General features: G+C 40.3%; 3 protein-coding genes, 1 long non-coding RNA gene and 1 pseudogene across 4 annotated transcripts; 3 read left to right on the forward strand and 2 right to left on the reverse strand.

The window, feature by feature from the left end:
• Positions 1-23,673: 23,673 nt before the first annotated feature.
• On the forward strand, positions 23,674-23,953 carry LOC115152462 (uncharacterized). Its single transcript, XR_003867495.1, has 2 exons — positions 23,674-23,723; positions 23,818-23,953. It is a non-coding gene; the product is annotated as an uncharacterized LOC115152462 (long non-coding RNA).
• A 1,582-nt stretch (positions 23,954-25,535) lies between these two features.
• Positions 25,536-50,187, reverse strand: LOC115151384 (zinc finger protein 883-like). The gene is made up of 4 exons (XM_029695292.1): positions 50,183-50,187; positions 43,573-43,604; positions 40,715-41,860; positions 25,536-26,143 (listed from the first exon to the last, which is right to left on the reverse strand). Exons 1-4 carry the CDS (start codon positions 50,185-50,187, stop codon positions 25,536-25,538), a joined length of 1,791 nt encoding a protein of 596 aa, XP_029551152.1.
• A 7,651-nt stretch (positions 50,188-57,838) lies between these two features.
• Positions 57,839-66,033, forward strand: LOC115152448 (zinc finger protein 135-like; the record flags this gene model as incomplete). The annotated part of the gene is made up of 2 exons (XM_029697336.1): positions 57,839-58,694; positions 65,341-66,033. Coding segments are annotated over 2 exons (1,254 nt in total), but the record flags the coding sequence as incomplete, so codon positions are not given.
• A 24,150-nt stretch (positions 66,034-90,183) lies between these two features.
• LOC115152447 (zinc finger protein 135-like) lies at positions 90,184-91,469 on the forward strand (the record flags this gene model as incomplete). The annotated part of the gene is made up of 1 exon (XM_029697334.1): positions 90,184-91,469. A coding segment is annotated over one exon (1,263 nt), but the record flags the coding sequence as incomplete, so codon positions are not given.
• Positions 91,470-115,455: 23,986 nt separating this feature from the next.
• On the reverse strand, positions 115,456-116,950 carry LOC115152446 (zinc finger protein 135-like; annotated as a pseudogene).
• Between the last annotated feature and the right edge of the window lie 20,532 nt (positions 116,951-137,482).

The following is a 137,482-nucleotide window of genomic DNA, read 5'->3' on the forward strand; positions in this document are numbered from 1 at the left end:
ATTCTAACCATATCTACTACCTCAATCAGCCCGACTAACCGGTGCCTGCATACTGTATAGCCTCTCTACTGTTATTTTTCACTGTCTTTTTACTGTTGTTTTTATTTATTTTCTTACCTATTCTTCACCTAATACCTTTTTTTCACTATTGGTTAGAGCCTGTAAGTAAACATTTCACTTTTACTATTCAAAAACTAAAAATACTGTCAAATACCGTCATACAGTTCATTTCTTTTAAAATACTGTGATATAATATTTTGGCCATATCGCCCAGCCCTAGTGTGTGTGTGTGTGTGTTCATTGAGTGATACACGTGCAAACACACACTGGATATACACACACACTGGACACACAGGACAAACTGGACACACACACAGGACACACACACACACACATACTGGACACACACTCTCACACACACACACACACACACACACACACACACACACACACACACACACACACACACACACACACACACACACACACACACACACACACAGGACACAAACACACACTGGACACAAACACATTGGACACACATACACACAGGACACACACACAGGACACACATACACACACGCACACACACAGGACACACACACACAGTTCAAAATGCTGCAACATAGCGCCAAATGTAAAACTGTAAACTTCACTGTCCAAACACATATGGTGTGGACTATGTGTGTCTGGTAAACACATGTGGATCTGGTGAACAGTTATCACTTGTTGACCAACTACAGGAATACTGACCTCAGAGTCTCCAGTTTACAGTGGGGATCCTCCAGTCCAGCAGAGAGCAGCTTCACTCCTGAATCCTTCAGGTCATTGTTACTCAGGTCCAGCTCTCTCAGGTCTGAGGGGTTTGACCTCAGAGCTGAGACCAGAGAAGCACAGCCTTCCTCTGTGACTAGACAGCCTGACAGCCTGCAAAGAGTCAAATCATATTAAAATCACACTGCTATTCTTTGGTGGTGAAAATAGTGGCAGTATATTTTTTTCTACATTTTCAGATACATCAGTGTCCTGAAACCTGCCATATCTATTCATAAATTAATGTTTCATTGTTCTAAATGATCATACTAATGCTTGTAGAGAGAAAAATGTATAGTACAAATATTTGAGTAGACTGACCAGACCAGTTTAAAAAGCAGTATCAGTCAAAAGACAGACAGTGAGGTATCAGATTTAGATTGTATTGAGTATACAGTCCACACCATATCTATTTTGACAGTGAAGATAACATTTTAATGCAGAAATGATGAAAGTGCTGACATTTTTTGGGGTTGAAGTTGAATTGAAAAGTATAAACCAATCAGAATGGAGAAAGACACATTGAAATCATTCACTACTCATAAAGCACCCTGGGATCACTCACTACTCATAAAGCACCCTGGGATCACTCACTACTCATAAAGCACCCTGGGATCACTCACTACTCATAAAGCACCCTGGGATCACTCACTACTCATAAAGCACCCTGGGATCACTCACTACTCATAAACCACCCTGGGATCACTGACTACTCATAAACCACCCTGGGATCACTCAGTACTCATAAACCACCCTGGGATCACTCACTACTCATAAACCACCCTGGGATCACTCACTACTCATAAAGAAAATGTACAACTTTTACTATTCAAAAACTAAAAATACCGTCAAATTTATTTTGAAATACGGTGATGTAATATTTTGGCCATATCGCCCAGCCCTAGTGTGTGTGTGTGTGTGTGAGTTCATTAAGTGATACATGTGTACACACACGCACACACACACTGGACATACACACACACTGGACACACACACAGGACACACACACACAGGATGCACACACAGGACAAACTGGACACACACACACAGGACACACACACACAGGACACACACTGGACACACACACACTGGACATACACACACACTGGACACACACACAGGACACACACACAGGATGCACACACAGGACACACACAGGACAAACTGGACACACACACACAGGACACACACACACATACACAGGACACACACACACACACACACACACACACTGGACACACACTGGACACACACACACACACATACTGGACACACACACACACAGGACACACACACAGGACAAACTGGGACACACACACACACACACACAGGACACACACACACTGGACACACAAACACACAGGACACACACACACAGGACACACACACACATACACAGTTCAAAATTCTGGAGCATAGCGCAAGCTTAATGTAATTCACTGCAGGCATGGAATATGGGACCAAATACTAAACTTATGACTACTTTAATAGAATATAAGTGAATTTGTCCAAATAATTTAGACTTCTTCAAATGGGAGAACTAAATACATAAAGTGCTTTCATATCTAAACGGTAAAAATATGTATGAATACCTTTATATTAAACATTGTATCTCAAATCCAAAATGCTGGAGCATAGCACCACATTTAAAACGGTAAGCTTCACTGTCCAAACACATATGATGTGGACTATGTGTGCCTGGTAAACACATGTGGATCTGGTGAACAGTTATCACTTGTTGACCAACTACAGGAATACTGACCTCAGAGTCTCCAGTTTACAGTGGGGATCCTCCAGTCCAGCAGAGAGCAGCTTCACTCCTGAATCCTTCAGGTCATTGTTACTCAGGTCCAGCTCTCTCAGGTGTGAGGGGTTTGACTTCAGAGCTGAGACCAGAGAAGCACAGCCTTCCTCTGTGACTCCACAGCCTGACAGCCTGCAAAGAGTCAAATCATATTAAAATCACACTGCTATTCTTTGGTGGTGAAAATAGTGGGAGTATATTTTTTTCAACATATTCAGATATCCGTGTCCTGAAACCTGCCATATCTATTCATAAATTAATGTTTCATTGTTCTAAATGATCATAATAATGCTAGTAGAGAGAAAAATGTATAGTACAAATATTTGAGTCGACTGACCAGACCAGTTTAAAAAGCAGTATCAGTCAAAAGACAGACAGTGAGGTATCAGATTTAGATTGTATTGAGTATACAGTCCACACCATATCTATTTTGACAGTGAAGATAACATTTTAATGCAGAAATGATGAAAGTGCTGACATTTTTTGGGGTTGAAGTTGAATTGAAAAGTATAAACCAATCAGAATGGAGAAAGACACATTGAAATCACTCACTACTCATAAAGCACCCTGGGATCACTCACTACTCATAAAGCACCCTGGGATCACTCACTACTCATAAAGCACCCTGGGATCACTCACTACTCAGAAAGCTCCTTGGGATCACTCACTACTCAGAAAGCACCCTGGGATCACTCACTACTCATAAAGCACCCTGGGATCACTCACTACTCATAGAGCACCCTGGGATCACTCACTACTCATAAACCACCCTGGGATCACTCACTACTCATAAAGCACCCTGGGATCACTCACTACTCATAAAGCACCCTGGGATCACTCACTACTCAGAAAGCACCCTGGGATCACTCACTACTCATAAAGCACCCTGGGATCACTCACTACTCATAAAGCACCCTGGGATCACTCACTACTCATAAAGCACCCTGGGATCACTCACTACTCATAAACCACCCTGGGATCACTCACTACTCATAAACCACCCTGGGATCACTCACTACTCATAAAGAAAATGTACAACTTTTACTATTCAAAAACTAAAAATAACGTCAAATTTATTTTGAAATACGGTGATGTAATATTTTGGCCATATCGCCCAGTCCTAGTGTGTGTGTGTGTGTGTGTGAGTTCATTAAGTGATACATGTGTACACACACGCACACACACACACTGGACATACACACACACTGGACACACACACAGGACACACACACACAGGATGCACACACAGGACACACACACAGGACAAACTGGACACACACACACAGGACACACACACACAGGACACACACACACAGGACACACACTGGACACACACACACACACACATAGGACACACACACACACACACATACTGGACACACACACACACACAGGACACACACACAGGACAAACTGGACACACACACACACACAGGACACACACACACTGGACACACACACACACAGGACACACACACACAGGACACACACACACATACGCAGTTCAAAATTCTGGAGCATAGCGCAAGCTTGATGTAATTCACTGCAGGCATGGAATATGGGACCAAATACTAAACTTATGACTACTTTAATAGAATATAAGTGAATTTGTCCAAATAATTTAGACTTCTTCAAATGGGAGAACTAGATACATAAAGTGCTTTCATATCTAAACGGTGAAACAGATATGTATGAAAATACCTCTCAAATAAAAGGTGACATTCTGTACTGTCACCTAATATGAAACATCTCAAATCCAAAATGCTGGAGCATAGCACCACATTTAAAACGGTAAGCTTCACTGTCCAAACACATATGGTGTGGACTATGTGTGCCTGGTAAACACATGTGGATCTGGTGAACAGTTATCACTTGTTGACCAACTACAGGAATACTGACCTCAGAGTCTCCAGTTTACAGTGGGGATTCCCCAGTCCAGCAGAGAGCAGCTTCACTCCTGAATCCTTCAGGTCATTGTTACTCAGGTCCAGCTCTCTCAGGTGTGAGGGGTTTGACTTCAGAGCTGAGACCAGAGAAGCACAGCCTTCCTCTGTGACTCCACAGCCTGACAGCCTGCAAAGAGATCATCATGACTTCACAAACACACTGTTAATTTAACGAGTAGTGTAGAAGGACAATGGAAGATGCATTTGGTTTATTCTCTTAAACAAAATATAGATTCATCTTCCGTCTCCTAGAATTGTATGGTCATAATGTTATACTAATGTGAACACCAATGCACTGATTCAATATTTTATTCAATATAATATTATATACATATTATAATACATATTTTTCACTAAACTTAATATTTCTTCCTGATGATTAGTTAAATATCATTTTATTTACTCACAGAACAGCTCTGGAGGCTTTGACCACTGGCAGCAGCCTCAGAAGACCTTCCTCTGATCTGGAGTATTTCTTCAGGTCAAACACATCCAGCTCCTTTTCTGAAGTCAGCAACACAAAGACCAGAGCTGACCACTGTGCAGGTGACAGGTTGGGTTTTGTGAGACTTCCTGATCTCAGGTAGCTTTGGATCTCCTCCACTAGAGAATGGTCATTCAGTTCATTCAGACAGTGGAACAGATTGATGCACCTGTCTGGAGAGGGATTCTCCCTGATCTTCTCCTTGATGTACTTGACTGTTTCTTCATGGCTCTGTGAGCTGCTTCTTGTCTTTGTCAGTAGACACACTCTGAAGGGATCTTATTGGCTGCTGCAGGTCGGGTAGTTATCCAGAGGAGAGCAGAGGGAAGCAGATTTCCCTTGATGAGATTTGTCAGCAGAACATCCACTGAGGTTGACTCTGTGACGTCACAACAGATCTTGTTCTTCTGGAAGTCTAGGGGCAGTCGGCACTCATCCAGACCATCAAAGATGAACAGAACATTGTACTTGTCGTAGTTGGAGATTCTTGATTGTTTGGTTGCCATTGAGAAGTGATTGAGAAGTTCAATCAAAGTGAGATCGTCACCTTTCATCAAATTCAGCTCCCGAAAAGGGAATGAAAACACAAATTGGACATCCTGATTTGCTTTTCCTTCAGCCCAGTCCAGAATGAACTTCTGCACAGAGACTGTTTTTCCAATGCCAGCGACCCCCTTTGTCAGCACAGTTCTGATAAGTTTGTCTTGTCCAGTTAAGGGTTTGAAGATGTCGTAACATTTGATTGCAGTCTCTGGTCTTGCTTGTTTCCTGGTTGTTGTCTCAATCTGTCTCAGCTAATGTTCATTATTGACCTCTCCTGTTCCACCCTCTGTGATGTAGAGCTCTGTGTAGATCTTATTGAGAAGTATTGGGTTTCCTTGTTTGGCGATCCCCTCAAATACACATTGAAACTTCTTCTTTAGATTAGATTTCAGTTCACGTTGGCAAATCACAGCAGGATCATCTGAATCTAGAAATAACACAGAGGATATTAATATTACGTCTATTTTAATGCCTACAGTATTGAAGGACTGTTGTAAAGGTTAAATTATAATAATTGATTATCTTAACTGTCTATGTAAATGTGTAAATGTTCTCATGATGCATTTCAGACTGGTGTGACTGATTATAATGTTATTGGTATTATTGATGGTATTATTAATGTTGTCTCTCTCTCTCTCTCTCTCTAAATTAATCAACACAACACATCCCTGCTGCTACTTGATCAGGTCACTAGGTGTTGTGTTAAGGCTGCTACAATATCATTGAGTTACTCAGCTACTTTAGCTGTACTTTAGCTACAGCTTTTAAATGTTATAAAACAGCATTCAACATGAGGCAGACAGATCTTACTTTTCTCCAGTGTGTCAGCAAGCTCCTTCTGGTTCATTTTCCTCAGGAAGTGCAGTGTGATCTTCAGAGCCCCCTCTCTGGCACTGCTCTCCTGCTTCTCATCTTCAGCATCCACCACTTCCTCATCCTGCTTCTGACTCTCAAAGCCTTCTGGGAGTTCTGGACTAAGAATCCTCTTGAACATCTTCAGCTCGTTCTTCACAAATGTCATAATTTTCTCTTCAAGCACCTGAAATAAATAAAGTAAATAAGTTAAGCAAGAGAATAAATGCTTTCTCATTAACACATTAATGAATAATTGACAGATCAACTTTACTTGAGGTAAACAAAAACAAATGTACATAACAGGACCACATACACTTAATATAGAATCCAGGTCTGTTTGACGACTCTGGGAAGACTGACCACTGAGAATCTCTGACTCTGATCTCTCCTGTTGCTTTCTGTGGACAAAACATGTGATAGAGTAAACACACACACACACACACACACACACACACACACACACACACACACACACACACATACACACACACACACACACACACACACACACACACACACACACACGGATGGAACATTGTGTTTGTTTAATATTGTTTTAGGACTATGAAAATGGACTAAAGGATTAGCCTAAGGATGATGAAAACAACAAAAGAAATGGGAAAATGGGAGAGGAGAAATGACTAGAGACAGTGTTGTTTAACTCACTGACCATGACCCATGAGTTCTTCTTACCTTTGTTCAGTGGAAAAGTCTCTCTCTCTAAACTCTATAGGTCGATTCATAGACCGGTCACTCTTCATGGACACACAGCTGGGTACAGGGGAGGCTGGTCTCTCCTGCTTGATTGGTCTTCAACACAACAGAGACAAACATTACATCTCTCATCTACTCTGATCTCAGATGGGAAACATAAGAAGAGTTCCAAAACGCTATATATCACTTTACAGAAATGAGCTTTTTTTGTTTAAAGAAATTATATATTAATTATTACATCTCTCACAGACAAGGATTTGTTTAAAATCTATCACTATCTGGTTTCATTTCAGAGAGACAAAAAGCATGTTTTTTTTGCATATATATGCTATATAATGCTATATATCTCCCTCACTATATATGCTATATAATGCTATATATCTCCCTCACTCTCAAATGTGATCGACCGGCTCAATTTGGTAATTAACTAAATAACTACATATATAGTGATTTTGGTTTATGTCAGTTTAATTGTTTGTTATGCTATAAGTTGTTATTTTATGATTGTAAGTGATAAAATTAACTAGTAATTCTCAGTAATTACTAATGAATTATTCTCAGTAATTATTCTCAGTAATTAACACATTTTTCAGCACTACTGCAGTAGTTGTTGTTACATAATTCCAATAGATGGCAGCATAAGACCACAAATGACATTTCAGAATATTAGTTTAGTTTTCTCCCTGGATACACCACCACTCCCCACGCTTCTTTCTGTCCCTTTCCACACTGCTACCGCAAGAGGAAGGACTGAAAAAGCATTTAACAGATTACTGTAAAGTAATATAATGATGATTCATGTTTATTATGACCTGTTTTTATGCTCATGTTTTACACTTCATTAATATAACGATTATCAATAAGCCTGAACATTAATTCAGTCATCTCTGGTCGAAAAAAACGTATTTTCCCAGTACATTCATCAACCAGCATCCACCTGCTCTGCCTTCTCGTACATGAAGTCAACTCAGCCCCGCTAAACAGCTGGTGTCTTCACTTCACTCTCACTCGCCTTCTCAAGGGGCATGTCGAGGTAAATTTACTAACCAGGAGGGTTGAATTATGTCATTTATTGGTGGGCTGGAAGACGCGCTCTTGTCTTTTCTATTCCGAGGTTGTTTACTCCCAATATCAAATATTAACATGATTTTTTACAATGTATGTACTACTGATTATCTACCCGGGGTTCAATACCTCACTATTCAATACCTCACTATTTTTACCTCACTATTTACACCTCACTATTTACACCTCACTATTTACACCTCACTATTCAATACCTCACTATTTACACCTCACTATTTACACCTCACTACTCAATATCTCACTATTTACACCTCACTATTCAATACCTCACTATTTTTACCTCACTATTCAATACCTCACTATTTACACCTCACTATTCAATACCTCACTATTTTTACCTCACTATTCAATACCTCACTATTCAATACCTCACTATTTACACCTCACTATTCAATACCTCACTATTCAATACCTCACTATTCAATACCTCACTATTCAATACCTCACTATTTACACCTCACTATTTACACCTCACTATTCAATACCTCACTATTTTTACCTCACTATTTACACCTCACTATTCAATACCTCACTATTTACACCTCACTATTCAATACCTCACTATTCACACCTCACTATTCAATACCTCACTATTCAATACCTCACTATTCAATACCTCACTATTCAATACCTCACTATTCAATACCTCACTATTTACACCTCACTATTCAATACCTCACTATTCAATACCTCACTATTCAATACCTCACTATTCAATACCTCACTATTTACACCTCACTATTCAATACCTCACTATTTACACCTCACTATTTTTACCTCACTATTCAATACCTCACTATTCAATACCTCACTATTTACACCTCACTATTCAATACCTCACTATTTAATACCTCACTATTCAATACCTCACTATTTACACCTCACTATTCAATACCTCACTATTCAATACCTCACTATTCAATACCTCACTATTCAATACCTCACTATTTTTACCTCACTATTTACACCTCACTATTCAATACCTCACTATTCAATACCTCACTATTTACACCTCACTATTCAATACCTCACTATTTACACCTCACTATTCAATACCTCACTATTCAATACCTCACTATTCAATACCTCACTATTCAATACCTCACTATTTACACCTCACTATTCAATACCTCACTATTTACACCTCACTATTTTTACCTCACTATTCAATACCTCACTATTTACACCTCACTATTCAATACCTCACTATGTTTTGTTTCTCTCCCTAAAGCAACACAGCCCTAATACGAGATATATAACTAACTAAAGTAATGAGTGACCATTTCAGAAAATCATGGGACATATAGTCTGTGGTTGCATGCTATTTTATGTCAATCATATTGCTGCTTGTAGCCTATAACTGATGCTTCGTGGTCTTATGCTGCTATCTATTGGAAATATTTAGCAATTAAAAGTTATTAATTTACTTACAGACATTGGTGAGGCAGTTGAGAAATAAAGTGTATTTTTCTGGTTAATTCCTTAGATCAGTCTCAAACCTACCCCACCTATCTCACACCAATTGATGGACTTTCACATAGAGGTTACTAGGTCACCAAGTTCAAACCACATTTGAAAAAGAAAACTAAGGTGGCTTGTTTATCAAATGTTCTGCCTTGCAATAATAATGTAATAAAATAACAAAACAAAAACAGCAAAACACTTAGACAGGTTTTGATGAACAAAATAATCAAAATGCTATTTAGTACTATAATGGTATTTACTAACATATTATTACTAAAACCGTTTCTAAAAGAATTAGGGTTAAGGCTAAAATAGGTAATACGTAGGGTTAGATGCTGATGTAAAAAGGGCTTTATAAATACATTTGATTGATTGTTAGGTTTAGGGTTTTTAAGGCAAAAAACATTCTGGGTTTATAGCTCTCTTGCTCCTCCCTGTGGCCATCTGTGGGTACTACATAACTCATTCATGACACCTGCTGGGCTCATAATCTGCGGTAGCAACTGTGTCAGATCCACAAATCAATGAGCTAGACCTATCCATTTGGTTTGCAAATCAGTGAACCTGCGCAGCATTCACTCAATCAGATGCCCACGACCAAAGATTTCGATGCATATCAAATTACCCAGCAGCCATTTAGAAACAACAAGTCATCAAAAAAAGTGTTATTTCTTAATTCAAAAATGTCTTCTGTCTGTTTAAATCAGCCACATCTTGAAAAAGAGGGCAGGGACATTGTTTAGGTTGTATACCTTTTTCTGAAAACAAATATGGTTAACCATGACCAGAAAATGTTTAATGTTTTATTGGTATGCGCCACCCATCACTAGGACTGTGGGTCACCATAGCACCGAGTAGCCGTAGTAGCAATAAGTTACCTGAGGTAAGCCTACATGTTTAAGGTGCAGTGGATTACATTAGTAATATTTACATTTTTATTTATTATGTAAAACAAACATGTTTTTTTGTAACAACATTTTGTATCTGGGCCCATATTCTCAAAATGTCAGAGTAGAAAATTGGTTGTGTCAGTGCTGAGAATAATGTCATTTTACACTTATGGGTATAACTTAAAGCTATGCATGATGTCTCTAGTCCCACCTAGTCGGCAGATATTTAGGACACCTCGTGAGCTGCTGTACCACATGTAAATGCTTTTTAGTAGTTCAAATTAATGTTTGATATTTCTATATGATCAATCCATAAATAATATAGACCTTCATGCAACAGTATGTCTTGTGCTTTTGACAATGACTTATGTATAATAATTATAACAAGTCATACCATTTATGTTTGCATAGCATTTTGTCTTCATTTTGGAAGATGAACTGATGCTTATTTCTGAAAATTAACTCAGGTTTTCGCCCAGCGGCTAAGGAGTTGGACCTGTGGCCTAAAGGTGGCTGGTTCAAATCCCAGGCCAGGCGAGGGGGAAAAAAATGCCAGAAGTGAACTGATGACTGGAAGGCTGCTGGGTTCACATCCTCTAAACATTCACCTTTCATTGATCAGAACTCTAGAGGTTCTTCTTCACTGAACCCAAAAATATATATCACTTTTAGTGATTCCATATGTTAAGGAAGTGATAGAAGCCTTTTTGGTTCTATAAGGAACCTTTTTTTCTAAGAGTGTAAAATAAACACGTTTTTCTTTTGATTATTTAATTATCTACATCATGTTATTTCAAGTTCTCCCTTTGGAGTGCAACATCACGTTGTTAAAAAACAATCCTAAATTGGCCATGGCTATAAATTAGGCAAATTGAAGGCATCTCGGGCGTAATATGTGTTCGATGAAAATAAACATTGTTGCAACGTTGTAGGTAACATTATTGGCAAGGGACTTGATGCCTACTATGCTAAAGCTATTCAGAGTTGTTAAACGGATGTGAAGAGTTTGTTGATATAACGGTAAAATTGTCAAAATTCTTATTGTAACAACGATCAGAATTGGTAAAGAAAATATGCATTCCATTATATTAGGCAATAATTAAGAGCAGGCAAAGTGGTCGTGTCATGTGAAAATTCTATCAAATGTGTTACATTGCAACGAGTACAGTCAGGGTGCCGTGGAGCCCCTGCAGTACCTCCACAGACCCCGGATTTAGCAGATGCTCTGATCCAGAGAGATTTACAGTAACTGCATTCATCTTAAGATAGATTTTTATTTTGGAAATAAACTTTATAAATTATTCATAAAATTGTCATCTTACCTCTTAGCTTTGGTGTCATGTCCCCCAGAGAGACACATTTTAGAGGCAGGGCTCCCCTCCTCTCTCTCCCCAGAGAGACTCATTTTAGAGCACTGGCCCCTAAACAGAGATCCAGCATGTTGGTTGTGGTTAACACAGTGACAACTAAACAGAGATCCAGCATGTTGGTTGTGGTTAACACAGTGACAACTAAACAGAGATCCAGCATGTTGGTTGTGGTTAACACAGTGACAACTAAACAGAGATCCAGCATGTTGGTTGTGGTTAACACAGTGACAATTAATTATTGATTTTCAATTGTTCTCATGTATTCATTATCTCTTTGAGAAATAAAACATTTACTAACAGACATAGAAGCAGTCAGGTGATTTAATGCATCACATGAACATGTAGTTGTGACATTTCATCTCCATGGTAACTGTCAATAATAATAATAAGTCACTGTTTGTTAAGGTAGTTATAGACAGAACAACAACAATAATAATAATAATAATAAGTCACTGTTTGTTAAGGTAGTTATAGACAGTACAGCAACAACAATAATAATAATAATAATAATAACAATAATAATAATAAGTCACTGTTTGTTAAGGTAGTTATAGACAGTACAGCAACAACAATAATAATAATAATAATAATAATAATAAGTCACTGTTTGTTAAGGTAGTTATAGACAGTACAGCAACAACAATAATAATAACAATAATAATAATAATAATAATAAGTCACTGTTTGTTAAGGTAGTTATAGACAGGACAGCAACACAAGGCCATGTCTCACACGTATTTGTATTCACTAACAGTAGGCTATTTATTGTCTTTCAATCTGTTCTTTTCTAAACGTATCTGAGAATGTAGACAGAAGGGCTAAAACGGACATGATTGATCCAAGGAGGAAATTGTTGATCCATTCAGAAAGGTTTTTTGCAACAAGTGAGAGATGTAATATTATGTAAAGTAGACTAGGTTATAATGTATAATAGCAGTTTGTTAGTGATATGCAGATCAAGGTCTATACCTCGGCTATAGCCTACATATCATAGATGACCAGTCTAAACCTGTTCAGATCAACATAATGTTATAGTCCTACCAGTAGCAGGACAGAGAATGTACTGTATATAACCTACATATCATAGATGACCAGTCTAAACCTGTTCAGATCAACATAATGTTATAGTCCTACCAGTAGCAGGACAGAGAATGTACTGTATATAACCTACATATCATAGATGACCAGTCTAAACCTGTTCAGATCAACATAATGTTATAGTCCTACCAGTAGCAGGACAGATAATGTACTGTATATAACCTACATATCATAGATGACCAGTCTAAACCTGTTCAGATCAACATAATGTTATAGTCCTACCAGTAGCAGGACAGAGAATGTACTGTATATAACCTACATATCATAGATGACCAGTCTAAACCTGTTCAGATCAACATAATGTTATAGTCCTACCAGTAGCAGGACAGAGAATGTACTGTATATAACCTACATATCATAGATGACCAGTCTAAACCTGTTCAGATCAACATAATGTTATAGTCCTACCAGTAGCAGGACAGATAATGTACTGTATATAACCTACATATCATAGATGACCAGTCTAAACCTGTTCAGATCAACATAATGTTATAGTCCTACCAGTAGCAGGACAGAGAATGTACTGTATATAACCTACATATCATAGATGACCAGTCTAAACCTGTTCAGATCAACATAATGTTATAGTCCTACCAGTAGCAGGACAGAGAGTGTACTGTATATAACCTACATATCATAGATGACCAGTCTAAACCTGTTCAGATCAACATAATGTTATAGTCCTACCAGTAGCAGGACAGAGAATGTACTGTATATAACCTACATATCATAGATTACCAGTCTAAACCTGTTCAGATCAACATAACGTTATAGTCCTACCAGTAGCAGGACAGAGAATGTACTGTATATAACCTACATATCATAGATGACCAGTCTAAACCTGTTCAGATCAACATAATGTTATAGTCCTACCAGTAGCAGGACAGAGAGTGTACTGTATATAACCTACATATCATAGATGACCAGTCTAAACCTGTTCAGATCAACATAATGTTATAGTCCTACCAGTAGCAGGACAGAGAATGTACTGTATATAACCTACATATCATAGATGACCAGTCTAAACCTGTTAGGGTTACACTACAACCCTGTTCCTGGAGCACTACCCTCCGGTAGGGTTACACTACAACCCTGTTCCTGGAGCGTTACCCTCCGGTAGGGTTTTACTCCAACCCTGTTCCTGGAGCGCTGCCCTCCGGTAGGGTTTTACTCCAACCCTGTTCCTGGAGCTCTACCCTCCGGTAGGGTTTTACTCCAACCCTGTTCCTGGAGCTCTACCCTCCGGTAGGGTTTTACTCCAACCCTGTTCCTGGAGCGCTACCCTCCGGTAGGGTTTCACTCCAACCCTGTTCCTGGAGCGCTACCCTCCGGTAGGGTTACACTATAACCCTGTTCCTGGAGCGCTACCCTCCGGTAGGGTTTCACTCCAACCCTGTTCCTGGAGCGCTACCCTCCGGTAGGGTTTCTCTCCAACCCTGTTCCTGGAGCGCTACCCTCCGGTCGGGTTACACTACAACCCTGTTCCTGGAGCGCTACCCTCCGGTAGGGTCTCACTCCAACCCTGTTCCTGGAGCGCTACCCTCCGGTCGGGTTACACTACAACCCTGTTCCTGGAGCGCTACCCTCCGGTAGGGTCTCACCTCAACCCTGTTCCTGGAGCGCTACCCTCCGGTAGGGTTTCACTCCAACCCTGTTCCTGGAGCGCTACCCTCCGGTAGGGTTACACTCCAACCCTGTTCCTGGAGCGCAACCCTCCGGTAGGGTCTCACTCCAACCCTGTTCCTGGAGCGCTACCCTCCGGTAGGGTCTCACTCCAACCCTGTTCCTGGAGCACTACACTCAGGTAGGGTTTCACTCCAACCCTGTTCCTGGAGCGCTACCCTCCGGTAGGGTTACACTACAACCCTGTTCCTGGAGCGCTACCCTCCGGTAGGGTTTCACTACAACCCTGTTCCTGGAGCGCTACCCTCCGGTAGGGTTACACTCCAACCCTGTTCCTGGAGCACTACCCTCCGGTAGGGTCTCACTACAACCCTGTTCCTGGAGCGCTACCCTCCGGTAGGGTCTCACTCCAACCCTGTTCTTGGAGCGCTACCCTCCGGTAGGGTCTCACTACAACCCTGTTCCTGGAGCGCTACCCTCCGGTAGGGTCTCACTCCAACCACAGTTGTAACTAACCTGATTTATCTTATAAACCAACTCATTATTTTAATCAGGTGACTAGTTTTGAATAGGAATGAAAACCTACAGGATGGCATCTCTCCAGGAACAGGATCGGAGAGCCCTGTTTTAGAAGATGCATAAAATCCATCCTCCAATTTTTTCTGACTATTCAGCTTCAGCTAACCGTGCTAAAATTTTAGTAGAAATCAGTTTTTTTTGTAACAGTAATGTTACCATTTACCTGGTAATTAAATAGAATTGATTTAGAATTGATCAGAATAATGTTTATTGTATTCTCAAATTGAAAGTGCTCCCTCGCGCTCCTCAGCACTACACCCATGGTGATAAGAGATCATATATAAAACCGACTCTTGACTATTAAATGTCTAATGTTACCGAGAAATGTGCTCCACAGTTTCAACATCCATTTTGTACGTCAGCCCACAAACTTCCTTTCAACTTCATGAGGAAATGACATAACAGAATTCCTAAACCCAGAGACCAACATCCCGAGTCTACCGGGACCGCTGGGGAAGCAGACTGTAGGAAGTAGACCGATGCTGTGATTTGGGGTTTGAGAAGTCAGAAGTGAAAAATTCCTCCTTAGTTGTACATTTTCTCTAAATCTAAAAGCAAAACCCAGATTCGAGCCAATGTCTTAAGTATTTTAACATGTTATTACTCCAACTTCGTGAAAGAGACAAACTGACACGTTATTATTTTAGTCAAAAATGACTTTATATCGAAGGAGTGTCTTTGGTTTGACGGCCTGCACATGCGCAGTTCGGCGTGAGACGACTGTTAGACCCGACGGTGTGTTTCTATGCTTAGCAAACAAACGTCTCCATGACATGTGCGTATGTGTCTAGTTAGTATAAATGTATGTGTCTTTGGTTTGATGGCCTGCACATGCGCAGTTCTACATACTTTTGTATATCTAGTGTGTGTGTGTATATATATATATATATATATATATATATATATACATACACTAGATATACAAAAGTATGTAGACACCCCTTCAAATTCAGTCTGAAGGACCAGACACCACCATCTCCTCAGACCAGGCTGAAGGACCACACACCACCATCTCCTCAGACCAGGCTGAAGAACCAGACACCACCATCTCCTCAGACCAGGCTGAAGGACCACACACCACCATCTCCTCAGACCAGGCTGAAGGACCAGACACCACCATCTCCTCAGACCAGGCTGAAGGACCAGACACCACCATCTCCTCAGACCAGGCTGAAGGACCAGACACCACCATCTCCTCAGACCAGGCTGAAGGACCACACACCACCATCTCCTCAGACCAGGTATATCAGGCTGAAGGACGAGAGCAGTCACAATGCATTTCCAATTGCTCATTTTGAGCATCTGTAAATACTAAATTAATACCTTTTCTGCATTTGACATAATACCACTTACGATCGAGTAATCAAATTGAGTGTCTGTGGCAAAATATCATGTGTACTGGAAAGAAAACACATAATGAATAAAACACAATGTTAATTACTCATTATAAATGTATGTTAGTGAAACATATTGTAAAGGGTGCGTGTTGGTGGCAGGGAAGTCAGGCGCAGGAGAACGAACTTGGTATAAACGGAATCGTTTAATAAGTGCTCACAAATTCCGAAAACCAACATATACAAAATAAAGTAAGTGGGTACAAAACCCGTCGCACACCAGAGCATAAATGCACCATTACATACAACAAACAATCACCGACAAGGACATGAGGGGAAACAGAGGGTTAAATACACAACATGTAATTGATGGGATTGGAACCAGGTGTGATGGAAGACAAGACAAAACCAATGGAAAATGAAAAGTGGATCAGTGATGGCTAGAAGGCCGGTGACGTCGACCGCCGAACACCGCCCGAACAAGGAGAGGGACCGACTTCGGCGGAAGTCGTGACAATAATGAATAAACAATGTTAATTACTCATTATAAATGTAGGTTAGTAAAACATAATGTTAATTACTCATTATAAATGTAGGTTAGTAAAACAATGTTAATTACTCATTATAACTGTAGGTTAGTAAAACAATGTTAATTACTCATTATAACTGTAGGTTAGTAAAACATAATGTTAATTACTCATTATAAATGTAGGTTAGTAAAACATAATGTTAATTACTCATTATAAATGTATGTTAGTAAAACATAATGTTAATTACTCATTATAAATGTATGTTAGTAAAACATAATGTTAATTACTCATTATTAATGTAGGTTAGTAAAACACAATGTTAATAACTCATTATTAATGTAGGTTAGTAAAACATAATGTTAATTACTCATTATAAATGTAGGTTAGTAAAACACAATGTTAATTACTCATTATAAATGTAGGTTAGTAAAACATAATGTTAATTACTCATTATAAATGTAGGTTAGTAAAACATAATGTTAATTACTCATTATAAATGTAGGTTAGTAAAACATAATGTTAATTACTCATTATAAATGTAGGTTAGTAAAACATAATGTTAATTACTCATTATAAATGTAGGTTAGTAAAACACAATGTTAATTACTCATTATAAATGTAGGTTAGTAAAACATAATGTTAATTACTCATTATAAATGTATGTTAGTAAAACATAATGTTAATTACTCATTATAAATGTAGGTTAGTAAAACACAATGTTAATTACTCATTATAAATGTATGTTAGTATAAAATGATGATACTAGAACAGTGAAATCTGACCATGAGCATAATGACACCACAATCACTGCTTTATGGTTCCAGGAAGTCCCTGTTTCAAGAGTTAACAGTTACAGTTACAAAATATGCAACAAAATATTTGAAATCAAATAATAACATTGAATGCAAAAAACACTCAATGCTAACTATTACCTTTAATAAAGTTCAGGTCAGTTGTTTCAGTCCATGTCCCAGTGACAAGCTGCTTTGCCAGTTCACTGAGAAACCAAGAGACCAAAAGTCATGTTATTAAATATAATCATATAAAAACTGTAGCCTCTATGAAGAACACAATGTCCAACACAGATGGGGGCATGGTGGCAGGTAGCCTAGTGGTTAGAGTGTTGGGACAGTAACCAAAAGGTTGCTAGATTGAATCCCCAAGCAGAGAAGGTAAAAATCTGTTGTTATGCCCCTGAACAATGCAGTTAACCCACTGTTCCTAGGCCGTCATTGTAAATAAGAATTTGTTCTTAACTGACTTGCCTTGTTCAATAAAGGTACAATTATTTTTTTTACATCAACAGAGCATGTGATTCTGCAGAGAGTAGACATCATCTGTAACAAACATGCAGAGAACACTATAAACAAGGTTAATGTCACATGACCAGAAACAATAAATAGATTAGATCCTGCAACCATGGAGAGGTAAATACTAGTCTATTTATGGAAAATTGCCCTTATTAACTCCTTAGTCTTATCTCAGTTTATGCCCCTGCTACTCCTGATGATTTGTTTTTCAAATCCAATGAGCAAAAAATATTTTCTTTATCTGGGATGCTGAACCAAACAAAATAAAGCGTGACTATCTATATAATGAATATGATTTGGGTGGGTTGAGATTATTAAATATAAAAGCACTAAACCTCTCTCTAAAAGCTTCACTTATTCAACAGTTTTACTTGAACCCTAAATGGTTCTCCAGTAGATTACTAAGAAAAGCTCATCCATTGTTTAAAAATGGCCTTTTTGCCTTTGTGCAGATTGCCATGTCTCATTTTCAATTAATTGAGAATTATACTTTTTTCAAAGTATCTCTTTTTCAAACAAGCATTACAGAGCTGGCTACAATTTCAATTTCATCCCCCCTGAAAAGATAAAACAAATATTATGGCTGAACTCAAATGTGCTGGTTGATAAAATACCTGTATTTATGGGAAAGATGTTTGAAAAGGGTATTCTGTTTTTAAATTATATTGTAAATTGGAATGGTAGAGTTATGTCCTTCATAGAGTTATCAGAATTGTTTGGGAAGGTCTGTTCAATCCAAGATTACAACCAATTGATTACAGCATTACCCCAAAAATGGAGGAGGCAGGTGGCAGCGGGAGGATGTAGGGAACTGGTCTGTCTGCCCAATATAAAGGATCAAAACTGGCGGAGGAATAAAAATTGCATAAATAGGAAAGTATACCAGTTTCATTTGAGGACCAGGATGTTGACAGCTGTGCCATACAGATTGCAAAATAGTTGGGAAGAGATTTTTGATCTACCGATTCCATGGTAAAAGGTGTATGAGTTGATATATAAAACGACGCAAGATTCAAGACTTCGTGGTTTGAGCTGAAATTATTATTTAGAATTCTTGCTACCAACAAAATGTTGAATATTTGGGGCATATCATCAAATCAATCATCAAAGCTCTGCAGATTCTGTTGTGAGACTACATATTCAATAGACCATTTATTTTTGTATTGCCCTCAGGTAGCCTGTTTCTGGTCTCAGGTTCAGGAATGGCTGAAAATGCATAGCATTGATCTAAAATTGACCCTAGAAATAGTACTGTTAGGAGATCTGGAGAGACCGGGTCAGTCAATTACTAATACTCCTCGTAAAAGTATTTATCTTCAATACGCATTCTGTAGATTATATTCGATAGAAATTGTATGTTTGTAACGGCTGTCTGAAGTAGTAGACCAAGGTGCAGCGTGGAATTTGTTCATCTTTTATTTTAGATGAAAAAGGCACTTCACAAAGAAAAACAGACGACAGCCAAACAGTCCTGTCAGGTATCCTAACACACTAAACAGAAAACATCTACCCACAAAACCCAAAGGAAAAACATGCTGCCTAAGTATGACTCCCAATCAGCAACAACGATGTACGATGTACAGCTGTTCCTGATTGGGAGCCATACGCGGCCGAAACAAAGCAATCCCCAACATAGAAATACAGACATAGAATGCCCACCCAAATCACACCCTGACCAAACCTAAATAGAGACATAAAAAGGCTCTCTCAGGTCAGGGCGTGACAATGTTAAACATCACATCATCATTGAAAGATATATGTTTCGTAGAAATCCGAAGAGGCTGGCCTGCAGAGATAGGTGGGATGGGCTGAGGGAAGCTGAGACAAGTGGGAGTGGAGTTGCAGGGTACGGGATAGAATGACGGTCAAAGATAAAAGTATAAAAAATAAAGTCAAAATAAACATAACAAAAAGCCAGTTTGAATGACACTGAGGGGCAGTGTTGTTACAGAGGTAATGTTGGTTTGTCTGAGGCTGATGCCGTGCAGGTGTTTGTACACATGTATATACACACACTCTCATTCAAATGCACACATGTGCACATACACAGACACACACACACACACATGTAAATAGCATTGATCTAAAATTGACCCTAGAAATAGTATGAAATGAATGCAAATGATGGACGCCTCGCTACTGTTGGAACTTCTCCTTCTCTTTTTAATGAATTCTTCTTAGTAATTCACACTGAGAAATTATCTGGATAAGAGCGTCTGCTAAATGACTAGGATGTAAATGATGGACACCCTAACCCTCGCTACTGATGGAACTTCTCCTTCTCTTTTTAATGAATTCTTCTTAGTAATTCACACTGAGAAAGTATCCCTAAATATGCTGGAGGTTTGTTTTGTTTTAGTCGTCTAGCAGTATGTATAACACACCATGCTGGCGTTGTAAACACCATGCTCTACCAACTGAGCCACGGGGGAGGCCAGTATGTATAACACACCATGCTGGCGTTGTAAACACCATGCTCTACCAACTGAGCCACGGGGGAGGCCAGTATGTATAACACACCATGCTGGCGTTGTAAACACCATGCTCTACCAACTGAGCCACGGGGGAGGCCAGTATGTATAACACACCATGCTGGCGTTGTAAACACCATGCTCTACCAACTGAGCCACGGGGGAGGCCAGTATGTATAACACACCATACTGGCGTTGTAAACACCATGCTCTACCAACTGAGCCACGGGGGAGGCCAGTATGTATAACACACCATGCTGGCGTTGTAAACACCATGCTGGCGTTGTAAACACCATGCTGGCGTTGTAAACACCATGCTCTACCAACTGAGCCACGGGGGAGGCCAGTATGTATAACACACCATGCTGGCGTTGTAAACACCATGCTCTACCAACTGAGCCACGGGGGAGGCCAGTATGTATAACACACCATGCTGGCGTTGTAAACACCATGCTCTACCCACTGAGCCACGGGGGAGGCCAGTATGTATAACACACCATGCTGGCGTTGTAAACACCATGCTGGCGTTGTAAACACCATGCTCTACCAACTGAGCCACGGGGGAGGCCAGTATGTATAACACACCATGCTGGCGTTGTAAACACCATGCTCTACCAACTGAGCCACGGGGAAGGCCAGTATGTATAACACACCATGCTGGCGTTGTAAACACCATGCTCTACCAACTGAGCCACGGGGAAGGCCAGTACGTATAACACACCATGCTGGCGTTGTAAACACCATGCTCTACCAACTGAGCCACGGGGAAGGCCAGTATGTATAACACACCATGCTGGCGTTGTAAACACCATGCTCTACCAACTGAGCCACGGGGAAGGCCAGTATGTATAACACACCATGCTGGCGTTGTAAACACCATGCTCTACTAACTGAGCCACGGGGGAGGCCAGTATGTATAACACACCATGCTGGCGTTGTAAACACCATGCTGGCGTTGTAAACACCATGCTGGCGTTGTAAACACCATGCTCTACCAACTGAGCCACGGGGAAGGCCAGTACGTATAACACACCATGCTGGCGTTGTAAACACCATGCTCTACCAACTGAGCCACGGGGAAGGCCAGTATGTATAACACACCATGCTGGCGTTGTAAACACCATGCTCTACCAACTGAGCCACCGGGAAGCCGATGTGTTTGTTCAGTTTTTTTACTTTAGTGAGCGAGTGCGTGCTGTGGGAAAATGTGACACAACTATAATTTGATCAGGAATTGAAATGTTAATTAGATCTTGAGGTAGAGGAAATGTGAATACTGCCTATGTAAGAGAGCTTTTGGGGAAAGAAATTGCATGGCGACAGTCTGGGGTTGAGAGGAGAGTAGGTGTTGCTGTAACAGGAAATAAGCAGCATCCTATTTGTCAGCAGTTAGGGGAATTCTGAGGAAATGTGTTTTGTATACTTAGAAAAACAGTGAATGTTGGAAAAGGAACAGTATTTTCTACCCAGAGAAATAGTATGTGCACACTTAAAATACATCAAATAGAATATAAAAAGACAAACAATGAGCCATCTGGAACTCTGTGCTGTTGGGGCCTTTGTAGAGATTGTTTGCTTACAGTCCTACTGTGCTCTGAGACTAAGATAAACATCTGCCAGGATGGGAGGGGTTCTCATTCATTTTCATTCTCATTCTAGGATAGGGGTTCTCGCTCTCTTTCATTCTCTGTCTGTCTGTCTGTCTGTCTGTCTGTCTGTCTGTCTGTCTGTCTGTCTGTCTGTCTGTCTGTCTGTCTGTCTGTCTCACTCTCTCACTCTCTCACTCTCTCACTCTCTCACTCACAATAACATTTAACCTTTGTTTAACTAGGCAAGTCAGTTAAGAACAAATTCTAATTTACAATGACAACCTACACCAGCCAAACTCGGACGACATGACTGTGACACCGCAGTAAATGTCCATTACCAGAAAGATAAGGATCTTCTTTCAATAATTACAATATATTATGTTTCTTTTGGAATAACTTCTGAAATAAATCTTTGTTGAACCAAATATTTAGGTGCTACTGATATGGTGAAACAGAAAGTCAAGTGTTATTGACAATTTATCAAACTCGAATGGATTTGAAATACATAAAAGAGTAAAATATATTTGTAACTGTTTTCTAGGTAACAGCAATTGTCTTTCATTTGGTAAGGTTCAGTACACATTAGGCGTTTTAGACATTTGGACTTCTGAAGAATACAAACATATGTTTTCATGAGTTCACTCATGTTCCGTAGATTGAGACTTGAGAGAAAGAGATGGGGAGCAATTGCTCCAAAGGGAGGAGAGAGGAGAGGGACATTACCACTTTCTCCAAAAAGAGAAGTTTGTCTTTGGGAAGAAATAAGGAGTACACTGAAGGGAGGATAGCAGAGGGCAACAGTAGATAAACGCTCTTTCAACAAAGGTGAGACCAATTTCCCTGAAATGGTTTAAGTCAGTTTTGCCTTGTATTGTAGTACCAGGATGAGGACATAGAGGCCAGTGTTACCTCTATCTCTCTCTGTCTCTCCTAGTCTTCCTGGCCTACAATCCCCAGTCTCCCCAGCCTACAATCCCCAGCCTACAATCCCCAGTCTCCCCAGCCTACAATCCCCAGCCTACAATCCCCAGTCTCCCAGCCTACAATCCCCAGTCTACAATCCCCAGTCCCCCAGCCTACAATCCCCAGTCCCCGCAGCCTACAATCCCCAGTCCCCCCGGCCTATAATCCCCAGTCCCCCCGGCCTATAATCCCCAGTCCCCCCGACCTACAATCCCCAGTCCCTCCCAGGTTGCACAATGCAGTGCCACGCTAAAAGGGTAAGTTGTCAAACGTTTTACTTTGTGCGCGTGTGATGTGGTGTGGGTGTAAATGAATATTTTTTTTGGTTAAACCATCTCTCTTTTTCCACAGTGAGTTGCGTGGTGGTCTGTCCCCAGTATCCAGAGAGACCCAGAGCGCATCAAGGAACACACACTACCACCACAATATGAAGATAAAGACAAAACAAAGAAGACCAAATACATAATGAATGATAAATACATATACTTAATGCATTATTATGATGCATGACATAGGAGCTAATAGGTTATTTTGCATTGCGTATTATGCAGATGCATGCACATATAATGCATTACGAAGAGGGTATTCATAGGTGGTGTTACCATAGGAGGTGTTACCATAGGAGGTGTTACCATAGGAGGTGTTACCATAGGAGGTGTTACCATAGGTGGTGTTACCATAGGAGATGTTACCATATGAGGTGTTACCATAGCTGGTGTTACCATAGGTGGTGTTACCATAGCCATATGAGGTGTTACCATAGCTGGTGTTACCATAGGTGGTGTTACCATAGGAGGTGTTACCATAGGAGGTGTTACCAGGGCTCCGGGCAGCCGAGCGGAAATGGAGGAAAATTCGCCTCCCTGCGGACCTGGCATCCTTTCACTCCCTCCTCTCTACATTCTCCTCTTCTGTCTCTGCTGCTAAAGCCACCTTCTACCACTCTAAATTCCAAGCATCTGCCTCTAACCCTAGGAAGCTCTTTGCTACCTTCTCCTCCCTCCTGAATCCTCCTCCCCCTCCCCCCCCCCCTCCCTCTCTGCGGATGACTTCGTCAACCATTTTGAAAAGAAGGTTGACGATATCCGATCATCGTTTGCTAAGTCAAACGACACCGCTGGTCCTGCTCACACTGCCCTACCCTGTGTGTTACCATAGCTGGTGTTACCATAGGTGGTGTTACCATAGGAGGTGTTACCATAGGAGGTGTTACCAGGGCTCCGGGCAGCCGAGCGGAAATGGAGGAAAACTCGCCTCCCTGCGGACCTGGCATCCTTTCACTCCCTCCTCTCTACATTCTCCTCTTCCACAATAATCATATTACTTGGAGTTTTTAAAACAAGCACTTTATAAACTGCACAAGCACCAGAAACGCTGCTGTTTTGACAAGTAGCAATAAATCACTGATATCGATTAGGGGGGAAATCAGGTTGTACGTGATGTTGAAACTAACACAACTAAAAAACACATGGAAATGGGAGATATCTGTTACCTCACTGGTTAGAGGACAACCTGCAGAAGACAGTCAGCTACATTTCGGAGTGATGCATTTAAATTTAGGGGTCGCTGAACAAAGGAACACTTATTTGTCATCACTCATCAATATCATGCTAAAATCATTTGAGCGAGAGGAGGGAGATGAGGTTGCACATCCTGTTAAAACTAACAGCTCAAAAACCACACGGAATCTGGGAATAATGTGTACATCACTGGTTAGAGGACAATTTGTAGGAAACAGCTAGCTACATTTTGAAGTGTTGCATGGTAAGTGTAACACAGCTCTTATTGAGTTAATCACTTTTTGTTAAATCACATAAATAGTAACTCTTTCAATTCAGAGCCTGGATTTTCCCCCTGAGGCTAATATCCATATCATGTTGAAATCAATAGAACAGGGAGCAAACATTCTACATTGTGACATTATTAAAATACTCCTAGTACAATGTTAAAACATTCTACATTGTGACATTAACTCATTGATATCATGAAACAGCTCCTTTATGTATTTTCTGATATTTAACCAGAGATCTTTTATCAGATTATCTCTGGTCACAGCTATGAGGTTTCTCTCATGTGTGTGTTCTCTGGTGTCTTGTCAGCTGGCCAGATCGAATAAAAGTCTTCCCACATTGATCACAGCTATAATATTTCTCTCCTGTGTGTGTTCTCTGGTGTAATGTTAGCTTGTCAGATCGAACAAAACTCTTCCCACATTGATCACAGATATAAGGTTTCTCTCCTGTGTGTGTTCTCTGGTGTACAGTCAGTGTGCTAGATGCAGCAAAACTCTTCCCACATTGACCACAGCTATAAGGTTTCTCTCCTGTGTGTGTTCTCTGGTGTTTTGTCAGCTGGCCAGATCGAACAAAACTCTTCCCACATTGAGCACAGATAAAGGGTTTCTCTCCTGTGTGTGTTCTCTGGTGCACTGTCAGATCTCCAGATTGACAATAACTCTTCCCACATTGACCACAGCTATAAGGTTTCTCTCCTGTGTGTCTTCTCTGATGCACTGTCAGATCTCCAGATTGACCAAAACTCTTCCCACATTGACCACAGCTATAAGGTTTCTCTCCTGTGTGTGTTCTCTGGTGTATTGTCAGCTGGCCAGAACGAACAAAACTCTTCCCACATTGAACACAGATATAAGATTTCTCTCCTGTGTGTGTTCTCTGGTGTAATGTTAGCTGGTCAGATCGAACAAAACCAGAGGATCCACGATAGTCCCGTCTCTCTCCTGTGTTAATGACAAAGTCAGACAGATGGTTAAAGGCCCACAACAACAGAAATCCAATGTTTATTTGAGGTAAAAGGTGATGCCGAAACTCTAAGCAGTGTGCCAGATGACTTTTGGTCTCCAATATAGGCCCCTTTCTGTGTTTAATCAAATTGCGGCACGAGGGCGATGCGCACACAATTTGTCAATAAAGTTAAGATTTCTTTAATTTCATTTTTATTTATTTTACCAGATAGTTGAGAACAAGTTCTCATTTTCAACTGCGACCTGGCCAAGATAAAGCAAAGCAGTGCAACAAAAACAACAACACAGAGTTACACGTGGGATAAACAAACGTACAGTCAATAACACAATAGAAAAATCTATATACAGTGTGTGCAAATGGCATGAGGAGGTAAGGCAATAAATAGGCCATAGTAGAGAAGTAATTACAATTTAACAAATTAACACTGGAGTGATAGATGTACAGATGATTTTTACATTTACGTCATTTAGCAGACGCTCTTATCCAAAGCGACTTACAAATTGGTGCATTCACCTTATGATATCCAGATACCCCAGAATTCTATTTTCTGTTGTAAAGAAATGAGTTCAACCACCAGTTAACTCCTCCTTTACCCACTCCATTGAGTAAAGTAAAAGCCAATGGCCAGTATACAGTCTCCCTTCTCTATGTTTGACAAGTTGTAGCTGTGGCTAGGAGTGTTATTTATTCATTATTATTATTATATAATATATAATTAATACAATGTAGTCACAGTGAATTTGGTGGTGTTTTTTCTCCTGTTCAGATCATTTATAAGTCGCTTGCATTTTGCCCCATAAATAAGTGTGAAAGTACCCCGTTTTCCCCACTAGATGCCGCTGTTCCTGCTATTGCCACACGGTTTTTTTAAATCAATTTTGCTGTGTTTATTAAATGGCTCACAACAATTTCTTTCCAACTTTGGGTAGAAAACCAATAGCTTTTTTCTCACAATGAAAATACACTGCTCAACAAAATAAAGGGAACACTAAAATAACACATCCTAGATCTGAATAAATGAAATAATCTTATTAAATACTTTTTTCTTTACATAGTTGAATGTGCTGACAACAAAATCACACAAAAATAATCAATGGAAATCCAATTCATCAAACCATGGAGGTCTGGATTTGGAGTCACACTCAAAATTAAAGTGGAAAACCACACTACAGGCTGATCCAACTTTGATGTAATGTCCTTAAAACAAGTCAAAATGAGGCTCAGTAGTGTGTGTGGCCTCCACGTGCCTGTATGACCTCCCTACAACACCTGGACTAAAGCATCCGCCAACTCCTGGACAGTCTGTGGTGCAACGTGGCGTTGGTGGATGGAGCGAGACATGATGTCCCAGATGTGCTCAATTGGATTCAGGTCTGGGGAATGGGCGAGCCAGTCCATAGCATCAATGTCTTCCTCTTGCAGGAACTGCTGACACACTCCAGCCACGTGAGGTCTAGCATTGTCTTGCATTAGGAGGAACCCAGGGCCAACCGCACCAGCATATGGTCTCACAAGGGGTCTGAGGATCTCATCTCGGTAACTAATGGCAGTCAGGCTACCTCTGGCGAGCACATGGAGGGCTGTGCGGCCCCCCAAAGAAATGCCACCCCACACCATGACTGACCCACCGCCAAACCGGTCATGCTGGAGGATGTTGCAGGCAGCAGAACGTTCTCCACGGCGTCTCCAGACTCTGTCACGTCTGTCACGTGCTCAGTGTGAACCTGCTTTCATCTGTGAAGAGCACAAGGCGCCAGTGGCGAATTTGCCAATCTTGGTGTTCTCTGGCAAATGCCAAATGTCCTGCACGGTGTTGGGATGTAAGCACAACCCCCACCTGTGGACGTCGGGCCCTCATACCACCCTCATGGAGTCTGTTTCTGACCGTTTGAGCAGACACATGCACATTTGTGGCCTGCTGGAGGTCATTTTGCAGGGCTCTGGCAGTGCTCCTCCTGCTCCTCCTTGCACAAAGGCGGAGGTAGCGGTCCTGCTGCTGGGTTGTTGCCCTCCTACGGCCTCCTCCACATCTCCTGATGTACTGGCCTGTCTCCTGGTAGAGCCTCCATGCTCTGGACACTACGCTGACAGACACAGCAAACCTTCTTGCCACAGCACGCATTGATGTGCCATCCTGGATGAGCTGCACTACCTGAGCCACTTGTGTGTGTTGTAGACTCTGTCTCATGCTTCCACTAGAGTGAAAGCACCGCCAGCATTCAAAAGTGACCAAAACATCAGCCAGGAAGCATAGGAACTGAGAAGTGGTCTGTGCTTACCACCTGCAGAACCACTCCTTTATTGGGGGTGTCTTGCTAATTGCCTATAATTTCCACCTGTTGTCTATTCCATTTGCACAACAGCATGTGAAATTTATTGTCAATCAGTGTTGCTTCCTAAGTGGACAGTTTGATTTCACAGAAGTGTGATTGACTTGGAGTTACATTGTGTTGTTTAAGTGTTCCCTTTATTTTTTTGAGCAGTATATATTCAGTATATATTCAGTACCAGTCAAAAGGGTTTTTCAAGGGTTTTTCTTTATTTTGACTACTTTCTACATTGTAGAATAATATTGAAGACATCAAAACTATGAAATAACATATGGAATCATGTTGTAACTAAAAAAGGGTTAAACAAATCAAAATATGTTATATTTGATATTCTTCAAAGTAGCCACCCTTTGCCTTGATGACAGCTTTGCACACTCTTGGCATTCTCTCAACCAGCTTCATGAGGTAGTCACCTGGAATACATTTAAATTAACAGGTGTGCCTTGTCAAAAGTTAATTTGTGGAATTTCTTTCCTTCTTTATGCATTTGAGCCAATCAGTTGTGTTGTGAAAAGGTAGGGGTGGTATACAGAAGATGGTCTTTTACCAAATAGGGCTAAGTCATTATTATGGAAAGAACAGCTCAAATAAGACATGAAGGTCAGTTAATGCAGAAAATGTCAAGAACTTTGAATGTTTCTTCAAGTGCAGTTGCAAAAACCATCAAGCGCTATGATGAAAACTGGCTCTCATGAGGACCACTTTCTTCCAAAAGTGATGAGGTCCAAAAGGCACCGAATAGTAGGACTATAGTATAGTATATATAAAGTAGGAATATAGTAGTATAGGTTATATAATAGTAGAAATATAGTAGTATAGTATATATAATAGTAGTATAGTATATATAAAGTAGGAATATAGTAGTATAGGTTATATAATAGTAGAAATATAGTAGTATAGGTTATATAATAGTAGGAATATAGTAGGATAGCATAGTATAGTATATATAATAGCAGGAATATAGTAGTATAATATATATAATAGTAGGAATATAGTAGTATAATATATATAATAGTAGGACTATAGTATAGTATATATAAAGTAGGAATATAGTTGTATAGGTTATATAATAGTAGAAATATAGTAGTATAGTATATATAATAGTAGTATAGTATAGTATATATAAAGTAGGAATATAGTAGTATAGGTTATATAATAGTAGGAATATAGTAGTATAGTATATATAAAGTAGGAATATAGTAGTATAGTATATATAAAGTAGGAATATAGTAGTATAGGTTATATAATAGTAGGAATATAGTAGTATAGTATAGTATATATAAAGTAGGAATATAGTAGTATAGTATATATAAAGTAGGAATATAGTAGTATAGGTTATATAATAGTAGAAATATAGTAGTATAGTATATATAATAGTAGGAATATAGTAGGATAGCATAGTATAGTATATATAATAGCAGGAATATAGTAGTATAATATATATAATAGTAGGAATATAGTAGTACAATATATATAATAGTAGGAATATAGTAGGATAGTATAGTATAGTATATATAATAGTAGGAATATAGTAGTATAATATATATAATAGTAGGAATATAGTAGGATAGCATAGTATAGTATATATAATAGTAGGAATATAGTAGTATAATATATATAATAGTAGGAATATAGTAGGATAGTATAGTATATATAATAGTAGTATAGTATAGTATATATAATAGTAGGAATATAGTATAGTATATAAAACAGTAGGAATATAGTAGTATAGTATATATAATAGTAGGAATATAGTAGGAAAGCATAGTATAGTATATATAATAGTAGGAATATAGTAGGATAGTATAGTATATATAATAGTAGTATAGTATAGTATATATAATAGTAGGAATATAGTAGTATAGTATATATAATAGTAGGAATATAGTAGTATAGTATAGATAATAGTAAGAATATAGTAGTATAGTATATATAATAGTAGGAATATAGTAGTATAGTATAGTATATATAACAGTCGGAATATAGTAGTATAGTATACTATATATAATAGTAGGAATATAGTAGTATAGTATATATAATAGTAGGAATATAGTAGTATAGTCTATATAACAGTAGGAATATAGTAGTATAGTATATATAACAGTAACAATATAGTAGTATAGTATATATAATAGTAGGAATATAGTAGTATAGTATATATAATAGTAGGAATATAGTAGTATAGTATAGATAATAGTATGAATATAGTAGTATAGTATAGTATATATAATAGTAGGAATATAGTAGTATAGTATAGTATATATAACAGTAGGAATATAGTAGTATAGTATATATAATAGTAGGAATATAGTAGTATAGTATATATAATAGTAGGAATATAGTAGTATAGTATATATAATAGTAGGAATATAGTAGTATAGTATATATAATAGTAGGAATATAGTAGTATAGTATATATAACAGTAGGAATATAGTAGTATAGTATATATAACAGTAGGAATATAGTAGTATAGTATAGTATATATAATAGTAGGAATATAGTAGTATAGTATATATAATAGTAGGAATATAGTAGTATAGTATATACAATAGTAGGAATATAGTATAGTATAGTATATATAATAGTAGTATAGTATATATAATAGTAGGAATATAGTAGTATAGTATATATATAACTGTAGGAATATAGTAGTATAGTATATATACTAGTAGGAATATAGTAGTATAGTATATATAATAGTAGTATAGTATATATAATAGTAGTATAGTATATATAATAGTAGGAATATAGTAGTATAGTATATATATAACTGTAGGAATATAGTAGTATAGTATATATACTAGTAGGAATATAGTAGTATAGTATATATAATAGTAGATTGATCCAACTAGCATTTATTTTTATCACTATGCATTTATTTTGGGATTCCACCGTGGAAACGTAATTTTCCGAAGCGAGATTAGAGGAGAGTCTCATTTTATACAAGCACATTTTCATCAAGTTTGCCTCTCTTCGATTACCTTTGACCTTTTTCAAGAGAAGGCCAGAAAGGATGGAGGAGGTGAGCAACTCTAATTGAGAAAAGGCCTTAGACTTTGAATGCTTATTACAGCGCATCCCATGGGACACTCTGTTCCCTTGTTGTTGTCTGAGTAGTGTTTTTTTTACCATTAATCTGTTAAGAGATTAATGAGAAGAAATCCATCAAAACAATAGGTTTGATTACATCAGAGCTCTATAATAAAGACAGAAGACTACAGTATTATGATCATGCTCTCATGAGAGCTCTTTAACAATACATAATGTCATGTTTATAGGCTGAGCAGAGCTCTATAATAATAGATCATGTTAATAGGCTGAGCAGAGCTCTATAATAATAGATAATGTCATGTTTACAGGCTGATCAGAGCTCTATAATAATAGATAATGTCATGTTTATAGGCTGAGCAGAGCTCTATAATAATAGATCATGTTTATAGGCTGATCAGAGCTCTATAATAATAGATAATGTCATGTTTATAGGTTGATCAGAGCTCTATAATAATATATATTACTATTCCAGTCAGTGTTAAAGGCTGCAGTTGATCCATTGTTAATAACGTTCTGTTGGTGTCCCACTTCATCTCTAAAGTAATAATGGACATTACTATCTTCTCTAAATTATATATTTTTGTTTAGCCACACCTTTCCTTCAAAATTGTTATTTTGAAGACTTACAAACTGTCCTTTTGCTATTATGTTCAGTCTCCCCAAAACGCTTGTCCTTTTGCTAATATGTTCAGTCTCCCCAAATGCTTGTCCTTTTGCTAATATGTTCAGTCTCCCCATAACACGTGTCCATTTCATTTCAATAATGCTTCTTATTGTAACGGGCGTCGTATAGAGGGGACCAAAACGCAGCGTGTTGAGTGTTCATTATTATATTTATTTACTCAAAACACTAATGACAAAATAACAAAAGGAAATGATCAACTTACAGTTCTGTCAGGTACAGAGACTAAACAGAATGCAACTGCCCACAAAAACCCAGGAAGAAAAACCCCTACTTAAATATGATCTCCAATCAGAGGCAACGAGGACCAGCTGCCTCCAATTGGAGATCAACCCAAAAACAACAACATAGAAATAGAAAACCTAGAACTAACACATAGCAATAGAAAACATAGAAAAACACAAAACACCCCCTGTCACGCCCTGACCTACTCTACCATAGAAAATAACCAGTTACTATGGTCAGGACGTGACACTTATTTTATGTATTTCTCCAACATTATTTAGAAATCTGCTTTTTGCGGGTATACACACTCTACGCAAGGCCTACAATGGACACACGTCAAAAATTTAATTTATAACATGTTTGCCATTCTGTGAGACAATTAAGTTGTGATTTTGTGGTGGGGGGGACTGTGATGGTATACACATGTCAGGGTTAAGCAATAAGACCCAAGGAAGTGTGGTATATGGCCAATATAGCATGGTTAAAGACTGTTCTTTACGCAAGACTCAACACAGAGTGCCCGGATACAGAACTTAGCCATGGTATATTGGCCATATATCACAAACCCGAGGTGGCTTATTGCAATTATAAACTGGTTACCAACGTAATCAGAACAGTAAAAATACATGACATACCCATGGTATATGGCCTGATATACCACAGCTGTCAGCCAATCAGCATTCAAGGCTTTAATCTCCCATTTTAAAATGTAGCTTTAACATTATATTATAACATGAATTTCTATAGTACAGAACAACATTTTCAAGTATAGAATTTCAGTAGCATGCTGCTTTAAAACAACACATTCGTTCAAAACCTTTGGACAGTTACAGTCCGTTTTTAAGACAGTACTTACTGGTGGTAATCAGATCTCCTGACTCCTCTGTCAATATGACCGTTATCTCTCCTTCTTTCTCCTTCTTTCTCCTCCTCTTTCACTCCAAGAACTGCATCCTCCTCCTCTTTCACTCTGAACGCGTCTTCCTCTTCTTTCACTGAAACGTCTTTCTCTTCTTCTTTCACTGTAACAGCCTCACCCTCTACTTCTTGTTTTACTGTGACATCCTCCTCTTCCTTCTCCTCTTTCACGACAATGTTCAGCCCCAGAGCTTCTTTCTCCGTCCAACAGACCTCTTCTTTAGCAGGCGAGGAATACATCAGTGAGCTCATGGTCGGGGATGTTAGCTAGCTAGTTAGCATGAGCGACTAGTTTAGTGCTAGGCTAACTTATCAAGCCAGCTAGTTGACTAACAATGTACCTATAACATTTAAATGGGGGCAATTAACTAGACGTCAGAAGTATATTTAAAATACAGAGACAAATATGCACAGAAAAAGTCTAAATGTTTCGGCTGTTGGCTACCAAGGTGGCTGACTCGTTGTTGTTGATCCGTTCCGTCCACTAGATTATACGTCACGCTGGCAGCGCCACCTGAAACACGCACATCGCCGTCTGCTGACTGGAGGGAAACGCAGTTATGATACGTTTTTTTTAATTTTCATTTGCAGACAAATGTATTTTCATTCCTTTCATTAAATAATAATATTATATTGAGACGTTCAAATAGAGCAGTGCATATTTTAAGTGAGAATTTAAAACATACTGTCCTTCACATCTGTATTTAAGGTAGTTTCATATTCATTCATTTAAAGAAACCCACTGGTCGCACACTGGTTGAATTATCCTCATACAAACCTAACTGCATCCCCAGGCCCTGGTATATCAACAGACTGCATACAAAAAGGCACTGAACACAAGTTCTACATCCTTGAATTAAGGGGTTTCACGGGGGTACGGGGTTCCCCTTGTTAGACAAAAAGTAAATCATCTCCAAAATGCTAAGCAGAGTCTCCGGACTCCGGAGACAAAACAAAAGGCCTGATGGAGAGGAGGAATAAACTGGGTCATAGCAGCAGTAGTCTATATACACACTGACTCTCCTAGTGAACAGAATATCACAGGGTCATAGCAGCAGTAGTCTATATACATACTGACTCTCCTAGTGAACAGAATATCACAGGGTCATAGCAGCAGTAGTCTATATACACGCTGTCTCTCCTAGTGAACAGAATATCACAGGGTCATAGCAGCAGTAGTCTATATACACGCTGACTCTCCTAGTGAACAGAATATCACAGGGTCATAGCAGCAGTAGTCTATATACATACTGACTCTCCTAGTGAACAGAATATCACAGGGTCATAGCAGCAGTAGTCTATATACACACTGACTCTCCTAGTGAACAGAATATCACAGGGTCATAGCAGCAGTAGTCTATATACACGCTGACTCTCCTAGTGAACAGAATATCACAGGGTCATAGCAGCAGTAGTCTATATACACACTGACTCTCCTAGTGAACAGAATATCACAGGGTCATAGCAGCAGTAGTCTATATACATACTGACTCTCCTAGTGAACAGAATATCACAGGGTCATAGCAGCAGTAGTCTATATACATACTGACTCTCCTAGTGAACAGAATATCACAGGGTCATAGCAGCAGTAGTCTATATACATACTGACTCTCCTAGTGAACAGAATATCACAGGGTCATAGCAGCAGTAGTCTATATACATACTGACTCTCCTAGTGAACAGAATATCACAGTGTCATAGCAGCACTAGTCTATATACATACTGACTCTCCTAGTGAACATAATATCACAGGGTCATAGCAGCAGTAGTCTATATACATACTGACTCTCCTAGTGAACAGAATATCACAGGGTCATAGCAGCAGTAGTCTATGTACATACTGACTCTCCTAGTGAACAGAATATCACAGTGTCATAGCAGCAGTAGTCTATATACATACTGACTCTCCTAGTGAACATAATATCACAGGGTCATAGCAGCAGTAGTCTATATACATACTGACTCTCCTAGTGAACAGAATATCACAGGGTCATAGCAGCAGTAGTCTATATACATACTGACTCTCCTAGTGAACAGAATATCACAGGGTCATAGCAGCAGTAGTCTATATACATACTGACTCTCCTAGTGAACAGAATATCACAGGGTCATAGCAGCAGTAGTCTATATACATACTGACTCTCCTAGTGAACAGAATATCACAGGGTCATAGCAGCATTAGTCTATATACATACTGACTCTCCTAGTGAGCAGAATATCACAGGGTCATAGCAGCAGTAGTCTATATACATACTGACTCTCCTAGTGAACAGAATATCACAGGGTCATAGCAGCAGTAGTCTATATACATACTGACTCTCCTAGTGAACAGAATATCACAGGGTCATAGCAGCAGTAGTCTATATACATACTGACTCTCCTAGTGAGCAGAATATCACAGGGTCATAGCAGCAGTAGTCTATATACATACTGACTCTTCTAGTGAACAGAATATCACAGGGTCATAGCAGCAGTAGTCTATATACACGCTGACTCTCCTAGTGAACATAATATCACAGGGTCATAGCAGCAGTAGTCTATATACATACTGACTCTCCTAGTGAACAGAATATCACAGGGGTCAGGCAGCTCAAACTATTGGTTGATCAGCTCACAGACGAACCACAGTGGTAGGATAGTTAAAGGAAAACTCCACCCCAAAACTCTCTTTTGGTATTTGTTTCAGGAAGTCAGTTCCTGATTCTCGGTTGTGACTAGATGGGAGTACAGTTGCGACCGGAAGTGACTTTTCATAGCAGGTTAAGAGAGCAATTTAGCTAACCCCTTTCCTAACCTTAACCTCAGTCTCCTAAACTGCTACATTAATTCTCCTAACCTGCTATGTCCATGAGGCAGAAATATTGGGCTAGTTTGTTTGGCATGGCCAGGTGCCCCGGATGGGTGGCGATTTCACTTAAGGACAAATGGAATGGACTACAATGTGCAAACCCCACCTCCTCTTTACCAGATAGGTGGACACTACAGTACTACTGAGGTGATCAGAGATGGTAACCTCCTCTTTACCAGAAAGATGGACACTACAGTACTACTGAGGTGATCAGAGATGGTAACCTCCTCTTTACCAGAAAGATGGACACTACAGTACTACTGAGGTGGATCAGAGATGGTAACCTCCTCTTTACCAGATAGGTGGACACTACAGTACTACTGAGGTGATCAGAGATGGTAACCTCCTCTTTACCAGATAGGTGGACACTACAGTACTACTGAGGTGATCAGAGATGGTAACCTCCTCTTTACCAGAAAGATGGACACTACAGTACTACTGAGGTGGATCAGAGATGGTAACCTCCTCTTTACCAGAAAGATGGACACTACAGTACTACTGAGGTGATCAGAGATGGTAACCTCCTCTTTACCAGATAGATGGACACTACAGTACTACTGAGGTGATCAGAGATGGTAACCTCCTCTTTACCAGAAAGATGGACACTACAGTACTACTGAGGTGATCAGAGATGGTAACCTCCTCTTTACCAGAAAGATGAACACTACAGTACTACTGAGGTGATCAGAGATGGTAACCTCCTCTTTACCAGAAAGATGGACACTACAGTACTACTGAGGTGATCAGAGATGGTAACCTCCTCTTTACCAGAAAGATGGACACTACAGTACTACTGAGGTGGATCAGAGATGGTAACCTCCTCTTTACCAGATAGGTGGACACTACAGTACTACTGAGGTGATCAGAGATGGTAACCTCCTCTTTACCAGAAAGATGGACACTACAGTACTACTGAGGAGATCAGAGATGGTAACCTCCTCTTTACCAGATAGGTGGACACTACAGTACTACTGAGGTGATCAGAGATGGTAACCTCCTCTTTACCAGAAAGATGGACACTACAGTACTACTGAGGTGGATCAGAGATGGTAACCTCCTCTTTACCAGATAGATGGACACTACAGCACTACTGAGGTGGATCAGAGATGGTAACCTCCTCTTTACCAGATAGGTGGACACTACAGTACTACTGAGGTGATCAGAGATGGTAACCTCCTCTTTACCAGAAAGATGGACACTACAGTACTACTGAGGTGGATCAGAGATGGTAACCTCCTCTTTACCAGAAAGATGGACACTACAGTACTACTGAGGTGGATCAGAGATGGTAACCTCCTCTTTACCAGGTGTTCGCTGTAATAGCCAAAGCCTATTGAAAACTAAAAAGACTAAAGAAGCAAACTAATTTAAATAAAAAGGTTAAAGGCTCTCAAAACCCTCCAATCAGAAGACCTCTAGTGATGTTCTGACTGATACGTTGTGTTATCTACCATCCAGCCATCCATTCACCCAATCAGAAGACCTCTAGTGATGTTCTGACTGACATGTTGTGTTATCTACCATCCAGCCATCCATTCACCCAATCAGAAGACCTCTAGTGATGTTCTGACTGATACGTTGTGTTATCTACCATCCAGCCATCCATTCACCCAATCAGAAGACCTCTAGTGATGTTCTGACTGACATGTTGTGTTATCTACCATCCAGCCATCCATTCACCCAATCAGAAGACCTCTAGTGATGTTCTGACTGACATGTTGTGTTATCTACCATCCAGCCATCCATTCACCCAATCAGAAGACCTCTCCTGATGTTCTGACTGATACGTTGTGTTATCTACCATCCAGCCATCCATTCACCCAATCAGAAGACCTCTCCTGATGTTCTGACTGATACGTTGTGTCATCTACCATCCAGCCATCCATTCACCCAATCAGAAGACCTCTCCTGATGTTCTGACTGACATGTTGTGTTATCTACCATCCAGCCATCCATTCACCCAATCAGAAGACCTCTAGTGATGTTCTGACTGACATGTTGTGTTATCTACCATCCAGCCATCCATTCACCCAATCAGAAGACCTCTAGTGATGTTCTGACTGACATGTTGTGTCATCTACCATCCAGCCATCCATTCACCCAATCAGGAGACCTCTAGTGATGTTCTGACTGACATGTTGTGTTATCTACCATCCAGCCATCCATTCACCCAATCAGGAGACCTCTCCTGATGTTCTGACTGATATGTTGTGCTATCTACCATCCAGCCATCCATTCACCCAATCAGAAGACCTCTAGTGATGTTCTGACTGACATGTTGTGTCATCTACCATCCAGCCATCCATTCACCCAATCAGAAGACCTTTAGTGATGTTCTGACTGACATGTTGTGTTATCTACCATCCAGCCATCCATTCACCCAATCAGAAGACCTCTCCTGATGTTCTGACTGACATGTTGTGTTATCTACCATCCAGCCATCCATTCACCCAATCAGAAGACCTCTAGTGATGTTCTGACTGATACGTTGTGTTATCTACCATCCAGCCATCCATTCACCCAATCAGAAGACCTCTCCTGATGTTCTGACTGATACGTTGTGTTATCTACCATCCAGCCATCCATTCACCCAATCAGAAGACCTCTCCTGATGTTCTGACTGATACGTTGTGTTATCTACCATCCAGCCATCCATTCACCCAATCAGAAGACCTCTAGTGATGTTCTGACTGACATGTTGTGTTATCTACCATCCAGCCATCCATTCACCCAATCAGGAGACCTCTAGTGATGTTCTGACTGATATGTTGTGTCATCTACCATCCAGCCATCCATTCACCCAATCAGAAGACCTCTAGTGATGTTCTGACTGACATGTTGTGTTATCTACCATCCAGCCATCCATTCACCCAATCAGAAGACCTCTAGTGATGTTCTGACTGATACGTTGTGTTATCTACCATCCAGCCATCCATTCACAAGACCTCTCCTGATGTTCTGACTGATACGTTGTGTTATCTACCATCCAGCCATCCATTCACCCAATCAGAAGACCTCTAGTGATGTTCTGACTGATACGTTGTGTTATCTACCATCCAGCCATCCATTCACCCAATCAGAAGACCTCTAGTGATGTTCTGACTGATACGTTGTGTTATCTACCATCCAGCCATCCATTCACCCAATCAGAAGACCTCTCCTGATGTTCTGACTGATACGTTGTGCTATCTACCATCCAGCCATCCATTCACCCAATCAGAAGACCTCTCCTGATGTTCTGACTGACATGTTGTGTTATCTATCATCCAGCCATCCATTCACCCAATCAGAAGACCTCTAGTGATGTTCTGACTGATACGTTGTGTTATCTACCATCCAGCCATCCATTCACCCAATCAGAAGACCTCTCCTGATGTTCTGACTGATACGTTGTGTTATCTACCATCCAGCCATCCATTCACCCAATCAGGAGACCTCTAGTGATGTTCTGACTGACATGTTGTGTTATCTACCATCCAGCCATCCATTCACCCAATCAGAAGACCTCTAGTGATGTTCTGACTGACATGTTGTGTTATCTACCATCCAGCCATCCATTCACCCAATCAGAAGACCTCTAGTGATGTTCTGACTGATACGTTGTGTTATCTACCATCCAGCCATCCATTCACCCAATCAGAAGGCCTCTAGTCATGTTCTGACTGACATGTTGTGTTATCTACCATCCAGACCTGTCCTGACATCCATTCACCCAATCAGAAGACCTGTCCTGACATCCATTCACCCAATCAGAAGACCTCTCCTGACATCCATTCACCCAATCAGAAGACCTCTCCTGACATCCATTCACCCAATCAGAAGACTTGTCCTGACATCCATTCACCCAATCAGAAGACTTGTCCTGACATCCATTCACCCAATCAAAAGACCTCTCCTGACATCCATTCACCCAATCAGAAGACCTGTCCTGACATCCATTCACCCAATCAGAAGACCCCTCCTGATACGTTGTGTTATGTACCTTCCAGCCATCCATTCAGAATAACTAGTTTCTATAAGTACATAGATGTAGATGTATATAATGAATGTCCACTAGTGACTAACATAGTTATATAGAGTTTTATTCAGATAATGTTGCATTAATCAAATCATTTTTACAATCAGCACACTGCGGAATAATAAGGGTTCATACTTGTATTCAACGAATCACATTTTAGACATGATCATGTCTCCAGAGTTAAAAACTAAAACAAAAGTAGAGGCCTATTTTTGAGTTAAATTTCATATAAACAATATGATTTAATGTGCCATAAAACAACAGTCAAACATAAGTCAGAACACAGCCTGTCTATTCTGTCACGTGATTTCAGGTCCTCTGTCCGGGGAAAATGTCTTTCCACAATTAGGTTCCCTAACTAAAACTCTTTCCAAACTGGGAGCTTATCCTCCCCTGTGTGTGTATGTCCACATGCCTTTTCAGGTTCCCTAGCTTAGTAAAACTCTTTCCACACTGGTAACAATGGTACGGTTTCTCTTTAGAGTGTATTATCTTATGTATGTTCAGGCTATCTAAGTCAGTAAAACTCTTTCCACACTGGGAGCAGTGGTAAGGATTTTCTCCTGTGTGTGTCCGTTCATGCTTCTTAAGGTCCGGTGTTCTTGAAAATGTCTTTCCACACTGGGAGCATTGGTAAGGCTTTTCTCCTGTGTGTGTCTTCTCATGCTCCTTCAGGTTATCTGACAATGCAAAATTCTTTCCACATTGGGAACAGCGGTAAGGCTTCTCTCGAGAGTGTATTCTCTTATGTTGATTCAGGGTCGCTGAATGGGAAAAACTCTTTCCACACTGGGAGCAATTGTGTGGTTTTTCCCCTGTGTGTGTCCTCTCATGTGATTTTAAGCTTTCTGACAATGTAAAATTCTTTCCACAACGAGAACAGGGGTAAGGCTTCTCTCCAGAGTGTATTTTCTTATGTTTGTTCAGGTTCCCTAAATGGGAAAAACTCTTTCCACACTGGATGCAATTGTGTGGTTTTTCCCCTGTGTGTGTCCTCTCATGTGATTTTAAGTTTTGTAATAACCTAAAATTCTTTCCACAATGGGAACAGGGGTAAGGTTTCTCTCCAGTGTGTATTCTCTTATGTTTTTTTAGGTTCCCTAAATGGGAAAAACTCTTTCCACACTGGGAGCAAGTGTGTGTTTTTTCCCCTGTGTGTGTCCTCTCATGTGATTTTAAGTGTTCTGACAGCCTAAAATATTTTCCACAATGGGAACAGGGGTAAGGCTTCTCTCCAGAGTGTACTCTCTTGTGTTTTTTTAGGTTCCCTAACTGCGCAAAACTCTTTCCACACTGGGAGCAATAGTGTGGTTTTTCCCCTGTGTGTGTCCTTTCATGTAATATTAGTTCATGAGTTCGTGAAAATCTCTTTCCACACTGGGAGCATTGGAAAGGCTTTTCTCCTGTGTGTTTTTTCTCATGCTCTTTTAGGTTCCCTAACTTGGTAAAACTCCTTCCACACAGGGAGCAGTGATGTCGTGTCACTGGTTTGGGAGTCTCTGGGTCTGGTTCCCCTGAAGGACTCTTCCGTCTGTCAAAGGGAAAGTCTAGTCTCTCTCCTGCCAAAGACAAACAAAGTATTTAGTTAAACAGAGACCTGAATGAAACCATATGATAAAACAGTCTTCCTATTGAGGTTTAATTCAGACTAGATATTTCATTATAACACAACATTTGGATCCTGGATGCTGATTGGTTAATAGCTGTTAGTTATTCACAATACTACCCGGGTAATGGCTGTTAACAGTTCTATTTGAATCATTCCTACACATCCACTGTCCCACAGCTCAACCAGGCAATTTATAAACTAATCACCACTGTCCCACAGCCCAGCCAGGCAATTCATAAACTAATCTCCACTGTCCCACAGCCCTGCCAGGCAATTTATAAACTAATGTCCACTAGAAAGAATTATCTAGACATTATTACCCCATGATTCTAGCCTAGCATTTGGTTTGCAACAGAGGAGATTCATTAATATTAATTAATATAAGCTCCTATGACCATGGCCGATGGGACAAGAAGAAAATAACAGAATGAAATAACAACAAGCCGAAGTGGCAAACTGAGGCAACAACGAACACTGGTGCTAGTGTTGTCTGATTTAGGAACACTGGTGCTAGTGTGGTCTGATTTAGGAACACTGGTGCTAGTGTGGTCTGATTTAGGAACACTGGTGCTAGTGTGGTCTGATTTAGGAACACTGGTGCTAGTGTGGTCTGATTTAGGAACACTGGTGTTAGTGTGGTCTGATATAGGAACACTGGTGTTAGTGTGGTCTGATATAGGAACACAACTTTTATTTTTATAGGCCAGTCTGAGATATGGTTATTCTTTGCAACTCTGCCTAGAAGGCCAGCATCCTGGAGTCGCCTCTTCACTGTTGACATTGAGACTGGTGTTTTGCGGGTACTATTTAATGAAGCTGCTAGTTGAGGACTTGTGAGGCGTCTGTTTCTCAAACTAGACACTAATATACTTGTCCTCTTGCTCAGTTGTGCACCAGGGCCTCCCACTCCTCTTTCTATTCTGGTTAGAGCCAGTTTGCGCTGTTCTGTGAAGGGAGTAGTACATAGCGTTGTATGAGATCTACAGTTTCTTGGCAATTTCTCACATGGAATAGCCTTCATTTCCCAGAACAAGAATAGACTGATGAGTTCCAGAAGAAAGTTTTGTTTCTGGCTATTTTCAGCCTGTAATCGAACCCACAAATGCTGATGCTCCAAATACTCAACTAGTCTAAAGAAGGCCAGTTTTATTGCTTCTTTAAATCAGCACAACAGTTTTCAGCTGTGCTAACATAATTGCAAAAGGGTTTTGTAATGATCAATTAGCCTTTTAAAATGATAAACTTGGATTAGCTAACACAACGTGCCATTGGAACACAGGAGTGATGGTTGCTGATAATGGGCCTCTGTACGTCTATGTAGATATTCCATTAGAAATCAGCTGTTTCCAGGTACAATAGTCATTTACAACATTAACAATATCTACACTGTATTTATGATCAATTTGATGTTATTTTAATGGACAACAAAAAATAGCTTTCTATCAAAAACAAGGAAATGTCTAAGTGACCCCAACCTTTTGAAAGGTAGTGTATGTTAAGTCACTTTTTGGAAACGGAACGGAGAAAACAAGGGGTAGCTTGTTCTCTACGTCGTCTGATTCTAGACATATCAGTCATCATCCCAGGACCCTCCGTTGAAGAGGTATTGACGAGCCAACTCCGAATATCCAAAGTTAAAAACTAATTGAAGGCGGTACTTACTGGTGTTACTCAGATCTCCTGTCTCCTCATCTTCATCTTTCAATGTGACAGTAATCTCTCCTTCCTTCTTCACTCCAAACACTACATCCTCCTCTTCTTCCTCTTGTTTAACTGTAACATCCTCCTCCTCTTTCACTCTGAACGCGTCTTCCTCTTCTTTCACTGTAACGTCTTTCTCTTCTTCTTTCACTGTAACAAACTCACCCTCTACTTGTTGTTTTACTGTAACATCCTCCTCTTCCTTCTCCTCTTTCACGACAATGTTCAGCCCCAGAGCTTCTTTCTCCGTCCAGCAGACCTCCTCTTCTTTAACAGGAGGGGAGTAGTTTAGGGAGCTCATTTTCGGGGATGTTAGCTAGCTAGCTATCATTAGCGACTAGGCTAATGCTAACTTAACCAGCCAGCTACTATAGCTGACTAATAAACAATAACGTAATATTAAATAGGTTAACAAGTAGATACGACAGAAGTGTGTCTAAAACACAGTAGCTACTATAGACCGAAAGCGTATAAATAGCTTGAATCTTTCGGCTATGTTGGCTAGCAAGCTACCGAGGTGGTTGACGAGCTGTTTATGAAGAACCGTCCACTAGATTATACGTCACGCTGCAGCATCGCCTGAAAGACGCACATCGCCGTCTGCTGACTGGAGGGAAACGCAGTTGAGGATCACATTTTATTTTCAGACTAAGATTATTTTACATGGATTTAATTAAATAATACTATTATATTGAGACATACAAAGACAGGAATGTGGTGATTGATTAGTGAGAATATTTTTTTTTCTACAGCACATTTAAGGCAGTTTCATTCAGTCAAACAACATATAAATAAGTAGCCAGCTACTGTAGGTCTATACTGCTCCTACATGGTGTAACAATACATCATGTAGATGTATATAATGAACAGACTAGGTCTATACTGCTCCTACATGGTGTAACAATACATCATGTAGATGTATATAATGAACAGACTAGGTCTATACTGCTCCTACATGGTGTAACAATACATCATGTAGATGTATATAATGAACAGACTAGGTCTATACTGATCCTACATGGTGTAACAATACATCATGTAGATGTATATAATGAACAGACTAGGTCTATACTGCTCCTACATGGTGTAACAATACACCATGTAGATGTATATAATGAACAGACTAGGTCTATACTGCTCCTACATGGTGTAACAATACATCATGTAGATGTATATAATGAACAGACTAGGTCTATACTGCTCCTACATGGTGTAACAATACATCATGTAGATGTATATAATGAACAGACTAGGTCTATAATGCTCCTACATGGTGTAACAAATGTTTGGGGTCACTTAGAAATGTCCTTGTTTTTGAAAGAAAGTCAAATTTTTTGTCCATTAAAATGACATCAAATTGATCTGAAATACAGTGTAGACATTGTTAATGTTGTAAATGACTATTGTAGCTGAAAACGGCAGATTTTTTATGGAATATCTACATAGGCGTACAGAGGCCCATTATCAGCAACCATCACTCCTGTGTTCCAATGCCACGTTGTGTTAGCTAATCCAAGTTTATCATTTTAAAAGGCTAATTGATCATTAGAAAACCCTTTTGCAATTATGTTAGTACAGCTGAAAACTGTTGTGCTGATTTAACAAAGCTTTTGTAAACAGTGTTGTTGCATAACAATCAGGCAGTAGAACAACAATAATCATCACCCTCTTGACCAATCTTCCCTCCCCTTAACATTGGGTTGATTCAGACCCTGTCAGTGTACCAGGTGGACATTGGGTTGATTCAGACCCTGCCAGTGTACCAGGTGGACATTGGGTTGATTCAGACCCTGTCAGAGTACCAGGTGGACATTGGGTTGATTAAGACCCTGCCAGTGTACCAGGTGGACATTGGGTTTAATTCAGACCCTGTCAGAGTACCAGGTGGACATTGGTTTGATTAACACCCTACCAGTGTGCCAGGTGGACATTGGGTTTGATTCAGACCCTGCCAGTGTGCCAGGTGGACATTGGGTTTGATTCAGACCCTGCCAGTGTGCCTGGTGGACATTGGGTTGATTAAGACCCTGCCAGTGTACCAGGTGGACATTGGGTTTGATGCAGACCCTGTCAGTGTACCAGGTGGACATTGGGTTTGATTCAGACCCTGTCAGTGTACCAAGTGGACATTGGGTTTGATTCAGACCCTGTCAGTGTGCCAGGCGGACATTGGGTTTGATTCAGACCCTGTCAGTGTACCAGCTGGACATTGGGTTTGATTCAGACCCTGCCAGCATGGCCAGAAATGTATTCCAAGGTCAGTAACTTATAACCACAGAACCACCCCAGACCTTTCATGCCTGACTAAAAACACCTAAGTATTAGATTTACTGCCATGGTCTAGTATGTCACTGCATCAGACACCATTCACAATGCTGGCTGAGGTACGAGTAAAACATGACATATTATTTCCTAACCATTCACAATGCTGGCTGAGGTACGAGTAAAATATGACATATTATTTCCTAACCATTCACAATGCTGGCTGAGGTACGAGTAAAACATGACATATTATTTCCTAACCATTCACAATGCTGGCTGAGGTACGAGTAAAACATGACATATTATTTCCTAACCATTCACAATGCTGGCTGAGGTACGAGTAAACATGACATATTATTTCCTAACCATTCACAATGCTGGCTGAGGTACGAGTAAAACATGACATATTATTTCCTAACCATTCACAATGCTGGCTGAGGTACGAGTAAAACATGACATATTATTTCCTAACCATTCACAATGCTGGCTGAGGTACGAGTAAAACATGACATATTATTTCCTAACCATTCACAATGCTGGCTGAGGTACGAGTAAAACATGACATATTATTTCCTAACCATTCACAATGCTGGCTGAGGTACGAGTAAAACATGACATGTTATTTCCTAACAATTCACAATGCTGGCTGAGGTACGAGTAAAACATGACATATTATTTCCTAACCATTCACAATGCTGGCTGAGGTACGAGTAAAACATGACATGTTATTTCCTAACAATTCACAATGCTGGCTGAGGTACGAGAAAAACATGACATATTATTTCCTAACCATTCACAATGCTGGCTGAGGTACGAGTAAAACATGACATATTATTTCCTAACCATTCACAATGCTGGCTGAGGTACGAGTAAAACATGACATGTTATTTCCTAACAATTCACAATGCTGGCTGAGGTACGAGTAAAACATGACATATTATTTCCTAACCATTCACAATGCTGGCTGAGGTACGAGTAAAACATGACATGTTATTTCCTAACAATTCACAATGCTGGCTGAGGTACGAGTAAAACATGACATATTATTTCCTAACCATTCACAATGCTGGCTGAGGTACGAGTAAAACATGACATGTTATTTCCTAACAATTCACAATGCTGGCTGAGGTACGAGAAAAACATGACATATTATTTCCTCACCATTCACAATGCTGGCTGAGGTACGAGTAAAACATGAAATATTATTTCCTAACCATTCACAATGCTGGCTGAGGTACGAGTAAAACATGACATGTTATTTCCTAACCATTCACAATGTTGGCTGAGGTACGAGTAAAACATGAAATATTATTTCCTAACCATTCACAATGCCAGCTGAGGTACGAGTAAAACATTACATATTATTTCCTAATTGTAAAAAATGTCAAGGCTTTAGCTCAGTGGGCTTTTCCATTGTTGAGGAAAGCAGGGGAAGTGTTGTGAGTAACATAACTGCCTACGGTGTGGGGGAAGGGACGCTGCTCACTGATTGCCTGTAGTGACAAGGGTCCCTCCAAAAATCTATCACTATTCCAACTCAAATTCTCCCCCAAATCTACCACTAATAGGCCAAGCCTCCACAGACCCTGTCTTGTATTGACAAACAGAGCAAATCATTTGACATTCAAATATGTCATTTTAAATAGCTAAATTCAATCCAGCTGGGCCTTTTTAACACAGACAGTTGTTCCTGCTGTAGATGTTATGCCTTTGTACAGATCTAAGATCAGTTCTCCTCCACAATGTATATTCAGTACCGGTCAATTGTTTGGACACACCTACAAATTCAATGTTTTTTCTTTATTTTAACTATTGTCTACATTGTAGAATAATAGTGGAGACATCAAAACTATGAAATAACTCATATGGAATCATGTAGTAACCAACAAAAGTGTTAAACAAATCAAAATATATTCTATATTTAATATTCTCCAAGTTCATCATTTTAAAAGTCTAATTGATCATTAGAAAACCCTTTTGCAATTATGTTAGCAAAGCTGAAAACTGTTGTTCTGATTAATGAAGCAATAAAACTGGCCTTCTTTAGACTAGTTGAGTATCTGGAGCATCAGCATTTGTAAGTTCGATTACAGGCTCAAAATGGCCAGAAACAAATCATTTTCTTCTGAAACTTGTTAGTCTATTCTATTTCTGAGAAATGAAGGCTATTCCATGCGAGAAACTGCCAAGAATCTGAAGATCTCGTACAATGCTGTGTACTACTCCCTTCACAGAACAGCGCAAACTGGCCTAACCAGAATGGAAGGAGGCCCCAGATGAATGATCTGTAGTGACAGGATATAAATAGCACTCCTATAGAAGATGCAGTGTGGATGAATGATCAGGATATAAATAGCACTCCTATAGAAGATGCAGTGAGGATGAATGATCAGGATATAAATAGCACTCCTAAAGAAGATGCAGTGTGGATGAATGATCAGGATATAAATAGCACTCCTATAGAAGATGCAGTGTGGATGAATGATCAGGATATAAATAGCACTCCTATAGAAGATGCAGTGTGGATGAATGATCAGGATATAAATAGCACTCCTATAGAAGATGCAGTGTGGATGAATGATCAGGATATAAATAGCACTCCTATAGAAGATGCAGTGTGGATGAATGATCAGGATATAAATAGCACTCCTATAGAAGATGCAGTGTGGATGAATGATCAGGATATAAATAGCACTCCTATAGAAGATGCAGTGTGGATGAATGATCAGGATATAAATAGCACTCCTATAGAAGATGCAGTGTGGATGAATGATCAGGATATAAATAGCACTCCTATAGAAGATGCAGTGTGGATGAATGATCAGGATATAAATAGCACTCCTATAGAAGATGCAGTGTGGATGAATGATCAGGATATAAATAGCACTCCTATAGAAGATGCAGTGTGGATGAATGATCAGGATATAAATAGCACTCCTATAGAAGATGCAGTGTGGATGAATGATCAGGATATAAATAGCACTCCTATAGAAGATGCAGTGTGGATGAATGATCAGGATATAAATAGCACTCCTATAGAAGATGCAGTGTGGATGAATGATCAGGATATAAATAGCACTCCTATAGAAGATGCAGTGTGGATGAATGATCAGGATATAAATAGCACTCCTATAGAAGATGCAGTGTGGATGAATGATCAGGATATAAATAGCACTCCTATAGAAGATGCAGTGAGGATGAATGATCAGGATATAAATAGCACTCCCATAGAAGATGCAGTGTGGATGAATGATCAGGATATAAATAGCACTCCTATAGAAGATGCAGTGTGGATGAATGATCAGGATATAAATAGCACTCCTATAGAAGATGCAGTGTGGATGAATGATCAGGATATAAATAGCTCTCCTATAGAAGATGCATTTTCCAGTTTGCTACCAACTTGAAAGACTGAACTTTAGTATAAAACCCACATGGAAAACTGAGATTCGGCAAATAACATATAAAGAGAGGCCAAACCAACAACAGAAGTTACTAAAACATAAATTGCTAATTTATGATGTAAAAGGTGGATTTGATGATCTAATGTCAACTTTATACATTTCTATCCCAGGACCACTCAATTTCCAAATTCTCCATAAATCTGCTGTGGATTACCCAGAATCCCACACCTTTATCACTGAATGTAATGTAAACACACGAGCAGCAGTCTAAGGCCCTGCATCTCAGTGCTAGAGGCGTCACTACAGAGCCTGGTTCAAAACTAGGCTGTTTCATAACAGGCCGGGATTGGGAGTCCCATAGGGCAACGCACAGTAGCCCAGCATCGTCTGGGTTAGGGTTTGGCCGTCATTGTAAATAAGAATTTGTCCTTAGCTGGCTTGCCTGTTTTGTCACGGTTGTCTAGGACCAGTGGAGATGTGGAATCAGGAGCAGGAGACAGAGGGCCGGAGCAACTGTGTTTTAATAATAATAGAAAAATGCAATAGCCGTAGGGCACAGGGCGCGTGGCGAAGTCCGCCAGGGGAAAACACCCAAAATAAGCGCACTGAAAAAAAACAGCCCGGCAAAATAATGGATACTAACAGGATACAATCACAACTGTCCTGAGTAACAATAAACAATCCCGCACGAGAACCCCAACTGAAAATACACACTAAATAACCCCCCACGAATGACAAACACAAAACAGGTGCGGGATAGACAGACAAAACCAAAAGACACAGAAACAACGATCGGTGGCAGCTAATAGGCCGGCGAGCGCCGCCCGACCGAGGAGGGGCGCCACCTTCGTTAGATACTGTGACATGTTTAAATAAAGGTTAAATACATATTTTTTTTATGTAACTTCATTACACCGTTACACTGGCATAAAAACTCGGTAGCATAGAGTTGATAATACATATGACGTTGGGAAATAGTGCATTGTGGGTAGTTTAGAAGATTTCCCGAAATAAGTTAATACATTTGTAATAATGCAAAAACATAACTGTTTGTACTTATAGGTAACCATATCGTGACTACAACTAGCTTACTAGGTCTTTAACCACACTGTGTTGTTACACTGGTGAGTAAAAACGAATGCTTCCTACACTTTAACTTTTTGTCAGAAAATAAAATAAACATTTTACTCAACTGCGTTACCCACTCCAGTCAGCAGATGGCGGTCTGGGAATTTAAGGTAATGCTGTTGGTGTGACGTATAATCTAGTGGACGGAACGCTTCTTTCAACAGCAACAACAGTTATTCAGCCACCTCGGTAGCTCGCTAGACAAAATAGCCGAACCAATAAAGCTCTTTAGACGCTTTAGTGTATATTAGCCACTGTGTTTTAAACCCACTACTGTCGTCTAGTTAGTTATCCGATTTAATTTCATATTTACGGTGTTGTTGTTATTGGTCAGCTAGCGGGCTGGTTAAGTTAGCATTAGCCTAGCTAGCTAACATCTCCGACCATGCGGTCACTGAGCTACTCTCCTGCTAAAGAAGAGAACATCACAGTAAAACAAGAAGTAGAGGGTGAGGCCGTTACTGTGAAAGAAGAAAAAGACGCGTTCAGAGTGAAAGAAGATGAGGATATCACAGTAAAAGGAGAGGAGGATGCAGTTTATGGAGTGAAAGAGGAGGAGGGGGAGATGACTGTTACATCCAAAAAGGAGGTGGAAGAAGAGGAGGAAACTGGATATCTGGTCCCGGTTTCCCAAACGCATCTTAAGGCATCCAATGGTTCTAACGATGAACTTAGCCATAAGATGGTTTTGAGAAACCGTTCCCTGATTAACACTAGTAAGTACTGTCTTAAATACAGAGGCACAAACTCTGCAGTTGTTGAACTGATGTGTGGTGTTAAATCGGAAATCTGCAATTGCTACATCCATATTGTGACTTTTAAATTATTAATTTATAGCCATTGATTCTTGAAGAATATAACACATGCCTCATGAGCTTAGTTCAACTGTTGTACCCCATCAGAATATAAGCTTTTTTTACTCCAATGTTTAGAAACAATGTAAACCAACACTGTATAGCCTCAACATGGTTAAAACTATAATGTTGATATCATGGATGGTCAGTCCTTGCATCCATAGGTCTGTCTATGAATTTGAAAGTAGTTACATTTCTCCAACCCCATAGTCATCTTATAACCAAAACAGTGGTGGAATGACAGCTTTGTTATTGTATGAACTGCAGATTGCTGGGTTGTGTGGGTTTTTTCAACAGTAACAAAATGGCTGCCCAGAGGCTTGGTTTGGTAAACAGCTGAGGGATGGGGGAAGGAGGAGTGTAACCACTCAAATTTATTCATCCAGGATGTCATAATGATAGTTTAACCAGGTTTCTAGGCTATATAGTATATTCTAGAATTGATCCATGATGTCATAATGATAGTTTAACCAGGTTTCTAGGATATATAGTATATTCTAGAATTCATCCATGATGTCATAATGATAGTTTAACCAGGTTTCTAGGCTATATAGTATATTCTAGAATTCATCCATGATGTCATAATGATAGTTTAACCAGGTTTCTAGGATATATAGTATATTCTAGAATTCATCCATGATGTCATAATGATAGTTTAACCAGGTTTCTAGGATATATAGTATATTCTAGAATTCATCCATGATGTCATAATGATAGTTTAACCAGGTTTCTAGGCTATATAGTATATTCTAGAATTCATCCATGATGTCATAATGATAGTTTAACCAGGTTTCTAGGATATATAGTATATTCTATAACTGCCAGTGTAGATTTCCTGTGGAGGCAAATTATTAGAGCTGTTGATAAGTCATTGTATAATATTCAGCCAATTGTTTTTCATGCCATTACATTAAAGGCAAGACATACCTAGATTCAATTACATTCATGAATTGGTTTGAAACCTTTGTTTTAAACCCTTCTCAAAATTGGTGCCTTGCCGGATTTGTAAAAAATGGTTTGTCATGAAACTCTATTTTTTAAATGTATTTAAATGTAACCTTTATTTAACTAGGCAAGTCAGTTAAGAACAAATTCTTATTTACAATGACTGCCTACCCCGGACAACGCTGGGCCAATTGTGCGCCGCCCTATGGGACTCCAAATCACAGCCGGTTGTGATACAGCCTGGATTTGAACCAGGGTGTCTGTAGTGAAGCCTCAAGCACTGAGATGCAGTGTCCGCTGCGCCACTCGGGAGCCCCAAAATCATGTTCTAGTGCTGTCCCCAACTAAAATAAATCTTGGTCAACCAAGAGTCATCTGTTCTTTCTACAAATCGCCCCATGTGTTTTTATAAAATCAACTATATGTACTGAACTTGTCTGATGCTTTAAGCATGCTATTTGATTAAATAATTAAAACACACAAATGACTGGAGGGAGCCAGTCGTCAACGTAACCTGACTGGAGGGAGCCAGTCGTCAACGTAACCTGACCTAGAGGGAGCCAGTCATCACTATAACCTGACCGGAGGGAGCCAGTCATCACTATAACCTGACTAGAGGGAGCCAGTCATCACTATAACCTGACTAGAGGGAGCCAGTCATCACTATAACCTGACCGGAGGGAGCCAGTCGTCACTATAACCTGACTAGAGGGAGGGAGCCAGTCATCACTATAACCTGACTAGAGGGAGCCAGTCGTCAACGTGACCTGACTGGAGGGAGCCAGTCATCACTATAACCTGACTAGAGGGAGCCAGTCGTCACTATAACCTGACTAGAGGGAGCCAGTCGTCAACGTAACCTGACTGGAGGGAGCCAGTCGTCAACATAACCTGACTAGAGGGAGCCAGTCATCACTATAACCTGACTAGAGGGAGCCAGTCATCACTATAACCTGACTGGAGGGAGCCAGTCGTCAACGTGACCTGACCGGAGGGAGCCAGTCGTCAACGTGACCTGACCGGAGGGAGCCAGTCGTCAACGTGACCTGACCGGAGGGAGCCAGTCGTCAACGTGACCTGACCGGAGGGAGCCAGTCGTCAACGTGACCTGACCGGAGGGAGCCAGTCGTCAACGTAACCTGACCGGAGGGAGCCAGTCGTCAACGTAACCTGACTGGAGGGAGCCAGTCGTCAACGTAACCTGACTGGAGGGAGCCAGTCGTCAACGTAACCTGACTGGAGGGAGCCAGTCGTCAACGTAACCTGACTGGAGGGAGCCAGTCATCACTATAACCTGACTAGAGGGAGCCAGTCGTCACTATAACCTGACTGGAGGGAGCCAGTCATCACTATAACCTGACTAGAGGGAGCCAGTCGTCAACATAACCTGACCAGAGGGAGCCAGTCATCACTATAACCTGACCGGAGGGAGCCAGTCGTCACTATAACCTGACTAGAGGGAGCCAGTCGTCAACATAACCTGACTGGAGGGAGCCAGTCGTCAACGTGACCTGACTAGAGGGAGCCAGTCATCACTATAACCTGACTAGAGGGAACCAGTCATCAACGTAACCTGACTAGAGGGAGGGAGCCAGTCATCACTATAACCTGACTAGAGGGAGCCAGTCGTCAACGTGACCTGACTGGAGGGAGCCAGTCATCACTATAACCTGACTAGAGGGAGGGAGCCAGTCATCAACGTAACCTGACTAGAGGGAGGGAGCCAGTCATCACTATAACCTGACTAGAGGGAGCCAGTCATCACTATAACCTGACCGGAGGGAGCCAGTCGTCAACGTAACCTGACCAGAGGGAGCCAGTCATCACTATAACCTGACTAGAGGGAGCCAGTCATCACTATAACCTGACTAGAGGGAGCCAGTCATCACTATAACCTGACCGGAGGGAGCCAGTCATCAACGTAACCTGACCGGAGGGAGCCAGTCATCACTATAACCTGACTGGAGGGAGCCAGTCATCACTATAACCTGACTAGAGGGAGCCAGTCGTCAACGTAACCTGACTGGAGGGAGCCAGTCGTCACTATAACCTGACTAGAGGGAGCCAGTCGTCACTATAACCTGACTGGAGGGAGCCAGTCATCACTATAACCTGACTAGAGGGAGCCAGTCATCACTATAACCTGACTAGAGGGAGCCAGTCATCACTATAACCTGACTAGAGGGAGCCAGTCGTCAACGTAACCTGACTGGAGGGAGCCAGTCGTCACTATAACCTGACTAGAGGGAGCCAGTCATCACTATAACCTGACTAGAGTGAGCCAGTCATCACTATAACCTGACTAGAGGGAGCCAGTCATCACTATAACCTGACTAGAGGGAGCCAGTCGTCACTATAACCTGACAAGAGGGAGCCAGTCGTCACTATAACCTGACTAGAGGGAGCCAGTCGTCACTATAACCTGACTAGAGGGAGCCAGTCATCACTATAACCTGACTAGAGGGAGCCAGTCATCACTATAACCTGACCGGAGGGAGCCAGTCATCACTATAACCTGACTGGAGGGAGCCAGTCGTCACTATAACCTGACTGGAGGGAGCCAGTCGTCAACGTAACCTGACTGGAGGGAGCCGACCAGTTCTGAAACCCTTTAGCCGTACCCTCATCCTACTTCTCTGGTGATGTAGAGGTTATCCCAGGCCCTGTGTGTCCCCAGGCGCTCTCATTTGTTGACTTCTGTAACCGTAAAAGCCTTGGTTTCATGCATGTTAACATCAGAAGCCTCCTCCCTCAGTTTGTTTTACTCACTGCTTTAGCACACTCCGCCAACCTTGATGTCCTTGCCGTGTCTGAATCCTGGCTTTGGAAGGTCACCAAAAATTCTGAAATTTCCATCCCCAACTACAACATTTTCCATCAAAATGAGAGGAGTTGCAATCTACTGCAGAGATGGCCTGCAATGTTCTATCATACTTTCCAGGTCTAAGCCCAAACAGTTCGAGCTTTTAATTTAAAAAATGAATCTCTCCAGAAATAAGTCTCTCACTGTTGCCGCCTGTTACAGACCCCCCTCAGCTCCCAGCTGTGCCCTGGACACCATATGTGAATTGATTGGCCCCCATCTATCTTTAGAGTTTGTTCTGTTAGGTGACCTAAACTGGGATATGCTTAACCTCTCTAGGGGGTGTGGGACGCTACCATCCCACATGGCAAACATCCAGTGAAATTGCAGAGCACCAAATTCAAAAACAGAAATACTCATTATAAGAATTCATAAAACATACAAGTGTTATACATCAGTTTAAAGATTAACTTCTTGTTAATCAAACCACGGTGTCAGATTTCAAAAAGGCTTTACGGCGAAAGCATCCCATGCGATTATCTGAGAACAGCGCCCAGCAGACAAATCATTACAAACAGTTACCAGCCAAGTAGAGGAGTTACACAACTCAGAAATACGAATAAAATGAATCACTTACTTTTGATGATCTTCATATCGTTGCAACTCACAAGACTCCCATTTACTCAATAAATGTTCGTTTTGTTCGATAAAGTCTCTCTTTATATCCAAAAACCTCCGTTTTGTTCATGCGTTTTGTTCAGTAATCCACAGGCTCAAAGGCAATCACAACAGCCAGACGAAAAATCCGAAAAGTATCAGTAAAGTTCGTAGAAACATGTCAAACGATGTTTATAATCAATCTTCAGGTTGTTTTTAGCCTAAATAATATAGAACATTTCAACCGGACAATAACGTCGTCAATATAAAAGGTAAACAAGAAAGGTGCGCTCTCGGTCTCGCGCATGAAAAATCTATGGGACACTGAATGGTCTACTCATTCAGAGTGGTCTTACACTCTCATTTTTCAGAATACAAGCCTGAAACCATTTCTAAAGACTGTTGACATCTAGTGGAAGCCATAGGAAGTGCAATTTGAGACCTAAGTCAATGGAATCTGTATAGGCAGTCAATGGAACACTACAACAACAACAAAATCCCACTTCCTGGATGTATTTTTCTCAGGTTTTCACCTGTCATATCAGTTATGTTATACTCACAGACATTATTTTAACAGTTTTGGAAACTGTAGTGTTTTCTATCCAAATCTACCAAGTTTACTTTGGCACGCTTTTCATCCGGAGGTGAAAACAATCCCCATGTTTTTATTTACGTTTTTTTGCTCTTTTGCACACCAGTATTTCTACTTGAACATCTATCACTCCAGTGTTAAATTGTAATTACTTCACTACTATGGTCTATTTATTGCCTTGCCTCCGTACTCCATTTGCACACACTGTATATAGATTTTTCTATTGTGTTATTGACTGTTCGTTTGTTTATCCAACGTGTAACTGTTGTTTTTGTCGCACTGCCTTGCTTTATCTTGGCCAGCTCGCAGTTGTAAATGAGAACTTGTTCTCAACTAGCCTACCTGGTTAAATAAAGGTGAAATACATTTTTTTTTTTTTTAATCTTAGCTTTATTGACAACACTCAAATGGATACTGTCATTAATGCAGTTCTTCAATAATTACACATAATTCTTAATACTGTAGATGTTTAGTTACAGTCACATGATCAACTATCAGAAGATCCCGGAAATACTTTTCTGAATGCCAGTCACATGACAAATATCACAACATGCAACAACAACCAAAGTGCTTCTTCATTCATTACTCTGGTAAAGACAGTTATGCCGTGCTCCACGTTGGATCCAACATCCCTAACAAATTGATGTTTATAATGTGTTATTGTCTACTTGATTTCCAGTAGGGTCTCATTAGTCTGTTTGCACACAGAGATACTTAGCTCATAATGTGTAGAGAACTGTTCCTTGATGGGTAGGCTATTGTACAACACACAGAGCTATTTTCCTGTATTTGTTGTTAGGTGTAGTTATGGGTCCTACAGTAGGTCTATGTTGTTGTTAGGTGAAGTTATGGGTCCAACAGTAGGTCTATGTTGTTGTTAGGTGAAGTTATGGGTCCAACAGTAGGTCTATGTTGTTGTTAGGTGAAGTTATGGGCCAATTTGGCAAACAGTGTACAAACCCTCATTGTCAGGCTGATGAAAAAGCCAAAGAGCATTTTACTGGTTGAAGTGTTTTTTAAGTACAAAGCGGTTGATTTGCGATGATAACACAAACATATTAAGCAGGAGATTCAAGCGAGCCTGACAATTATAATCCAAAGTAGTGTGAAATGAACTCATAAGCAACCTGGTAATGGAGGTTACTCCCCTGAGCAAAAATCTTTTCTCACCAGCAAACATAGAAAAGGGCCTCCAATCTTAGATGTTACTACTAATGTGAAAACAAGACAAAATATGACTATTGTTGCTCATTTTAAGACAAATGTCAAGTAATCATTACATTCATTACAGATGTCAATTGTTGTTCAACATCATGGCTACGCTGTTGGCATCACCTTTTACAGTGGATTTCTGCTGTTGTGGGCCTTTAACCATCTGTCTGACTTTGTTGTTCCCACAGGAGAGAGACGTGACTATCGTGGATCCTCTGGGGAGCCTCAACAACCTCATGATGCTGACAAGTCAGAGAAGAGTCTCTCCAGATCAGAACTCCTCAAGAAACACCTGCAGAGACCCACAGGGAAGAGAACTCACTGCTGCTCTGACTGTGGGAAGAGATTCACCTCATCAGCAGGCATTAAAATTCATCAGAGAACACACACAGTAGAGAAACCTTATTGCTGTACTCAATGTGGGAAGAGTTTTGATACATCTAGCCATCTTATTGTACACCAAAGAACACACACAGGAGAGAAAACGTATAGCTGTGATCAATGTGGGAAGAGTTTTACTCATTCAACCAGCCTGAAATTCCACCAGAGAACACACACAGGAGAGAAACCTTTTAGCTGTGATCAATGTGGGAAGAGTTTTACTCATCGAAGCAGCCTGATATCACACCAGAGAATACACACAGGAGAGAAACCGTATATCTGTGATGAGTGTGGGAAGAGTTTTACTTGCTTGCGCAATCTGACTCTTCACCAGAGAACACACACAGGAGAGAAACCCTATAGCTGTACTCGATGTGGGAAGTTTTTTTTTAAATCTAACCATCTGACGATACACCAAAGAAGACACACAGGAGAGAAACCCTATAGCTGTACTCAATGTGGGAAGAGTTTTGTTCAATCTGGCGAACTGAAGATACACCAGAGAAGACACACAGGAGAGAAATCTTATAGCTGTACTCGATGTGGCAAGAGTTTTGTTCAATCTGGCGAACTGAAGATACACCAGAGAACACACACAGGAGAGAAACCTTATAGCTGTGATCAATGTGGGAAGAGTTTTGCTGCATCTAGCACTCTGACTCTACACCAGAGAACACACACAGGAGAGAAACCTTATAGCTGTGATCAATGTTGGAAGAGTTTTACTACTTTTAGCCAGCTGACATCACACCAAAGAACACACACGGGAGAAAAACCTTATAGCTGTGGTCAATGTAACAAGAGATACTCCGATAAAAGACATCTGATCAAACATCAGAAAATACATAAAGGAGTTGTTTCATGATATCAATGAATTAATGTCACAATGTAGAATGTTTAAACATTGTAGAAGGAGTATTTTAATGATGTCACAATGTAGAACCCTAAACGTTTGTCCCCTGTTCTATTGATTTCAACATGATATGGATATTAGCCTCAGGGGGAAAATCCAGGCTCTGAAATGGAAGAGTACTATTTATGTGATTTAACAAAAAGTGACGAACACAAAAAAAGAGCTGTGTTACACTTACCACATTGGTGACGCACTTGAATCAAAATGCAACACTTCAAAATGTAGCTAGCTGCTTTCTACAAATTGTCCTCTAACCAGGGATGTACACATTATTCCCAGATTCCGTGTGGTTTTTGAGTTGTTAGTTTTAACAGGACGTGCAACCTCATCTCCCTCCTCTCACACAATTTATTTCAACATGATATCGATGAGTGATGCCATAAATGTTGTGTTCCTTTGTTTAGCGACCCCTACATTTAAATGCATCACTCCAAAATGTAGCTGACTGTCTTCTGTAGGTTGTCCTCTAACCAGTGAGGTAAAATATATCTCCCATTTCCATGTGTTTTTTTTAGTTGTGTTAGTTTCAACATCACGTACAACCTGATTTCCCCCCTAATCGATATCAGTGATTTATTGCTAAACTGTTTCTGCATTTAGACTTTTGATTTGGACCCGTTTAAACTGTGACATTGGGGATATCTCACCTAGCAAAATGTCGTTGAAAATAAGACTATGCCCGACATACAATATAAGTTTGTTTATAACTTACTTGCAGCCTAAACACATAGTCACAGTACAATAATCAATTATATGAACAATCCTACATCACTCCAGTATTTATTTACAACATTCATGTGCTAATTGTCTTTATTCCACTACTGAAGAAGCATGACTCAAACATTAAGCCTGACAAAAGATAAATGTTATGCCTCACCATTAAGTGAATTATTGCTAATACATATTAACAAAGGGGTGTACATTTGGTTTTTATATTTCATGTTTAATATTCATGTAAGATTTAGTAATCATAATTATTTATGCAACCAACTGACAATTTTTGGTACAATTAAATTGACATTGCTGCCCTGCTTTTAGAATATCAGGATTCATTCTGATGTGCCAACCCAAATGTACTAGAGCAGGACATTGGGGACTGGGCCCCGATCCAACAACATGCCTATCTAGTGAACCCTGAAAAGAGAGAGAAGCTCCACAGTGAGGTGAAAAGTTACTACGGATATTAAGGAGCTAGTTCTAGAAGCTAGTGAGTTTTAGGAAGACGAGAGTTCTAGAAGCTAGTGAGTTTTAGGAAGACGAGAGTTCTAGAATCTAGTGGGATTTAGAAAGAGGAGAGTTCTAGAATCTAGTGAGTTTTAGGAAGACGAGTGTTCTAGAAGCTAGTGGGATTTAGGATTCTATAGAAAGAAAAAGGAGAAACAAATAATCCTATTGTATATTATTATTTAGAAATACGTGTTTTTTTCTTGTTTTTAATTGTTGACAGCCAGTAGACACCATGTTTATATTGGTGAAGGTGAATCATTGTAGTTGATTATAATGTGAAATGGAAGTTGTTTTCTGTTGGTGGTGAGCAAACTTTTCCAAAAAAATATAGCATATATTTGTTGTCTTAAGGTGTTACAGGCTTTGGTTTTTCCATTTATGTTATGTTGGACTTTAGCACGTCTAGCTCGTTAGCACGTCTAGCTCGTTAGCACGTCTAGCTCGTTAGCACGTCTAGCACGTTAGCACGTCTAGCTCGTTAGCACGTCTAGCTCGTTAGCACGTCTAGCTCGTTAGCACGTCTAGCTCGTTAGCACGTAGGACGCACTGATTGGTGTCACCTCGTTAGTCAGTATGTGTTACACCTGTGCTGGCTTGTCCATCTCGTTAGTGGGAAGGTGTTTCACCTGAGCTGGTCCAGGTTCTATTTAAGAGTGTCTGGCCCAGTGCTTCAGTTGTCTTGATACATGTGGAGTGTTAACACCTTTAGTTGTTCCACCTTTTTGGTTTGCTTCCTGTCTTTAAGTTTGGTGTGGGTTTTTATTTTGTTTGCCTCTTCTTGGGCAGATTTAGTGGGTCTCATGGTGGGTGTCTTTTAGGTCCCAGTTGTTGTTACTAGTCAACTTCCAGTGGACACCCCCATAGTGTCTATCAGAACCCCTCCTAAAACCCCACCTGTTTAGTTGTGGTTGTCAGTGACTCTTTGTTTGTTCCCTTTTCTATTTAAGTGACATTTCTGGTTTTCTTGATGGGGAACGTAACAACAAACAATGTGGTAAAGCAAGCTTATATTTTGGGTTTGATGTTTCATCCAAATGTTCATATTTTAATCAATTGCATTTCCTTAAAATGAATTAGAATGCTTATTAGTTTTTTTTATCCTCTTATTTTTGTGTAGTTAAATTTTTATTTTCAATGTTTTTATGTTTTGTTGGTGAAGCCAACAATGTGTTGCATCCATATCTGAAATGTGCTGTATAAAGCTTGATTTGAACATATTGTAAAACAAATGACCCATTGACTGATTAATCAACAGACCCTTGCAAAAGCAACATGTATCTTTGTCCATCTTAGTATGAAAAACAGTATACATTCAGTATATTTTACAGTGTGTCAAAATAGTGCATGGTATGTAAATTTTGTTTAACTTTTCAACCAACCCAGTACATTTGCTGAAAATGATGAATGCCCCTGCAACACAGAAACACATTTAGTCATATAAAACACTCAAAGTAATGGATATGGAGCATCTATGGCCTCAGTTACACCTGGCACCTAAATGTGACTTTTATCAGATCACTGCAAGCTGCATTAGTTTCAGATCTACCAGGATGGGCCTTTGACATAGTCTGGATGCAGTCAGGCCACCGAATATAAGTAACGTAAAGAGATGGGGTGAATCAGTGGGGAAAAGTACATTCTACACAAATTACCTTCATAATAACAAAGAACAAATGTGTGTGTCTGAGGGGAAATTAACTTTCACACAGACAAAATGGGTGAGAAATTACACCAATATCAGTGGACAATTTGCACTAATGTAAATAAACATAGATGATGGAACATATTCCCTTTTGCTGACGTGATCAACCACTAAGGGGACATAAATATTTACCATCTAAAAAACGTTTGACCTCTCACCTCTGGCTGTAGAAGTGTTCTTCCTAACCAGTCAGCACAGGTGTAACACATACTAACGGGGTGACACCAATCAGTGCGTCCTACATGCTAACGAGCTAGACGTGCTAACGAGCTAGACGTGCTAACGAGCTAGACGTGCTAACGAGCTAGTCGTGCTAACGAGCTAGTCGTGCTAACGAGCTAGTCGTGCTAACGAGCTAGTCGTGCTAACGAGCTAGTCGTGCTAACGAGCTAGTCGTGCTAAAGTCCAACCTCAAAACATAAATGGAAAAACCAAAGCCTGTAAAACCTTCACCTTTAAAACAACAAATATATCCTACATTTTTGATGGACAAGTTTGCTCACCACCAACAGAAAACTTCCATTTCACGTTATAATCTACTGGCTGTCAACAATTAAAAACAAGAACAAATCAGGCCTCCCGGGTGAAGCAGTGGTCTATCTGTGTGACCAGAGATTCTGGGTTCGATGTTGTACAACAACTGAAGTCTTTAATGAATGTTAAAATTATTTGACAATTGTCTTATAGCAGTCAAGTTAGCAACAATAGTCATATGTTGCCCCTTTCTGTGTTTGCTAAAATTGCAGCACGAGGGTGATGCACACACAATTTGATTGCAGAAACACCTCCCTGCTAATGAGGAAACCGCTAGATATGGATGTAGTATATCTGGTAATGAGGAAACCACTAGTTATGGATGTAGTATATCTGCTAATGAGGAAACCACTAGTTATGGATGTAGTATATCTGCTAATGAGGAAACCACTAGTTATGAATGTAGTGTATCTGCTAATGAGGAAACCATTAGTTATGGATGTAGTATATCTGGTAATGAGGAAACCACCACTTATGGATGTAGTATATCTGATAATGAGGAAACCACTAGTTATGGATGTAGTATATCTGGTAATGAGGAAACCACTAGTTATGGATGTAGTATATCTGGTAATGAGGAAACCACTAGTTATGGATGTAGTATATCTGGTAATGAGGAAACCACTAGTTATGGATGTAGTATATCTGCCTGGAGCAAAAATGGTGAGTAAAGATTTTCGTTTTTCAATCTATTCTGAATATTACAGCGCAAGATCAGGAGTGCTACTCAAGGAAACTCACATTAAGCTCTGTGTCTATTCACTAATTCACCACCGTGAGGGAAAACTCAGGGGAGTTCTCATAGGCTGACAGGAAAAATAGCCTCCATTTCCAGGTTGCTTATGAGTGCATTTCACATTACTTTTGGATTATAATTGTAAGGCTCGTTTGAATGTCCAGGTTAATAAAATGTTTGTTTTATTGTTGCAAATCAACTGCTTTATACTTAAAAAATACTTCAACCAGTAAAATGCTATTTAGCTAGCTTTATCATCAGCCTGAAACTGAGGGTTTGTACATTAAGTGTTTAACAAAATTTGCCCATAACTTCACCTAACAATAACATAGACCTACTGTATGACCCATAACTTCACCTAAAAATAACATAGACCTACTGTAGGACCCATAACTTCACCGAACCACAATAACTACAGACTGGAGCACGTGTGTGTTGTACAATACAATAGAGGCAGGATACTTGTCCACATGATTAATGCAGCAATGACTAACTCATTTTTTAACAAATTAGCAGTTACTGCCTTTTTGCTTGGTAGGGCAGTACTGTAGGACCCATAACTTCACCTAGCAACAACATAGACCTACTGTAGGACCCATAACTTCACCTAGCAACAACATAGACCTACTGTAGGACCCATAACTTCACCTAGCAATAACATAGACCTACTGTAGGACCCATAACTACACCTAACAACAACATAGACCTACTGTAGGACCCATAACTTCACCTAACAACAACACAGACCTACTGTAGGACCCATAACTTCACCTAACAACAACATAGACCTACTGTAGGACCCATAACTTCACCTAACAACAACATAGACCTACTGTAGGACCCATAACTTCACCTAGCACCCCAACATAGACCTACTGTAGGACCCATAACTTCACCTAACAATAACATAGACCTAGGACTATAAATCATTTAATATTTCAGGTGAAACATGGAAACTAAAATGTCTTTGTCATGACATTTCATAACCTGATCACTAGATCATTTTGTGAATAATCCCACTAGGCTACTCTGTAATGGGTTGTCATTCTAAATGTCCTGAATAAAGGAAAATAGCTCTGTGTGTTGTACAATAGCCTATCCATCAAGGAACAGTTCTCTACACATTATGAGCTAAGTATCTCTGTGTCCAAACAGACTAACGAGACCCTACTGGAAATCAAGTAGACAATAACACATTATAAACATCAATTTGTTAGGGATGTTGGATCCAACGTGGAGCACGGCATAACTGTCTTTACCAGAGTAATGAATGAAGAAGCACTTTGGTTGTTGTTGCATGTCGTAATGTTTGTCATTTTTAAAATTTATTTTACCTTTATTTGGCCATATGCCATACTTCCTCTGGTCTTATTGCTTAACTGTAACATGTGTATACCATCAGAGTCCCTCCCACCACAAAATCACAACTTAATTGTCTCACAGAATGGCAAACAAGTTATAAATGACAGTTTTGACGTGTGTCTATTGTAGGCCTTGTGTAGAGTGTGTATACTCGCAAAACGCTGATTTCTAAATAATGTTGGAGAAATACATAAAATAAGAAGCATTATTGACATGAAAAGGACAGTGGTTTTGGGGAGACTGAACATATTAGCAAAAGGACAGTGGTTTTGGGGAGACTGAACATATTAGCAAAAGGACAGTGGTTTTGGGGAGACTAAACATATTAGCAAAAGGACAGTGGTTTTGGGGAGACTAAACATATTAGCAAACGTCTGTGAGTTTGTAAGTCTTCAAAACAAAGTACCAATTTTGAAGGATAGGTGTGGCTAAACAAAAAAATATAATTTAGAGAAGATAGTAATGTCCATTATTACTTTAGAGATGAAGTCGGGCCACCAACAAAACGTTATTAACAATGGATCAACTGCAGCCTGGAATAGTAATATATATTATTATAGAGCTCTGCTCAGCCTATAAACATGACATTATCTATTATTATAGAGCTCTGCTCAGCCTATAAACATGACATGATCTATTATTATAGAGCTCTGCTCAGCCTGACACATGACATTCCCTGAGAGATTAGATTTGGAGCTCTACATCATTTGTTTTTAAATCTCACCGTCACCAAGTTTATTTTTAATGATGTAATGTTGTGAAAACTGACCTCAGGTTATTGAGGGATCTAGTCTAGATTAAACCTCATAGGAAAACAATTTTATTTAATGCAGGTTTCATTCAGGTCTCTGTTTAACTAGATACTCTGTTTGTCTTTGGCAGGAGAGAGACCAGACTCTGACAGCAGGAAGAGTTCCTCAGAGGAAACAGACCCAGAGCCACCTAACCAACACCGCTGCGCCCACTGTGGAAAGAGTTTTAGGTGGTTAGGGAGCCTGGAAATGCATGAGAGAATACATACAGGAGAAAAGCCCTACCACTGTTCCCACTGTGGGAAGAATTTTACTCAGTTAGGGGCCCTGGTTGGGCATGAGAGAACACACACGGGAGAGAAGCCTTATCACTGTTCCCACTGTGGAAACAGTTTTAGGTGGTTAGTGAGCCTGAAAATGCATGAGAGAATACATACTGGAGAGAAGCCTTTCCAATGTTCCCAGTGTGAAAAGAGTTTTAGGTGGTCAGGGAGTCTGCAAAAGCATGTGAGAAAACACACAGGAGAAAAGCCTTTCCAACATACTAATACACAGGAGGAGAAGACATACCACTGTTCTCATTGTGAAAAGACATTTTCCCAGTCAGAGGACCTGAAATCACACGAGAGAATAGAGAGGCTGTGTTCTGACTTGTGTTTCTGACTGAGAATTTGTCCACGGACAGGATTCATAGGGCCAGGGTGTCCGCTATGGACGCCTGGAAAAAATCAGCAGCGGACATTTCTGAACATTTTTCCAACAGACCTGTACATCCATGAATGGATCTCTATAATGTGTAACTATTTCTGATGTATGTGTTGTGATGTATTGTTTAATAGATGTACTATGTTAGGTATATTTATCTGTGGTTTAATTTCAACAGATTTTACTGATGCTATTAGATTGCTGTGTGGGGGGAGTTTTATATATACAGTGCCTTCAGAAAGTATTCACATCCCTTGACTTGTCCCACATTTCATTGTGTTACAGCCTAAATGTAAAAATTATTTGTATTTATTTTTATTTCACCTTTATTTAACCAGGTGGGCTAGTTGATAACAAGTCCTCATTTGCAACTGCGACCTGGCCAAGATAAAGCAAAGCAGTTCGACACATACAACAACACAGAGTTACACATGGAATAAACAAACATACAATCAATTATACAGTAGAAAAATCTATATACAGCATGTGTAAATGAGGTAGGATAAGAGAGGTTAGGCAATAAATAGGCCATGGTGGTGAAGTAATTACAATATAGCAATTAAACACTGGAATGGTAGGATGTGCAGAAGATGACTGTGAAATTAGATTTATATATATAATACACTGGTACTGAAATTAGATTTATATATATACACTGGTACTGAAATTAGATTTATATATATAATACACTGGTACTGAAATTAGATTTATATATATATACACTGGTACTGAAATTAGATTTATATATATAATACACTGGTACTGAAATTAGATTTATATATATAATACACTGGTACTGAAATTAGATTTATATATATATACACTGGTACTGAAATTAGATTTATATATATATAATACACTGGTACTGAAATTAGATTTATATATATAATACACTGGTACTGAAATTAGATTTATATATATAATACACTGGTACTGAAATTAGATTTATATATATAATACACTGGTACTGAAATTAGATTTATATATATAATACACTGGTACTGAAATTAGATTTATATATATAATACACTGGTACTGAAAATAGATTTATATATATAATACACTGGTAATGAAATTAGATTTATATATATAATACACTGGTACTGAAATTAGATTTATATATATATACACTGGTACTGAAATTAGATTTATATATATATATATACACTGGTACTGAAATTAGATTTATATATATATACACTGGTACTGAAATTAGATTTATATATATAATACACTGGTACTGAAATTAGATTTATATATATAATACACTGGTACTGAAATTAGATTTATATATATAATACACTGGTACTGAAATTAGATTTTTCGATGACCTGGCAGATGTGTAAAACCATGTAAACACCTGCAAGACTTCGGTTAGAAGTGAATCACCTGCCTGGACATCCTAAGAAGCACCAGAGACCTGCATTTTGAAGTGGGTTTAATAATACTTGTGAAAACTGACTTCAGGTAATTGAGGGATCTAATCTAGATTAAACATCATAGGAAGTTTTATCATGTGGAGGTTTCATTCAGGTCTCTGTTTAATTAATTAATTAAATAATCTGTTTGTCTTTGACAGGAGAGAGACCAGACTCTCCTTCTGACAGCAGGAAGAGTTCTTCAGAGGAACCAGACCCTGAGATGTCCATACCAGCAGGACGACATCACTGCTCCCAGTGTGAAAAGAGTTTTACTCAGTTAGGGAGCCTGAGAACACATAAGAGAATACACACTGGAGAGAAGCCTTACCACTGCTCCTTGTGCGGAAAGAGTTTTAGGTGGTTAGGGAGCGTGGAAAGGCATGAGAGGACACACACAGGAGAAAAGCCTTTCCAATGTTCCCATTGTGGAAAGAGTTGCACCCAGTTAGGGAGCCTGAAGGAGCATGAGAGAATACACACAGGAGAAAAGCCTTACCACTGCTCCCACTGTGGAAAGAGATTTACCCGGTTAAGGTACCTGAAAGAGCATGAAAGAATACATGCACATACACAGGAGAAGAAGACATACCACTGCTCTCATTGTGGAAAGACATTTTCCCAGTCAGAGGACCTGAAATCACATGAGAGAATAGAGAGGCTGTGTTCTGACTTGTGTTTTTGACTGAGAATGTGTGTTTTCGTTTGGGCTGTCAGACTAGAGTTCAAACAGGGAAATGGTTCCAATCGTTTTTCCACCATTCATTTTTCCCATAGGGCTGTGTTTTGTTTAGGCTCACCGTGGTGTGACGTTTTGATAACCATGTAAATCTCTCTAGGACAAGGTGACTGAGGGCACACAGTGTGTTGTGATTTTATTGTAACATTTTGAAAATTGTAAAACTGCCTTTGTTTTGCTGGACCCCAGGAAGAGTAGCTGATGCCTTGGCAGGAACTAATGGGGATCCATAATAAACCCCAGGAAGAGTAGCTGCTGCCTTGGCAGGAACTAATGGGGATCCATAATAAACACCAGGAAGAGTAGCTGCTGCCTTGGCAGGAACTAATGGGAATCCATAATAAATCCCAGGAAGAGTAGCTGCTGCCTTGGCAGAAACTAATGGGGATCCATAATAAATACAAATACTTGTATTAATATATTTGTGTCTCTTTATTCACGGATTCAGTTTGGCCGGGTGACCAGCTGTAGGAAGAGTATTCCATTAAGTATGATGGAGGCCACTGTGTTCTTTGGGACCTTCAATGCTGCAGAAATGTTTTGGTACCCTTCCCCAGATCTGTGCCTCGAACACAATCCTGTCTCAGAGCTCTACGGACAATTCCTTTGACCTCATGGCTTGGTTACCTGTGGGACTTTATATAGACAGGTGTGTGCCTTTCCAAATCATGTCCAATCAATTGAATTTACCACAGGTAGACTCCAATCAAGTTGTAGAAACATCTCAAGGATGATCAATGGAAATATTTTGAGTCTCATTGTAAAGGGTCTGAATACTTAAGTTAATAAATATGCAAAAATGTAAAAAAAAATATTTAAAAAAAATAATGTTTTTGGTTTGTCATTATGGGGTATTGTGTGTAGATTGATGAGGGAAAAAATCTTCCATTTTAGAATAAGGCTGTAATGTAACAAAATGTAGAACAAGTGAAGGGGTCTGAATACATTACGAATGCACTGAATACCCCTGGTAGACTTTCTACCACTGGCAGAGTTTTCTACCCCTGGCAGATTTGTACACAGTCATGTGATACGTGATATAGAAAAGACTAATCTTAGGAGAGTACATGGGAGGCACTATACTGTGTGTCTGCAGGTGTCTATCTGGTCAAAACCACTGATACAGGTGCCCCTCCACCCTCTGGTGGGATGGATCATGTCTACAGAGAAACCTAGATTCAAATACTTAGATTTGTGTGTATTGGGTCTATGTTGTGAAATTGTTAGATATTACTTGTTAGATATTACTGCACTGTCGGAGATAGAAACCCAAGCATTTCACTACACCTGCAATAATATCTGCTAAATATGTGTATGTGACCAATAAAATGTGATTTTGATTTGAAATAAACGTCCTATTTATCAAAGGTGCTTTTGGCTGGGGTCAAAATGGCTCCAAGGGATTTGAATTTGTTAAAAGTCCATATTGATACAGAAACACTAAACCATGATTTAGATTTATTAAGAACAAGTTGATTGACAAAGTCATGAAAATTTGGAAGAATTGAATAAACCACATTTTGGCTATGATAAAAGATATGCCTCTGGGGTCAAAATGAACCATATCAGAAGTATGGTTCAATGCAAATATGTAGTGGGTGTAAAGTTTGTTTTAAATTCTCACTCATTAAAAACGAATCATTTAACACATGATTCTCTTTGAACGACTTAATATAATATTAAACTTTTATGAAATAAATGAAAAATAAACGTTTGGTTCCTCCACTGCGTTGCCCTCCAGTCAGCAGATGGCGATGTGCGTCTTTTAGGTTCAGGCGATGCTGCCAGTGTGACGTATAATCTAGTGGACGGGACGCTCCTTCAACAACAACAGCTAGTCAGACACCTCGGTAGCTTTCTAGCAAACATAGCTACACCATTCACGCTCTTTACACTGGTTTGGTGTATATTAGTCGCTGTGTATTAAACACACTTCTGTTGTATGTACTTGTTGGACCATTTAATTATATATTTACGTTGTTTGTCAGCTAGCTGGTTTGCTAAGTTAGCTTAGAACTAGGCTAGTCGCTAATGCTAGCTAGCTAACATCCCCGACCATGAGTTCACTAAGCTACTCTTCTCCTGTTAAAGAAGAGGAGGTCTGCTGGACGGAGAAAGAAGCTCTAGTGAAAGAGGAGAAGGAAGAGGAGGATGTTACAGTAAAACAAGAAGTAGAGGGTGAAGCTGTTACCGTGAAAGAAGAAGAGAAAGACGTTTCAGTGAAAGAAGAGGAAGACGCGTTCAGAGTGAAAGAGGAGGAGGATGTTACAGTAAAAGATGAGGAGGATGCAGTTTTTGGAGTGAAAGAGGAGGAGGGGGAGATGACTGTTACATTGATAAAGGAAGAGGAGGAAATTGGATATCTGGGCCCGGTTTCCCAAACGCATCTTAAGGCATCCAATGGTTCCAACGGTGAACTTAGCAATAAGATGGTTTTGAGAAACCGTTCCCTGATTAACACTAGTAAGTACTGTCTTAAATACAGAGGCACAAACTATGCATTTGTTGAAAAGATGTTGGGTGTTAAAGGGGAGATCTGCAAATGCTATATCCATTTTCGACTTTTAAATTATTTATTTATAGCCATTGTAAATCAACACTGTATAGCCTCAACATGTTTAAAACTATAATGTTGATATCATGGATGGTCAGTCCTTGCATCCATAGGTCTGTCTGTCTGTAGTTACATTTCTCCAACCCCATCATCATCTTATTACCAAAACAGTGGTGGAATGACAGATTTGTTATTGTTTGAACTGCAGATTGGTTGGTTGTGTGTTTTTTTTTAAACAGCAACAAAATGTCTGCCCAGATGCTTGCTTTGGTAAACAGCTGAGGGATGGGGGCTGGAGAAATGTAACCACTCTCAAATTCATAGAGAAAGCTATTGTATCAACTGTAACCCAACACCTAGCGACCTCTTTAAGAAGTTCAGACATCTTGGTGTAACAGTTATAAGGTGTTGGCTTGACAGTTGCTGGACCCAGGTTTGAGTTCAGCTCAGGGCTGAATTCACTACACTATAAATACAAAGACTGCCCATCCATGAGGTCAAAATTATCGTTTTAAACTGATTTTGAGGCTATATAGTATATTCTATAATTGCCTGTGAAGATTTACCGTGGGGGCAAATTATTAGAGCTGTTGATAAGTCATTGTATAATATTCATCAAATGTTTTTCATGCCATTACATTAAAGGCAAGACATACCTAGATTCAATTACATTCATGAATTGGTTTGAAACCTTTCCTTTAAAACCTTCTCAAAGTTGGTGCCTTGATGGATTTGTAAAAAAGGGTTTGTCATAAAACACTTTTTATTTATTTAAATGTAACCTTTATTTAACTAGGCAAGTCAGTTAAGAACAAATTCTTATTGACAATGAAGGCCTACCCCGGATGACGCTGGGCCAATTGTGCGCTGCCCTATGGGACTCCTAATGGGCTACACCAGCGGTCTGCAACCTTTTCCATTTGGAGTGCCAAGTTAACTTACCATTTCTACCAATCTGTTTGCCAGTTATGATTTTCATGTGTATATTTTACTGGAACAGTTTCATTTCATTTATAATAGTATCTCAAAATCATAGATTGTCTGTGATTATTCTACATTCTAAATTAAAATTATACAAATCTAAAAGTAACTTTTATTGCCATTGCCAACTATGTAAAAATAGCCTACATAAAACCAACAAATAAAAACATTGCAGACTGCAGTTAGAAAATATCCTGATAAAAGGTCAGTTAGGAACACCACTTCATTTTAAGAACGCCAGAATAATAGTAGAGAGAATTATTTATTTCAGCTTTTATTTCTTTCAGGTAGAAAATATCCTGATTAAAATAAATGTCCTATAGGTCACATTGGCTGCCATGGCCTGTCTACAACAAACTTGAAACATTGTATCAACTGGGTCTGCCAGAAACTCTGATAGCAAGCTTGCAACATTGTATAAAATATTCTGGGCCCTCAGAGTTTCCCAGCCAGTGAGTTTGGGACAGACACAGCTGTCGGCTATTTGTGCAAAGAATAAGAAGTAATCAGGTATTTTATGACATTTCCACTGGATCAGAGCATTACATTTTTCCCTTTTATGCCGAGTGGTTATCAAAACGGTGAGAGCTGGAAATCTTTTACTAAAATACTTTGAGGAACTATTGCCATTCGCAATTGATTTTGATTAGACTTTTTTTACTTGCTGTTCGAGGTGAAGAAACATTTGCTTTGAGAAGCTCCACAACTCATTAGTGGTGGTGCATTAAGACAATCAGAAATACGATCAGACATCCCCAAATGGGCACATTTATAGGCCTACATTTGCACACAGACCAGGTAGACTAGTCCTACTTCTATATGTGTAATCAGGTGTGCGTCCTTACTCAACATTGACAGGAGTGTTTCAAACAAAAGACAATGAATAAATTGACAACTGACGCATTTATAGGCCTAGAATACAGTATATACATATGAGATGAGTAATGTAGGGTATGTAAACATTATTAAAGTGACTGGTGATACCTTTGATTAAGTCCATTTATTAAAGTGGTCAGAGATTGAGTCTGTATGTTGGCAGCAGCCACTCAACGTTAGTGATGGCTGTTTAACAGTCTGATGGCCTTGAGATAGAAGCTGTTTTTCAGTCTCTCGGTCCCAGCTTTGATGCACCTGTACTGACCTCGCCTTCTGGATGATAGCGGGGTGAACAGATAGTGGCTCGGGTGGTTGTTGTCCTTGATGATATTTTTGGTCTACCTGTGACATCGGGTGTTGTAGGTGACCTGGAGGGCAGGTAGTTTGCCCCCATTGATGCGTTGAGTAGACCGTACTACCATCTGGAGAGCCTTGCGGTTGAGGGCGGTGCAGTTACAGTACCAGGCGGTGATACAGCCTGAAAGGGTACTCTCAATTGTGCATCTGTAAAAGTTTGTGAGTGTTTTCGGTGACAAGCCAAATTTCTTCAACTTCCTGAGGTTGAAGAGGCACTGTCGTGCCTATTTCACCACGCTGTCTGTGTGGGTGGACCATTTCAGTTTGGCTGTGATGTGTACGCCGAGGAACTTAAAACGTTCCATCTTCTCCACTACTGTCCCGTCGATGTGGATGGGGGGTGCTCCCTCTGCAGTTTCCTTGAAGTCCACGATCATCTCCTTTGTTTTGTTGATGTTGAGTGAGAGGTTATTTTCCTGACACCAGACTCCGAGGGCCCTCACCTCCTCCCTGTAGGCCGTCTCGTTGTTGTTGGTAATCAAGCCGACTACTGTAGTGTCATCTGCAGTTGGAAGCGTGCATGGCCACGCAGTCATGGGAGAACAGGGAGTACAGGAGAGGGCTGAGAACGCACCCTTGCAGGGCCCCAGTGTTGAGGATCAGCGGGGTGGAGATATTGTTTCCTACCTTTACCGCCTGGAGGTGACCCGTCATAAAGTATAGAACCCAGTTGCACAGGGCGGGGTCTCGAGCTTAATGAGGAGTTTGGAGGGTACTATGGTGTTAAATGCTGAGCTGTAGTCAATGAACAGCGTTCTTACATAGGTGTTCCTTTTGTCCAGATGAGATAGGGCAGTGTGATGGCGATTGCATTGTGGCCCTATTGGGGCAGTAAGCAAATTGAAGTGGGTCTAGGGTATCGGGTAGCAGTAAGCTAATTGAAGTGGGTCTAGGGTATCAGGTAGCAGTAAGCTAATTGAAGTGGGTCTAGGGTATCAGGTAGCAGTAAGCTAATTGAAGTGGGTCTAGGGTATCAGGTAGCAGTAAGCTAATTGAAGTGGGTCTAGGGTATCAGGTAGCAGTAAGCTAATTGAAGTGGGTCTAGGGTATCAGGTAGCAGTAAGCTAATTGAAGTGGGTCTAGGGTATCAGGTAGCAGTAAGCTAATTGAAGTGGGTCGAGGGTATCAGGTAGCAGTAAGCTAATTGGAGTGGGTCGAGGGTATCAGGTAGCAGTAAGCTAATTGAAGTGGGTCTAGGGTATCAGGTAGCAGTAAGCTAATTGAAGTGGGTCTAAGGTATCAGGTAGCAGTAAGCTAATTGAAGTGGGTCTAGGGTATCGGGTAGCAGTAAGCTAATTGAAGTGGGTCTAGGGTATCAGGTAGCAGTAAGCTAATTGAAGTGGGTCTAGGGTATCGGGTAGCGTGGAGGTGATATGATTCTTGACTAGTTTCTCAAAGCACTTCGATGACAGAAGTGAGTGAAATGGGGCGATAGTAATTCCCTGTAGCTCAGTGGTGTTTGCAACGCCAGGGTTGTGGGTTCGATTCCCACGGGGGGCCAGCACAGAAAAAAAATGTATGAAATGTATGCATTCACTACTGTAAGTCGCTCTGGATAAGAGCGTCTGCTAAATGACTAAAATGTAAATGTAAAATGTTAGTTCAGTTACCTTAGCTTTCTTGGGAACAGGAATAATGGTAGCCATCTTGAAGCATGTGGGGACAGCAGACTGGGATAGGGATTGCTCAGTCTGCCTCTCCTGTAATGATGATGATGATGATGATGATGATGATGATGATGATACATAAAACAACAAATAACAGTCATCTTAACTTTACAGACAACACCCAAATGGATACTGTCATTAACGCAGTTCTTAAATAATTACACATAATTCTTAATACTGTAGCTGTTTAGTTACAGTCACATGTTCAACTATCATCAGCTGATCCAGGAAATCATTTTCTGAATGCCAGTCAAATGGCAAACAATACGACATGGTATTTATATATATATATATATATGGTATCATGATATTTGTTGTTAGGTGAAGTTATGGGCCAATTTGGCAAACACTTAGTGTACAAACCCTCATTGTCAGGCTGATGGAAAAGCTAGCCAAAAACCATTTTACTGTTTGAAGTGTTTTAAAAAAGGTATAAAGCAGTTGATTTGCGATGATGACACAAAAATTATATTAAGCATGACATTCAAGCGAGCCTTACAATTATAATCCAAAGTAGTGTGAAATTTACTCATAAGCAACATGGAAATGGAGGTTACTTCCCCATTCACATTCAGAATACATTGTGAAAAACTAAAATCTTTACTCACCATTTTTTCTCCAGGCAGATATACTACATCCATAACTAGTGGTTTCCTCATTACCAGATATACTACATCCATAACTAGTGGTTTCCTCATTACCAGATATACTACATCCATAACTAGTGGTTTCCTCATTACCAGATATACTACATCCATAACTAGTGGTTTCCTCATTACCAGATATACTACATCCATAACTAGTGGTTTCCTCATTACCAGATATACTACATCCATAACTAGTGGTTTCCTCATTACCAGATATACTACATCCATAACTAGTGGTTTCCTTATTAGCGGGGAGGTGTTTCTGCAATCAAATTGCGTGTGCATCGCCCTCGTGCCGCAATTTTATTAAACACAGAAAGGGGCCTATATTGGAGACCAGACGTCGTCTGGCACACTGCTTAGGATTTCAGCAACTTTAACTTATTTCTAGCCTACAATCATCGATTTCACTACTAATGTGAAAACAAGACAAAATATGACTATTCTTGCTCATTTTAAGACAATTGTCAAATAATTTTAACATTATTGACAGACGACAATTGTTGTCCAACATCATGGCTCCGCTCTTGGCATTACCTTTTACAGTGGATTTCTACTGTTGTGGGCTTTTAATCATCTGTCTGACTTTGTTGTTCACACAGGAGAGATATGGGACTATCGTGGATCCTCTGGGGAGCCTCAACAACCTCATGATGCTGAAGAGGCAGAGAAGAGTCGCTCCAGATCAAAACACCTCAAGAAACACCTGCAGAGACCCACAGGGAAGAGAACTCACTGCTGCTCTGACTGTGGGAAGAGATTCACCTCATCAGGCATTAAAATTCATCAGAAAATCCACACAGGAGAGAAATCTTATAGCTGTGATCAATGTGGGAAGCGTTTTTGTCGATCTGGACAGCTGACAGTGCACCAGAGAACACACACAGGAGAGAAACCTTATAGCTGTCATCAATGTGGGAAGAGTTTTACTACATCTAGCCATCTGACTAAACACCAGAGAACACACACAGGAGAGAAATCTTATAGCTGTGATCAATGTGGGAGGAGTTTTACCACATCTGGCCATCTGACACTACACCAGAGAATACACACAGGAGAGAAACCTTATTGCTGTGATCAATGTGGGAAGCGTTTTTGTCAATCTGGACAGCTGACAGTGCACCAGAGAACACACACAGGAGAGAAACCTTATAGCTGTGGTCAATGTGGGAAGAGTTTTGGTCGATCTTGCCATCTGACTCAACACAAGAGAATACACACAGGAGAGAAACCTTATAGCTGTGGTCAATGTGGGAAGAGGTTTGCTGCATCTAGCACTCTGACTCTACACCAGAGAACACACACAGGAGAGAAATTGTATAGCTGTGATCAATGTGGGAAGAGTTTTACTACATATTTCTCTCTGACTTCACACCAGAGAACTCACACAGGAGAGAAACCTTATATCTGTGGTCAATGTGGGAAGAGTTTTAGTCAATCTAGCTATCTGACAATGCACCAGAGAACACACACAGGAGAGATATCTTATAGCTGTAGTCAATGTGGGAAGAGTTTTAGTCAATCTAGCTATCTGACAGTGCACCAGAGAACACACACAGGAGAGAAATCTTGTAGCTGTGACCAGAGATAATCTGATAAAAGACTTCTGATCAAAAATCAGAAAATACATGAAGGAGTTGTTTCATGATATCAATGAATTAATGTCACAATGTAGAATGTTTTAACATTGTAGTAGGAGTATTTTAATGATGTCACAATGTAGAACCCTAAACGTTTGTTCCCTGTTCTATTGATTTCAACATGATATGGAAATTAGCCTCAGGGGGAAAATCCAGGCTCTGAAATGGAAGAGTTACTATTTATGAGATTTAACAAAAAGTGACTAACCAAAAAAGAGTTGTGTTACACTTACCACGTTGGTGACCCACTTCAATCAAAATGCATCACTTCAAAATGTAGCTAGCTGTTTTCTACAAGTTGTCCTCTAACAAGTGATGTACACATTATTCCCAGATTCCGTGTGGATTTTGAGTTGTTAGTTTTAACAGGACGTGCAACCTCATCTCCCTTCTGTCACACAAATGATTTTTAACATGATATCGTTGAGTTATAACAAATAAGTGTTGTGTTCCTTTGTTTAGTGACCCCTACATTTAAATGTATCGCTCCAAGATGTAGCTGACTGTCTTCTGCAGGTTGTCCTCTAATCAGTGAGGTAAAAGATATCTCCCATTTCCATGTGTTTTTTTAGTTGTGTTAGTTTCAACATCACGTACAACCTGATTTCCCCCTAATCGATATCAGTGATTTATTGCTCCTTGTGCAGTTTATAAGGTGCTTGTTTAAAAAAAATGCAAGGAATATGATTATTGTGGCAGATGTTTGTGTAAATAGCACATTTTATGTTTTCGATTTATCCCAAACTGTTTCTGCATATTGGTTAATGATTTGGACACGTTAAAACTGTGTTTTGACATTGGGCTATCCCACCTTATCAAAATGTAATTGAGAAGACTGAAAATAAGACTATGCAACCAATTTTTTCATATTTACATTTCATGTAACATTTAGTAATCATAATTATTTATGCAACCAACTGACAATTTTTGGTACAATTATATTGACATTGTTGCCCTGCTTTTAGAATATTAGGGTTAATTATCACATGTGCCAACCCAAATGTACTAGATTGGGGACTGGGCCCGATCCAACAACATGCCTATCTAGTGAACCCTGAAAAAAGAGAGAAGCTCCGCAGTGAGGTGGAAAGTTACTACGGATATTGCAGGAGTTTCCTCTTGAAATCAGACATGTCTGTGGTAAGGACAACTTGGTTGTTGATTGTCTCAAGGGTGGGCAGTCAAAAAGATTTGTGTTTTGCGTTTAGCCAGTGCGTTGCAATGGATCACAATTTATGTTAATTAATGTCAGTGCATTACAATTTATTTTGACTGCACGTTTTTCCGTTTATTGGAGATGAGTTTTATTTGGGCTCGTTCCAAGGGGACGAGAGTTCTAGAAGCCAGTGAGTTTTAGGAAGATGAGAGTTCTAGAAGCTAGTTAGTTTTAGGAAGACGAGAGTTCTAGAAGCTAGTGAGTTTTAGGATTCTATGGAAAGAAAAAGGACAAATAATCCTATTGTATATTATTATTTAGAAATACGTGTTTTTTTCTTGTTTTTAATTGTTGACAGCCAGTAGACACCATGTTTATATTGGTGAAGGTGAATCATTGTAGTTGATTATAATGTGAAATTGAAGTTGTTTTCTGTTGGTGGTGAGCAAACTTGTCCAACAGAAATATAGGATATATTTGTTGTCTTCAGGGGGAAGGTGTTACAGGCTTTGGTTTTTCCATTTATGGTTTGAGGTTGGACTTCGTTAGCACGTCTAGCTCGTTAGCCCGTCTAGCTCGTCTAGCTCGTTAGCACGTCTAGCTCCGTCAGCACGTCTAGCTCGTTAGCACGTCTAGCTCCGTCAGCACGTCTAGCTCGTTAGCACTTCTAGCTCGTTAGCACGTCTAGCTCGTTAGCCCGTCTAGCCCGTCTAGCTCGTTAGCACGTCTAGCTCGTTAGCACGTAGGACGCACTGATTGGTGTCACCTCGTTAGTCAGTATGTGTTACACCTGTGCTGGCTTGTCCATCTCGTTAGTGGGAAGGTGTTTCACCTGAGCTGGTCCAGGTTCTATTTAAGAGTGTCTGGCCCAGTGCTCCAGTTGTCTTGATACATGTGGAGAGTCAACACCTTTAGTTGCTCCACCTTTTTGGTTTGCTTCCTGTCTTTAAGTTTGTTGTGGGTTTTTCTTTTGTTTTCCTCTTCTTGGGCAGATTTAGTGGGTCTCATGGTGGGTGTCTTTTAGGTCCCAGTTGTTGTTACTAGTCAACTTTCAGTGGACACCCCCATAGTGTCTTTCAGAGACCCTCCTAAAAAATATTTTATTATATTTTGTGTTGGATATTGCATCATTGTTGATATTTTAATCAATGGCATTTCCTTACAATGCTCATTAGTCTTTCAGTTGTTATTGTTTTTTATCCTCATATTTGTGTACTAAATATTTCTGATTATTTTCATAGTTTTTTCCTGTGAAGCCATTGTGTTGCATCCATGTCTGACATGTGCTGTATAAATAAAGCTTGATTTGATTTGAACTTATTGTAAAACAAATTAACCCAATGACCGACCAATCAACAAACTCTTGGTCCACCTTAGTATGAAAAACTGTATCAATTCCACTTTTCCAGCCTGCTGAAGGCGTGGTGAAGTGGTAAACACCACCCCCGGCTCTACCAGGGGCTTGAGGTGGTCTCCCACAGCTCTGCTTATGTCATGTTCTGTGGCCTTGCTGTTTGCTGTTCCATTTATTGACTGCCCCTGCAACACAAAGAAACGCATTTAGTCATATTATATAAAATACTCCAAGTAATGGATATGGAGCATCTATGGCCTCAGTTACACCTGGCACCTAAATGTGACTTCTGTCATCTGATCACTCCAAGCTGCATTAGGTTCAGATCTACCAGGATGGGCCTTTGACACAGTCAGGCCACTGATTATGCATCAGCAATGTAAAGAGATGGGGTGAATGAGGGGAAAAGTAAATTTGACACAAATTACCTTCATAAATCAAATCAAATGTTATTGGTCACATACAGGTGTTCAGCAGATGTTATTGCGGGTGTAGTGAAATGCTTGTCCTTCAAGTTCCCACAGTGCAGTAATATCTAACAAGTAATATCTAACAATTTCACAACAAATACCTAATACACACAAATCTAAGTAAAGGAATGGAATTAGGAATATATAAATATATGGATAAACAATGGCAGAGCAGCATAGACTGAGATACAGTGGGGGAAAAAAGTATTTGATCCCCTGCTGATTTTGTACGTTTGCCCACTTTTACACTTTCACTGACAAAGAAATGATCAGTCTATCATTTTAATGGTAGGTTTATTTGAACAGTGAGAGACAGAATAACAACAACAAAAAATCCTGAAAAACGCATGTCAAAAATGTTATAAATTGATTTGCATTTTAATGAGTGAAATAAGTATTTGACACCTTTAACTTGTTGTCTGAAGATAAAATGTACATTTTACTGAACTGCGTCCAGTCAGCAGATGGACTAGATGCCTCTTAGGCCGCCCATTGTGACTCCATCAAGAATTCAGCAGAGCAAGTTTGTATGAAGGTCTGGTTATTAAATGGGTACATAGTTCAATAGTAATATCCTCTAAAACGCTCTGGTGACAAACTTTACTGCCCTGTTTCCAGTTGTCCACATGGCAGGAAGAACCTATTCAAGTAAGTAAGTAAATAGATTTTGAAAATGTAAAAAAAAACGATGTATTATTAGCTAACTAGCTACAGTGCAGGCTAACTCAAATGAGCTGCTAAATGAGCTAGCTATCTAGCCAACTACACATTCTGTATAGATAGATAGGTAGCTAACTCAAATGAGCTGCTAAATGAGCTAGCTATCTAGCCAACTTCACATACTGTATAGATAGATAGATAGCTGGTGATATTTAATTCACTTAGCTAGCTAACTTCATATTAGCTAGCTATCTATTTATCACTGTAAAAAACAAACTCCAAATGCATTTGTAGGTAGCTAGCTAACAGCCATGGAGGAGGGTGAAAGGATAGCAGCCCCAACTGTCAGTGAGAGAGGAGGCTATTCTGGATAGAGCAGGTACTTTTGTGTAGTTCCTGTCCCTAGAAGTGAGGACGGAGATAATAGTAACATAATATTCAGTGTGGTGTAATTTGACTATAATGAAGTCTGTTTCTTGTGAGGTTTTCTGTCCTCAGATAAAGAGCTCTATGAAAGCCAGTCTACATACGAAGAGGTCCCAATGAAGAGCAGTGGTTCTCAGTCCTGGGGACTCAGAGGGGCACATTGTTGTTTTTGCCTTCACACTGCACAGCTGATTCAAATGATCAACTCATCATCAAGCTTCAAGTGGTATTTATGTTTTCGTTAGGGATGCCATCCATAATATGATCCTGTTATTGTCACATGCTACACATGTACATATGTGTGCCCATGCATCTATCAATCCAATGTTATCATGATTTGTTATCAGTGATATTATACTTCAGTAATCCACAATGACCTGGTGATATAACAGTCTAATAATTACATTGTCTTCCATATTCCTACAGATACCTTGTAACTGGAGATTCCTTCAGAACGATTTCCTACAGTTACCGTGTAGGGCACTGCAAGGTTGGGTGACCAGGGTCATCTGGGACTGCCTCCTGGAGGAATTCAGGTGTGTGAAGGCTACCTGTGTCCTGCGTAACTTCATGAGGATGGACACGAGGACCAGGAGGGGATCTGCAGCTCGCCGCCGTGTGCCAGAGGAGGAGTCTGCTGCTCTGCAGGATGTTTCAAGGATGGGGTCCAACAACGCAGCAAGAGAGGCAATCCGTGTGCAGGAGATCTTCACCTCCTACTTCTTCAAAGAGGGTGCTGTTCCCTGGCAACACCATAGACGTCACTATGCACAACCAAAAGCTCTTTTAAGAGCCATTCACATTGCAATAAGAGTATTCTTCCATTTACTGAGCTATGTCAACTGCAGTTATTCAGTTCACAGTTTCTCTCCCTTTGATTTCTACTTCTCAGGTGAGGGTGCTGTTTAGGTAAGGGTGTGATGTCTGTGCAAAAATAAAACAGGCTATTTTAAATCACCCATATTGAAAAAATGTAGAACAATTAGACACCCTATAACTCACACCTTCACACTCATTTATCTATCTGATTGATGGATTGTGTTGTGCAGTAAGCAGGCTCAGGTGTATAACTGTGGCTCCTTCCACCTTCAAAGAATAGGCAAGAGGGCCAACCATGGAGAATAGTAAGACACTTCATTATTTCTATAACTACGCTATATTGTTTGTCCTTGTATGTCCGTTCATGTTTTTCAGCATAAAGTACTCTGCAGCCACTTAGTGTGGTGTGGACACCAGGTGAGGCCACACACAGATTCCTGTTGAACACTGTCGCTTTAACTACCTTATTTTCTCAATAACAGTCTCTCTCCTTCACTTCATCCCTCTCTCCCCTTCTCCCTAAACCCTCTAGGTTATATCAGCTGTGTCGGTGAACCCCTCCTGCATCTGAACTGGCTACATAGAGGGCACAGCATGATCAGAGGTGAGAGGTCACTTGGTCAGGTCAACAGGAAGTATTATTAAAGAGATGTTTTACATTGAAATACAGATAGAGATGCAGTAGTCCCAGAGTTAATGATCCCAGGTCAGTTTATATTATACAGGAAGTATTATTAAAGAGATGCTTTACATTGAAATACAGACAGAGATGCAGTAGTCCCAGAGTTAATGATCACAGGTCAGTTTATATTATACAGGAAGTATTATTAAATAGATGCTTTACATTGAAACACAGAGAGAGATGCAGTAGTCCCAGAGTTAATGACCCAAGGTCAGTTTATATTATACAGGAAGTATTATTAAAGAGATGCTTTACATTGAAATACAGACAGAGATGCAGTAGTCCCAGAGTTAATGATCCCAGGTCAGTTTATATTATACAGGAAGTATTATTAAAGAGATGCTTTACATTGAAATACAGAGAGAGATGCAGTAGTCCCAGAGTTAATGATCCAAGGTCAGTTTTGCATTTCACCTCCTGATTGATGACTAACAATGTCAGAATAAAAACTAAAAACACAAGGCTTAAACATGCTCTCTCTCTCCATCTGTCTCTTGTCTGCAGATATGTTTTGATGTGAGAGGATGCCAAACCCCAGTCCCATCATTATGTAATTGTGATTAACTGAGAGAATATTTATGTAGCACTGTGATTCATTAATCATATGCTGCCTTCCCTGCTCCTATGTGCTTACCTCTTTCCCTTTCTGTCTTTTACACCTCTCTCACCACCTCCTCTTTCTTCCTCTGTTTTTATAATGCACAACAGATGTGCATTGAAGGACAGATTAAACTTGTATTTATAACACTTGGATAATGAGCTTTTCAATAAAGCGTTTCACTTTCTCTACTGGTTGAAATGAAGTGTAATGTGATGAAATACTCCACCTATCCTGTGTTTATCAGATCAATGCAGATGAAGGGCATTAGATGTTGAGATGAACCAGTGTTAGAGTATTTACATGATGCATAGGAAGTGTAGTGTTCTGTTTTTTAACATTATATTTCTGTATATATGAATTAACTAGTTAAATCCTGTTTCTAGTCTATTAGTTACAATGTGTAACCATTGATGTCCCAGGACCAAGATTGGTAAACACTGTTGAAGTGTATAATTGTAATCCATACATGCAGACACAGCATCATTCAAAGACTGGAATTTGATCCTCCTGGTATTGGATATGACTGAAAAATAATCTCGAAGACATTCATACCTAAACTGCACCTTTATTTGCCAAGGTAGAGTACATGATCAGTGAATATATTAAATGTACAGGCTACAATGTGGGGATCTCATGCATGGTAATAACTACATGTATATACGACTTGCATCCTTGGTACAACATGATATTATATTCTACTCAATCCATAGGCTTCATTAATGTCATTCAGGCTGTTTTGATGTTGATACAACTGGCTATGATAGCTGAGGTTCATAGGTTCTGAACTAATATGTATACCAAACGTTTGGGTCCATACACAGATCGGCTAGATAGCTAGCTACACATCCATAGACATACAGGTATTATAATCATCCACTGCACAATAAGCAAGAACATAGCTAGCTATGTTATTTCATCTATCTGCATGGCAAATATCAGCAAGGCAAGCTTACACAATTGTACATTCAATTTGCAGTGAATTCTTCAGCTAGCTAGATTTTATACATCCACTGTTTCACAAAACGACAGCCTGGTTTGCTGGTTATTTCAGGAGTCCCTAAAACAACCAGAATGACAATTTCATACTCATGTCACAACACCCATAAAGCTAGCCAGCTAGTTGGTTAATGTTAGCTAGTCAGCTAGCTGGCTAATGTTAGCTAGCTGGCTATTGTTAGCTAGTCAGCTAGCTGGGTAATGTTAGCTAGTCAGCTAGCTGGTTAATGTTAGCTAGTCAGCTAGCTGGTTAATGTTAGCTAGTCAGCTAGCTGGTTAATGTTAGCTAGTCAGCTAGCTGGTTAATGTTAGCTAGTCAGCTAGCTGGTTAATGTTAGCTAGTCAGCTAGCTGGCTAATGTTAGCTAGTCAGCTAGCTGGTTAATGTTAGCTAGTCAGCTAGCTGGTTAATGTTAGCTAGTCAGCTAGCTGGTTAATGTTAGCTAGTCAGCTAGCTGGTTAATGTTAGCTAGTCAGCTAGCTGGTTAATGTTAATGTTAGCTAGTCAGCTAGCTGGCTAAATCGCAATTTTCGTAAATTAACTTTACGATTAAAAAAATGCATAATCGTTTGTCTCTACATTAACTAACATTCCTGTCAACTGTACATGTTTCTGCATGATTCGTTATGAAGTTATAATCCCTTACATTTGCTTCCATCCTAGTATTTCTATCCTCCATCTTAGATCCAGTTCAGTTCTGTGTAGGGGTACCACTCTCTCCTAGTATTTCTGTCCGCCATCTTTGATCCAGATCAGTTCTGTGTAGGGGTACCCCTCTCTCCTAGTATTTCTGTCCGCCATCTTTGATCCAGTTCAGTTCTGTGTAGGGGTACCCCTCTCTCCTAGTATTTCTGTCCTCCATCTTTGATCCAGTTCAGTTCTGTGTAGGGGTACCCCTCTCTCCTAGTATTTCTGTCCGCCATCTTTGATCCAGTTCAGTTCTGTGTAGGGGTACCCCTCTCTCCTAGTATTTCTGTCCTAGTATTTCTGTCCACCATCTTTGATCCAGTTCAGTTCTGTGTAGGGGTACCCCTCTCTCCTAGTATTTCTGTCCGCCATCTTTGATCCAGTTCAGTTCTGTGTAGGGGTACCCCTCTCTCCTAGTATTTCTGTCCTCCATCTTTGCTGAAGAAAGTCTAACAGTCACTAGTGCAGCAGCAGCCTCCCCTGGTCCTAGTGCCGCCCTGTAAGAAGTTTAAGATGCGATGGAACGGTTCACGAAAAAAATAAATCACAGAAAAAATATATTGACTGATATTGATTTATTTAAGGGGGGCTCATGAATATTTAGGCTAATGAATATTTTAGGACCAGCGATGTCCCTTATTCCTACCCTTTAACTTTTTGTCTGACAAAATAAACATTTTACTCAACTGCGTTACCCACTCCAGTCAGCAGATGGCGGTCTGGGAATTTAAGGTAATTTAACGCAATGCTGTTGGTGTGACGTATAATCTAGTGGACGGAACGCTTCTTTCAACAGCAGCAACAGTTAGTCGGACACCACGGTAGCTTGCTAGACACAATAGCCGAACCGATAAAGCTCTTTAGACGCGTTAGTGTATATTAGCCTCTGTGTTTTAAACCCACTACTGTCGTCTAGTTAGTTATCCGTTTTAATTTCATATTTACGGTGTTGTTATTGGTCAGCTAGCGGGCTGGTTAAGTTAGCATTAGCCTAGCTAGCTAACATCTCCGACCATGCGGTCACTGAGCTACTCTCCTCCTGCTAAAGAAGAGAACATCACAGTAAAACAAGAAGTAGAGGGTGAGGCCGTTACTGTGAAAGAAGAAAAAGACGCGTTCAGAGTGAAAGAGGAGGAGGATGTTACAGTAAAAGAAGAGGAGGATGCAGTTTATGGAGTGAAAGAGGAAGAGGGGGAGATGACTGTTACATCCATAGAGGAGGAAACTGGATATCTGGGCCCGGTTTCCCAAACGCATCTTAAGGCGTCCAATGGTTCTAACGGTGAACTTAGACATAAGATGGTTTTGAGAAACCGTTCCCTGATTAACACTAGTAAGTACTGTCTTAAATACAGAGGCACCAACTCTGCAGTTGTTGAACTGATGTGTGGTGTTAAAGCGGAAATATGCAATAGCTACATCCATATTGTGACTTTTAAATTATTAATTTATAGCCATTGATTGTTGAAGAATATAACACATGCCTCATGAGCTTAGTTCAACTGTTGTACCCCATCAGAACCCCAAATAAGCTTTTTTTTACTCCAATGTTTAGAAATGTAAACCAACACTGTATAGCCTCAACATAGTTAAAACTATAATGTTGATATCATGGCTTGTCAGTCCTTGCATCCATAGGTCTGTCTATGAATTTGAAAGTAGTTACATTTCTCCAACCCCATAGTCATCTTATAACCAAAACAGTGGTGGAATGACAGCTTTGTTATTGTATGAACTGCAGATTGCTGGGTTGTGTGGGTTTTTTCAACAGTAACAAAATGGCTGCCCAGAGGCTTGGTTTGGTAAACAGCTGAGGGATGGGGGAAGGAGGAGTGTAACCACTTAAATTTATTCATCCAGGATGTCATAATGATAGTTTAACCAGGTTTCTAGGATATATAGTATATTCTAGAATTCATCCATGATGTCATAATGACAGTTTAACCAGGTTTCTAGGATAGATAGTATATTCTAGAATTCATCCATGATGTCATAATGATAGTTTAACCAGGTTTCTAGGCTATATAGTATATTCTATAACTGCCAGTGTAGATTTCCTGTGGAGGCAAATTATTAGAGCTGTTGATAAGTCATTGTATAATATTCAGCCAATTGTTTTTCATGCCATTACATTAAAGGCAAGACATACCTAGATTCAATTACATTCATGAATTGGTTTGAAACCTTTGTTTTAAACCCTTCTCAAAATTGGTGCCTTGCCGGATTTGTAAAAAATGGTTTGTCATGAAACTCTATTTTTTAAATGTATTTAAATGTAACCTTTATTTAACTAGGCAAGTCAGTTAAGAACAAATTCTTATTTACAATGACTGCCTACCCCGAACAACGCTGGGCCAATTGTGCGCCGCCCTATGGGACTCCAAATCACGGCCGGTTGTGATACAGCCTGGGTTTGAACCAGGGTGTCTGTAGTGAAGCCTCAAGCACTGAGATGCAGTGTCCGCTGCGCCACTCGGGAGCCCCAAAATCATGTTCTAGTGCTGTCCCCAACTAAAATAAATATTGGTCAACCAAGAGTCATCTGTTCTTTCTACAAATCGCCCCATGTGTTTTCATAAAATCAACTATATGTACTGAACTAGTCTGATGCTTTAAGCATGCTATTTGATTAAATAATTAAAACACACAAATGACTGGAGGGAGCCAGTCGTCAACGTAACCTGACTGGAGGGAGCCAGTCGTCAACGTAACCTGACTGGAGGGAGCCAGTCGTCAACGTAACCTGACTGGAGGGAGCCGACCAGTTCTGAAATCCTTTAGCCGTACCCTCATCCTACTTCTCTGGTGATGTAGACTTTATCCCAGGCCCTGTGTGTCCCCAGGCGCTCTCATTTGTTGTCTTCTGTAACCGTAAAAGCCTTAGTTTCATGCATGTTAACATCAGAAGCCTCCTCCCTCAGTTTGTTTTACTCACTGCTTTAGCACACTCCGCCAACCTTGATGTCCTTGCCGTGTCTGAATCCTGGCTTTGGAAGGTCACCAAAAATTCTGAAATTTCCATCCCCAACTACAACATTTTCCATCAAAATGAGAGGAGTTGCAATCTACTGCAGAGATGGCCTGCAATGTTCTATCATACTTTCCAGGTCTAAGCCCAAACAGTTCGAGCTTTTAATTAAAAAAATGAATCTCTCCAGAAATAAGTGTCTCACTGTTGCCGCCTGTTACAGACCCCCCTCAGCTCCCAGCTGTGCCCTGGACACCATATGTGAATTGATTGGCCCCCATCTATCTTTAGAGTTTGTTCTGTTAGGTGACCTAAACTGGGATATGCTTAACCTCTCTAGGGGGTGTGGGACGCTACCATCCCACATGGCAAACATCCAGTGAAATTGCAGAGCACCAAATTCAAAAACAGAAATACTCATTTATAAGAATTCATAAAACATACAAGTGTTATACATCGGTTTAAAGATTAACTTCTTGTTAATCAAACCACGGTGTCAGATTTCAAAAAGGCTTTACGGCGAAAGCATACCATGCGATTATCTGAGAACAGCGCCCAGCAGACAAATCATTACAAACAGTTACCAGCCAAGTAGAGGAGTTACACAACTCAGAAATACGAATAAAATGAATCACTTACTTTTGATGATCTTCATATCGTTGCAACTCGCAAGACTCCCATTTACTCAATAAATGTTCGTTTTGTTCGATAAAGTCTCTCTTTATATCCAAAAACCTCAGTTTTGTTCATGCGTTTTGTTCAGTAATCCACAGGCTCAAAGGCAATCACAACAGCCAGACGAAAAATCCGAAAAGTATCAGTAAAGTTCGTAGAAACATGTCAAACGATGTTTATAATCAATCCTCAGGTTGTTTTTAGCCTAAATTATATATAACATTTCAACCGGACAATAACGTCTTCAGTATAAAAGGTAAACAAGAAAGGCGCGCTCTCGGTCTCGCGCATGAAAAATCTCTGATACTGAATGGTCTACTCATTCAGAGTGGTCTTACACTCTCATTTTTCAGAATACAAGCCTGAACCAATTTCTAAAGACTGTTGACATCTAGTGGAAGCCATAGGAAGTGCAATTTGAGACCTAAGTCAATGGAATCTGTATAGGCAGTCAATGGAACACTACAACAACAACAAAAAATCCCACTTCCTGGATGGATTTTACTCAGGTTTTCACCTGTCATATCAGTTCTGTTATACTCACAGACATTATTTTAACAGTTTTGGAAACTTTAGAGTGTTTTCTATCCAAATCTACCAAGTTTACTTTGGCACGCTTTTCATCCGGAGGTGAAAACAATCGCCATGTTTTTATTTATGTTTTTTTTGCTCTTTTGCACACCAGTATTTCTACTTGAACATCTATCACTCCAGTGTTAAATTGTAATTACTTCACTACTATGGTCTATTTATTGCCTTGCCTCCGTACTCCATTTGCACACACTGTATATAGATTTTTCTATTGTGTTATTGACTGTTCGTTTGTTTATCCAACGTGTGACTCTGTTTTTTTTGTCGCACTGCTTTGCTTTATCTTGGCCAGCTCGCAGTTGTAAATGAGAACTTGTTCTCAACTAGCTTACCTGGTTAAATAAAGGTGAAATACATTATTTTATTTTTTTTAATCTTAGCTTTATTGACAACACTCAAATGGATACTGTCATAAATGCGGTTCTTCAATAATTACACATAATTCTTAATACTGTAGATGTTTAGTTACAGTCACATGTTCAACTATCATCAGCTGATCCAGGAAATCATTTTCTGAATGACAGTCACATGACAAACATCACGACATGCAACAACAACCAAAGTGCTTCTTCATTCATTACTCTGGTAAAGACAGTTATGCTGTGCTCCACGTTGGATCCAACATCCCTAACAAATTTATGTTTATAATGTGTTATTGTCTGCTTGATTTACTGTAGGGTCTCGTTAGTCTGTTTGGACACAGAGATACTTAGCTCATAATGTGTAGAGAACTGTTCCTTGATGGATAGGCTATTGTACAACACACAGAGCTATTTTCCTATATTTGTTGTTAGGTGAAGTTATGGGTTCTACAGTAGGTCTATGTTATTGTTAGGTGAAGTTATGGGTCCTACAGTAGGTCTATGTTGTTGTTAGGGGAAGTTATGGGTCCTACAGTAGGTCTATGTTATTGTTAGGTGAAGTTATGGGCCAATTTGGCAAACGGTGTACAAACCCTCATTGTCAGGCTGATGAAAAAGCCAAAGAGCATTTTACTGGTTGAAGTGTTTTTTAAGTACAAAGCGGTTGATTTGCGATGATGACACAAACATATTAAGCAGGAGATTCAAGCGAGCCTGACAATTATAATCCAAAGTACTGTGAAATGAACTCATAAGCAACCTGGTAATGGAGGTTACTCCCCTGAGCAAAAATCTTTTCTCACCAGCAAACATAGAAAAGGGCCTCCAATCTTAGATGTTACTACTAATGTGAAAACAAGACAAAATATGACTATTGTTGCTCATTTTAAGACGACTGTCAAGTAATCATTACATTCATTACAGATGTCAATTGTTGTTCAACATCATGGCTACGCTGTTGGCATCACCTTTTACAGTGGATTTCTGCTGTTGTGGGCCTTTAACCATCTGTCTGACTTTGTCATTCACACAGGAGAGAGACATGACTATCGTGGATCCTCTGGGGAGCCTCAACAACCTCATGATGCTGACAAGGCGGAGAAGAGTCTCTCCAGATCAGAACTCCTCAAGAAACACCAGCAGAGATCCACAGGGAAGAGAACTCACTGCTGCTCTGATTGTGGGAAGAGATTCACCTCATCAGGCATTAAAATTCATCAGAGAATCCACACAGGAGAGAAATCTTATAGCTGTGGTCAATGTGGGAAGAGTTTTGATACATCTAGCCATCTTATTGTACACCAAAGAACACACACAGGAGAGAAACCTTATAGCTGTGATGAATGTGGGAAGAGTTTTACTCATCGAAGCAGCCTGATATCACACCAGAGAATACACACAGGAGAGAAACCTTATAGCTGTGATGAATGTGGGAAGAGTTTTACTCATCGAAGCAGCCTGATATCACACCAGAGAACACACACAGGAGAGAAACCTTTTAGCTGTGATCAATGTGGGAAGAGTTTTACTCAGCTAATCAACCTGATAACACACCAGAGAACACACACAGGAGAGAAACCATATAGCTGTGATGAATGTGGGAAGACTTTTACTCATTCAACCAGCCTGAAATTACACCAGAGACCACACACAGGAGAGAAACCTTTTAGCTGTGATCAATGTGGGAAGAGTTTTACTCATCGAAGCAGCCTGATATCACACCAGAGAATACACACAGGAGAGAAACCGTATATCTGTGATGAGTGTGGGAAGAGATTTACTTGCTTGCGCAATCTGACTCTTCACCAGAGAACACACACAGGAGAGAAACCCTATAGCTGTACTCGATGTGGGAAGTTTTTTTTAAAATCTAACCATCTGAAGATACACCAAAGAAGACACACAGGAGAGAAATCCTATAGCTGTACTCAATGTGGGAAGAGTTTTGTTCAATCTGGCGAACTGAAGATACACCAGAGAAGACACACAGGAGAGAAATCTTATAGCTGTACTCGATGTGGCAAGAGTTTTGTTCAATCTGGCGAACTGAAGATACACCAGAGAACACACACAGGAGAGAAACCTTATAGCTGTGGTCAATGTGGGAAGCGTTTTGGTCAATCTGGCCATCTGACATCACACCAGAGAACACACACAGGAGAGAAATCTTATAGCTGTGATCAATGTTGGAAGAGTTTTACTACTTTTAGCCATCTGACATCACACCAAAGAACACACACGGGAGAAAAACCTTATAGGTGTGGTCAATGTAACAAGAGATACTCCGATAAAAGACATCTGATCAAACATCAGAAAATACATGAAGGAGTTGTTTCATGATATCAATGAATTAATGTCACAATGTAGAATGTTTAACATTGTAGAAGGAGTATATTAATGATGTCACAATGTAGAATGTTTTAACATTGTAGTAGGAGTATATTAATGATGTCACAATGTAGAATGTTTTAACATTGTAGTAGGAGTATATTAATGATGTCACAATGTAGAACCCTAAACGTTTGTCCCCTGTTCTATTGATTTCAACATGATATGGATATTAGCCTCAGGGGGAAAATCCAGGCTCTGAAATGGAAGAGTTACAATTTTTTTGATTTAACAAAAAGTGACAAACACAAAAAGAGTTGTGTTACACTTACCACGTTGGTGACCCACTGGAATCAAAATGCAACACTTCAAAATGTAGCTAGCTGTTTTCTACAAATTCTCCTCTAACCAGTGATGTACACATTATTCCCAGATTCCATGTGGTTTTTGAGCTGTTAGTTTTAACAGGACGTGCAACCTCATCTCCCTCCTCTCACACAATTGATTTCAACATGATATCGATGAGTGATGACATAAATGTTGTGTTCCTTTGTTTAGCGACCCCTACATTTAAATTCATCACTCCAAAATGTAGCTGACTGTCTTCTGTAGGTTGTCCTCTAACCAGTGAGGTAAAATATATCTCCCATTTCCATGTGTTTTTTTTTAGTTGTGTTAGTTTCAACATCACGTACAACCTGATTTCCCCCCCTAATCGATATCAGTGATTTATTGCTACTTGTCAAAACAACAGCGTTTTTGGTGCTTGTGCAGTTCATAACGTGCTTGTATAAGTAAATACAAGTAATATGATTATTGTGGCAGATGTTTGTGTAGATAGTACATTTTAGGTTTTCAATTTATCACAAACTGTTTCTGCATTTAGACTATTGATTTGGACATGTTTAAACTGTGACATTGGGGATATCCCATCTAGCAAAATGTCGTTGAAAATAAGACTTTGCCCGACATACAATATAAGTTTGGTTTTAGTTGAAAGTTGAAAAGAAAACAATTTAATTTCAACATACTTACAGCCAAAACACATAGTCACAGTACAATAATCAATTATATGAACAATCCTACATCACTCCAGTATTTATTTACAACATTCAAGTGCTAATTGTCTTTATTCCACTACTGAAGAAGCAGGACTCAAACATTAAGCCTGACAAAAGATAAATTTTATGCCTCACCATTAAGTGAATTTTTGCTAATACATATTAACAAACATTTGGTTTTTATATTTCATGTTTAATATTCATGTAAGATTTAGTAATCATAATTATTTATGCAACCAACTGACAATCTTTTGGTACAATTATATTGATATTGTTGCCCTGCTTTTAGAATATCAGGGTTCATTCTCAGATGTGCCAACCCAAATGTACTAGAGCATGACATTGGGGACTGGACCCCGATCCAACAACATGCCTATCTAGTGAACCCTGAAAAGAGAGAGAAGCTCTGCAGTGAGGTGGAAAGTTACTACGGATATTGCAGGAGTTTCCTCTTGAAATCAGACATGTCCGTGGTAAGGAAACTTGGTTTCTGATTGTCTCAAGGGTGGGCAGTTAAATAGTTTTTTGTTTTGTCAGTGCATTACAATTTATTTTGACTGCATGTTTTTCCGTATTGGAGATGAGTTTTGTTTGGACTCGTTCCAAGGGGACAAGAGTTCTAGAAGCTAGTGAGTTTTAGGAAGACGAGTGTTCTAGAAGCTAGTGAGTTTTAGGAAGACGAGTGTTCTAGAAGCTAGTGAGTTTTAGGAAGATGAGAGTTCTAGAAGCTAGTGAGTTTTAGGATTCTATAGTAAGAAAAAGGATAAATAAATATTTCGATTGTATATTATTATTTAGAAATGTGTTTTTCTTGTTTTTTATTGTTGCCCGTCAAGCTGGTTAGCTCGTTAGCGCGTCTAGCTCGTTAGCCCGTCTAGCTCGTTAGCCCGTCAAGCTCGTTAGCCCGTCTAGCTCGTTAGCGCGTCTAGCTCGTTAGCCCGTCTAGCTCGTTAGCCCGTCTAGCTCCGTCAGCCCGTCTAGCTCGTTAGCACGTCTAGCACGTCTAGCTCGTTAGCACGTCTAGCTCGTTAGCACGTAGGACGCACTGATTGGTGTCACCTCGTTAGTCAGTATGTGTTACACCTGTGCTGGCTTGTCCATCTCGTTAGTGGGAAGGTGTTTCACCTGAGCTGGTCCAGGTTCTATTTAAGAGTGTCTGGCCCAGTGCTCCAGTTGTCTTGATACATGTGGAGAGTCAACACCTTTAGTTGCTCCACCTTTTTGGTTTTCTTCCTGTCTTTAAGTTTGGTGTGGGTTTTTCTTTTGTTTGTCTCTTCTTGGGCAGATTTAGTGGGTCTCATGGTGGGTGTCTTTTAGGTCCCAGTTGTTGTTACTAGTCAACTTTCAGTGGACACCCCCATAGTGTCTTTCAGAACCCCTCCTAAAACCCCCACCTGTTTAGTTGTGGTTGTTGTCAGTGACTCTTTGTTAGTTCCTCTTCTGTTTGAGCAACATTTTAGATTTTTTCTTGCTGGGGAACCTAACAACAAACAATATAGTAAAACAAGTTATATTTTGGGTTGGATGTTGCATCCAATTGTTATTATTTTAATTAATGGCATTTCTTTAGGGTGCTCATTAGTCTTTCAGTTGTTAATCTTGTTTTTTATCCTCTGTTGTGTACTAAATATTTCTGTTTATTTTTATATTTTTTCCCCCTATGAAACCATTGTGTTGCATCCATGTCTGAAATGTGCTGTATAAATAAAGCTTGATTTGATTTAAACATATTGTAAAACAAATGAATCCAATGACTGACCAATCAAGACTATTTCCAAAACAAATAATGTTAAAGCAACACATTTCTTGGTCCCTAGTTTTGCCAGCCTGCTGAAGGTGTGGTGGAGTGGTAAACACCACCCCCGGCTCTACCAGGGGCTTGAGGTGGTCTCCCACAGCTCTGCGGTCTTGCCGTTCCATTTCTTGACTGCCCCTGCAACACATTTAGTCATATTATATAAAACAGTCAGAGCTGGTTTCACAGACAAGGCTTCAGCTTAGTCCCAGACTAAAATGCTTGTTTGAGCTGTCTTAAGTTGCTTTGAGTTATGTTAAAATAGTGGTAGATTTAGCCTGTTCTGGACTAATCAAAGCCGATTGCAAGAGGGAGGATTAGAGCTACTCCAGGACTAAATGGAAGATTAAATGAATCTTTCAAAGAGGCAGGTTTAACTTCTGCTTAGTGCTGTTTGTGAGGGAGCCTGGACTATGTGGAATGTCTAAATGAAGACCAACATGCACTACAGAGGCCAGCCAGACCAGTACTTGTGGATAGGAGTAATCCATTAAATTACTTTCAGACCGCTTTCGTATGTACAAAGAAAATGCATTGGAGATTATATCTTTGCTTGAGCCTAGACTTTCCTCTCTGTCTCAAAGAGGAAGGCCTTCACCCAATTCTCTCCAAGTTCTGATCACTGAGGTTTTTGGCATCTGGAATCTTTCATTGTGAAACTGGTGATTTGTGTCGGTGCCAGTGAAGCAACTGTGTGTTTAATAGTTCACAATGTCTGCAGGAGGAGTCTTTACATCTAGTTTCCTGATGCTGCTGGCCAAGCCAACTATAAAGTCTGCAGGAGGAGTCTTTACATCTACTTTCCTGATGCTGCTGGTCAAGCCAACTATAAAGTCTGCAGGAGGATTCTTTACATCTAGTTTCCTGATGCTGCTGGTCAAGCCAACTATAAAGTCTGCAGGAGGAGTCTTTACATCTAGTTTCCTGATGCTGCTGGTCAAGCCAACTATAAAGTCTGCAGGAGGAGTCTTTACATCTAGTTTCCTGATGCTGCTGGCCAAGCCAACTATAAAGTCTGCAGGAGGAGTCTTTACATCTAGTTTCCTGATGCTGCTGGCCAAGCCAACTATAAAGTCTGCAGGAGGAGTCTTTACATCTAGTTTCCTGATGCTGCTGGCCAAGCCAACTATAAAGTCTGCAGGAGGAGTCTTTACATCTAGTTTCCTGATGCTGCTGGTCAAGCCAACTATAAAGGGCAATATGAATATCTGAATATGGGCAGTTCCCAGGAGTAATTGGCTGGTTAGATGGATGTCATGTTCCCATCAAGTGTCCATCAACTCCTGATGCTGAGGAGTACCGTAACCATAACAACTGGTTTACCATCAACTCCTGATGCTGAGGAGTACTGTAACCATAACAACTGGTTTACCATCAACTCCTGATGCTGAGGAGTACCGTAACCATAACAACTGGTTTTCCATCAATGTTCAGGGTGGATGCACTCCTCATTTAGAGTTCTCAAACATTGTTGCCTGTTGGAAAGGTGCAACTCAGGATGGAAGGATTTCCCTCAACTCTTCATTGGTCTCAGTTTCAGAGATGACAACATAGTGGATGTCATGACGTTGGCCTCTTTGGGTACAGGAAGGACAGTTGACCCCCTCCCCTTTGTACCATCACCCAACCTACCTTCCCCCCCAACCCAGGGTTGTAAAAATTCCAAGAGGAGAATCTACTACAACATGTTTCATAGAGAGACAAAGGAAATTCTTCCAACTCATAGAATTGGAGAACCTAGCGACATGTGTGTTCTGGAGAAGATATGGAAGATTGATGAAGACTCCAGCTACGAACTGATCCGCTTGGTACAATTTTGTGATACTCAGAAGAGACAATATAGCCATATTACCCTAAAACGGTCTACATGATAGCCTCAGCGATGAGACTGAATCCACATGGGTGTATACAATGTATTATTAAGGATAAAGCTATTTGTAATACATTGAGATGCTATGTACTGATGTTAATGTGATAGAATTATATTTCTGTAACCAAGTCTAGCTCAGTCATAGGCACGCCCCAGGGACACATACAGGACCAGGCGTCATTTGACAAGCCTGTTCTCTGGGTACTATAAAAGACCCCCTGATTTACATTTCTACAGACCAGGCCTACACTCCATTGCGAGTTGGCTCATAGGTTTGACCATCCAAGTACTCTACTGAAAGTGAACTATACCACGTGGTTAACTTTTACTATCGAGACCGACAGAATAAGAACAAGTCTTTGATATTAATTATTAGTCTGCAGCTAAGTAAATTATATCATCGAACGCGAAGACCAACCACATCCATTCTATGACGACATTCATGAATGTCACTCTGAACGATCCATTCTAACCGAGAGAGAGAGAGAGAGAACGCTGACAAACTCTCCATCAGAACAAAACTCTCCAACAAGAATCCCGACGACACATGAGAGTAAATATATATTGATATTGCATTTGTTCCCGAATGAGTGAGCCTTCAATTGTCAATTGTTAATATTAATGAACTCTGTGTAACTTCTCAGCTTACCGTTTTATGACCCATTGTCTAACAGACCAGCCATGCTTGTTAGCCAGTAGGGCACATTCCCCTACCAATCCTGTGTGACGATAATTACTGTTTGTATGTTTTCTGTTAATTACTTAGTGTAGTAAATAAATGATTTTAAGACAATTGATGTATGGATGATTTTAGTAAAGACTGGGTTCGTGCAGATACAACAATTTACGACGTTTGGAATGAGACTAACGTGAGGTAAAATACACCATTGAAACTAGAAGATAATAGGCCTATACTATAATAGAATATTATAGTACAGGAAAGTTATATTAGGAAAATTATAGCTTTGTAATCTGAATATTCTCCTTGGTGCCCCGATCTCCTAGTTAATTACAGTTAAACGATTAATCAGTTTAATCGCGTGCTAATAATTACAGGGAGCTAATTGATAAACATATCTTCAGTTTAATGGTACCCAAAGACACGACATATATGGAGCCCCCGTGCGAGGAATCTAAGATAGAATTGGACTTTGCTGTGAAATTCTATATATCAATTGTGCAAACAGAATTGTACAAACAGCCTGCTATCTAAACAAAGTGATTGTGCATTTTCCATTGAGAGAAGCTATTTAAAATAGCCCCGGTCTTATATCGATAGCAGTGAGGAATAAATTCCAGTTTTAGTCCGTTAGGCCAAACGGTACTATTTCTGTCGGTAAATATTAACTTCTAGAGTAAGGTTAGAATTTAGAAGTTAACTGTCCGGTAACCGAGCCGAATAATTTGCCTACCGCACTAGGACAGTGTGGGCAGACCGTATGCGTATCTGTATTTTAGTACCGTGTCGCTCCGGTCAGCAGAAACGCTAGCACAATATGCTGAATGGGGTTAAGGTGAGACGTCACTAGAAAACCCACCCTTTCCATAAGTGAAAGGATCCTATTTTGGTGCTTGGAAGGATACTTCTGAACCAAGTAGCAATAGCTTAGCATTACGGGCAAGCTAACAGAGAGGGAACATTTCCTCTCTCCGTACCACGTTTAAAATTCCTCCGTAGCGCGACGGAAGTCCGACCTTTGTACTTCCGTTTAAATTTCATCATTCTGCACCCTGGTGGTGAGGAATTGCCAGCACATCTCTAGGGGAAATTCAAACGTGGAGCACGGATATGACGTCTCATTCAATTTAACTAACAAGTGAAATTGCCAGATTTACCTTTTCAAGTGGATCTTTTTTTAAAAATATCCAAAATTGATTGGGCGTCCATAATGAGACATTATTAACTTTTTCCAAACTTAACTTAGATGAAGCAAGGCTCTCAGGTTAATTGAAAGTTAATTCCCAGATAGCCTATACAGGTTTGATATATCATAAATAGATTAATCAGTAAAATCTGCTTTAGCAAGGCACAGTCAGTAAAACCCATTACTGACGGGAGTGAATCCCATGTGGCTTCGGCCTTAAGGGAAAGTATAGTGGTGAATGTACCCTAAACATTTAAACTACATTACTGTTAGGATAACTCCGCAATCTGAATTGCTTGGGTATCATTGCCTCATTCAATTTATTTAGTTAAATTGTCGAACATACCTTTCTAGGTTCTTCCAACTAAATGAGACAACTTAAACTTTGCATATTAACCTTGATGAAGCAACCTCTCAGGTAATTCAAAGTTAATTCCCAGATAGCCTATACAGGTTTGATATATCATAAATAGATTAATCAGTAAAATCTGCTTTAGCAAGGCACATTCAGTAAAACCCATTACTGACGGGAGTGAATCCCATGTGGCTTCGGCCTTAAGGGAAAGTATAGTGGTGAATGTACCCTAAACATTTAAACTACATTACTGTTAGGATAACTCCGCAATCTGAATTGCTTGGGTATCATTGCCTCATTCAATTTATTTAGTTAAATTGTCGAACATACCTTTCAAGGTTCTTCCAACTAAATGAGACAACTTAAACTTTGCATATTAACCTTGATGAAGCAATCTCTCAGGTAATTCAAAGTTAATTCCCAGATAGCCTATACAGGTTTGATATATCATAAATAGATTAATCAGTAAAATCTGCTTTAGCAAGGCACAGTCAGTAAAACCCCTTTACTGACGCTCAGCCCAGGTAGGAGCGTACCCTAGTGGTGAAGGGTCCCAACATTTGACCTTCGGTTTACACTTATGATATCCAATCAATGGAGATTGTAGGAACCAATCGTCTCATTCAATTTAATAAGTTAAATTGTCGAACATACCTTTCTAGGTTCTTCCAATTAAATGAGACAACTTAAACTTTGCATATTAACCTGGATGAAGCAAACTCTCAGGTAATTCAAGTTTAATACCCAGACAGCCTACCCAGGTAGGACTAATCATTGGCATTGATTAATTCAATTTGCTTTTGCAAATTCATTCACGCCCAACTTCCACAGTACTGTACAGTACTGATGGTTCATTAACGTCTATAAATAGATTAAAATCGTCTTTGCAGCTCCCCACGTTCCAAAACCAAATTTTGGAAAATTAGGAAAAACATTTTTCCTTTCAAATGTTCTAATAATGTGCAAGCTATCAGAGGGGGTGGTCCCCACTCGCCCGCTAATTAGTGAACCTCCACCCGTAAATGGATTGATCTCTGACCTCAGCAGCGATAACAACCCTAATTATGCCATTAGTGGAAAAGCAGACAACAATGTTTTCCAAAATCAACCATCGGGTGCAGGCCTCGTAAAGGTTCTCTCCAGTCTAGCTCTGATGTCTTGCCATCCGAGATTGCCATCTGTCCAATACCGCAGTGCACAGCTGAAGCACGAGCAGGTAATGGTAGACATAAAGGGACAGGTGGAGAGAACCGGGAAACCAATGACCAAGGCAGACAAGGGAAAAATTCTGCTAGCTATGGAACTGCGTTCGAAAACTGAACAATTAAATGTAATTGCAAAAACGTATGACGATGAACAAGCACAAGCTCTTCAACAAAATCGTTTTCTACAGGAACAAAATCATAGGCTACAGGAACAACTCGATTTAGCCAAAACTAAATACGATGATGTCCACGCCAAACTAGATAAATCTGAAGAGTTATCTACAAACAGGAGCGCTCAACTTGACAACATGCATGCTGTTTTGTTGAATGTTACTCAAAATAACACGGTGCTCCTCAAAGCGCTGCAGACCAAAGACGATCAGTTAATGAACACAATGACAAAGTTGGATGATAAATCAGCAGAACTTATTGAAGTCGCTGACCAAATGAATGATGAGAGAACTCAGGTGATGAGGTTGGAAATATTGATTTCTAAGCAAGCAGAGGAAATCTCATCACTGAATCTCTCGCTCCGTACTCAAGACCTCTATCGGCAAACCATGACAGATAAGTTTGAGACCGAAAGGAGCAGGTGTGACACTCACGTGTCCAAAATCAGTACTCTAAGCGCTCAAGTGGACTCTGCAATGCAGCAGAATTCCACCCTTAGGTACCATCTGGAGGAAATCCAGAATGGTACCGCTCTACAGCGCGACTTCCCATCCAAGCAACCGGAGCCCTGTACTCACAGGAGTGAAGACAATAGGTTTCAGACATTGCCTCCCTCATGTGTCCCTCAGTCTTCTCCTCTTTGCCCTTCGGCACTGAGTTATATGGCGCCTCTTGGCCAACAACAACAAGGCTTGGCTTCCTCTCTTGGCCTTTCGGCCCCAATCTCTCCACAGGATGAAGCCAACCCTCTCCGCCCGCTTGGCGCGGAATACCTTGACAAACTCGTCAAGAATTTCCCCACCTTTGACCCCATTCCAGGTCAGCCAAACGATACTGAGACGTTCCTAGCTGACATAGAGGATGCGTTGGATGGCTACCCGAACGCTACAGGTTCTGACAGGGTTTACCTGTTGAAGCGAACGTCAAATAGACACGTGACAAGGTTCATTCGTCTACAACAGCAACACGTGCTAAATGACTACACTAAACTTGCCACAGCTTTGAAATTAGAATTCAGTGGTTCTGCGACTCGCAAACACGATAGCTCACTGGCTAACACCGTCAAACAAGCTCGGAACGAACACCCACAAGCTTACTATCATAGGCTTCGTTCAGCTTACTTTGGCCTACTCACAGAAACAGGAATGGAAGAGCTTTTACCATTCAAACAAATGTTTCTGTCGAACATGTATCCCACCTTCATTACCTACTTGGGCCCTGCCGCCCACGTTGGCTTGCCTATCTTACAGCTCAGAGAGCTTGCAAGCACAGCTTTTGAGGCATCAAAAGTTCACAACGCTAAGAGCCCTGACCACTCAGTTTTGAAGTTTAACCAGGAGCACTCACTCCAGTTAGAGGGTGCATTATCAGGTATTGGAGCGTCGAGTGATGACGCACAACAACAGTTTCTACCACGAAACCATGATTCCAATAACCTCCGCGGTCGAAATAACTGTAAAGTACGTAGCCATCAACATGACTACCGCTACAATCGACCCGTTCGCTACGTTCCTGCACCCAACCCACAAAAAGTGTCAGAGCACAAGGGTAACAAAGGGTTGAAGGACGATCAAAACGTAGACCAATGTTCTCCAGAAGTCCCACTACGGGAAGAACTTAAGCGAGAACAATTTGAGAAAAGGGTAAAAGATAAGTCACAAGGACTAGACGGGGAATTACCGGACACCAGGTCCACAGGAATTAACACCCATAGCAAGGACGTTAAAGTTCAAATTTCTCCCGCTCTCATTCAAGACCCTATCCAGGGCCCGCTTGATCAAGAAACAAGCCCCCGGGCTTTGTCTATAGACTCTGATACTAAAGTTGTGAAGATAAAGGTCAAACGCTTCGTTAAAGCCAAGGACACTCAAAATCGGAAAAGTCAATCTGCTTCCATCTTGAACAGACATGGCACATCACGTCGTTGCGAACGACCACTCCACTTTGTGGGGAATATGTCCACTAACCACGAATCTAAACGGCCATACCTGGAAACAGTCCTGGAGGACTGCTTAGCTTGTCATGCGCTAATTGATTCGGGTGCGACAATATCACTCATCTCTCAAACATTGTTTGATGATCTCAAAAGGGCTTTGAAGCCAACTAAACGTTGGTTAAAAGTGGAACGATGCGACACTAAACTTCGAGGGGTCACTCAGACTACCTCGCCTCTCACATTGAGAGTCATGCTGAAACTACACTTCCAGGACGTATCGCTCGTTCACCCTGTGTATGTTACCAGCCTCGAAACTGTAACCCTCCTACTTGGAGCAGACTTGATGGATCGGTTACTCCCATTGATGGATTGGAAAACCAACCAGGTATGGTCACAGGCCACCGTGCCTTCTCCACTGACCACACTGTCTTCCCCTAACGCTAGCTGCAACGCAGTCCTTCACGAGGGGTATCTGTCGAAAGCACCCCTTGGGAAAAAGACGTTTAGAAACCTCTTGGTGCAGAATCCGATCCAAGGAGATATTACGATATCTCGACACATTCCATCAGCCAACCTGATTGACCATTCTTTTCATGATTTCGAGCCAGCTGCCTCTGTGAATAAGCAACTTCCCTCCTCCTTGCAGTCGTGCAATACGATAGTTGATATGAACTTCTCTTGCCCTTTGGACACTTCCGCAAGCACTGCGGCCGTCTCAGCAAGAAAAACATTGATGCACAGAGTATACTCTGCTTCCGATGATACACCTTCCGCTTTGTTCGGGACTGTCACCCCTTACAATGACACTAATGGCGTCAGTCCAGCAACTGACCCGATGACTCCCACTGGTGAAACACTTTGCAATATCACAGACCGATATCCTCGTCTCAGTTCGCAGGTAATGAAGAGGTTGCCACACGCGGACGCGGTGGGGACTGACATGCCTCGACAGCCACTGAGCGTTTTGAAGCACAAACACCAGGAGATTTGGTTGAAAGGTTACAGCCATTCTCATAACAACGCGGCCGCTGAAAACTCGTACGTAGGGTCCGATCTTCTTGTTTGCGCATCGGACACCAACACCACCCGCTGGTGGGGGGGTCCCGAGGCACAAAGGGGGGGAATAGTAGCCCAGACCCATGATGAGCCTCATCGAGGCCGGTGGGGGGGTCAAGACTACGGACAACACCGTACGAGGCCGCCAGAGCATAAATCAAATCTAGTTGTAAACTCTCCTATGAGAACAGTGAGGAGCAGACAGGCCCCTAGACGGGGATTATCTTAGAACACATCTAAGATAGTACTGAGGTGTACCACACTGGTCGTAAAGGAAGTCCAGTGGACTTGTCCACCTCCAAAACAAATGGCATCAGTAATCATTCTTTGCCATGTGTAGGTTCAACTACCATACAACTAGTAAAATGCTCCAATCATGTGTTCCGGTAGATAATATTTCAGAATAAATCGGTAGGATAACTGGTCCCCTTGAGTACCAGTACCAATACTAGCAACAGTCAGTCCAGCTACAATCAGTAAGAAGGTTAGAGATTTAACCAATCAAATTACCATCGACAACAGCGACATAGGAGTCACTCAGAGTGCAACACGTGGAGGGGAATCTCCAGTGCACTCTTCCAATGGTTAACACACATGTCACTAATAAATAGGACCCTCCATTCAGGAGGAAAATTATTAGAAGTCATGAACCATGATCACACCACGTATGACTGGTCCAATACTTAAAGAGTACTTCCGTCGTGAGGTTAGCTCCTCCGTGGATAACATAGCTATGAAATAGACTTCATACCTAACGCCACTACAATAGTGGAAGACACCGTGACTTGTAGAAAACTACTACAGACTCCCTTGACACCAATTCTGACTGACCTCCAGGCATTGACCTGAAAATTACCTGACTACGTCAGACTCATTCTGAACAAGTTGTAATCTGCCCGGATACTTGGTTTTCTTCCCTTGACATGCGCGCTTGTGTAAGCATAAGCGCACATGCACAACGGAACATCCAATTAGGATTTATGCTAGGACCACTTAAGGGCCCAAGCAATATACCAGCCTTAGTAAAGTTGAACATTTACTTCTAGGCCTTTGACTCTACAGCACTCACCAGTTTTCTTCCCAGAAGTCCATAGGTCATCCCTGTAGACTGCCCAAAACTAGTGCATTACAGCTGTAGACTTATCATATAGTTATCAACTTAGGATAGCGCCTAAGCAACACACCAAGTAGGAAAAACCCTAGATATGGCATTAGAGACAATGCCATGATAATCATTTTGCCAGAACATTGGACGTATATAGAATACAGTCCAATTAGATGATTTTTTTTTTGTGTGAGAACTATATTTTATTTATTTTTTTGTTTTGTTTATGCTTTCATTCCTTTTCGGTTCAGTTCCTTTGACGCATAGGAAGTGATAGAGCCATAAACAAAGTCCCCATACAACCATCACTTAGTGCCACAACGCCGCTCATTGGGGAATGAATGTAATCATATATATTTCATGAGTGTGTGTGCGTTGTTAACATCTGCCTAAGTTACTGCCCAGATCTTCCAGTCTGGACGACGGGTCCGGAACGGCGACCCCAAATCCGGACACCCACAACCTATCCTTGTGGCGGCATGCCCGCTGTCAGAGAGACTACCAAGGTAAACCACCAGAGGGGGGGACCGCAACGGCGATCAACAACCAGGACATCCCCTGGCCCTCCCTGGGGTACTTTACAGCTTCCAGGGAACCTACCAAGGTACGCCACTAGAGGAGACCGCATCGGCGATCACCAACCGGACCTCAACTGCCCATCCTTGTGGTGGACGGCTCCGCTTTCAGAGAGCCTACCAAGTTCAACCACCAGAGAGGACTGCAACGATGATCTACCAATGGGACATCACGTGGTCATGATTTTATGTTGATTTGTAACTTGCAGGATAAACAAGATCCAAACCACCAGGGGGGGTATGTCATGACGTTGGCCTCTTTGGGTACAGGAAGGACAGTTGACCCCCTCCCCTTTGTACCATCACCCAACCTACCTTCCCCCCCAACCCAGGGTTGTAAAAATTCCAAGAGGAGAATCTACTACAACATGTTTCATAGAGAGACAAAGGAAATTCTTCCAACTCATAGAATTGGAGAACCTAGCGACATGTGTGTTCTGGAGAAGATATGGAAGATTGATGAAGACTCCAGCTACGAACTGATCCGCTTGGTACAATTTTGTGATACTCAGAAGAGACAATATAGCCATATTACCCTAAAACGGTCTACATGATAGCCTCAGCGATGAGACTGAATCCACATGGGTGTATACAATGTATTATTAAGGATAAAGCTATTTGTAATACATTGAGATGCTATGTACTGATGTTAATGTGATAGAATTATATTTCTGTAACCAAGTCTAGCTCAGTCATAGGCACGCCCCAGGGACACATACAGGACCAGGCGTCATTTGACAAGCCTGTTCTCTGGGTACTATAAAAGACCCCCTGATTTACATTTCTACAGACCAGGCCTACACTCCATTGCGAGTTGGCTCATAGGTTTGACCATCCAAGTACTCTACTGAAAGTGAACTATACCACGTGGTTAACTTTTACTATCGAGACCGACAGAATAAGAACAAGTCTTTGATATTAATTATTAGTCTGCAGCTAAGTAAATTATATCATCGAACGCGAAGACCAACCACATCCATTCTATGACGACATTCATGAATGTCACTCTGAACGATCCATTCTAACCGAGAGAGAGAGAGAGAGAACGCTGACAAACTCTCCATCAGAACAAAACTCTCCAACAAGAATCCCGACGACACATGAGCGTAAATATATATTGATATTGCATTTGTTCCCGAATGAGTGAGCCTTCAATTGTCAATTGTTAATATTAATGAACTCTGTGTAACTTCTCAGCTTACCGTTTTATGACCCATTGTCTAACAGACCAGCCATGCTTGTTAGCCAGTAGGGCACATTCCCCTACCAATCCTGTGTGACGATAATTACTGTTTGTATGTTTTCTGTTAATTACTTAGTGTAGTAAATAAATGATTTTAAGACAATTGATGTATGGATGATTTTAGTAAAGACTGGGTTCGTGCAGATACAACAATTTACGACGTTTGGAATGAGACTAACGTGAGGTAAAATACACCATTGAAACTAGAAGATAATAGGCCTATACTATAATAGAATATTATAGTACAGGAAAGTTATATTAGGAAAATTATAGCTTTGTAATCTGAATATTCTCCTTGGTGCCCCGATCTCCTAGTTAATTACAGTTAAACGATTAATCAGTTTAATCGCGTGCTAATAATTACAGGGAGCTAATTGATAAACATATCTTCAGTTTAATGGTACCCAAAGACACGACATGGACAACTACTTGGTGACAGTGGATATTAGGGTGAGAAACATGGTCTACTAATAGTTACTACATAGTAACATGGTCTACTAATAGTTACTACATAGTAATATGGTCTACTAATAGTTACTACATAGTAATATGGTCTACTAATAGTTACTACATAGTAATATGGTCTACTAATAGTTACTACATAGTAATATGGTCTACTAATAGTTACTACATAGTAATATGGTCTACTAATAGTTACTACATAGTAATCTGGTCAGAGTAAGTTTTTATTTACTCCAGACATAAATCCCATAACAGCTGAGCAGCAAAGATACAACAGAGCTCATATCCACACGAGAGGGATGGTCCAGCGTGTGTTTGGAGTATGGAAAAATAGACCCGTGTTTTCGCAATACACTTCGTTCCAAGCCAAGAAGATGCTGCAAGGTGATCATTACTACAGCTGTGCTGCACAACTCCTCCCATGGAAGATTAGCATCAAGCAGATGTGTCCGTGGCTGAGGTAGATGTGTCCGTGGCTGAGGTAGATGTGTCTGAGGTAGATGTGTCCGTGGCTGAGGTAGATGTGTCCGTGGCTGAGGTAGATGTGTCCGTGGCTGAGGCAGATGTGTCCGTGGCTGAGGTAGATGTGTCCGTGGCTGAGGTAGTTGTGTCCGTGGCTGAGGTAGATGTGTCCGTGGCTGAGGCATGTGTTCATTATGGCTTATTTTTGCTTTGATAATGTTTGTTCGGTACAAAATTCAAATAGTGTGCAGCAAAATGAAATGATTGTAACGCCCTGGCCATAGAGAGGGGTTTTTGTTCTTTATTTTGGTTAGGCCAGGGTGTTACATTGGGTGGACGTTCTATGTGCATTTTTCTATGTTGGTTTGTTTCATTGATTTTGGCCGTGTGGCTTCCAATCAGGCACAGCTGTAGAGTGTTGTTGCTGATTGGGAGTCACACATAAGTGCCTGTTTTTCCGTTGTGGTTTTGTGGGTAATTGTTTCTGGTAGTGTTTTGCACCTGACAGGACTGTTTGGCTGTCGGTTTTCTTGTGTTGTTTCGTATAGTGTTCTTTCTGTTATTAAATGCAATGATGAACACTAACTCCGCTGCACCTTGGTCTACTCTCTCTCCCGACGGCCGTTACAATGAGTGACTAAACCAAGGCTGGTTTAAAATGTAGTTTGTGGTGATTAAAATACTCTCACTCATGAATATCCAAATGCCAAAACATGTATTGTTTTACATATCATATTGTTCACCATGGCTGGTCATCACTATTGTCTCATTACTGTCTCTTTTTAGGATCATACCTCTCTCTTCCAACTTCATATCCAATTCAACCTGGACAATTCTCATTTCATGTTCTTCCTTCAGATATTTCATTTTATGCTCATGAAATTCTCTGGTTAACGTTTCATGCATGGTCATCTTCTTTGTTCTCTGCTGAAAGGTGGTGGCAGCATCTTCTCTCAGGGATGTTATAGCAGATGTGGAGGGAACACACTCACTGGCTACTGGCTCTTCCAACCTGTTCACATCACACCCTCACTGTGTACTGGCTCTTCCAACCTGTTCACATTACACCCTCACTGTGTACTGGCTCTTCCAACCTGTTCACATTCCACCCTCACTGTGTACTGGCTCTTCAAACCTGTTCACATTCCACCCTCACTGTGTACTGGCTCTTCCAACCTGTTCACATTCCACCCTCACTGTGTACTGGCTCTTCCAACCTGTTCACAGTACACCCTCACTGTGTACTGGCTCTTCCAACCTGTTCACATTCCACCCTCACTGTGTACTGGCTCTTCCAACCTGTTCACATTCCACCCTCACTGTGTACTGGCTTATCCAACCTGTTCACATTCCTTTCCTCTGGAAAAAGAACATGGTTAGAAGCACAAATAAACTCATATGGTTCTCAGTTCTTCATCTGAACTGTCCAAATGGTCATCTTCTGGTATACCATCCAGAGGTCGGTCATCATCTGGTATACCATCCAGAGGTCGGTCATCATCTGGTATACCATCCAGAGGTCGGTCATCATCTGGTATACTATCCAGAGGTCGGTCATCGTCTGGTATACCATCCAGAGGTCGGTCATCGTCTGGTATACCATCCAGAGGTCGGTCATCGTCTGGTATACCATCCAGAGGTTGGTCATCGTCTGGTATACCATCCAGAGGTTGGTCATCGTCTGGTATACCATCCAGAGGTTGGTCATCGTCTGGTATACCATCCAGAGGTTGGTCATCGTCTGGTATACCATCCAGAGGTTGGTCATCGTCTGGTATACCATCCAGAGGTTGGTCATCGTCTGGTATACCATCCAGAGGTTGGTCATCGTCTGGTATACCATCCAGAAGTTGGTCATCGTCTGGTATACCATCCAGAGGTTGGTCATCGTCTGGTATACCATCCAGAGGTTGGTCATCATCTGGTATACCATCCAGAGGTTGGTCATCATCTGGTATACCATCCAGAGGTTGGTCATCATCTGGTATACCATCCAGAGGTTGCTGCTGCTCTATTATTCCTGACAGGAAGTCACTCAATTCATCAGTGTTGTCTTGTTTTGGTGGTCCACCACCAGTAGTAAATCTCTCTCTTCTGATCTCTGCTTTCTCTCTTTTTAAAGCCAGTTTAAGGTTCTTCCACAGAGTCTATAAAAGGCAGATATAATTTAATAATAAAAGTGATGTCACAAAAATATGAATTTGAGAAATGTGAAATCCTGATAATAATGCAGATATCTCGCCTCTAGTTGTTGTTTCTTCTTGTAATCCTGATAATAATGCAGATATCTCACCTCTAGTTGTTGTTTCTTCCTGTAATCCTGATAATAATGCAGATATCTCACCTCTGGTTGTTGTTTCTTCTTGTAATCCTGATAATAATGCAGATATCTCGCCTCTAGTTGTTGTTTCATCTTGTAATCCTGATAATAATGCAGATATCTCACCTCTAGTTGTTGTTTCTTCTTGTAATCCTGATAATAATGCAGATATCTCACCTCTAGTTGTTGTTTCTTCTTGTGGTCACATTTGCATTGAATTCACAGCAAATTGCAGCCCAACCCGCTTGTTCTACTGCTCAGTAGCAGCAGTGTGGTTTTTACCTTCAATAACTGGATGGTTTGACAACGTTTGTTTTGGAGCGTTTTTTCATACACACTAAATTATTTTTGCCTCTGCCGTTGTTTCGTCTCCAGATTCACACCAGTATTGGTGTTTTCTATTCCGGGTTTTAATGAGCACCACTAGACCAACAGCATGTGTTCATACTGAACCTAATCAGGATTAACCCAGGTGTTAATACTGAACCTAATCAGGATTAACCCAGGTGTTCATACTGAACCTAATCAGGATTAACCCAGGTGTTCATACTGAACCTAATCAGGATTAACCCAGGTGTTCATACTGAACCTAATCAGGATTAACCCAGGTGTTCATACTGAACCTAATCAGGATTAACCCAGGTGTTCATACTGAACCTAGTCAGGCTTAACCCAGGTGTTCATACTGAACCTAATCAGGATTAACCCAGGTGTTCATACTGCACCTAATCAGGATTAACCCAGGTGTTCATACTGCACCTAATCAGGCTTAACCCAGGTGTTCATGCTGAACCTAATCAGGATTAACCCAGGTGTTCATACTGAACCTAATCAGGATTAACCCAGGTGTTCATACTGAACCTAAATCAGGCTTAACCCAGGTGTTCATACTGAAACTAATCAGGATTAACCCGGGTGTTCATACTGCACCTAATTAGGATTAACCCAGGTGTTCTCATTTAGGCTTACTTACCTGACTCCAGTCTCCGACTAACTAAGCCAAATTTAAGACACGATCACGAAAGCTACTTAAATGTCCTAGTTTAACTAGTTCTGGCTTAATCTAAACCCTGCAGGGTCTGAATGAAACCTAATGTCCAGTGGGATTGATCTGTTTGATCCAATTGTTTGTTTCAGTTTCCAGTAGTTGAATCCTTTGACGTATTGTTGACTTCAAAACTTTTCAGTTTCAACAAATGCACTGGGTTGGTTGAAAAGTCATACTGTTTTGACATAGTGGAAGATATACTGAATTGATACTGTTTTTCATACTAAGATATGTGCTCATTGGTTATGCAAGAGGGCGGCAGGTAGCCTAGTGGTTAGAGCTGACAAGGTAAAAATACACTGCTCAAAATAAATAAAGGGAACACTTAAACAACACAATGCAACTCCAGGTCAATCACACTTCTGTGAAATCAAACAGTCCACTTAGGAAGCAACACTGATTGACAATACATTTCACTTGCTGTTGTGCAAATGGAATAGACAATAGGTGGAAATTATAGGCAATTAGCAAGACACCCCCAATAAAGGAGTGGTTCTGCAGGTGGGGACCACAGACCACTTCTCAGTTCCTATGCTTCCTGGCTGATGTTTTGGTCACTTTTGAATGCTGGCGGTGCTTTCACTCTAGTGGTAGCATGAGATGGAGTCTACAACCCACACAAGTGGCTCAGGTAGTGCAGCTCATCCAGGATGGCACATCAATGCGAGCTGTGGCAAGAAGGTTTGCTGTGTCTGTCAGCGTAGTGTCCAGAGCATGGAGGCGCTACCAGGAGACAGGCCAGTACATCAGGAGACGTGGAGGAGGCCGTAGGAGGGCAACAACCCAGCAGCAAGACCGCTACCTCCGCCTATGTGCAAGGAGGAGCAGGAGGAGCACTGCCAGAGCCCTGCAAAAGGACCTCCAGCAGGCCACATGTGCATGTGTCTGCTCAAACGGTCAGAAACAGACTCCATGAGGGTGGTATGAGGGCCCAACGTCCACAGGTGGGGGTTGTGCTTACAGCCCAACACCGTGCAGGACGTTGGGCATTTGCCAGAGAACACCAAGATTGGCAAATTCGCCACTGGCACCCTGTGCTCTTCACAGATGAAAGCAGGTTCACACTGAGCACGTGACAGACGTGACAGAGTCTGGAGACGCTGTGGAGAACGTTCTGCTGCATGCAACATCCTCCAGCATGACCGGTTTGGCGGTGGGTCAGTCATGGTGTGGGGTGGCATTTCTTTGGGGGGCCGCACAGCACTCCATGTGCTTGCCAGAGGTAGCCTGACTGCCATTAGGTACCGAGATGAGATCCTCAGACCCCTTGTGAGACCATATGCTAGTGCGGTTGGCCCTGGGTTCCTCCTAATGCAAGACAATGCTAGACCTCATGTGGCTGGAGTGTGTCAGCAGTTCCTGCAAGAGGAAGGCATTGATGCTATGCACTGGCCCGCCCGTTCCCCAGACCTGAATCCAATTGAGCACATCTGGGACATCATGTCTCGCTCCATCCACCAACGCCACGTTGCACCACAGACTGTCCAGGAGTTGGCGGATGCTTTAGTCCAGGTCTGGGAGGAGATCCCTCAGGAGACCATCCGCCACCTCATCAGGAGCATGCCCAGGCGTTGTAGGGAGGTCATACAGACACGTGGAGGCCACACACACTACTGAGCCTCATTTTGACTTGTTTTAAGGACATCACATCAAAGTTGGATCAGCCTGTAGTGTGGTTTTCCACTTTAATTTTGAGTGTGACTCCAAATCCAGACCTCCATGGGTTGATAAATTGGATTTCCATTGATTATTTGTGTGTGATTTTGTTGTCAGCACATTCAACTATGTAAAGAAAAAAGTATTTGATAAGATTATTTCATTCATTCAGATCTAGGACGTGTTATTTTAGTGTTCCCTTTATTTTTTTAAGCAGTTTATGTTGTTCTGCCCCTGAACAAGGCAGTTAACCCACTGTTCCCTGGTAGGCAATCATTGTAAATAAGAATTTGTTCTGTTGGGGCTAGGGGGCAGTATTGAGAATTTAGAAAAAAATATGCGCCCATTTCTAACTGCCTCCTACACCAACTCAGAAGCTAGGATATGCATATTATTAACATATTTGGATAGAAAACACTGAATTTTCTAAAACTGTTTGAATGGTGTCTGTAAGTATAACAAAACTCATATGGCAGGCAAAAACCTGAGAAGAATACAAGCAGGAAATGAGAATTTTGTGGCTGTACTATTTTCGAGTCATTGCTAATAGATCACACAGTGACAAAGGATTCATTTTGCACTTCCTACGGCTTCCACTAGATGTCAACGATCTTTATAAAGTTGTTTGAAGCGTCTATGATGAACAGAGACCGGATGACAAGGAAGGGAAGTTGACGTCCCTGGGATGTCGTCACTTCATTATTGTGCGCACATGCGCGTTCATGTGAGGCAAGACATTTTTCAAAACGTTTTTCAAGACACAGGAGAGGTCGGGTTGAAATATTACTGATGTTTCACGTTAAAAATGGCCCTAAAGATTGATGCTAAACAACGTTTGACATGTTTGAACGAACGTAAATAGATTTTTTTTATTTACTTTTCGTCGTGACTCCCCCCCCTACATTTTGAGGAGCCTACTGAACGCGCTAACAACATGGAACAACTTGGAGATATTTGGACATAAATTATGAACTTTGTCGAAAGAAACCACATTTGTTGTGGATCTGGGATTCCTGGAAGTTCCTTCTGATGAAGATAATCAAAGGTAAGGGATTATTTACAATAGTATTATTGATATTAGATGGTTCCAAGATGGTGCTAACCTGTATATCCTAGCCTATTGTTCTTAGCACAGCACCCCATTTATTGCAAAGTGTGATTTCCCAGTAAAGTTATTTTGAAATCTGGCAATGCGGTAGCATTTATGAGATGTTAATCTATAATTCTTTGAATGACAATATTATAATTTACCAACGTTTTCGAATAGTAATTTTGTAACGCTGATTCACCGGAAGCATTTGAGGGGAAAAAAAATTCTGAATTTCACCGCCACTGTAAAATGCTGTTTTTGGATATAAATATGAACTTGATGGAACAAAAAATGCATGTATTGTATAACATAATGTCCTAGGAGTGTCATCTGATGAAGATTGTCAAAGGTTAGTGCATAATTTTAGCTGGTTTTCTGCTTTTGGTGACGCCTGTCTTTGAATTGACAAAACATTACACACAGCTATTTTCAATGTACTCTCCTAACATAACCTAACTTTATGCTTCGCCGTGAAGCCTCTTTGAAATCGGACAATGTGGTTGGATTTAGGAGATGTTTATCTTTCAAATGGTGAAAAATAGTTGATTGTTTGAGAAATTGTAATGATTAGATTCTTGCAGTTTTGAATTTCCCGCCATGGTATCTTGTCAATAAATCCTGTTAGCGGGATCAGAGCGGGAAGGGGTCCTCTAGAGGTTAACCGACTTGCCTAATTAAATAAAGGTTAAATAAAATTTAAAAATAATGAAGTCTGTTGATTGTCAATCATTGGGTTCCTTTGTTTTGCAATATTCTCAAATCAAATCAAGCTTTATTTATACAGCACTTTTCAGACATGGATGCAACGCAATGGCTTCACAGGAAAAAACAATGAAAATAAACGGATATTTACTACACAACTGAAAGACTACGGAACATTCCAAGGAAAATCCATTGATTAAAATATTAACAATTGGATGCAATATTCAACCATAACGAGATGGACAAGCAGGCACATGTGTAACACATTCTGACTAACGAGGTGACACCAATCAGTGCTAACGAGCTAGACGTGCTAAAGTCCAACCTCAAAACATAAATGGAAAAACCAAAGCCTGTAACACCTTCCCCTTTAAGACAACAAATATATCCTATATTTTCGTTGGACAAGTTTGTTCACCACCAACAGAAAACAACTTCCATTTCACATTATAATCAACTACAATGCTTCACCTTCACCAATATAAACATGGTGTCTACTGGATGTCAACAATTAAAAACAAGAAAAAACACGTACTTTTAAATAATAATAATAATATACAATAATATTTTTTCACCTTTTTCTTTCTATAGAATCCCCCACCTTGGTTCACTTACTATAGAATCCTAAAACTCACTAGCTTCTAGAACTCTCGTCTTCCTAAAACTCACTAGCTTCTAGAACTCTCATCCCCTTGGAACGAGCCCAAACTAAACTCATCACCAATACAGAAAAACGTGCAGTCAAAATAAATTGTGATCCATGGCAACGCACTGGCTAAACGCAAAACACAAATCTTTTTGACAAATCTTTTTGAGACAATCAGCAACCAAGTTGTCCTCACCACGGACATGTCTGATTTCAAGAGGAAACTCCTGCAATATCTGTGGTAACTTTCCACCTCACTGCGGAGCTTCTCTCTCTTTTCAGGGTTCACTAGATAGGTATGTTGTTGGATCGGGGCCCAGTCCCCAATGTCCTGCTCTAGTACATTTGGGTTGGCACATCTGAGAATGTACCCAGACATTCTAAAAGCAGGGCAACAATGTCAATATAATTGTACCAAAAAATTGTCAGTTGGTTGCATGAATAATTTTCATTACTAAATGTTACATGAAATATTTGATTGCATGTCTTATTTTCAAGGGCTTTTCAATGACATTTTGCTAGGTGGGATAGCCCCAATGTCAAAACACAGTTTTAACGTGTCTAAATCAATAACCAATATGCAGAAACAGTTTGTGATATATTGAAAACCTAAACATAAAATGTGCTATGTACACAAACATCTGCCACAATAATCATATTACTTGTATTTTTTAAAACAAGCACCTTATAAATTGCACAAACACCAAAAACGCTGTTGTTTTGATAAGTAGCAATAAATCTGTGATATCGATTAGGGGGAAAATCAGGTTGTGCGTGCTGTTGAAACTAACACAACTAAAAAAACACATGGAAATGGGAGATATCTTTCACCTCACTGGTTAGAGGACAACCTGCAGAAGACAGTCAGCTACATTTTGGAGTGATGCATTTAAATGTAGGGGTCGCTAAACAAAGGAACACAACACTTATTTGTCATAACTCATCGATATCATGTTGAAATCAATTGTGTGACAGAAGGGAGATGAGGTTGCACGTCCTGTTAAAGTAACAGCTCAAAAACCACATGGAATCTGGGAATAATGTGAACATCACTGGTTAGAGGAACCTTTGTAGAAAACAGATTACTACATTTTGAAGTGTTGCATTTTGATTCCAGTGGGTCACCAATGTGGTAAGTGTAACACAACTCTTTTTTTGTTAGTCACTTTTTGTTAAATCACATAAATAGTACTCTTTCAATTCAGAGCCTGGATTTTCCCCCTGAGTCTAATATCCATATCATGTTGAAATCAATAGAACAGGGGACAAACGTTTAGGGTTCTACATTGTGACATCATTAAAATACTCCTACTACAATGTTAAAACATTCTACATTGTGACATTAATTCATTGATATCATGAAACAACTCCTTCATGTATGTATTTTCTGATATTTGATCAGAGATCTTTAATCAGATTATCTCTGGTCACAGCCTTGAGGTTTCTCTCCTGTGTGTGTTCTCTGGTGTATCTTCATATGGCTAGATGTTATAAATAACTTCCCACATTGAGTACAGCTATAGGGTTTCTCTCCAGTGTGTTTTCTCTGGTGAACAGTCAGATTGCTGACAAAGTAAAACTCTTCCCACATTCATCACAGCTATACGGTTTCTCTCCTGTGTGTTCTCTGGTGTGATACCAGGTTGCTTAGCTGAGTAAAACACTTCCCACATTGATCACAGATATAAGATTTCTCTCCTGTGTGTGTTCTCTGGTGTGATATCAGGCTGGTTGAATGAGTAAAATTCTTCCCACATTGAGTACAGCTATAAGGTTTCTCTCCTGTGTGTGTTCTCCTGTGAAGAGTCAGAATGCTAGATGTAGTAAAACTCTTCCCACATTCATCACAGCTATATGGTTTCTTTCCTGTGTGTGTTCTCTGGTGTCGAGTCAGATTGCTAGAATCATTATAACTCTTCCCACATTCATCACAGCTATAAGGTTTCTCTCCTGTGTGTGTTCTCTGGTGTATCTTCAGTTCTCCAGATTGAACAAAACTCTTCCCACATTGAATACAGCTATAAGGTTTCTCTCCTGTGTGTATTCTCTGGTGTATCTTCAGTTCGCAAGATTGAACAAAACTCTTCCCACATTCAGTACAGCTATAAGGTTTCTCTCCTGTGTGTGTTCTCTGGTGTATCTTCAGTTCACAAGATTGAACAAAACTCTTCCCACATTGAGTACAGCTATAAGGTTTCTCTCCTGTGTGTGTTCTCTGGTGAAGAGTCAGATGGCTCGTAGTAGTAAAACTCTTCCCACATTCATCACAGCTATATGGTTTCTCTCCTGTGTGTATTCTTTGGTGTGATATCAGGCTGCCTAGCTGAGTAAAACTCTTCCCACATTGATCGCAGCTATAAGGTTTCTCTCCTGTGTGTGTTCTCTGGTGTAATATCAGGCTGGTTGAATGAGTAAAACTCTTCCCACATTGAGTACAGCTATAAGGTTTCTCTCCTGTGTGTGTTCTCTGGTGAAGAGTCAGATGGCTCGTAGTAGTAAAACTCTTCCCACATTCATCACAGCTATATGGTTTCTCTCCTGTGTGTATTCTCTGGTGTGATATCAGGCTGCTTAGCTGAGTAAAACTCTTCCCACATTCATCACAGCTATACGGTTTTTCTCCTGTGTGTATTCTCTGGTGTGCTATCAGGCTGCTTAGCCGAGTAAAACTCTTCCCACATCGATCACAGGTATAAGGTTTGTCTCCTGTGTGTGTTTTTTGGTGTACATTAAGATGGCTAGATGTATCAAAACTCTTCCCACATTGAGTACAGCTATAAGGTTTCTCTAGTGTGTGGATTCTCTGATGCATTTTAATGGCTGTTGATGAGGTGAATCTCTTCCCACAGTCAGAGCAGCTGCGAGTTCTCTTCCCTGTGGGTCTCTGCTGGTGTTTCTTGAGGTGTTCTAATGTGGAGAGACTCTTCTCTGCCTTGTCAGCATCATGAGGTTGTTCAGGCTCCCCAGAGGATCCACGATAGTCGTGTCTCTCTCCTGTGTGAATGACAAAGTCAGACAGATGGTTAAAGTCCCACAACAGTGGAAATCCACTGTTTATTTGAGGTAAAGGGTGATGCCCAGAGCATACCCATGAAGTTGTACAACAATTGAAGTCTGTTAAATTTGAAAATGGAGACAGTCAAGATAGCAACAATAGTCAGATTTAGTCTTGTTTTCACATTAGTAGTAACATCTAAGATTGTAGACTAGAAATAAGTTATTCATGTTGTTGAAACCCTAAGCAATGTGCCAAATGACTTCTGGTCTCCAATAAAGGACCGTTTCTGTGTTTAATGCGGCACGAGGGCGATGCAAGTTGTTGTAGAAACTCCTCCCGCTAATGAGGAAACCACTAGTTATGGATGTAGTATATCTGGTAATGAGGAAACCACTAGTTATGGATGTAGTATATCTGGTAATGAGGAAACCACTAGTTATGGATGTAGTATATCTGGTAATGAGGAAACCACTAGTTATGGATGTAGTATATCTGGTAATGAGGAAACAACTAGTCATGGATGTAGTATATCTGGTAATGAGGAAACCACTAGTTATGGATGTAGTATATCTGGTAATGAGGAAACCACTAGTTATGGATGTAGTACATCTGCTAATGAGGAAACCACTAGTTATGGATGTAGTATATCTGGTAATGAGGAAACCACTAGTTATGGATGTAGTATGTCTGGTAATGAGGAAACCACTAGTTATGGATGTAGTATATCTGGTAATGAGGAAACCACTAGTTATGGATGTAGTATATCTGGTAATGAGGAAACCACTAGTTATGGATGTAGTATATCTGGTAATGAGGAAACCACTAGTTATGGATGTAGTATATCTGCCTGGAGCAAAAATGGTTTGCTCCATTACCAGGTTGCTTATGAGTACATTTCACACTACTTTGGATTATAATTGTAAGGCTCGTTTGAATGTCTTGCTTAATATAATGTTTGTGTCATCATCGCAAATCAACCACTTTGTACTTAAAAAACACTTCAACCAGTAAAATGCTCTATGGCTTTTCCATCAGCCTGAAAATGAGGGTTTGCACACTGTTTGCCAAATTGGCCCATAACTTCACCTAACAATAACAGAGACCTACTGTAGGACCCATAACTTCTTCTAACAACAAATATAGGAAAATAGCTCTGTGTGTTGTACAATAGCCTATCCATCAAGGAACAGTTCTCTACACATTATGAGATAAGTATCTCTGTGTCCAGACAGACTAACGAGACCCTTCTGGAAATCAAGTAGACAATAACACATTATAAACATCAATTTGTTAGGGATTTTGGATCCAACGTGGAGCACGGCATCACGGTCTTTAGCAGAGTAATGAATGAAGAAGCACTTTGGTTGTTGTTGCATGCATAGAAATGCATGCATACCAGTGGTTGTATCTCTGTAGGACATGCCAGTAGGCTACAGTAGGTTGTAACTCTCTAGGTCATGCCAGTAGGTTACAGTAGGTTGTAACTCTCTAGGTCATGCCAGTAGGTTACAGTAGGTTTTATCTCTCTAGGTCATGCCAGTAGGTTACAGTGGTTGTAATCTCTCTAGGTCATGCCAGTAGGTTGTAACTCTCTAGGTCATGCCAGTAGGCTACAGTAGGTTGTATCTCTCTAGGTCATGCCAGTAGGTTACAGTAGGTTGTAACTCTCTAGGTCATGCCAGTAGGCTACAGTACGTTGTATCTCTCTAGGTCATGCCAGTAGGTTACAGTAGGTTGTAACTATCTAGGTCATGCCAGTAGGTTACAGTAGGTTGTAACTATCTAGGTCATGCCAGTAGGCTACAGTAGGTTGTAACTCTCTAGGTCATGCCAGTAGGTTACAGTAGGTTGTATCTCTCTAGGTCATGCCAGTAGGTTGTATCTCTCTAGGTCATGCCAGTAGGTTACAGTAGGTTCTAACTCTCTAGGTCATGCCAGTAGGTTACAGTAGGTTGTAACTCTCTAGGTCATGCCAGTAGGCTACAGTAGGTTGTAACTCTCTAGGTCATGCCAGTAGGTTACAGTAGGTTGTATCTCTCTAGGTCATGCCAGTAGGCTACAGTAGGTTGTAACTCTCTAGGTCATGCCAGTAGGTTACAGTAGGTTGTAACTATCTAGGTCACGCCAGTAGGCTACTGTAGGTTGTAACTCTCTAGGTCATGCCAGTAGGTTACAGTAGGTTGTAACTATCTAGGTCATGCCAGTAGGCTACTGTAGGTTGTATCTCTCTAGGTCATGCCAGTAGGCTACAGTAGGTTGTAACTATCTAGGTCATGCCAGTAGGCTACTGTAGGTTGTAACTCTCTAGGTCATGCCAGTAGGTTACAGTAGGTTGTAACCATCTAGGTCATGCCAGTAGGCTACTGTAGGTTGTAACTCTCTAGGTCATGCCAGTAGGTTACAGCAGGTTGTATCTCTCTAGGTCATGCCAGTAGGTTACAGTAGGTTGTATCTCTCTAGGTCATGCCAGTAGACTACATTAGGTTGTAACTCTCTAGGTCATGCCAGTAGGCTACAGTAGGTTGTATCCAAGTGGAAACAATTATCAACCCAATGTGGAAAGTGTAGAATTTGGTCAATTGGGTGGGAGCGAGACAACCCACAATGCCGCTTTGTGGACAACGACTCCCCTTGTTAGGACGGAGAGACATCTTGTCAGTATATCCATAATCTTTGGTGTAGCCAACCCAACTCTCACATGGCTCTATTGGGGGTCACGGTGTGTAGTAAAACATCACTACATTAAAATCACTACATGCCGTGGCCCCCCAGTCTGCGGTCAGCAGATAGACCCTCCTCAAATATATATGTTAAGTCACTTTTTGGAAACGGAACAGAGAAAACAAGGGGCAGCTTGTTCTCTACGTCGTCTGATTCTAGACATATCAGTCATCATCCCAGGGCCCTCCGTTGAAGAGGTATTGACGAGCCAACTCAGAATATCCAAAGTTAAAAACTAATTGAAGTTGGTACTTACTGGTGTTACTCAGATCTCCTATCTCCTCCTCTTCATCTTTCAATGTGACAGTAATCTCTCCTTCCTTCTTCACTCCAAACACTGCATCATCCTCTTCTTCCTCTTGTTTAACTGAAACGTCTTTCTCTTCTTCTTTCACTGTAACAGCCTCACCCTCTACTTCTTGTTTTACTGTAACATCCTCCTCTTCCTTCTCCTCTTTCACGACAATGTTCAGCCCCCGAGCTTCTTTCTCCGTCCAGCAGACCTCCTCTTCTTTAACAGGAGGGGAGTAGTTTAGGGAGCTCATGTTCGGGGATGTTAGCTAGCTAGCTATCATTAGCAACCAGGCTAATGCTAACTTAACCAGCCAGCTACTATAGCTGACTAATAAAAAATAACGTAATATTAAATTAAATAGGTTATCAAGTAGATACGACAGAAGTGTGTCTAAAACACAGTAGCTAATATAGACCGAAAGCGTCTAAATAGCTTGAATCTTTCGGCTATGTTGGCTAGCAAGCTACCGAGGTGGTGGACGAGCTGTTTATGAAGAACCGTCCACTAGATTATACGTCACGCTGCAGCATCGCCTGAAAGACGCACATCGCCGTCTGCTGACTGGAGGGAAACGCAGTTGAGGATCACATTTTATATTCAGACTAAGATTATTTTACATGGATTTAATTAAATAATACTATTATATTGAGACATACAAAGACCTGAATGTGTTGATTTATTAGTGAGAATAAAACATGTTTACTACAGCACATTTAAGGCAGTTTCATTCAGTCAAACAACATAAATAAGTAGCCAGCTACTGTAGGTCTATACTGCTCCTACATGGTGTAACAATACATCATGTAGATTTATATAATGAACAGACTAGGTCTATACTGCTCCTACATGGTGTAACAATACATCATGTAGATGTATATAATGAACAGACTAGGTCTATACTGATCCTACATGGTGTAACAATACATCATGTAGATGTATATAATGAACAGACTAGGTCTATACTGCTCCTACATGGTGTAACAATACATCATGTAGATGTATATAATGAACAGACTAGGTCTATACTGCTCCTACATGGTGTAACAACACAGTGCATTCGGAAAGTATTCAGACCCCTTCACTTTTTCCACATTTTGTTACATTACAGTCTTATTCTAAAATGATTAACACTACCGTTCAAAAGGTTGGAGTCACTTAGAAATGTTCTTGTTTTTGAAAGAAAAACACTTTTTTTGTCCATTAAAATAACATCAAATTGATCTGAAATACAGTGTAGACATTGTTAATGTTGTAAATTACTATTGTAGCTGGAAACAGCTGATTGTTTATGGAATATCTACATAGGTGTACAGAGGCCCATTATCAGCAACCATCACTCCTGTGTTCCAATGCCACGTTGTGTTATCTAATCCAAGTTTATCATTTTAAAAGGCTAATTGATCATTAGAAAACCCTTTTGCAATTATGTTAGCACAGCTGAAAACTGTTGTGCTGATTTAACAAAGCTTTTGTAAACAGTGTTGTTGCATAACAATCAGGCAGTAGAACAACAATAATCATCACCCTCTTGACCAATCTTCCCTCCCCTTAACATTGGGTTGATTCAGACCCTGTCAGTGTACCAGGTGGACATTGGGTTGATTCAGACCCTGTCAGTGTACCAGGTGGACATTGGGTTGATTCAGACCCTGCCAGTGTACCAGGTGGACATTGGGTTGATTCAGACCCTGTCAGTGTACCAGGTGGACATTGTGTTTGATTCAGAGCCTGCCAGTGTACCAGGTGGACATTGGGTTTGATTCAGACCCTGTCAGTGTACCAGGTGGACATTGGGTTTGATTCAGACCCTGCAAGTGTACCAGGTGGACATTGGGTTTGATTCAGACCCTGTCAGTGTACCAGGTGGACATTGGGTTGATTCAGACCCTGTCAGTGTACCAGGTGGACATTGGGTTTGATTCAGACCCTGTCGGTGTACCCGGTGGACATTGGGTTTTATTCAGACCCTGTCGGTGTACCAGGTGGACATTGGGTTTGATTCAGACCCTGTCAGTGTACCAGGTGGACATTGGGTTTGATTCAGACCCTGCCAGTGTACCAGGTGGACATTGGGTTTGATTCAGACCCTGCCAGTGTACCAGGTGGACATTGGGTTGATTCAGACCCTGTCAGTGTACCAGGTGGACATTGGGTTTGATTCAGACCCTGTCAGTGTACCAGGTGGACATTGGGTTGATTCAGACCCTGTCAGTGTACCAGGTGGACATTGGGTTTGATTCAGACCCTGTCGGTGTACCAGGTGGACATTGGGTTTTATTCAGACCCTGTCGGTGTACCAGGTGGACATTGGGTTTGATTCAGACCCTGCCAGTGTACCAGGTGGACATTGGGTTTGATTCAGACCCTGCCAGCATGGCCAGAAATGTATTCCAAGGTCAGTAACTTATAACCACAGAACCACCCCAGACCTTTCATGCATGACTAAAAACACCTAAGTATTAGATTTACTGCCATGGTCTAGTATGTCACTGCATCAGACACCATTCACAATGCTGGCTGAGGTACGAGTAAAACATTACATATTATTTCCTAACCATTCACAATGCTGGCTGAGGTACGAGTAAAACATGACATATTATTTCCTAACCATTCACAATGCTAGCTGAGGTACGAGTAAAACATGACATATTATTTCCTAACCATTCACAATGCTGGCTGAGGTACGAGTAAAACATGACATATTATTCCCTAACCATTCACAATGCTGGCTGGGGTACGAGTAAAACATGACATATTATTTCCTAACCATTCACAATGCTGGCTGAGGTACGAGTAAAACATGACATATTATTTCCTAACCATTCACAATGCTGGCTGAGGTACGAGTAAAACATTACATATTATTTCCTAACCATTCACAATGCTGGCTGAGGTACGAGTAAAACATGACATATTATTTCCTAACCATTCACAATGCTAGCTGAGGTACGAGTAAAACATGACATATTATTTCCTAACCATTCACAATGCTGGCTGAGGTACGAGTAAAACATGACATATTATTCCCTAACCATTCACAATGCTGGCTGGGGTACGAGTAAAACATGACATATTATTTCCTAACCATTCACAATGCTGGCTGAGGTACGAGTAAAACATGACATATTATTTCCTAACCATTCACAATGCTGGCTGAGGTACGAGTAAAACATGACACATTATTTCTTAATTGTAAAAATATCCCCACTCCTTAATCAACTAGTCTCCCACTGTTTAACTAGAATAACATGAGTTGTGTCCTTCAAACTGTTAGATTGTTAGTCCAAAAGAATATTCAGCTACTTAGATGTCATGTATTGTCATGTTATGCTCACTATAAGAAGTCCTGAATGTATTGAAATGCCTGGAGGGGATGTGTTAATTCATAACCCATCATTTATACCTGTTAATTCATAACCCATCATTTATACCTGTTAATTCATAACCCATCATTTATACCTGTTAGTACATAATCCATCATTTATACCTGTTAATTCATAACCCATCATTTATACCTGTTAATTCATAACCCATCATTTATACCTGTTAATTCATAACCCATCATTTATACCTGTTAATTCATAACCCATCATTTATACCTGTTAGTTCATAACCCATCATTTATACCTGTTAATTCATAACCCATCATTTATACCTGTTAATTCATAACCCATCATTTATACCTGTTAATTCATAACCCATCATTTATACCTGTTAGTTCATAACCCATCATTTATATCTGTTAGTTCATAACCCATCATTTATACCTGTTAATTCATAACCCATCATTTATATCTGTTAATTCATACCCCATCATTTATACCTGTTCATTCATAACCCATCATTTATACCTGTTAATTCATAACCCATCATTTATACCTGTTAATTCATATCCCATCATTTATACCTGTTAATTTATAACCCATCATTTATACCTGTTAATTCATATCCCTTCATTTATACCTGTTAATTCATAACCCATCATTTATACCTGTTAGTTCATAACCCATCATTTATACCTGTTAATTCATAACCCATCATTTATACCTGTTGATTCAGGGCGGTTCAGGCAGGCTGGCACGCTCCCTAACCATACTCGGCAGGAACTCATGGGGATCCATAATAAACCCCAGGAAGAGTAGCTGCTGCCTTGGCAGGAACTCATGGGGATCCATAATAAACCCCAGGAAGAGTATCTGCCTTGGCAGGAACTCATTGGGATCCATAATAAACCCCAGGAAGAGTAGCTGCTGCCTTGGCAGGAACTAATGGGGATCCATTATAAACCCCAGGAAGACTAGTTGCTGCCTTGGCAGGAACTAATGGGGATCCATAATCAATACAAATACTTGTATCAATATATTTGTGTCTCTTTACTCTCGGATTCTAAAATGCTAATTAGCATCAAAGTAGATGACATGCAAGACTACAAATCCCTGTAAGCTCCTGCATGTCATCTCTAGCCAACACCTTTCACAGAACAGTTCACTGAATTGTCCATTGAAATAAATATTGACAATTTAATCACTGCTACATTAAGGCCTGATTGCTGGAGTGCTGCAGAGATGGTTGTCCTTCTGGAAGGTTCTCCCATCTCCACAGAGGAACTCTGGAGCTCTGTCAGAGTGAACATCAGGTTCTTGTTCACCTCCCTGACCAAGGCCCTTCTCCCACGATTTCTCAGTTTGGCCGGGCGGCCGGCTCTAGGAAGTGTCTTGGTGGTTCCAAACTTCTTCCATTTAAGAATGATGGAGGCCAGTGTGTTCTTGGGGACCTTCAATGCTGAAGACATTTTTTGGTACCCTTCCCCAGATCTGTGCCTCGACACAATCCTGTCTCAGAGCAATATGGACAATTCCTTTGACCTCATGGCTCGGTTTATGTTCTGACATGCACTGTAAACTGTGGGACCTTATATAGACAGGTGTGTGCCTTTCCAAATCATGTCTAATCAATTGAATTTACCACAAGTGGACTCCAAGTTGTAGAAACATTTCAAGGAAGATCAATTGAATCAGGATGCATCTGAGCTCAATTTCGAGTCTCATAGCAAAGGGTCTGAATACTTAAGTAAATACATTTGTAAAAATGTTTTAAAAAAATGATTTTGTTTTGTCATTATGGGTTATTATGATGTCATTATGGGGTATTGATTATTCAATTATAAAATTATTCAACTTTAGAATAAGGCTGTAATGTAACTAAATGTTTAAAAAGTGAAGGGGTCTGAATACTTAATGAATGCACTGTATACCCCTTGCAGTTTTGTACACAGTCATGTGATACGTGGTATAGAAGAGTCCAATCTTAGGAGAGTACATGGGAGGCACTATACTGTGTGTCTGCAGGTGTCTATCTGGTTAAAACCACTGTTACAGGAGCCCCTCCACCCTCTGGTGGGATGGATCATGTCTACAGAGAAACCTAGATTCAAATACTTAGATTTGTGTGTATTGGGTATATGTTGTGAAATTGTTAGAAATTACTTATTAGATATTACTGCACTGTCGGAGCTAGAAACACAAGCATTTCACTACACCCACAATAACATCTGCTAAACACGTGTATGTGACCAATAAAATGTGATTTTGATTTGAAATAAACGTCCTATTTATCAAAGATGCTTTTGGCTGGAGTCAAAATGACTCCAAAGGATTTGAATTTGTTAAAAGTCCATATTGATACAGAAACACTAAACCATGATATAGATTTCTTAAGAACAAGTTGATTGACAAAGTCATGAAAATTTGGAAGAATTGAATAAACCACATTTTGGCTATGATAAAAGATATGCCTCTGGGGTCAAAAATGATCCACGTCAGAAGTATGGTTCAATGCAAATATGTAGTGGGTGTAAAGTTTGTTTTAAATTCTCACTCATTAAACACAAATCAATCAACACATGCTTCTCTTTGAACGACTTAATGTAATATTAATATTTTATGAAATAAATGAAAAATAAACGTTTGGTTCCTCAACTGCGTTGCCAACTCCAGTCAGCAGATGGCGATGTGCGTCTTTTAGGTTCAGGCGATGCTGCCAGTGTGACGTGTAATCTAGTGGACGGGACGCTCCTTCAACAACAACAGCTAGTCAGACACCTCGGTAGCTTTCTAGCAAACATAGCTACAACATTCACGCTCTTTACACTGTTTTGGTGTATATTAGTCGCTGTGTATTAAACACACTTCTGTCGTATGTACTTGTTGGCCCATTTAATTATATATTTACGTTGTTTGTCAGCTAGCTGGTTTGCTAAGTTAGCTTAGAACTAGGCTAGTCGCTAATGCTAACTAGCTAGCATCCCCGACCATGAGTTCACTAAGCTACTCTCCTCCTGTTAAAGAAGAAGATGTCTGCTGGACGCATAAAGAAGCTCTCATGAAAGAGGAGGAGGAAGAGAAGGATGTTACAATACAAAAACAAGTAGAGGGTGAGGCTGTTACAGTGAAAGAAGAAGAGAAAGACGTTACAGTGAAAGAAGAGGAAGACGCGTTCAGAGTGAAAGAGGAGGAGGATGTTACAGTTAAAGATGAGGAGGAAGAGAAAGAGGAGGATGCGGTTTTTGGAGTGAAAGAGGAGGAGGGGGAGATGACTGTCACATTGCAGGAAGAAGAGGAGGTTGGAGATCTGATTAACACCAGTAAGTACCGTCTCTGCAGTCGTTGAACCAATATGCAGTAAAGGGGTTCTACACTTTAATGTTGTTCTGTAGGAATGGCTGAAGCTACACTGTAACGTGTAGAACATCAAGAGTGGACCATCAACAACACGTTAACAATTGATCAAATGCATCCAATGACAATGCCTGAAATACTGTAGTCCTCAATATCTCCTATTAGATTAGCCCAATATGTTCTCTTAAAGGGGCAATCAGCAGTTGTTACATCCATTTTGGGACTTATACATTAATGATATGTACCCATCTGTTTCTTGAAGAAATCACTTATAAATGCCTCATGAGCTTAGTTCAACTGTCGTACCCCATCAGAACCCAAAATATAAACTTTTTTTACTCCAATGTTTGTCAGTAAATATAAACAAACACTGTATATCCTCAAAACATGGTTAAAACTAGAATGTTGATATCATGGATGGTTGCATTTCTCCAGCCCCATCCCTCAGCTTTTTACCGAAACGGGCAGGGAGTACGCTTTGTTATTGTTTCTACTGCTGATTGCTGCTAATGTATGCTAATGCGATTAGCATGAGGTTGTAAGTAACAAGAACATTTTCCAGGACATAGACATATCTGATATTGGCAGAAAGCTTAAAGTCTTGTTAATCTAACTGCACTGTCCAATTTACAGTAGATATTACAGTGAAAGAATACCATGCTATTGTTTGAGGAGAGTGCACAGTTATGAAAATGAAAAGTTATTAATAAAGAAATTAGACACATTTGGGCAGTCTTGATAGACAATTTTTAACAGAAATGCAATGGCTCATTGGATCAGAATAAACTTTGCACATACACTGCTGCCCTCTAGTGGACAAAATATAAATTGCACCTGGCCTGGAATAATGCATTATGGCCTTTCTCTTGCATTTCAAAGATGATGGTACAAAAAAATACAAAATAACGTTTTTTTTTCTTTGTGTTATCTTTCACCAGATCTATTGTGTTATATTCTCCTACATTCCTTTCACATTTCCACAAACTTCAAACTGTTTCCTTTCAAATGGTACCAAGAATATGCATGCCCTTGCTTCAGGGCCTGAGCTACAGGCCCTGAAGGGGCGGATCCTGATATGATACTTTCATATCACATCAAAATAATTTCAAATTCTATCACATCAAAATTATTTCAAATACTTTCACAAAATACTTGCATATCACATCAAAATCGTTAACCAGTAGCAACGCCCCAAACGGTCCTAGATGGCAGTAGTGCCTTGCGGTCGAACCAAATTAGTTTCTCATCATCTCTCCTCCTTTCTTCAGGCTTCCTTTTTTTCTTTGGACTTTATATGGCGGTTGGCAACCAACTTTAAGGTGCATTACACCACCAACTGGACTGTAGTGTGGACCACCACCAACTGGACTGTAGTGTGGCTACGCAGAAGCTCATTGACGTGCGCAAGCAGTGTGGGTGCAATGATTGATTAACATGTATGTGTACATTTATTTATTTTGCAATGCTCGTGCACGTGACGCGAGCACTGTGGTCAGCATGTTAGTGGTAGAGCGTGCTCACCCCCTGGACTTTGTGTTCATGTACATCAGTTCATGTACGAGACTAGGGGACGTCTGGCACTGTTTCCCTGCTAGTCCAGCCTCAAGTTCTCTTGACAATCGTGTAGCATTATTTAGGAGGCTTAGTGTTTCTGATAGTGACTTCCTCTACTTGGTGCCCGTACCTCGGCTAAGTCTGAGTTGCGGGACAGGGAGATGGATTGGGTCTTTTGGTCGGATCAAACGTCTTGTCTGCCTGAGTGTGATGTGTACGACGTCTGCCCACTCTCAACCTAGCCTTGGGTATGGGTGGTATACCGTATTTGACTATATAGCAGTATTTATGCACAGACCGGTTTGGGTTTTTACTTTACCTTCTAATAGGGTATTTCAATGTTTGGTTTGTTAAATGTGATGTACCCCAAAAACAAAACATGTTCAGAAATCTGGGAGGGGAGAACCTCTTCATTCAGTATTCTGGAGATCTCGAAATCTATTTGCCGCCTTCACAATGTCAAGCTTCTTTTGATTTTTTATTCGTTTGACTAGTGCAATTTATCTCTTGCTCTATAAACACAACAAAATCCACCTTCACTATTAGTGTCCTTCTCCTGCATGGCTTCAATGCAGACTGTGGGACATCCACTACCTTCTCTCTACTCACTCCTTCAGCTATTTTCACTGCCTGCACATAGGACACCTGCTGGATGGGCCTGATCCTAGCTACTGTGACATCCTTCATCCGTACAGGGCACTCCAGGAACTTGGGAACGTGATTCCCATCACAATTACAACAACATGCTTCATCTGACTCTTCAACTATGACATATTTATTCCTTAGACAAACACTTGCCACGTACCCAAACTTTTACAATTGTAACACCGCAGCGGCTTCTGTACATAGGGTCTCACCGCATATCTCACATACCCAGGTTATACATAAGATGGGAGAACCACTTCACCAAACGACAGTAAAACCTTCCGTCTATCATTCAATTTAATGGACGTGCGTCTACCTGGAATGTTATCCCTAAACCACCCAGCCTCTATGTCCAACGCAACACCAGAGATTACACTTTTAACCGGTGCCCTACTCTGAAAGTCATAGCCTTCCACATCGTACGTCCACATCTTGTTGAGTCACAGAGCTTTCTCCTTTTGCGCTGTTGACACACGAAATCAGCATCAAACCGCTCCTGGTCACGCAAACCGATTCCACTTTACCCAATTCATCCTTCACCATCTTTGAGACCTCTAACGGGTCACTTTACCCAATTCATCCTTCACCATCTTTGAGACCTCTAACGGGTCACTTTACCCAAATTCATCCTTCACCATCTTTGAGACCTCTAACGGGTCACCCACAAAAAGCATCCTTGCTGATGATTCCCACTCCGACCATAAGCAGCTGTTCATTACCAACTTTAGCCCTTTTCACTCCACTGTTCTTCACCATCGTCCACTCAGTCTCAACAACTGTACAGAGTCACTGTTCTTCACCATCATCCACTCAGTCTCACCAACTGTACAGAGTCACTGTTCTTCACCATCGTCCACTCAGTCTCAACAACTGTACAGAGTCACTGTTCTTCACCATCATCCACTCAGTCTCACCAACTGTACAGAGTCACTGTTCTTCACCATCGTCCACTCAGTCTCAGCAACTGTACAGAGTCACTGTTCTTCACCATCGTCCACTCAGTCTCAACAACTGTACTCGCGCCAAGAGAATCCCACAATGCTTCCTCCATTGCTCCTCCAGTCATCCCCCGGACTCCCTCGCTCTTTGCTGTGAAAGATGTGAGAGTTTGTGTTCTCGAAGTAGCATCTATATTGTTCGCTTTCCAGCACAGTTGCTACCTCACCAGCTTTTTCAATAAAAAAATATTGTGATATATTTTGTCCATATCGCCCAGCCCTACCTAGCCTAGCTAGACTAAAGAGCCTCCTGACTAACGTTGGCTAGCATGCATAACTTCTGGTGAATGAAGCTTACTTGTGTTCCCCTGGGCTTTATAAAGGGATTCTGTGACAATTAGCTTAGGAACTGTGTGTCACAGCATCACAATGTGAAATACGATTGGGCAACAGTCTCTTGGACGGGCATTATACGTTTTGATATTTTCTAGAAAAGTTTTAATTTGAAAAGTGTTTTGTTTACTAGCCTGCCTATTGAATTTGGAATGCACTGTACTGTTCATCTTTGAAACTCACTGAGATAATTCCTTTAAGTAGCAATACAGGAATTTAACATCTACAGACAAGACAGGAATGCTTATGGGGGAGGTGTTGCTGTATACAGTGCATTCTGAAAGTATTCAGACCCCTTGACTTTTTCCACATTTTGTTACGTTAAAGCCTTATTCGAAAATTGATTAAATTAGTTGTTTTCCTTTCATTTAGATAATTTAATTGGCACACCTGCATTTGGGGAGTTTCTCCCATTCTTCTCTGCAGATCCTCTCAAGCTCTGTCAGGTTGGATGGGGAACATCACTGCACAGCTATTTTCAGGTCTCTCCAGAGATATTAGATCGGGTTGCATTCTGGGCCACTCAAGGACATAGAGACTTATCCCGAAGCCACTCCTGTGTTGTCTTGGCTGTGTACTTAAGGTCGTTGTCCTGTTGGACGGTAAACCTTCACCCCAGTCTGAGGTCCTGAGCACTCTGGAGCAGGTTTTCATGAAGGATCTCTCTGCACTTTGCTCCGTTAATATTTCCCTCGATCCTGACTAGTCTCACAGTCCCTGCTGCTGAAAACCATCCCCACAGCATGATGCTGCCACCACCATGCTTCGCCGTAGGGATGGTGCCAGGTTTCCTCCAGACTAGAGGTATTCTTGGCCACCGATTTTATTTTTTTATAAAATATATATATATATATATATATATATATATAAAATATATATATATATATATTTTAACCTGTTAGGGCTAGGGGGCAGTATTGACACGGCCGGATAAAAAATGTACCCGATTTAATCTGGTTACTACTCCTGCCCAGTAACTAGAATATGCATATAATTATTGGCTTTGGATAGAAAACACCCTAAAGTTTCTAAAACTGTTTGAATGGTGTCTGTGAGTATAACAGAACTCATATGGCAGGCCAAAACCTGAGAAGATTCCATGCAGGAAGTGGCCTGTCTGACAAGTTGTTGTTCATCTTGGCTCTTTTTATTGAAGACTGAGGATCTTTGCTATAACGTGACACTTCCTACGGCTCCCATAGGCTCTCAGAGCCCGGGAAAAAGCGGAATGATATCGAGGCAGCCTCTGGCTGAAACACATTATCGCGTTTGGCAAGTGGCCGATCAGAGTACTATGGGCTTAGGCGCGTGCCCGAGTCGACCCCATGCTTTATTTTCTTTCGTCTGTTTACCTAAACGCAGATTCCCGGTCGGAATATTATCGCTTTTTTACAAGAAAAATGGCATAAAAATTGATTTTAAACAGCGGTTGACATGCTTCGAAGTACGGTAATGGAATATTTAGAATTTTTTTGTCACGAAATGCGCCATGCTCGTCACCCTTATTTACCCTTTCGGATAGAATAACAAAACGCCGCTATTTGGATATAACAATGGATTATTTGGGACCAAACCAACATTTGTTATTGAAGTAGAAGTCCTGGGAGTGCATTCTGACGAAGAACAGCAAAGGTAATAACATTTTTCTTATAGTAAATCAGACTTTGGTGAGTGCTAAACATGCTGGGTGTCTAAATAGCTAGCCCTGTGATGCCGGGCTATCTACTGAGAATATTGCAAAATGTGCTTTCACCGAAAAGCTATTTTAAAATCGGACATATCGAGTGCATAGAGGAGTTCTGTATCTATAATTCTTAAAATAATTGTTATGTTTTTTGTGAACGTTTATCATGAGTAATTTAGTAAATTCACCGGCAGTGTTCGGTGGGAATGCTAGTCACATGCTAGTCACATGCTAATGTAAAAAGCTGGTTTTTGATATAAATATGAAGTTGATTGAACAAAACATGCATGTATTGTATAACATAATGTCCTAGGGTTGTCATCTGATGAAGATCATCAAAGGTTAGTGCTGCATTTAGCTGTGGTTTGGGTTTATGTGACATTATATGCTAGCTTGAAAAATGGGTGTCTGATTATTTCTGGCTGGGTACTCTGCTGACATAATCTAATGTTTTGCTTTCGTTGTAAAGCCTTTTTGAAATCGGACAGTGTGGTTAGATTAACGAGAGTCAAGCGTCCCACCTAGCCCATAGAGGTTAACTAGGCAAGTCAGTTAAGAACACATTCTTATTTTCAATGACGGCCTAGGAACGGTGGGTTAACTGCCTTGTTCAGGGGCAGAACGACAGATTTTTACCTTGTCAGCTTGGGGATTCAATCTTGCAACCTTAGGGTTAACTAGTCCAACGCTCTAACCACCTGCTTTACATTGCACTCCACGAGGAGCCTGCCTGTTACGCGAATGCAGTAAGAAGCCAAGGTAAGTTGCTAGCTAGCATTAAACTTATCTTATAAAAAACAATCAATCAATCATAATCACTAGTTAACTACACATGGTTGATGATATTACTAGTTTATCTAGCCTGTCCTGCGTTGCATATAATCGATGCGCAGTCGTGAAAAGGGACTGTCGTTGCTCCAACGTGTACCTAACCATAAACATCAATGTCTTTCTTAAAATCAATACACAAGTATATCTTTTTAAACCTGCATATTTAGTTAATATTGCCTGCTAACATGAATTTCTTTTAACTAGGGAAAATGTGTCACCTCTTAACAAAAGCGCATTTGCGAAAAAAACCACAATCGTTGCACGACTGTACCTAACCATAAACATCAATACCTTTCTTAAAATCAATACACAGAAGTATATATTTTTAAACCTGCATATTTAGCTAAAAGAAATCCAGGTTAGCAGGCAATATTAACCAGGTGAAATTGTGTCACTTCCCTTCCGTTCATTGCACGCAGAGTCAGGGTATATGCAACAGTTTGGGCCGCCTGGCTCGTTGCGAACTAATTTGCCAGAATTTTATGTAATTATGACATAACATTGAAGGTTGTGCAATGTAACAGGAATATTTAGACCCGTTAGATAAAATACGGAACGGTTCCGTATTTCACTGACAGGAAAAATGTTTTGTTTTCGAGATGATAGTTTCCGGATTCGACCATATTAATGACCTAAGGCTCGTATTTCTGTGTGTTTATTATATTATAATTAAGTCTATGATTTGATAGAGCAGTCTGACTGAGCGGTGGTAGGCACCAGCAGGCTCGTAAGCATTCATTAAAAACAGCACTTTCGTGCGTTTTGCCAGCAGCCCTTCGCAATGCATTGCGCTGTTTATGACTTCAAGCCTGTCAACTCCCGAGATTAGGCTGGTGTAACCGATGTTAAATTGCTAGCTAGGTAGTCTGGTGCGCGCTAATAGTGTTTCAAACGTCACTCGCTCTGAGACTTGGAGTGGTTGTTCCCCTTGCTCTGCATGGGTAACGCTGCTTCGAGGGTGGCTGTTGTCGATGTGTTCCTGGTTCAAGCCCAGGTAGGAGCGAGGAGAGGGACGGAAGCTATACTGTTACACTGGCAATACTAAAGTGCCTATAAGAACATCCAATAGTCAAAGGTATTTGAAATACAAATGGTATAGAGAGAAATAGTCCTATAATTCCTATAATAACTACAACCTAAAACTTCTTACATGGGAATATTGAAGACTCATGTTAAAAGGAACCACCAGCTTTCATATGTTCTCATGTTCTGAGCAAGGAACTTAAACATTAGCTTTTTTACATGGCACATATTGCACTTTCACTTTCTTCTCCAACACTTTGTTTTTGCATTATTTAAACCAAATTTAACATGTTTCATTATTTATTTGAGGCTAAATTGATAGTATTTATGTATTATATTATGTTAAAATAAGTGTTCATTCAGTATTGTTGTAATTGTCATTATTACAAATAAATAAAAGTTAAAAAATTGGCCGATTAATCGGTATCTGCCTTTTTTGGTCCTCCAATAATCGGTATCGGTTTCGGCCTTGAAAAATCATAATCGGTCGACCTCTACTCCAGACATGGCACTTGGCATTCAGGCCAGAGTTCAATCTTGGTTTCATCATGGTCTGTGAGTCTTTAGGTGCATTTTGGCAAACTCCAAGCAGGCTGTCATGTGCTTTATACTGAGGAGTGGCTTCCATCTGGCCACTCTACAATAGAGGCCTGATTGGTGGAGTGCTGCAGAGATGGTTGTCCTTCTGGAAGGTTCTCCCATCTCCACAGAGGAACTTTGGAGCTCTTAGTTGTTCTAAACTTCTTCCATTTAAGAATGATGTAGGCCACTGTGTTCTTGGGGACCTTCAATGCTGCAGACATTTTTTGGTACCCTTCCCCGGATCTGTGCCTCGACACAATCCTGTCTCAGAGCTCTACGGACAATTCCTTTGACCTCGGGGCTTGGTTTTTGCTCTGACAACTGTGGGACCTTATATCGACAGGCGTGTGCCTTCCAAATCATGTTCAATCAATTGAATTTGCCACAGGTGGACTCGAATCAAGCTGTAGAAACATCTCAAGGATGATTAATGGAAACAGTATGCACCTGAAAGCAATTTTGAGTTTCATTGCAAAGGGTCTAAATACTTATGTAAATAAGGTATTTCTGTTTTCACTTTTTCATTATGGCTGAAAACTTTCTGAATGCACTGTATGTTTTATAATTAAAAAAATTTAACATTTATTTAACTAGGCAAGCCAGTTAAGAACAAATTATTATTTACAATGACGGCCTATAACGGCCAAACCCAGACGACGCTGGGCCAATTGTGCACCGCCCTATGGGACTCCCAATCACGGCCGGTTGTGATACAGCCTGGATTCGAACCAGGGTGTCTGTAGTTATGCCTCAAGCACTGAGATGCAGTGTCTTAGACCGCTGCACCACTCAGGAACCCCAAAATCATGTTAAAGTGCTGTTCTAGTGCTGTTCTAGTGCTGTTCTAGTGCTGTCCTAGTGCTGTTCTAGTGCTGTCCTAGTGCTGTTCTAGTGCTGTTCTAGTGCTGTTCTAGTGCTGTTCTAGTGCTGTTCTAGTGCTGTCCCTCTACTCCCCACCTAAAATACATCTAGGTCAACCAAGAGTCGTCTGTTCTTTCTACCAATCGATTGAAAAATACACGTTATTATATTTCAACCAATTTATAGACACATCCCATGTGTTTTAATAAAATTAACTATATGTACTGAACTTGTCTGATGCTTTAAGCATGCACAAGTAACTAAGACACACAAATGACTTGAGGGAGCCAGTCATCAATATAACCTAACCAGAAGGGAAAAAAAACTCTTCCCGACTTTGTTTGAGGTGAAGAAAAAATGTATTTGAGAAGCTCCACAACTCATTAGTGGTGGTGCATTAAGACAATCAGAAATACTATCAGACATCCCCAAATGGGCACATTTTATAGGTCTACATTTGCGGGAAGGCCAGGTAGACTAGTCCTACTTCTATATGTGTAACCAGGTAGACTAGTCCTACTTCTATATGTGTAACCAGGTAGACTAGTCCTACTTCTATATGTGTAACCAGGTAGACTAGTCCTACTTCTATATGGGTAACCAGGTGTGCGTCCTTACTCAACATTGACAGGAGTGTTTCAAACAAAGGACAATGAATAAATTGACAAAATTGACAACAATCTTGCGGGGTCAGGTCTGGGTGGTCTGCCAGGGGCCGTTTCATTTAGTATCCGTTTGGATCAGTTGGGGAATGATTGTATTTCCCCATAGTATGTTGTACTGAAGTTGACCGACTGAAAGGGAGTGTAACTTTATGACTATAATTACTGTTCCCTGAAGGAGGGAAACGAGGTACAACACCTGTTTGGCCCCGCCCCTTCCTGGGTCGTTGAAGAGCGATATTAAATTGAATATGACCTAAGGCTCGTATTTCTGTGTTTATTATAATTAAGTCTATGATTTGATAGAGCAGTCTGACTGAGCTGTGACTGAGTGGTGGTAGGCAGCAGCAGGCTCGTGAGCATTCAAACATTCATTCAAACAGCACTTTCCTGCATTTACCAGCAGCTCTTCGCAATGCTTGAAGCACAGCTCTGTTTATGACTTCAAGCCTATCAACTCCCAAGATTAGGCTGGCAATACTATAGTGCCTATAAGAACATCCAATAGTCAAAGGTATATAAAATACAAGTGGTATAGACAGAAATAGTCCTATAATTCCTATAATAACTACAACCTAAAACTTCTTAACTGGGAATATTGAAGACTCATGTTAAAAGGAACCACCAGCTTTCATATGTTCTCATGTTCTGAGCAAGGAACTTAAACGTTAGCTTTTTTACATGGCACATATTGCACTTTTACTTTCTTCTCCAACACTGTGTTTTTGCATTATTTAAACGAAATGGAACATGTTTCATTATTTATTAGAGACTAATTCATTCAGTTTTGTTGTAATTGTCATTATTACAAATATATATATATATATATATATATATAAATAAATCGGCCGATTTAATCGGTATCAGGTTCTTTTTTGGTCCCCCAATAATCGGTATCGGTGTTGAACTATGTTCAACGGTCGACCTCTACTATGTTATTGTTTGTTAAACACTAAGTGTACAAACCCTCATTGTCGGGCTGATAGAAAAGCTAGCCAAAGAGCATTTTACTGGTTGAAGTGTTTTTTAAGTATAAAGCAGTTGATTTTAGACAATAACACAAACATATTAAGCAGGAGATTCAAGCCAGCCTTAAAATTATAATCCAAACGTAATGTGAAATGCACTCATAAGCAACCTGTAAATGGAGGCTATTTTTGCTGTCAGCCTATGAGAACTCCCCTGAGTTTTCCCCCACGGTGGTGAATTAGTGAATAGACACAGAGCTTAATGTGAGTTTCCTTGAGTAGCACTCCTGGTCTTGCGCTGTAATATTCAGAATACATTGTGAAAAATTCCAATCTTCGCTCACCATTTTTTTGCTCCAGGCAGATATACTGCCTCCATAACTAGTGGTTTCCTCATTACCAGATATACTACATCCATAACTAGTGGTTTCCTCATTACCAGATATACTACATCCATAACTAGTGGTTTCCTCATTACCAGATATACTACATCCATAACTAGTGGTTTCCTCATTACCAGATATACTACATCCATAACTAGTGGTTTCCTCATTACCAGATATACTACATCCATAACTAGTGGTTTCCTCATT

The sequence above is a fragment of the Salmo trutta genome, chromosome 17, assembly GCF_901001165.1.
Source record: "Salmo trutta chromosome 17, fSalTru1.1, whole genome shotgun sequence".
NCBI lineage: Eukaryota > Metazoa > Chordata > Actinopteri > Salmoniformes > Salmonidae > Salmo > Salmo trutta.

What these genes read in the sequence shown, in the direction of transcription:
- LOC115151384 (XM_029695292.1), bottom strand. An exon ending in AGGAGATCTGAGTAACACCA is followed by an intron (nt 41,861 to 43,572) that starts GTAAGTACCGCC and finishes TGTCTTTGGCAG; the next exon opens with GAGAGAGACTAGACTTTCCC. An exon ending in GCTAGGGAACCTGAAAAGGC is followed by an intron (nt 26,144 to 40,714) that starts ATGTGGACATAC and finishes AGCTAACATTAC; the next exon opens with ACCAGAGAACACACACAGGA.